We start from the raw sequence: 121,896 nt of genomic DNA, 5'->3' as shown, positions 1-121,896 counted from the left end.
TCTGTCAACACTGCACTGGCTCCCTATTAAACTTTTGTATACATTTTAAGATCGTGCTAATTACCTATAAGGTCCTGAATGGTTTGGCACCTCAGTATTTGAGTGAGCTCTTATCGCATTATAGTCTTTCACGTCCGCTGCGATCTCAAAACTCTGGCCATTGGATAATACCTAGAATATCAAAATCAAGAGATCGTTTTCCTATTTAGCGACTAAACTCTGGAACAATCTACACTGAAAAAAGTGATTTTGGAGAGTGGTAAATATAATCTGTGGAAACCATATAAAATTTACATGATTATTGCAGCCAGCCAACGGATTCTAAAGTGATGGGTAAATTCTACATATGCTACCCATTCGTCAACAGTAAGAACCATCACATAGAAAAATGCAGTAAAATATACCCCCAAACCGTGAGTTTTTTTGCTTTAAATTGCGCATGCGCCATGCGTCAGTCCGCGTTTTTGAGTGAGTGTGGGCGACGCTGGATCCTCTCTCTGGCTGCCATCGAACAGCAGAAGTGAAGGTAAGCTATTTACATAGGAGTGCTGTATGTGTATTTTTTAATTATGAGATATTACACTTCACTTGTATTCGGCGTTCGTTTGTTTAACATGCCATTACTTGAAATTAAAGTTTGAATCTCTCGCTGGCGTCACCACGGCCCGGGACACATCAAGCCGACGGTCGGCCGTTGGGCAACGTCGGACCGTCGGTCAGGCAACTTGGATTATTGTGTTCCACGCGTCGGTTTGATGTGTTCAAATAAACAAATTGACCCCAGGCCAACGCAAGGCAACGGCACGTCTGCTTTCGTCGCTGCTAGTTCTTTGCCATCGGTTTGTTGTGTCCCGGGCTTTCACCGTCACAACTGCCGGTAAGTTGAAATGCCATCGTGGTGTACTTTTTACGTCTGACCGCTGGTTTTAAGGTTAGAAACTAGTCAACGCTAGCTTTTTCTAATATATTGAATGGGCGCAGGATTAAAAATAAAAACATAGTAACGTTACCACTGTATCCCACGAGTGTGTGTGAAAACACCAACTGTTGCTGCACCTAAGTTTGGGATCACGTACAACATTTTAGAATTGATTTTATATTATATTTGTTATTGTTAGAACATCAGTGCTTAATAAATGTTTTCATAATTTTGTAATATGTTCTATGAAGCACATTACATCTATGAAGCTAATTATATGAACCATGAATATTAATATATGTAATTGCAATGCCTTTATTTAAGTCAGTACACAGTCTGTTATTTCTGCATGACCGGCCCTTGTCAGACAGACAGACTGCCCAGATCAGAGGAGCACTGATAAACTACCATATTTCCCCAATTAGTCACCGGTCTGCAAATAGCCGCCTGGTTCTTTTAAACGTCTGGGGTTATAATCTATTTTGCGTATTAAACACCCACCCGAATAACCAAAGGGGGTGATTATTTGCGTTATATTGAGGTAAACCCAAAATCATCTGTACAAAATCTAACCCAGGTAAGTTACATGTCTGATAATTTGTTTTGTGTAATTTGTTTTTATTTCTGTTGCAGGCAGAGTCTGTGTATGTGGACACTCACTATTTGCCCTCTCTTCAGTTCCTCTTGCCTGTCCTCCACAAGCAGAGACTCACTGATAGACTACTGTTACCAGTTCTAGTGTTGACACATCCACCCACGTCCCCACCACAAGTGTATCCTGTACAGGTATGCATGTTTTCCAAATAAAATAAATCACATTGTCCTTAAACCTTAACTAAAGTCCTCAGTTATGGGAAAATGAACTGGAAATGCAAGTTGTGCAAATTCACAACATCAAAAAGATTGGACCTGCTGAAACACAGCAGACTAATACATGAGCATTTAGGTCGAGTACACTCCACTTGAGCCAACCCAGCATTTATCAGGCGAAGGGGCAGGGTTCACTCTGGACAGGTCGCCAGTCTGTTGCAGGGCTGGAATTCGGTCTTAGTATATGTAAATCACTCCCCACTCCGCTAACAGTCTTATCACTAAATTGTATCTCCCTACAGACACAGAACATTGAGAAAAAAAGAGATGCTGTTGTCTGCTGCCTCATTAACTACCTCGGTGAAAGATAAGAAGATCTTTTCCATGACTGCCAGGTATGTCATATTGATAACAGATTTTTGATTAACTCAAGGGATACTCCTCTCCTCTCCTCTCGTATCCACCTTCTCCTTTTGCCTTCCACTCCCCCTCTGCTCTCCTTTTAGATAAACTGAAATATATTGAAACAGCATCTTAAATAAAATAAAAATGTGTATGCTTTTTGTTTGTTTCTTTTTAACATGTAGGAATGTGAGGACTACACAGACAATACGATGAAGGTGATTGTGAAGCACGATGTCATGGCTGAGGAGGATCCATCAGATTTGTCTATTGTGATCGAGGGAAACCAAGTGATGGAAGGATGTGGAAGCCGAACAAAGGCATGCATACTGCTGATGGGACTCATTTATACAATCAACATCGAATATCCAAAGGAGCTGAAGAACACGTTTGAAGCTTTTCAAAAACTTTTTTTGGAAATTGACGGGGCAAAACTACTGAAAAAGGTCCACAGCCTCAAAAATAAGCTCATGCAGTAGACACACATTTCCCCTCTTGTTCGAAGAGGATCTTTTGTCTGGACATACTTTTAATGGAGTTGTAATGGAGTGTAGTTTTATATTTTTCTTCTTTTCCCTTATTTGCTCCACACACAGACACAGATCCATCCACTCTCTCTCTCTCTCTCTCTCTTTCTCTCTCTCTCTCTCTCTCTCGAATTTTGATCTCTCCTTCTACCCTCTTTCCCTCCCCATTTGTTTGTTTCTTTTATTCTCATCCTATCTTTGAGAGTGAGAGCAAGCTCAAAAACAAGTCAATTTATTCATTGTTGTGTGAAGCTGTTGTACTTTATTTAGCACTTTATTCTGTGTTTTTTGATAATTTGGTGCATCATTGCTGCATATAAACAAGGCTGTTCGGTTATTTGTTATATGAATGTTCCAGGACCACAGATTTGGTCAGTCACTGTTGTGTAAATCTGAAGAGAGACAAAGAGTTTATTCTAAGAGTTTAGATACAAGAAAATCTTAATGTGATTGGACATCCAGCACTGCTCTGATCTCCTCACTTCTTCTTTCATTTTTTCTTCTCTGCTCCCTTCTCTCCTCACTTCTCTTTTCCGCTCTGATCTGCATGTCCTAAAACAGGGATATGTTTTATTATTGAAACAACATTTGATAGATCAGCAAGTAATAAAACAGGTTCATTACTTGAAATGTTGTGTAAAGCTAAAATTTTGAGTGTTTCATAGGATTTTTTGGATTAAAAACATTGATCTGATGAACCATCTGAATGTCTTTATTGTGGGGGGTACATTTTACCTTCTCTGAATAAGTAATTGATATTAATTAACTTTGATTTGAAGAGATAATTTTTACCTAATTTTAATGAGTAAGTAGCTGTTGAATATATATACATAAATGTGAGGTATTGTTACCCAATTTATGCAAGTATTTAATAGCTTTTTACTTCAGATAGTTTATACTCAATATATGGGATTAAATCTACCCCACCAAAGTCAATGCAAATTGTTACCTCACATTTATTGGGTAAATTCTATAGATTAGTTTTTACAGTGTACCTAACACTGCGGGAAGCAGACACACTCTGTCAATTTAAATCTAGATTAAAGACCCATCTCTTTAACCTGTCTTACACATAATATACTATCGCATTTCTATAATTCAAATCCGTTAAAGGATTGTTAGGCTGCATTAATTAGGTCAACCGGAACTGGGAACACTTCCCAAAACACCCAATGCGCTTGTTACATCGTTAGAAGAATGGCATCTACGCTAATATTAGTCTGTTTCTTTCTTTTTCTGAGGTCACCGTAGCCAGATCCAGACTTTATCCAGATCAAATGGTCACTGCAGCCACCCGGATCCAGTCGGTATCCAGATCAGATGGTGGATCAGCACCTAGAGATGACCTCTACAGCCAGGACACCTAGATGAGCCCCAGAGACTGATTCCCAGTGAAGACCCTGTCTCCAAGACGGCCATCGGGACAAGACCAAAGAAACCAGATGAGTCCTTTGCACAATCTGATTCTGCTTTAGCCTAGATTTAAACTACTGATTTTGTCTGGCCAGAGGAGAATGACACTATTTTGACAAACTATTTCCCCGTCTAAATACTGTAAAGCTGATATAAAGCTACCCAGCTTTATATCAAGCTGATTTAAAGCTGCTTTGACACAATTTGCATTGTTAAAAGCGCTATACAAAGAATATTGACTTGACTTGAAAGATATAATTCACACAGTCTTTAATGGAAATCAAAAGCCAAGGAACATGGAGAACGCAGGAGACATTATGGCCGTTTCTCAATATGCGTACTTGTCTGTACTTGTGTTCTTGTGGACTTGTGAAACGTCATCAGTCGCTGCCCAAGTACTGTTCCAATTCAAAGTTCACATCTAGCCAAGTCCAGTTCAAATCCCCGGATGTGTTCTTGATCCGCCCCTTTTACCGAGGATGCATCGAGAGGTGACTTGTGCGGACTTGATACGGGCCATAACCCAGAATTCAGTTCGTCCTCCCGTCCTCGAGAGTTCGTTCTTCTGAGTCGAACTTGGCAAGTCCAAACTCGAAAGGACGGAAGTCCAGACTCTGCGAACTTGGTATTGAGAAACGGCCTATATGACGTCTAACACCGGATGCTGGAGGCAAACGAGATAATTAATCAAACACAGCTGTAACAAATGGGACCAAATGAGAACTGGAACAGGAAAAACCAAATAAGGACAAGGAGGGAGAAACTGGGTCAAGGAACACATGGCACTAAGACAAACACAAAACAGGACATAATTTACCCCATTAAAAACAATATAGTTCTCCTCTCGCAGTTCATTTTGTGACATTGAAATCAAATCAATACATTTTTGTCATGCAGGCCTAGTCTTAGTCAAATAATATATAAATCTATAATAAAGTGATGCATAACAGTGTTTGTCATGTGTTACTGCCCGAACTGATTGCAATGCAAGCGCGATAGCAAATTGAGTCAAATAAACCGCTACAGCATTCATTTATGAACTTTATGAAATATTCATACAAGATAGGCCTAGTTAATAAAATCACTAGATGTCGATCTTCTGTTCAGAATTATTCCATAAGGCTTAATTACATTGTTAATATTACATCCTGTATATTGCATAAGTTGCATAACATTTAGCCTACATGATAAAGTATGAAACAATAATGTAGAATATCATATCTAATCATGTTTCTCTGATCTCGTTTCCCTCACAGTTGGATGCTTATCAGAATGGGCTCTTTCAAATCACAAACAGATAATTATGTTGTCAATCCATGCTATAGCCTACTATATAGATCAGGGGTGTCAAACTCAGTTCCTGGAGGGCCACAGCCCTGCAGAGTTTAGCTCCAACCCTAATTAAACACACCTGATCCAACTAATCAATTTGTTCAGGCTCAACTGAAAATTACATGGTTTGTGTGTTGGAGCAGGCTTGGAGCTAAACTCTGCTGGGCTGCGGCCCTCCAGGAACTGAGTTTGACACCCCTGATATAGATGATGAAGTACGGTCAAAAAAGCGTGTATTTACCTGCTTTTTGCAGTATTTCTGAATGCTGCTCTGGGACGGTTTGATCCGCGCAAATGTCACACATTGCCAAGGCAACAGTGATGCTGTTGGAAGAAAGGATGAAGAAAATAGAGAGATACAGTGAGAAGAATTTAAGGATGAAAGAATTTAAGTGACACTTTATCTCAAGCAAGAATATAGCCTAATTTTTAAGTTAATTTTTAATTTTTGATGTTGGCACACAAAATCACTGTGTAAACCATTTTTATTTATCTTTTACAGCCACTAGAGAGAGACAGCTGTTCAATGTACAGCATCACTTCATGTCATCTGGTACTCTTAAGACATAAATATATGTTTAAAAATAGGCTACATATAAATAAATAAAAACATAGTTTACTGTAGTCTGTGCAGATTAGTGAGGGTGATTAATTTTGTGCTCAGACAATGACGAAGAAAGAAGGAAATCTACTTTGTCAAATACTGCTATGTTCTTCAAGGCAGGACTTGCATTTGAACACACAGTAACCCTACTGTCATTTGACACAGAGTGATATACTGATATAGGCTACTCATTGTACCGATTTGTTGAGATATGTGCTGATACACAACTTAAAGAGACCATAAACATTAAAAAATGTAGAGTTTTACAAGAGTTTCCAAGAAGTCACTCTGTCTTAGAGATTCACTTTCAAGTTGTAACTCCCAACAAACTGATGTGCTAAAATAGAGTAAGTTCATAATTATTTCATAATTTGCCCTATTAATTATGAAATAACCATCTCGTTAAGAACTTGACTACCGTATAAGGAAATGAAAATAAATATTATATTGCGGTATATACAAATGGGAAGTTCAGACAATGAAGAACCATGCCCATAATTTTGATTTACATAAAAAACAACTATACAATGAAAGACAGCTTAAATAATAGGAATTAAGAACTTTTATTAAATAATAAGAATTTACAGAAGTTTAACAGAAGACTTAATACTTTTATATAATAAATGAAGCTTCACATTTTTGGTTTTGAAAGCCTCAAATTTTTTTCAGACTTTTTAAGGAAAATGAGGGTTGAGTTGAAATATTTGTTTGTGCTAATTGCTAATTAAGTAACCAAAGTTGATAGTAGTCATTCGCTTGCATATTATGAAAATAATAATAATAATAATAATTCAGTGGCTAGAAAGTAGTCAATGGCTACCATCAACTGTTTGGTTATTTTCCAACATTCTTCAAAATATCTTCTTTTGTGTTCAACAGAAAAAAGAAACTTAGGTTTGGAACAACATGAGTGTGATTAAATAATGACAGAAACTTCTTTTTCGGGTGGATTGTCTGTTTAATATTATTTTACTAACTGAATTAGTTTATAAAATAGTTGTGGATATACAAGTAAAAAAGCGATATAAGCAATGTAAACTCTTACTGTGGCCTCTAAAAATGTATGTGTGATAACTGATCGCACGTGTGTGTTTGTGTGTGTGAGCATGTATGAAACATGCTGAGCTTTTCTTTACTGTGTACAGTACAGTAGTTATGATGCAGCACACAAGGTTGAGCTGTTGCAGACTGTCTAAAAACCACAAAGCTTCCAGCCATGCTGTGAATCACTGCAGAGAGAAGTGAGTGTTTGTGTGTGTGTCTGTGTAAGAGAGAGAGAGAGATGCATTGACACAATGTTTCTTTACTATGGACACTGGTTGTAATTTTCTTTGGTTTGCTGGTGAATTATGCCCAAGGTTGCCTTGCAACGTTTCAAATCTTCCTTTGATGTCTGCCTGGCTATATATAGACACTTTTTTAGGTATGATGAAGACATGACAGTTACAATCGTGGCTTCAACAGTGTTTACAATGAGAGCTCATCTTGTCTGTGGAAATTACCGCACCATAAAATTGATTCACCAATGTGACAACATCATGATGTTTGGGTTTGTCAGCTTTGTGTGAATAGAGAAGTCTCAAAAAGCATTTGGACACTTATGCCACACTTAATTCTGTTGTATTAGAAAACAAAACACCAAATAAAGTAGAATCTATGCTCAAATGTTAATGATCTTTGAATATCAATCAAATGTTATTTTGGTGGATGTATGAAGTCAATGCTCCACAAGTTCACAAAGGTCCTAACAGCTTTACATGTCACATTAAAGAGACACCGAAATTCTCTCATTAATTTATTTATTCTCCCTCATGTCATTCCAATCCCATATGACTTTATTTCTCTTGCAAAACAGAGAAGATGATGTTCGGAAGAATGATGCAACTGTTTTTGTCTATACAATGCAAGTCGGTGGCGTCTAAAACAGCACTAGGCCCCAATGACTTTTACTTTATGGACAAAAAAACACAGATGCATCTCTCAAAATATCTTCTGTGTTCTGCAACAGAAAGAAAGTTTGAAACAACATGACAGAATATTCATTTTGTAGTAAAATGATTTAGGTAAAGTGACATGTTGTCCTCATTTTGTAATGTAATGCAAATTTTTGTAGAAAAATAAGTTTGCTTAATACTTAATGTGCACTAGCAGTGTATTTTAAATCTTACAAGTATATTTTTAAAAACCGTACTTGCAGATAATATAATATTAATGAAATTAAAGGCCACTAAAGTGTACTTGAAGACAATTCTCATTTTATGACTATATATCTTAACACACTTAAGTACAGTTTTAAAAAGTGCACTTTGTAATGATGTTAAATTAAAAGTTTTACTTTAAAATAATTTTTAAATCATTATGTTTTTATAATCTTTATTCTTACTTTACAGTAGTACACTTATTTTGAAGTGTTGGCTAACATACTGAAGCACATGTAAAGTACTTGATTACATGTAGTGTGTTTACATGACATTACATTTAAAGTTAATATATTTTAAATCTACTAAATAACAACATCATTACAAATATGTACTAATATATATATATAACAAATATATTGGAATCCATGACATGCAAGTTTGGATAGAAATGGCATTTAAGTATATTTGAGTTTACTATAAATGCTTGTCAGTACACAATAACCACTTAAATGTAACTTTTGTTTTTTTTGAAGAATTCACAGGGCAGAGGAGACAATGGGATGGCGACCTCACGTCATTTCACAAATGTGGTTGAATTGCACCTGTGTAGATGGCAACATTACCATAGGGACCAGTACACCAGATTTCTTTTGTTTTCATGGGGAAAATAAGTTCACACAGACACTCTTTTGTCTGGTGAGCATAATCTTGTTATCAAGTCAATAAAAAAGCACCTCATTGATCAAAGAGAGACAGCATGTCAGTTTACATAAGCACCAAGAAACATTAATCTCCAGACTTCCGCATACTGCAGGCCTGTGAGTGTGTGTGGGACCAGGGAAGCGTACATGAGACTGAAAAAAAAAGTTTGACATCAGGTAAATTTCTCACCACCAAAACCAACCAAAGCACTTTTGTCTTGTTCGAGAACATCCTGTTGTCCTACATTTTAGAGTCGAAGCAGTACTTATTGAGTGCTTACATAGACATCTTTATATCATAATATGCTCCAAATGTGTCTGTATTTCCAAATATGGCAAAAGGAACCCGCACAGAAATACAGTGCACAGCTGTCAGCATGATGCTGTTTCTGAATATTGGAAAGCAGGGCTTTTTATTAAAGGCTGTAAAGAGCAATAAGGGTTTATCTAAATCTGCTTAAATGGGGGATATATGTAACTCATCGCTTCTTGAACACGAGAGTGAAGGAGAACTTGTTTAATCATTAATTAAATGTTTGTTTAAGCTCTCACCATATAAGTTATTGCATCGAACGGCAACACAGAATGAATAAGTGAATTTGAACAAATTGTTTGAGTGAATGATTCAATGACTCACTCAAAAAAGACAGTCACTTGTTGCCTGCTACTGACATACTTACTGATGTAAACATTCCTCCCACTAATGCACATAGTATCAGTCTGACTGTAATGAACACCAGGGGCCCCTCAGTAGGAATCACATTCTGGGGCCCCCCTCCCGCGTCAGGCCCTTGAAATCATCCTAACCTTCCTAATAACAGTGGCCGAATACTGACAAGCCTTAAAGGACCCGCCCCTTAAAAACAACCTGTTTCTGAGAGAGGGTCAGAATAAGGGTTGAAAAAAATCATTATACTACATATTTATTTTATTTTTATTTATTTATTTTTTGTGCAAAAAACATTATTAACATTATAAGTAAACCTCAAAGAACTTATTAAAATAACAAAAACAACAAACGATGTCATAACCCCTTTAATACATATATATCATTCAGTAGTCACCAGGCACAACCTCAAATCTCATGTTGTCCTATGTCCATGTAGTGTTCAACATGGTTAATTAGCATGAGACTGCAATCCTATAAAAGTGCTGATGGAAGTGGAAGTGGAAAGTGATTTATTTAAATATTCTCCTCCCTTAAATTTTGAGTCTGAAAGGGAAACTCATTTTCACTAGGGTCAGCTGCAAAAATAACAGCTGATAACAGATAATAGTTCTCACCCCTACATTTCAATTGTGTGTGTTTAGTAAATCCTGACATTAGTTTTTTTAAGCCAATAGAGGGTTTGTGCTGGCACAAGCTGGTAGTAAATCTGGAACTTAAATTTAAGATTGGGCTGTTTGAGATGTTTTTAGTAGTGCTGCTCACTATCACAAGTACTGTTGCAAATTTTTTTATGGATAGTTCACCCAAACACGAAAATTCTGTCCCAAACCCATTCATAAAACACAATAGAAGAAACTTTGAAAAATGTTTATTTTTTTTAAGTGAGTGGGGTACCGAAACCATAACTCCCCTCTTGGCAACAGTGTAAATGTAGCCAAATTCCCTGTGAAAAACCACAGACTTGGCAACAAATGGGTACAATCAATAATTGGTTTTGAAAAAAAAAAATCCATTTATAGGCTAGCATCCACCTAGTAGAAACCAGGGGTGTGTCTAGAGCATTTTAAATGGGGGGGGGGGGCAGTCTGGGGCACTGGCTTAAAAGAGGGTGGCCGGGGGGAGGGGTTGGATACACGATGTTAATAGGCCTATAGTATATAGGCTATTAATTGCACAGCGTGAGATTCATTGGTCCTCACAGAACTTTGTCAGATTGTGATGAACAAAGAGTGACGTACAGCTTTATTGGTTATGAGCACTCTTTGCGAGCTTTCTAAGCAATCCATTTAAAATGTATAACTTTGTTTTTTGCCCACACACACGTTGCAAAGTTTTGGGAATGACATCTGCATATTTATGCGGGATTCGCTCTCGAAGTAGCAGCATATTGATAGCAATAGAAGGGACAAAATATGTGAAAATGTGCATTAAGAGAGCACCCCCACTTATTTCAGAAGCAGCCTTAGTGATTATTTCTGGAACCTGGTTGATATGCTTCTATAACTATATACAAAAACAACAAAATACAAATGTAAAAGCACACGTCCAGTTGTGTGCGAGTGAAGGAAATCCGCTTGCGAGTGGAGAGATGCGTGCTCGCGCATTACATGATCGCGTAACATTATGCGCTCTCGACGATCATTTTGATCACGATAAAATGCCTAAAATTAATAAAGAATAGAAGAAAGCGGCCCTAGGCAGCTGCCTACACATGCCAAGATACCCCAGATGCAGTTAGAAACTAAAAACAAGCCTATCGCCAGACATCTGGTACGGGGGGGCACCTGGGGTGGCCAGCCAAATTTCAGGGGGGGCCGGTGCCACCCCTGGCCACCACGTAGACACGCCCCTGGTATAAACACCACAAAAGCTAATGTCAAAGTGTGAAAATTCATATGAACACCTCGGCAACCTAAGAAAACTGATTTAGAAAACCTGTAGCAACCTTTCACTCATAACGCCTTAATTGTGGAGGGAAAGCAGCTCTATATTCTCTTTTAAAAAATTAAAAAATCTAGCTATTAATCATATTGTACAAAATCATATTGGGAAAGTGGCTTATATCTTGTTTTATCTGTATCAAGTGCACGTGCAAGAAGGTTCACAGCAAGTCCACATATGGTCATATTTTCTTTGTGCGCAATAAGATGGTTATTATGGGTAAATCAGAGGCTGTGCTGAGAGACGCAAGCATCTGAGGTCAGTTAACAGTCAGGTAGATGTTTGGAAGAGATGTCTCACCAGTCGCTCGTGGGCTGACCGGACATTCACGTCTGTTCACCGCTCGAGCGTCAAGGAATGCGCGAGAGGAGATGAAACTTTTCCTCAGAGGGACCGAGCGCCAGGAGATATTTCCATCAGAAGACCGAGATTATAGGCTTGTTATCTTGCTCTGCAAACAGAAGTTTTGTAAATGAAGATTTCTGCCGCTTTACACCTGGTTGCTCTCGCGGCTTTACTTCACGCCTGTTCTCACGTGAGTTTAGAGCAGAATGTTGAATTTGTTATACAGGTGACGTACTTTTATAATGCAAAGGTCATTTAATGTTCATTTATACAGTTAACACAGAGGGGCATGTTGTCACGTAGGGGGAAGTTGTAATTTGTTTATTGATTTATGAAAGAACAAAAATACTAATATAAATATCAAACTGTTGTTCTGATCAAGATATATTTGTTGAGAAATTGTTGACAATTACAACAAAACGAGTGACAACTGGCTTTAACTGTATACAATTCCTCTGTCATGACAACAGAGGCTTCAATTAATATCTTATTAAAATATAATATATGTTGTATTGCATTATACCATTATTCAAATATTTTGAGATGCACCTATATATATATATATATATATATATATATATATATATATATATATATACACATATATATATATATATATATATATATATATATATATATATACACACATATATATATATATATATATATATATATATATACATATATACATATATATATATATACATATATACATATATACATATATATATATATACATATATACATATATATATATATATATATATACATATATACATATATATATATATATATATATAGGTGCATCATGAGAAAATTATTTTTTTGTGTTGTAACTTATTTCAGAAAGCAAAACTTTCATATATTCTAGATTAGTTACATGTAAAGTAAAACATTTAAAAAAATCCAGTATCGCATAATATTAGAATATTTTCTAAGATCAATCACAAAAAGGATTTGCAAAACAGAAAAGTTCAAGTTCTTTAAAGTATGTTCATTTATGCACTTTACTTTATGCATTTTACTTGGTCGGGTCTTTAGCACAAACTCCAGCATCAGTGAGGAATGGCATGGAAGCGATCAGCCTGTGGCTCTGCTGAGGCACTATTGAGCCTTCAGCTCGTCTATATTGTTGGATCGACTGTTTCTCATTCTTTTGAAAATATCCCATAGATTCCATATGGGGTTCAGGTCAGGCATGTTGGCTGGCCAATCAAGCACAGTGATATCATGCTCAGCAAACCACTTGGAAGTGGTTTTGGCACTGTGGGCAGGTGCTAAAGTCCTGCTGAAAAAGGAAATCAGCATCTCCATAAAGCTTGTCAGCAGATGGAAGCATAGAGTGCTCCAAAATCTCCTGGTAGATGGCTGCATTGACTCTGGACTTGATAAAACACAATGGATCAACATCAGCAGATGTCACGGCAGCCCAAATCATCACTGACTGTGGAAACTTCACACTGGACTTCAAGCAGCTTGGGTTCTGTGCCTCTCCAGTCATCCTCCAGACCTTGATTTCCAAATGAAATGCAAAATTTACTTTAACTGAAAAGAGGATTTTGGACTAGAGGTCTTCACGGGCCCAAAAATTTGTACCCGAACCCGAAGAGACCTGTAAATGTGCTGCACGGAACCAACCCGGACCCGTATTTTATTTGAAAGTGGGACCCGAACCCATGCAGACTTGAGAAATGCCTTAAATGTACTACCCGGACCCGACGCAGACATGACTATTATTCGAAATTTGGACCCGAACCTGGCTGGAAAGACACAGACCCAATTGCACCCGATCGGCACATATTGCACAGCAAAACTACTATTAACAAATATAAATAAGTTGCGAAGAAAAAAAAAAATAGCTTAACTACTGTTAGTAGCCTTCTCCCTGACTGCGATGCATACAATCCTCCTTGCCAATAAATTCACATCCATGTTAGGCTGTTCCTCTCTCTTGCCAACAGAAAGAGCCTTCTTAATCCACTCATTATTCCATCTTTAAAAGTCTACTTGCTGTCACGATCGGTGACGGATGTTGTTTTTTCCATGTCCTAATTTTACAAGTTGCAAGTTATAAAACACAGGCAAAGTGCCGACTGACACTGATCACTGGCAGGTGCGGTGTTCTCCGATCGTCTCGGGTATTACACACAATGTTAAACAGACCCGAAACCCGACATAATAGATTGGGACCCGACCCGGACCCGGCTGACCATATAAAATATAGACCCGAACCCGTACGGGGGTCCCGGGTCCTCAGGTCTCGGGTCCTCCGTGAAGACCTCTACTTTGGACCACTGAGCAAGAGTCCAGTTCTTTTTCTCCTTAACCCAGGTAAGATGACTCCAGCTTCAGTCCACTCCTTGTGAAGCTCTCCTAAGTGTTTGAATCGGCTTTGCTTGACAGTTTCCTCAAGCTTGCAGTCATCCCTGCTGCTTGTGCACCTTTCCTACCCAATTTATTCCAGTCAATTTTGCATTTAATATGCTTTGATACAGCACTCTGTGAACAGCCACTCCTTTCAGTAATGACCTTCGGTGACTTACCCTCTTTGTGGAGGGTGTCAATGATTGTCTTCTGGACCATTGCCAAGTCAGCAGTCTTCCCCATTATTGTGGTTTCAAAGAACAAGCGATACTATTTATACTGTAGGGATGGTTGAATATAAATATTCCTATATTTTGATGTACTGGATTTTTGACTTTCATGAGTAGTAAAAAAAAAAAAGAAGAACTTTTTCATTATATTCAAATATTTTGAGATGCATCTGTATGTATATACAGTTGGGCAAAAAAGTATTTAGTCAGCCACCAATTGTGCAAGTTCTCCCACTTAAAAAGATGAGAGAGGCCTGTAATTTTCATCATAGGTACACTTCAACTATGAGAGACAGAATGGGGGGGAAATAATCCAGGAAATCACATTGTAGGATTTTTTATTAATTAATTGGTAAATTCCTCTGTAAAATAAGTATTTGGTCACCTACAAACAAGCAAGATTTCTCGCTCTCACAGACCTGTAACTTCTTCTTTAAGAGGCTCCTTTGTGCTCCACTCGTTACCTGTATTAATGGCACCTGTGTGAACTCGTTATCAGTATAAAAGACACCTGTCCACAACCTCAAACAGTCACACTCCAAACTCCACTATGGCCAAGACCAAAGAGCTGTCGAAGGACACCAGAAACAAAATTGTAGAACTGCACCATGCTGGGAAGACGGAATCTGCAATAGGCAAGCAGCTTGGTGTGAAGAAATCAACTGTGGGAGCAATTATTAGAAAATGGAAGACATACAAGACCACTGATAATCTCCCTCGATCTGGGGCTCCACGCAAGATCTCACCCCGTGGGGTCAAAATGATCACAAGAACGGTGAGCAAAAATCCCAGAACCACACGGGGGGGACCTAGTGAATGACCTGCAGAGAGCTGGGACCAAAGTAACAAAGGCTACCATTAGTAACACACTATGCCGCCAGGGACTCAAATCCTGCAGTGCCAGACGTGTCCCCTGCTTAAGCCAGTACATGTCCGGGCCCATCTGAAGTTTGCTAGAGAGAATTGGGATGATCCAGAAGAGGATTGGGAGAATGTCATATGGTCAGATGAAACCAAAATATAACTTTTAGGCAAAAACTTATTGTGTTTAGAGGAGAAAGAATGCTGAGTTGCATCCAAAGAACACCATGCCTACTGTGAAGCATGGGGGTGGAAACATCATGCTTTGGGGCTGTTTTTCTGCAAAGGGACCAGGACGACTGATCCGTGTAAAGGAAAGAATGAATGGGGCCATGTATCATGAGATTTTGAGTGAAAACCTCGTTCCATCAGCAAGGGCATTGAAGATGAAACGTGGCTGGGTCTTTCAGCTTGACAATGATCCCAAACACACCGCCCGGGCAACGAAGGAGTGGCTTCGTAAGAAGCATTTCAAGGTCCTGGAGTGGCCTAGCCAGTCTCCAGATCTCAACCCCATAGAAAATCTTTGGAGGGAGTTGAAAGTCCGTGTTGCCCAGCGACAGCCCCAAAACATCACTGCTCTAGAGGAGATCTGGATGGAGGAATGGGCCAAAATACCAGCAACAGTGTGTGAAAACCTCCTGAAGACTTACAGAAAACGTTTGACCTCTGTCATTGCCAACAAAGGGTATATAACAAAGTATTGAGATGAACTTTTGTTATTGACCAAATACTTTATTTTCCACCATAATTTGCAAATAAATTCTTTAAAAATCAGACAATGTGATTTCCTGGATTCTTTCCCCCCATTCTGTCTCTCATAGTTGAAGTGTACCTATGATGAAAATTACAAGCCTCTCATCTTTTTAAGTGGGATAACTTGCACAATTGGTGGCTGACTAAATACTTTTTTGCCCAACTGTACATATAGGCCTATATATGCTACTGGTGAAAAGTTTTAAATAATTAAGAACATCTTTAAATTTTTTTGGAAGTCTCTTCTGCTCACCAAGGCTACATTTATTTGATAAAACATGTAGTAAACCCATTAATATTGTGAAATATTATTCAAGTTTAAAAGAACTGTTTTCTATTTGAAAATGTAATTTATTACTGTGATGCAAAGCTGAATTTTCAGCATCATTACTATAGTCTAAACTGTCACATGATCCTTCAGAAATATTGCTAATTTACTGTATTTTTGACATGCAGCCTCTTAAAAAACATAATTATACCAGACGTTTGACTAGTAGTGCATATATTTAATTTCTTAATTTGAAGCCTTGCTTTCTGAGTTCTTAGTCTGCTGTACAGGTTTTGTGTTTGACACCAGTACATAAGTGTGTGTGTGTGTGTGTGTGCGCTGGTGAAGGTGTGTGCCATTCCTCCAGAATGTGATCTAGACTTCTTGCTCAGAGAGGAGGAAAACTGCTACAACATCATCTATCAAGAGAACCTGACAGAGACCGGGTCCACACGCACAGGCAAGCCATTACAGTCACTCTCTCTCTCATGCACATACACCTAATGAGAAGATTGAGTTCATATAGAGGGCAGCAATTTTTGATATGCCTAGAGTGTTTCCCACAAGCCTCCTTCATACACATTAAGACACCTAATGCCCTTTTATACTTGTCTTTTATGTGGACAAACAAAATGATAAGTGTTTATGTGTGTTCCTAAGAGGTGTAATGTGATATAAGAGGGAAGTTTAGAGAATGGCCTTCATAATCCATATTCCATAAATCACACCCTTATCAGATTATAGATATATAATGCCCTCCAGCGCAGTGAGTACACACACAATTGCTGGTCTAATGCTGGCACAGCTATTGCCTACTCAGAATACAATGTAATGCGAGTGTGAGCATCTGCTGTTTTCAGTTGAGAGGGTCTGTGTGCATTCAAGTGACAGTATCATAAACTCTAATGCCCTGTTTACATGTACAGTGCTTTGGAATGACAAAGTGACCGGATTCAATGACAGTTGGTGATTTACAGTGACATGAGCAACAGCGACCATTGGCGTAATGTGGGCATGTCCAGCAATGTGTCAAAGTTGGGAAGAATTTATCTTTATGCAAATAAGCAGCAGTGCTGTAGAGTAATGACGTATTTTTGTAGTCAAACCCAGTATAGTTCACATCACCTTAGTTCCCTTGACAAAATCCCATTATTGCAGAAAATAAGCTCTTGTGATTCTTGCACTTTTTCTTCATCATGATAAATCTTCACAAATGAACACAACTTTTATTAATTTTGAAGCCTAAATACAATCGCCAGAAGTAAAAGGCTAAACATAGGCTTTAAACAAACAATTTTAACGTGATGATGTTTAATGTTCCTGACAAACTCTGTAGTCCCATTTAGCCACTTGTTAGCAACATCCTTTTTCAAAACAAGTAAAAGCTTTAAAAAAATCACAAGGTGGTATTACTAATGTATTTTCTGTCATAGATTAAAATGCGAAAATAGCTTGAGCTTGTATTAAACAGACCTTTTCTGAGGTATTTAACCAAAATTCCATAAAAAAATAAAAAATATAAAAAATACTGACTTCAGGACGATGAAACCCAGAAGTGCTAAAATGTTAGCTCGTTTCCAGGTACACGTCCAGGTTAATTTACCATCACATAAACCCTCAAACTGCAAACCTTGCTTCTCGTGGTTATCTATTAGTTCCAAAGATGCAGTCTGGAGTTAGTTCAGTCAACCCAGAGTTTAAAACTTAAGACCTGTCCCAGTACCCACACTTTTGGCCACAGAGTGCAAGACTGTCCCAGGTCAACAAAAAAAAAAACTCTAAAAAATGCTGGGTTAAGTACAACCCACTGCTGGGTGAAATATGGACAAACCCAGCAACTGGGTTGTTTTGATCCAGCGGTTGGGTTACTACCCAGAAGGTAGGGTTAAACATTTAACTCAACTGCTGGGTCAAAACAACCCAGTTGCTGGGTTTGTCCATATTTCACCCAGCAGTGGGTTGTATTTAACCCAGCATTTCTTAGTGTTTTTTTTTTTACCTGGGACAGTCTTGCATTTAACCCAGCAATTTTTTTAGAGTGTACTAACTCACGTGCCAAAAGTCATGAGAATTTCAAAGGAATCTTTCTACTTGCAAGTCGAATTAACTATATTTTACACATAACTTGGTAAAGTGTTACACATTTTATTGGTGCAGAGATAAGTGTATTTTGGAAATTGCTTGCAGCTGCTTTTATAACTAGAGACACCACAAAAACTGTGTTGTTTGTTTCACAGGGACTACTGAACAGACATTTATGGCGCTTTTCCACTGCATGGTACGGCATCGTACGGTTCGGTACTGTTCACTTTTGGGGATTTTTCCACTGGGTACAGTACCTGGTACTTTTTTCAGAACCACATCGGTTGAGGTTCCAAGCGAACCGTACCGTTACCAAAACGTGACGTGCAAACTCTGCTGATCACTGATTGGCTGGAGAAAATTGCCACTGCCTGCGTCACTGAACTTGTGACACGACACACAACAGACCCGCTAGATTTAAATCAGCACAGGCAGCGAAGGATTGAATGAAAAGGGTTTTGCGAACTTGGCCCACACTCCTAACCAGCAGGTGGCGGTAATGCACCTTGAAGTTGTGTGCTAACTGCCATTAAAATCAAGAAGAAGAAGGATCGAACGCAACGTTTTTTTATGAGCGCACCTTTTTTAACAACCAAAAAATGGCTGTTTCATTGTCTGTTGAGGAAGTACAGATAATTGCGATTTGCATTCTTAGTGAATATCACCACCTAGGCAGTTGTGGTTGCATTCAGAGAATTAGTTGCTAAAGCTGCTTACATACGCTAACAGTTACCTCAGTTTTGAAACCGAAACATTAGGTTATTCATTACTAGAATAACCTAGCGTATTTTTACAGTTGCTTTCAATGGAAGCACCGCATTTTTTAAAACAGCAGGAGTGTGATGAAGCACTGAGCATTTTTTCACAGAACTCAGAGCGTTTTTTCTTGCTGCCGAGAGTTAAAGAATGTTCAACTTTGGGTAAAACGCAGCGCTCATCACTGTCACTTTTTAGTCAGCTAACCAATCACAGTGGAGGAGGGGCGGTACTAATACCACACGGACCAATCGTCACACCTGCTTGTACTACTACAACTGAACAACAATGGAGAAGTTAATATTGCTTGTCTCAGAGTATTTGTGTCATCACCAGATGGAATTCCCAGACTACCACAATACTGTTATGAAAAATAAACCTTGGAGAATCTTTTCACTCGTGATGCTTCTATCATATTACTTTAGCTGATATTCCGCATCATAACAACCAAGCACTTTTCTGTGAACTTTACTTTCACATAACCTGCTTTGTGGAATACCCTCCATCAGTAGGAAGGACCAACATTAGGCCACTCTCAGACTTCCGGCAATAAAACTGTCAGTGTGAACAGGCCTTGAGGTTTCTCACTCTGTTAGCAGGAATCCTTTTGTCCTCAAAATATTGTCCATCCTTTACATACACAGGAAACAGTCAATATAGGCCTGTCAACACAGGCACATCATAATAACAGTACAACGCTGTACAGATCTCTTTTGCTCCTCACAACCTCTCCTCTCCATATTTCATTAGAGAAAGTACAGAGAGAAACATTTACAAACCCTACACAACTTTCCTGCCATTCATCAGACTGAGAGAGAGGCAGCAAAAGGAGAGAGATAAATAAAACTATAATAATATATTAATGCTAATAACATAACATTGATCTAGTTTATGAATCTTAATTTGGGGGCATAAAATTCATCCAATAACAACCTGTATGGACACCTACATTAATGTTGACTGACAGTTAGTCAATTTTAATAGCTTCCACTCTTCTTTAAAGTAGTTTTTGTATTAGAGCATCACTGTGAAATATTTGGTGTATTTACACCAAATTATAAAGAAACGACTGAGGTGAGACCCTTGAGCAAGGCACCAAACCCCCAACTGCTCCCCGGGCGCCGCAGCATTGGCTGCCCACTGCTCCGGGTGTATGTTCACTACTGTGTGTACACTTGGATGGGTTAAATGCAGAGCACTAATTCAGAGTATGGGTCACCATACTTGGCCACACACCACTTCCCTTTCCCTTTTCCCTGCCAGTACAACCACTTGGTAGAGGCCTCTGTATGGTTTGATAAGCTGTCATTGTACATAATGTGGCTGTTACAATCTTTTATTTCAATCTTTAAAAACATGATTTTATAACTTAGGAATTTGTAAAATGGTACCCTCTGAAACATCATTGGTCTGCACAAGTGAATGTCAAGGAATATCCATTCCAAATAGTCATTGTTTCATCACACTGCTGTTGTAGAATGTAAATCTTCTTCCAATATGGAACTAGAATAGTCTCAAAATAAATGCATTTACAAAATAAAATTCATAAATCTGTAAGATAATTCACATTCACAAAAAAGTATATATATTCTCAAACAGAAATTCATACATTCATATTTACAAAATATGATTTGCAAATTCATAACAAAATTACATTCACAAAATACAAATGAAAACACGACTCACAGATATACAAATGTGTCTTTTAGTAGAGCAATAATCAGATACGCTTGTAGTTGTCACACTGTTCAGATTCACTCTGAATTCTGTTGTACTCCCACTCCAGGTTGCAGTGCTTTATGGGATGATCTGAACTGTTGGCCTCATGCTGAAGTGGGAGAGACTGTGTCACGGCCATGCCCCAGTTTCCTTCGGGTCAAAGGTCTGGTGCATCCTGGGTTTTCACAAACAAGCGTTCCTGAATTCAATATTATTAAACCTGTAAAAAAAAAGAAATCTGAAAAAAATCTTTCAAAGAATAAATTGTTTTGAAATGGAAGAGTTAATTGAACATTTAAGACAAAATTCAAAGCAAAACAAAAATTAGCATGTGTCTTTTATGTTTTGTGTAACGACTTTTATGATTCATATAGTGTAATATAGTGAGAATATTGAGGTCACACTCAAGGAAGGAAAACAAATCTGGTGGCAAAAAAAGATCAGAAGTATGTAATTTGGAGGCGTTGCTGATATTTACAGTATATGCCCAAAAAGTAAGATGAAATTCTGATAGCTTGTAATGTAAATCAATGAGATCTTTAACAGTATAACAAATTACTTAGATACAATGCATTTAAATATCAGCTGTCATTCTATATCTTCCAAAAGTATGTCTTAGTAAGATGATATTTCAATGCCTAGTTTTATAATCAAAATGCTGTAGTGTTTGTGGAGGTAAAGTAATGCAATGGAATACAATGATGAACAAAAAAACATTCCTCAAAAGCTGATGGATCATATGTGATACATTTTAATAAAAAAAAAAACATATGCATGAATAATCAAGTCAACCTTAGTTGCTTCAGTCCAGTAGTGTTCATCTTGAAAATTACAAACAATAAAAACGTTATCCTTAAGTTTACTTTATAAAAAAATCAGGAAAGATTTCCCAGCGAATGAACCATGACCTAAAGGGGGATGTTTTTACAATTATACTAAAAGGCCTTTTACTTGCTAAAAAAGTCTGAACTAGCAATCAGATGACAGAAGGCATGAATAGATTGTGAGCAACAGGCTTTTCAAGCAATGTTTAGATAAGATAAATTAGATATTAATGTATCTAATATGATAAAGCAGCTTTATATATAGAGTTAATGAACAACAGAATGACTGATTATTGGCGCCGTATATGATTATGGACATTTTATAAAGTATTTTACAATGAAGAGTACTCTGGGTGGTTCTCAGGGATAAACTGTTGGATGGGGCTGTAATTGTACTGTCTGTTGTTTGTCTCATGTCTGTTGTCCACAGGAGCGGTGATGAAAAACTGCACTGAGAATGGCTGGTCTGAAGTCTTTCCCCCGTATGAACTCGCCTGTGGCCATGGGCTCAACGACAGCTTGCAAATTCCCATTGACTTGGTACTATCAAAAATCATGTTATGTTTTATTTCTATATTCATATTCTTTCAGAAAAACTAAGACACATGAAATTTCACTTAGGGTCAGATTACAAGTTAAAGAAAGAAAAGCAGTAAATGCATGTACAAGGGACAACAGCACAACAATAGCTTCCTATCTTCATTTCACTGAACCAGTAACAGAGAAACACAATAAATATATGAAAAATGTGAATGCTACATAATGTAAATTGATCTGTCTCTTCTCTTAGGAGATCTCACATGAGTATTTCTTTTATGCCAAGATTATGTATTCTGCGGGATACGCCATCTCTCTTGTGTCGCTCAGCATTGCCCTCACAGTGCTGTGTGTGTTAAGGTAACAGACTGTGTGAGTGTGTGTATGTTTGATTATTCACATTATGAGCATATAAAGTCAAGTGTAATAATAACACTGAGCAGCAAACAAAGAACTTGCTATGCAGTTGCTAAGGTGTTCTTGGTGGTTGCTTACTGGGCCCAAGTAAAAAGAGTCTCCACCTCCAAGATTCAATAGCTATGTTACCATCTACCAATTTTTGTGCATTTTGGGATATTGCATAAAAAACACTGAATGGAAATGCCAAGATGTGCATAACTTCTAAAAATGCACAACTGAAAACACGCACATAAACTATGATGGAAACACATTTACCTAAATTCCTCATGCGCATAAAAAAAAATCATGTGACTTTGTGAGATGGGACGGCATAACTGGACCATCCAGCAGACCGATCTCGTTGCACAGCATGCTGTTTTAGTCATTCTGAAATGGCTGAGCCAAAGTCTATCGTTAAAGTTTTTTGGTGTAATTACCTCCCAGAGCCGCCTTTCATGACTGTGTTCCCGAAAAGCGGGCATCTGTCTTCAAAAGCAAGATAACATGACTGAGTTTATTGTATTTTGTCTGCACGCTCTGAGGCGCAATTAATTTATATGAAGAAAGACCCACTCTGGCTTGTCCTACTTCCCTTTTTCTTAGTGATATTTGGTGCCAGTTTAGCAGTTTTGCTCTTCTGTCTTGTCGGATGGAAATGGTGGTTTATTTACAAATGTTTTATGCAATATTCCAATTTTGTGCATAAGTTAAATTTGCAACTTTGAATGGAAACAGTTTATGATATTCTGATGTTTAAATATGGCTTAAGTTCCTCCTTCAACATACTTTCAACATAGGGATAGTTCACCCAAAAATTTAAATTCTGTCATTCATGTCGTTCCAAACCCGTAAGACCTTCATTCAGCAATTCAACTAGTAAGGACATTGTTAAAATAGTCCATGTGACTAAGTGGTTCAACCTTAATTTTATGAAGCTACGAAAATACTTTTTGTGAGTAAAGAAAACAAAAATAACGTGTTTATTCAACGACGCTTTAAGCCTACCTGAGAACTCTGGAATTCGTAGATTCTGAGAAAACATTTATAATTGTGATAAAGTCTGAAATCTGACTTTATATCTCACAATTCTATTTTCTCAGAAGTGCGAGAAATTGTTTGAATTGCGAGACAAAAAAAAAATCACCGTTTCCTTTTTTTATTCTGTGGTGGAAACAAACATATCTGTATATGATTAGTTTGCCTGTTTTTATGCTACTAAACAAAAATAACAATCAAGTACAATTGTAAACAAAAAAAGTACAATCTCTCACAAAATTAACACGCTGCATGATTTGAGATGTCATACGTGTTCATAGATCAAACAGTGTGAATCGAGTTGTGCATTTTGGGATAGTGGAGTACCTTTAAGTAAGCACAATACTAATGATTCTCTCCTACACTTACACAAACTTTCATATCAAAAAGATATAGGAAATTGCAGTTTATGTTAAACACACATAAACCATTCCATAATTTTTTTTAAAAGGAACACTCTGCAGCTCTCACAGAAATCCTCAAGCAAGAGAAACTGTCCTCCAGTGCTTGCTCTGTTAGTGATAACAACTGCAAATCATCCGAAAAGAAGTTCAAATTAAAATAGCTGTCATTCTGAGCGAGAACATGGAAGATGGAAAGTATCCCGACATCGTAACGAATTTGTCTGAGCCTAAACTCTGTGACATAGCCAAAGAATTCTGCCATTCTTGTTCCAAGTTCCAGACAGGCTTTGTGATGATAAAGATGTTTAATATTTTGATGTTTACATTTAGATAAGTTTAGAAAATGTCTAGTTTAGAAAAACCCCACATGCCACACTGAATTTACACACATTATGTTTTATTCGTTTAAAAAGCCTCATCCTCTCTCTAAATTTCTCTCCATCCCAACCCCCATCCCTCCTCCAGGAAGCTGCACTGTACTCGTAATTTTATCCACATGCAGCTATTTTTGTCCTTCATCCTGAGAGCCATCTTCATCTTCATCAGAGATGCTGCACTGCATTACTCACAGGATTACTACCACTGCAACTCTCATCCGGTACATATAAACAATCACACAACACACACACATAATTGCATTAAATTCTACATATACATCATAAAGAAATGTACAGATAAACTCTCTGAGCTGTTGTGTTTCCGGGATTCCCCTCAGCCTGGCTGTAAAGTGGCACTGTTCCTGTCTAATTACTGCATCCTGGCAAATTACAGCTGGCTGCTGGTGGAAGGACATTATCTGCACAGCCTCATAAACCTCTCACTGCGTTCACAGAAGAAACGCCTGCACTGGTACATCCTGCTTGGCTGGGGTAGGATCCTTTCTCCTGAAAATATTGTGACATTTTGTGGTTGTCAAATGTTAGTAGATCATTTTGATAGTTAATATCATTCTCTGCACCTGCACTCTTAAATATAAAGGTTCTTTATTGGCATCTATGTTTCCACGAAGAACCTTTAAATTCCAATTATACTGTGTTAATTGCTTGAATGCTTTAATCTGATTGGCTGATGAACCTTCTAAGGTGTGCAATTATTTTCAGGGAAACGCACGGCGAATGTAGTTCAAGGGAGCTCTTGACCGCATTACATGTCCATATCACTTTGCCAAATGATTTCTGTTATTTCAAAGGTCTTACAGCAGCAAAATAACCAAAACCCACAACGACACTGGCCAAACAAATGAATATAGTAAGCAATATGATAAAAATGACAGATCATTTCCATGTTTTTGCCACAAAATTACATTTTATTATGTACGGAAAGCACATACTCTTTTTCCCGCTATCTCTCCCTCACAGACGCACATGCAGTTTGCACACATGTAACAGACACGCTAATGTTGTAAGCGCTACTCTGACGACAGTGAGTTTAACTACTTACAAACTATGACTTCTCACAAGCGAGGTAACAATGGCGCTGTTCATGATGAGAATTAACTTAAAGTTTCACTAACGTTAGAGACATTAGCCGAACACTTTTGTGAGACGCACAGACTCACAGAGGTAACTCACATGCTCTCTCTCTCTCTCTCTCTATCTCTAATAACTTAGTTATTAACTGCATTAATCTGTTATCAACGGCTTTAGCCTCGATCGTTATTAGGTCTAAAATTACGTTTTGGAATTTTGGAAGCAACGGAGGCGATGGATGAGCAGAGTCGTCAATTATTCCTTAAACTTCCATTGCAAAAATGGTTCTTTGAAGAACTGTTCACTGACTTTGGGGAACTAAAAATGGTTATTCCATGGCATCTTCAAAGCAAAACCCCCTTTTGTAATATATATTTTTTTATATATTGTGTGTGGTGCCTATTATGCTTTTTTACAAAGTCTTGATTTTGTTTTGGGGGTGTACTAGAACATGCTCTCATGCTTGGTGCTCTCATTTTTAACATAATTTACATTATTACAATACCTTTCTCCCCAGCCTGATGCAAACTGCTCGATTAGTTCCGGGTTTGATGAAGAACCGCCTTCCGAAAAACGAAATGTGTTGTGATTGGTTAGCTGTCCCAGTGTGTTGTGATTGGCGAACAGCTTAGACGGTGTTTCAGTATTGTCCCGCCCCTTGCCAAAACAGCAAGTTCATCAATATTGCTAAATCAGTTCAGACCTCGAGAATATTGAACAAGAGGATCGCGCAGAACCTTTGCACGCACGGATATTGCAAGACATATTAAAGTGGTAATGTTATTGTTGTTGTTGTTTTTTTGGCTAAATCACGTTTTAGATGGGATGTCAACAATAGCTTAATAACTGCATTGACTATGTACAGATAAGTGCAACGGTAATATGTATTATATTTATAGTTCTTTAATTATTACATTATAACATGAATTGCACTGAAATTGTTATACAGTTGAATTTATTTATACCATAGTCCCACAGATTTACACTATTTGTGGCCACATATTCTCTGCCAGTAGGAGGCGCTGTTGGACCCACCAACCATTCAAATTTCCGTAGGCGGGATTTACAATTTGTGATGTCACAAATACAGGAAAACAACTTTGTAGTCCAAATGAGCCGTTCATTGTAGTTCTTGAAAATTATTTTTTTTTTAAACAAAATATCTCCCTTTGGAGTGGACTTTGAGATTTGTAACTTTGTAGATCGTTTTATGCCCAAATATATACACTGACTAAGATTCAAAAAGTGAAAAAGCATAATAAGACCCCTTTAGAGGGGTCATGAATTGAAAAACCAAATTTCCTTGATCTTTTGACATACAAGAGGTCATTATACTATTAAAACATCCTGTAAGTTTCAGGAAACTTTGTTTAGTCTAAAAACAGCTTATATTAAAGCCAGTCTGTTAAAACGATAGCTTGTGGAATGTTCTACTCTATGACGTAATAGTGTGGCTAAACACCGCTTCCGCAGAAGAAGATCAACGCCTGCTTTTAGCCCCACCCACCTATTGATGCATGTAGTGTTTACGAGAGAGGCAAATGCACAGATCTACGCAGAAACCAAACGATAAAGATGCTGCGAAGACAACAAGATGCTGTGCAGTGCTAAGTTGTGTAAAAACAGTCTTTGCATTGCCTTCCTTCTGATCCCAGTGCTAGGAAAGAGTGGATAAACTTTATTTTTAATGAGGATCCAGACTGCATCAGTAACAACTCGGTCCTTTGTTCACTTAATTTTACCGTAGATTCAAAAACAGGACAGAAAATAGCCTATTACTTATATATATTATGTTTTTTGATGTAAAAAATCATGATCACATTATAAGTGGACCTCAGAGGACAGTACAAAATAAAAAACAAAGGCTGTTCATGACGCCTTTAAGGAGAACTGATTTCATACATCCACTAAAAATGTCTATAAAAACCAGCAGATTAAAAGCCATTGAGTTAGTTTTGAGAAAAGCTCTAGTACCGTTTACCATAAATGACACTTGCCGCAATATTTTATGTAATTCAGCGACATTAGGACATTTTTATTGTGGCTTAAGTGATCAAGTACTTACTGAGGTGACTAAAAATCCTTATTTTTGTTTGCTAAACAAGGAGCTCCTATAACGATGAATGAAGTAGGTTCTTTGGTTGAGTATTCAAGTGTTTACTTTAGGATCTCATTGATTTCCACTGTATGGTCCCATACAGAAATGTAACATATATTGCCCTATATGAGTGATATTGCCATATATGTTGCTGATATAAGGTGATATATAATTTCCACATATGTATATTCTCTGGATAGATAAGCATAGTAAAATTTGTATATGTAAATTAGGGGTGTCATTCGATTCAAAAATGTAAATCTTATTTAAAAAAAATAAAATGTAATTATGTGATGTGGTGATTAATTAATATAATTAATTGCTAAATCAATCTGGCTGTAAAAATATCCATAACATATCATTTAAAGCCATTGTTGCGTTAAATGAGAAAAGTATCAAAACAAAAAGTAGCTTTAGAAAGAAATATTTTATTTGAATTAACATAAAATGTATTACACACAAACATTTAGACTACAACGGCCTAACATAAACTATGGTGTTACGTTTATGGCCCTTTTGGTTTTTGTTTTCCCAGTGTTCCTGCCTTCTATTTCAGTTCCTTATTTGTTGCCATGGTTTTTGATTAATCACTCCTCACCTGTTATCATTTGATTTCCTTATTAGTCCTCATTTAGTTTAGTACTCATAGTCCCTTGTTTCGTTCGTATTTTGTCCTGTCTTAGTGTATTACCATACGTTACTCGTATTAAAGACTTATCCTTGGATTCCGTGTTGTGTGTTCCGTTACATATGGAACATAAAAGAAGATGATTTGAGAACTTATTTTTGTTCATGTGAAAGTTATTGTTAATTAAAACAGCTTGGACACCAACAATCCTACAGTCTTTAAAATTCTCTCTTTTATGTTCCACAAAATAAAATAAAGGTGATGATATCTGGGGGAATGTTGCTTGGCACTTTTCCGTTGAGAATGGGCAATAGATTTCTATCTGGATACTTTAGATCAGTGGTGGGCTCTGTATCTCACCTTGTTGCCCTTTGATGGCAACATTACCCAGCAACATTGCTCAAAAAGTTGCCCGTGTTCATGATCCCTTCATGACACCTACACTTAAGGTGTATCAGCACCAAGTCATACAGGTTTGAAACAACATGAGGGTGAGTAAATGATGACAGAATTAAAATTTTTGGGTGAACTATTACTGTAATGATCTGAATCATTGGTTCACACAATTCGTTCAAAATGCGGATTCATTCAGAAATGAATTCCCGCTGTGAGTTGCTCAGAGACGCACAACAGTTCTGCTGTGACTTTATAGGTTATATTTTTGTTGGCTGATTTGAACATAAACAGACAATATTGTGTTTAAAATTAACTTCTTTTTTACTGATCTGTTGTTTAAAATCACATTTGTATTTCTGCTATTTGGGACAAAAACAACACTCGTGTGACATTGCTCTCACTACTCATGTGATATCGCTTATCATGTTACATAAATATGAGACATAAAAACTCATACGGGGCTTTTTTTTGCCCCAATATATTGAATTTTAGTGGCACATAAAATAAGATAACATAACATAAATAAAATGTAAGTTCTTTAACTATTAAAATATTTGAATCATGTTATTTTTCCATAACTAATTAAATTAATTTGTTAAATTATCAGCTCTAATGTAAATATGTATAAATATCCATATGATTATTTCCGTATGTGTAGCAACCATATTTGTCAACAATATATATTTTATTTATGTATACAATTTTATTAAAACAACATGTATACAAAAAAAATAAATCTTCATATAAATATGTTTTGTAAAAAAACATATAAATGCATGTATTTTATATTTGCTAAATATCAACATGATTTACGTATGCATGGCTGAGTATTTCATATATGGAATTTTTATATATGTACATAAATAATATTTGCATATGGAGACAAAATATAAAAAAAATGGACGTCAATGGGAACAGAAACTGTTTTGTTATCAACGTTCTTCAAAATATCTTATTTTGTGTTCTGCCAAAGAAAGAGACTCACACAGGTTTGGAAAGACATGAGAGTGATAGAAATTTTATTTTTGGGTGGGCTATGATTTTAAGTAGGTGTACTTATTTAAATCAGAGCATAAAGATGAGAAACAGGTTATGATGTTGTAGTCCAAGGGGTCTGTTTTGATTATTTAAAAACAAGTAAATTATAAACAACACATCATTTATGCAAAAACTATTTAAGTTTATATTCTTCTGAACTTCTACCGAATTACCAAAACGTTTGATTAGAGCCAAACTTGAACAGTAAAAGACAAAAATATTTGCATGAGCATAGATTGAAGGGAATGCATATTCCAAATTTACAATTAAAGCTTAATTGTGTTCCCACAGGGATCCCGATGCTCATTATTATTAGCTGGAGTTCGGCCAAATACCTGCATCAGGATGAAGGGTACGTTCACAAACATTGAAAAATCTCTTTCAGAGTGGGTTAAAGTTGAGAGTTGGACTCTTTTAAGCTCAGTCTGATCTCTCGAGGGAATTTCTTTGTTTATACCAACCTCCTTTGGACAACAACAAAAGATGATTTATTATATTTGTATTATGTAAGAGAGGCCATTTTAAACCAACATGACTATGCATGAGAACACACAGTATGTTGTGTATGTGTGCTGTCAGATGCTGGGAGACAAGAGATCATGGCTGGATATGGTGGATACTGCGAGTTCCAGTCCTCATTTTTATCACAGTAAGAAAAACTTTCCAGTTCAAGTTTGATTCGGCCAGCTTCTGGACTATGCTGTCAAATTTAAACAGTGTTTTTACTTTCAAATGACTCTGCTTACAATGTTTTTTAATCAATTATTGATAATATTGTCGTGCCATGTTTATAATATTTTTGAAATATCCAACAGTTTATGGAACAATGAATAGTCTTTTTAATTATCTCAAGACAACTGTTTTTCAGGTAAACATGCTGTTTTTTCTGAGCATTATTCGGACATTAGTGGCAAAACTTAAAGCTCCTGACATACATGGAAATGAAATCAATCATCACAGGTGAGAGGAAATCACACGTTTGAGGTCACTAGCAGTAACAAACAGAATTGCAAAAATAATGACTGTGACAAAACAATATGCATTTTTAATGGAAAATAATTGGGTACGGCTAGGGTCACAGAAATGACATACTCCAGTTGAACAAACACAGCTTTTTATGATTGCAAAATAAATGAGTCCATAAAACAGATGCAGAACTCTTACTCATCATCCTCTTTTTTTATGGTGTAGGAAGCTGGCGAAATCTACATTTCTCTTAGTGTCGCTGTTTGGGCTGCAGTATGTGCTCTTTGCCTTTTTCCCTGATAGAGTGAGCATTCTAACCTTCAAAATCTGGAATGTCATTGAGCTAGCATTAGCATCCACACAGGTGATGATATACAATTCAACATCTCTTCTTTATACAAACACATACACACAGGAGCGGACACGGCAAATTTATTTGTATAGCGCTTCTCACAACACACATTGTTTCAAAGTAGCTTTACAGAAGTTAATGATGTTAATGTTTATAAAATCTTCATTCCTTACGGCACATTTAGCAGATTAGAGCTGACCTATAGTATAATTTACATTTTGCGATGACACAAGCAATCGAGTAGCTGCGATAGGCTATAGTATATAGTATTTACATCGTCCTACGTGAGTATACTGTATATGTGGAGAAACATTTTATTCTTATAGGCTATACATTTATACATACTGTATATACATTTTGGGTAAAAAAAAAAATCTGGCAGTTGATATTTTCTGTATAGTATATATTGCTTTACATGAATATGTGACCCTGCACCACGAAACCAGTCATAAGGGTCAGTTTTTCAAAAATGAGATTTATACATTATCTGAAAGCTGAATAAATAAGCTTTCCATTGATGTATTTGTTAGGATAGGACAATATTTGGCCGAGATGCAACTATTTGAAAAACTGGAATCTGAGGGTGCAATAAAATCTAAATATTGAGAAAATCGCCTTTGTCCAAATTAAGTTCTTAGCAATGCATACTACTAATTAAAAATTAAGTTTTGATATATTTACAATAGGGAATCTACAAAATATCTTCATGGAACATGATCTTTACTTAATATCCTAATGATTTTTGGCATAAAAGAAAAATCTAAAATTTTGACCCATACAATGTATTTTTGGCTATTGCTACAAATATACCCCAGCGACTCAAGACTGGTTTTGTGGTACAGGGTCACATATAGTGTATGTATAATAGGGTGATATTATGGTTACATTTGGCAACGAAATAATAAAAAAACACAGTTGATTTATATGGATGAATTTAGATTTAATATATACCCTACTATATATATATAGATCTGTGTGATAATACAGTTTACATTTTTTAAACAATATAAACAATCATGCATCTGAGAAGTGCTGTATTGTATATATTGCTTTACATGAGTGTGCTGTATGTATGCGGATAAAGTTAGATTCATTATATATCCCAGTTCATATATAGAGCTTTGCGATAATACAGTTTACATTTTTGCAATGATAAACAATCAGGCAGTCGAGGTTTGCTATATAGTATATAGATATAAAGCTTTATTATGTACTGTATGTTCGCAGGTACAGCAGATTGAACAGGAAAAAATGAATCCCAAACATTATATATTACATTTATTGGACATTGTTTTTGTTATTTATATTCTCTCTGGCTTTATAAATTATCCACTTTGCCTTTTGCTTCTGTTTCATGTTGAGTTTGATATTACAGGGCTTTATTGTGGCACTGCTGTACTGTTTTTTGAATGGAGAGGTGAGTGAATAAAAATAAATTGAAATTCAAATCAAATTATCTTAGATTATGCTTTCCAGGGACAGTCTGAGTTTAATACATCACACATTTCCTGCACATTTTAGACTCGTTTGTCATTATCGGATCCTGCTCTAGGCATAAGAAGCAGGACGGTTCTGTTTTATGTTTCAAGGGTAAATCTTAACAACTATTGACCTTTAACTTCCCACAGGTACAACATGAATTCCAAAGACGATGGAGACGGTGGCGCCTGAAGCAGCGCTTCCATGGTGACCCCAGGGTGAATCACAGTTCCCTGAGTAACAGTGGCCTGCCGCTGACACAGGTCTCACTGCTGACACGTCCCAGCACACAGATCACCTGATCCAACGCCACCTCAGATCACTCAAACCACAATCCAACAGCTAAAATCATGCACAGTCAATTAAAACTACACAATCCCTCAGATTAACTAAAACAAACAAGCCATAACAAACAATTTATGAAAATGATTATATTTGTCTTGTGTCCACCTGTTCTTGATGACATTATAGTTATTATGAAACAAATGCCTGTATGCAGTGAAAGTAACGTATTATATACAGTTGAAACCAGATATTTACATACACTTCAGAAAAAAACACAAAAACTTTTTTTTCTTTACTGTCAAACATTAAATCAGAGTAAACGTTTTCTGTTTTAGATCAATAAATATTAACATATTTTCTGCATTTGTTAAATGTCAGAATCGAGCGAGGGATAATTTTTATGTATTTTTTTTATCACTTTCATCAAAGTCAGAAGTATACATACACTAAGTTTGTGTCTTTAAACAAAAAGAAAACTCCAGATGATTCCATTCTGAGCTTAAGAAGCTTCTGATAGGTTAATTGATTCAATTTGAGTTAATTGGTGGCACACCTGTGGATGCATATAAAGGCACACCTCAAACACAGAGCCTCTTTCTTTGACATCATGGGAAAATCAAGAGAAATCAACCAAGACATCAGGAAAAGAATTGTGGACCTCCACAAGTGTGGCTCATCCTTAGGTGCAATTTCCAGATGCCTGAAGGTCTCACGTTCATCCGTTCAGACAATAATATGCAAGTATAAAAAACATGGGAATGTACAACCATCATACCGCTCAGGAAGGAGACGGATTCTGAGTCTCAGAGAGGAACGTTTTTTGGTGCGAAATGTGCGAATCAGCCCCAGGACAACAGCAAAAGACCTTGTGAAGATGCTGGCTGAAACTGGTAAGACAGTGTCCTTATCCACAGTAAAACGAGTCCTGTACCACCATGAGCTGAAAGGTTACTCTGGGAGGAGAAAGCCATTACTTCAAAACCACCATAAAAAAGCTAGACTACAGTTTGCAACTGCACATGGGGACAAAAATCTTAATTTCTGGAGACATGTCCTGTGGTCTGACGAAACAAAAATTGAACTGTTCGGCCATAATGATAAACGGTATATTTGGAGGAAAAAGGGCGAAGCTTTGAAGCCTCAGAACACCATCCCAACTGTGAAGTATGGGGGTGGTAGTATAATATTGTGGGGCTGCTTTGCTGCAGAAGGGACTGGTGCACTTCACAAAATAGATGGCATCATGAGAAAAGAAAATTTTGTGGATATATTGAAGCAACATCTGAAGACATCAGCCAGGAAGTTAAAGCTTGGGTGCAAATGGGTCTTCCAAATGGACAATGACCCCAAGCATACCTCCAAATTAGTTACAAAGTGGCTTAAGGACAACAAAGTCAAGGTATTGGAGTGGCCATCACAAAGCCCTGATCTCAATCCCATAGAAAATTTGTGGGCGGCACTGAAAAGGCGAGTGCGAGCAAGAAGGCCTACAAACCTAACCCAGTTACACCAGTTCTGTCAAGAGGAGTGGGCCAAAATTCCAGCAAACTATTGTAGAAAGCTTGTGGAAGGATACCCAAAACGTTTGGCCCAAGTGAAACAGTTTCGGGGCAATTCTACCAAATACTAAGGAAGTGTATGTATACTTCTGACTTTGATGAAAGTGATAAAAAAATATATATAAAATTCTCCCTCGCTCGATTCTGACATTTAACAAATGCAAAAAATATGTTAATATTTATTGATATAAAACAGAAAAAGTTTACTCTGATTTAATGTTTGACAGTAAAGAAAAAAACGTTTTTGTGTTTTTTTCTGAAGTGTATGTAAATATCTGGTTTCAACTGTATATATATATATATATATATATATATATATATATATATATATATATATATATATATATATATATATATATATATATATATATATATATATATATATATATATATATAATATATATATATAATGAGAATACATCAATATTAGGTAATGACAGCACAATATGTGATACTATTTAAAGGGGTCATGACTTGAAGAATTACATTTTCTTTGATATTTTGACAGAAGAGCTCATTTTACAATATATAAAATACTTTTCAGACCACAAAAATTCCTCCTCCCTGCAAAAGAGTATTTTTTTCTACTCTATCCACACTGCAATGTCACACTTTAACAGACATTTGCATCCACATTGAAACAACATCAACACCGAATTTACCTTTCCATAGCCGCCCAGAAATGGTGAGCAGCGAGGTGACAAGAGGCACGTCTCATTTCCTAATTTGTGTGTCCTCGTTTCCTCACTATTTAAGAAATGAGAAGCACCCGAGGAATGAGATGTAATGACGTTGGCTAATCAAAGCAATGGCTGTTTATGAAAAGTCTTAGGGTGTGTTTACACTTGTAGTTTGGTTCTTTTGGTCCAGACATCAAACATCTAAAACAGCTGCTGTGTACTGGGTTAAATGTGCTCATTGTATATGTATACCTATGGTGGTATTTTTACCAGGTTATAACTCACAAAGAGCTTATGGAATGTGTAAAGGAGTCAAAACAGTGGCAGTGATTCCTCCACCGAACACATGGACATCTACTATAAGGAGCTGGCAGTTTTGATGCTTGGACTGAACTGTAAAGGGCAACATTTATCCTATGATGAAAAGAACCAGTTACTCTACTTTATTTTTTTGTCACATCTTTTGACATCACATCCTGTTTTTAGTTTGTTTAGATGTTTTTTGGTCGAACCACAACCAGGCCTGTCCAAGGGCTTTTCCAAATATCCACACTTGTGGTCTATTCACTTGACCACTTGTCTACTTACATGACGTATTTCCTGTTTTTGACTCAAGTGTTTAAATGGGTGTGAGGACCATAGTGTGTGTAGAACTTTTCGACTGCTTCCGAAATCACTTACTCTCTAGAGAAGGTACTTTTTTTGAGCAAGTAATAACTTTGCGACTACAAAAAGACTATGTTCTATATGTGACCCTGGACCACAAAACCAGTCATAAGGGTCATATGATCAAAATTGAGATTTATACATCATCTGAAAACTGAATAAGTTTTCCATTGATGTATGGTTTGTTAGGATAGGACAATATTTGGCCGAGATACAACTATTTAAATATCTGATATCTGAGAGTGCAAAAAAATCTAAATATTGAGAAAATTGCCTTTAAAGCTGTCCACACAAAGTCCTTAGCAATACATATTACTAATCAAAAATTAAGTTTTAATATATTTGCGGTAGGAAATTTACAAAATATCTTCATGGAACATGAATAAAAATTGCTAATTTTAACCCATACAATGTATTTTTGGTTATTGCTACAATACCCATGCTACTTAAGACTGGTTTTGTGGTCTAGGGTCACATATAGTCTGAATGTGTGTAGTATGACTGTAATGTGGATGTACTACATTCGTACATCTACGGTCATTGTCAAGTGACCTAAATGCGTCAGTTGCATCGTTTCACTGAAATTCCTAAATCCTCTCCTCATGGGATAGTTAAGTATCCATTGGATGCACGCTTCAGAATCACACCAGAAGTAGTAGGTCATCTGGGTACTTTTTGCTTACTCTTTTATGAGCACTGTTAATTCAGACATGTATGTGTTAATGTATTTGGTCTTGGCGGAATAGATCTGCTGTGCTGCTGTTGGTTATTGCTGATATTGTAGATTATTGCCGCTGCTGTAAAGCAAGTACAAGAACTTGCTACTGCTATTACATTCGCAGATATGGTGCTGTGAGTATTTAAGACATACTGCTGCTGCACAAATAGCATATATAGGTAATAATCCATAGCAGATCTATACAGGTGGAGCTGGGGAAGGCTTTCAGATGAAATCTGAAAGTGCACTGTGAAATGCTCTAGTGGATGTTAACCAGCCATTTAAATGTAAAGCACCAAGATAACTAGCTGCGTATCCAACATAAACCAGTCAGCTTGTGCCAAGTAGTTTAAGATACGCAGACAGAAAGCTACGCATAATATGGAGATTTACTTGTAAATATTAATATGCATTTCTATAGCCCTGACTGATTTTAATGTCATTTTGGCAGCCCCTGAAATTGGTCGTATGGACATTACCTGAGCGGTTGAAGCGGTACAGCGCTCATTCAAAAACATCCATTTTTGCACCTAAAATGCATGTGTAGATTCAGTCGAGTGATGACGTTTACCCTCTTCAACTTAATGCTGTTGAAATTAATTTACAAACTATTTGCTAAAATGACAATAACATCAACAGCAACGCTGAAATGCAAGCGCACGGTTCTGTCAATCAGATGCGCGAGAAAGTGTTACTATAACAAGCACTGCGTGTTTTCTTTCAGAATCATCATTGGCTAGTAGAAAGACAAAAATAGGTTACATAACAGTTTTTACCTAAAAATGAAGATAAGGTAAAGGTGTGAATAATTACATTTTATACACATTGTCAGTAATTTCGCCAATGAAAATAAAGCCCTAGGAGAACTTTTGTGCATCCCTGATTAACACAAAGCAGTATTTCATTAATAAATCCACGTTTTTAAACGAATCAAGTGAATCAATGATTCAGTGAGCCATTCATAAAGGCAGTCACTTGCTTAGTTTCTGAATGAATCAGCCGTTAGAACGAATCGATTGAATGAACAACTGACTGACTCACTTATTAAGACAGGGATTTGTCACCACCTACTGGCGCTTTTAGTTTTATATTTAGAGTGTCGTTTCTTTTTTTTAAATAATTTAATATTCCACTATTTATTTGTATTTTTGTATATTGAATTAAAATATTTATTTCTAAAGATACTTATATTTCTTTCTAAAGCTTTTTTGTAATGTCTATTCAGTTTTTTCTAAATTACCACAATGATAACTATTATTTTTAATAATAACTTTATCTTTAATTAATCGGCACGCGCATGTTAATTAATATCAATAATTTGAGATTAATTTGATTAATTATTCGGTTCATTATGTCATTAATTAGATTTTAAAAATGATCACCTGACAGCCCTATTTAAAACATGAAAATTTAGCGTGTAATTCACACCCTGCAAACAACTGTTTCTTGAAGTGACCTTCTGCGTCATCATCCTGTGCTCACATGGAGGCACCGTCATCATGGAAAGAATCAGCGCAAAAGATCATGGGGGCTCGAAGTGTCCATCAGTTGTACCCTTCTAAATCCTTCATTCCGAAGGGCTTTTTGAAGTGGCCAGTTTTGAGCACTTCGGTTGAACGACCCTTCAATATGACGGCCATGATTGTTCACTCTGAAGTGCCCTTCGGAGGGCGATATATCCCATTTGGAATGCACTGTGTGTCTGGGACAGTCTTGAGCACTAACTTCCTGTTGTGTGCACATGCTCTCAAGTGGCCAAGACCACAAGTGTGGGTATTTGGAAAAGTTTCCTTTGTTTAGAAGTGGACTGAGAACCCTGGAAAGGTGGGTCTTGGGCCACTTGTTTGATGCGCACCAAGGTTTTGATGGCAGCGTTCACACTTGTACAAATGAACTACACTAACAGAGCAATCACACCATAGTTCGTTTTAATCACACCAAACCTGCCAAGTGTAAACACACCCTTAAAGGAAACTGAGCATCAAAATCGAGCATTTTGGGACGTGAGAAATCATCACGTTTAGCAAAAAAAAAAAAACAGTTTTTTCATTAAAAAATAAAAATAAATAAATAAATAAAATTACCTTCATTAATGAACCTCAAGAAACATATTTAAAAAAGACACATCTTGACCCCTTTATATTTTTTTTTCATCCCCTTGTATATCTGTCTACATATTGATGATGATGCCTTGAACACATATTATCCATGTATTGTCCTGTGAAATATTGTGAGTTGTAAAACAGAAAAATGTAAAGAAAATCTTATTAAATTATCTGATCCCCGTGTATAGTTAAGAAAGTACTTAAATACTGTGAAAGTCTGTTTAATGATGTGAAATGAGAATTCTTTATTGAATAAACTATTTATTAAATTAACTGTAAAGATGCATTGTTCACAGATGAAACTCAAATCAGTTGTCAGCTGCTGGTCATCAATAATATTAATTACATTAAATAAAATTAAAAATGAATGACAAAATTAAAAATGATAGAATGAAACAATCTGCTGTGAAAGCATTATTAATGATTATAAAATAAATAAAATACAACCAAACAAGCTACTAAAAACCAGGCCTGCAGTAATTTTCTGCCTGGATATTTTCTAATAAGTTTACAGACATTTCCTTCAACCCTAAAACACAACACAATGCAATGTGTAATTTAAAATACAGGTAAAACACCTGTGATAAATGAAAACTGAAAATTCCTTCATATAAACATTGATACATTGGGCCTTTTGGGAACTTTTAGAAAGTTCACTATTTATCAATCATTATTTATAAATCTTCAGAATCACTTGATGCAAAAGAATGTAGATACAGGACTGCTCAAGATGAACCAACAGCAGCTTTGTATGCAGCTTCTCCAAGTTTTAGAGAGTTTATTGTTAGTGCCGGCCTTATTTCTACAGTTTGTCAGGATGTCCACTATAGGGCAGCAGTGGTTCAATATGCTGGATGTGCCGTGCTGCCATTCCATTGAGGAAGAAAAGGAAGGTGGCAGTGAACTGACACCAGAACGTGAGAGTAAACCCAAGGAGTGTTGCAAATGCTCCTAACAGGAGTACAAAAGTTGCGACCCCTCCGGCAGCCATTACTCCCGCCAGCACCACCAGCCGTGCCCCGAGGGCCCAGCGTTGACTGGAATTCCTCCCTTCGCTGGCCTGTGACATCACAAGCAACTCCAGTCCGAATATGGCACTGACCACAGCCAGAGTAATCACAAAACGACACGCTGCCAAGCCCACACCCAGACCATCCACCCCTACCTCCTCCAGATGTCTAGTGCAGTTAGAGGATGCTTTAAAACTCTGGGACCCCAACACAGAGCCCTGCTGCTCCTCCAGTGAGCAGAAATACCGCAGGCCAAACATGCGATGGCCAGTGAGCAGCCAGTGACCATCGCACACTGCAATTGATAAGAGGATGACAGACAGAAATGTACACAGGATAATAAGACTGCGGCAAAATAAGTCTAAAAAAAGGGGAGTGGACTTCCCACGTGGAACAGCCCCAACCTAGAGAGAAACAGAATTATCAGAAGAAATCTGATCCATATTTGTGTCAACATGAGATTCTGCTGCAGGCACTTACAGGTGCATCTCAATTAATTAGAATGTTGTGGAAAAGTTAATTTATTTCAGTAATTCAACTCAAATTGTGAAACTCGTGTATTAAATAAATTCAGTGCACACAGACTGAAGTAGTTTAAGTCTTTGGTTCTTTTAATTGCAATGATTTAGTCTCACATTTTACAAAAACCCACCAATTCACTATCTCAACAAATTAGAATACTTCATAAGACCAATAAAAAATTTTTTTTTAGTGAATTGTTGGCCTTCTGGAAAGTATGTTCATTTACTGTATATGTACTCAGTACTTGGTAGGGGCTCCTTTTGCTTTAATTACTGCCTCAACTCGGCGTGGCATGGAGGTGATCAGTTTGTGGCACTGCTGAGGTGGTATGGAATCCCAGGTGGCTTTGATATCCCAGGTGGCCTTCAGGTCATCTGCATTGTTGGGTCTGGTGTCTCTCATCTTCCTCTTGACAATAACCCATAGATTCTCTATGGGGTTCAGGTCAGGCGAGTTTGCTGGCCAATCAAGCACAGTAACACCATGGTCATTGAACCAGCTTTTGGTACTTTTGGAAGGTGCCAAGTCCTGCTGGAAAATGAAATCAGCATCTCTATAAAGCTTGTCAGCGGAAGGTAGCATGAAGTGCTCTAAAATGTCCTGGTAGATGGCTGCGTTGACTGTTGACTTCAGAAAACACAGTGGACCAACACCAGCAGAGGACATGGCAGCCCAAATCATCACTGATTGTGGAAACTTCAAACTGGACTTCAAGCAACATGGATTCTGTGCCTCTCCACTCTTCCTCCAGACTCCAGACCTTGATTTCCAAATGAAATGCAGAATTTACTTTCATCTGAAAAGAGGACTTTGGACCACTGAGCAACAGTCCAGTTCTTTTTCTCCACAGCCCAGGTAAGACACTTCTGATGTTGTCTTTGGTTCAGAAGTGGCTTGGTAGCCCTTTTCCTGAAGACGTCTGAGCGTGGCGACTCTTGATGCACTGACTCCAGCTTCAATCCACTCCTTGTGAAGCTCTCACAAGTGTTTGAATCAGCTTTGCTTGACAGTATTCTCAAGCTTGCGGTCATCCCTGTTGCTTGTGCACCTTTTCCTACCCAAATTCTTCCTTCCAGGCAACTTTCCATTTAATATGCTTTGATACAGCACTCTGTAAGCAGCCACACCTTTCAGTAATGACCCTCTGTGACTTACCCTCTTTGTGGAAGGCGTCAATGTTCGTCTTCTGGATCATTGCTAAGTCAGCAATCTTCTCCATTATTGTGGTTTCAAAGAACAAGAGATGCCCGGAATTTATACTGTATGGATGGTCTTTAATTGAAACTCAAATGTAAATATTCTAATATTTTGAGATACTGATTTTTGACTTTCATGAGCTGTAAGCTCTAATCATCAAAATTAAAAAAGTGAAATGTTTTACTTTACATGCAATGAATCTAAAATATATGAAAGTTTCACTTTTTGAAATAGCTTACAAGAAAAAAATTACTTTTTCACGGCATTCTAATTTATTGAGATGCACCTGTATGTTTTGCCTTTCTGAAGACTGAAAACTGCTAGACTGCTGGAAAATTCAAGTGTTTTAAATCTATTTAAATTTCAAATATGTAGTTTAATAGGAATAGGTTATAAGAAAAGCATTTCTGTAAATAACAAACTTTTCCCTTCTCACAACCATGTAAACAGTGCCTCATTTTGTTGTAGCCTCTTGGCACTGTCGAACTTGAGTTATTAAATATTAAGGTAATTAAACTAAATATTAGCTTATCTTGCCTTTTCATTCCCAGTAAATGAAAGATTCGACTCTAAAGAATAACATAAACGTCAAATAAAAATTTAAAATACATTTAAAAGGCATTACCCTGATTTTTATTGCCGTCATATTGATTTCAACGTGCATTAAAGCCCACAGACCAGGAGAAGCAAGACGAAGAAGCAAAGTCAACTCCAGTCGAAAGTACAGTATAATATTAGTATAACATTAACTGACGTAGATGAGCAAAAGTAGTTCAGTCCTCAAACCCGCCCGTCCCGTCTTGCTCCTAGACACGCAGATCACGGGCGCTTCGCATTAGTTTTCCGGTCACGGAGGTTTTCGGTAACCAGGAATCAGACATTATGTTGGAGGCAGCATCTGTAAGGAGTTTCTTCAAATTTGGGCATTTTTGACCTAGGGGATTTATTTATTTTTACAACTAATTTCCTTTATGTTTGCTATGAAGTACTGTCTTGGAAACTTTATGCAGCTTTGATCTAATATGCCCTAATATAGAATTCATAGGCATTCACCACGAAAACCCATGAATTAAACGTATTTATTACAAAATATATTCTAATTAAAGAGTAAATCAGCTATTTCGATTTTTTTTTGTTTTTTTTTTTTGTTCTTTTTGTTTTTTTACAACTAATAATTTGTTTTCTTTATGTTTGCAATATGAAGGTAACAAAACTCGTAAACTTCTTGGAAACTTTATGACATGCATTCTTTAATATGCATAATATAGAATGCAATATGCATTCACTACGAAAACTCATCTATAAAAAGTAGATGTTATTTAATACAAAACCATCATCTAATTAAAGATTAAATCAGCCATTTCAAAAGCCTGTATGGAGGGGTTAACAAATAAATACATAAATAATAACACTTTATAAAGCCTAAACTTTTATGCATGATGTGTGCCAAAAAAAAAACATCGTCAAATTATGCATTAAAAATGTGTACAATATGCATTTACATAAATTGTTGGCTATAAAAATGTGCCTAATTAGCGAATGCTTTAAATATAATTATATTTAAAAAAATTATTCTCAATAATAACAGTATACCCCATTGTCCCATTTTTAGTTTTGTGGGGCCATTATAAATTTGTTCAGTAGCCTAACTTGGTTCCTTGAACTATTTTAACAAATAAGTTAATGTATTGATTTCCGTTTTTCACTCGACACTATAGTAAATGACTACTTCTTACTAGTAAAAAAAAATGTCACTAAGTTGTAGTATAACTAGTGTATTTAGTAAGTAATTAGTAAAATAATCAGTTGTTGGTATCAAGCCTGTAGCTACTACTAATTATCTAAACTGCTGATTATCATGATTATTGATGGGCCAAAGTCCCTTTTGGGTGACTGTGACCCAAAACATAATTATGCGATTTATAGTCTCTAGCAAAAGGACTTTGTGCCCTTTCCAGACTGAGGTGAAGACATTTGGTGGGACAGAAATTTTGGAAATGGGAACATAGGTCAATTAAAACCTTACGTTGATGTTTACACACTCATCCACCACATAAACCCAATGAACTAAGAGTGAAATATTTCAAAGCGCTTGTGTGTTTGTAAATGTCTGCTCAGGTGACCTGAGCCTATACCTTATACCTGCAATCAAATGACTGATAGGACGTTAATAATATCAAGTACTGGATATGGTACAATAAAGGCGGATGTTATGTATTCGGAATGATCCACTTGATATTAGCTACGACCAGACACATTATTAAGTCCGTCTCAGGAAAACAACTCAATTATTGCATAGAATATTGATATTTTTCAGAATTGCAGTATTACATCTTGAAACACTTAATTCAATTCAACACTCACAGTAAATGCATTTGATTATTTAATCATTTTTTAATCACAAAATCTTTCACAGGGTCTCAAAAAAAAAAACATCAACCTTTTTAAAGGAAATCAAACATGTTGTTCTTAGTAAGTGCTTATAAAAGACACAAAGCAAACATGGTTTTGAAAAAAGTTATTTTATGGCAGTGCATAAATTTGAATTCATTAGGGCTTTTCACTACATGGTTACTAGTGGACAATTTCTCTTGGCCTGCGAGGAATGTGCCTATTTTCTCACACAGAACAGAGTCTGCATGCTACAGCATAACTGTAACACCCTTGTGAGGGGACACACTGGAGGCCTAAAGGCGCTTTATGGGAGAACAGTACAGGTAAAGGCAGGCTGGCCATGATGGGTTCCGTCTGTTAGATTCCGTATTTCCCCTTCAGCTCTTCTACCTTGGCGATGTATGCTTTCATAGCATCATCCTTACTCATACCTGAAAAGTGCAAGAGAAGAACAACACACAGAGAGACACACACAGAGTGAGCTGCTTTTGGAGCTCATTTACAGTGTTGTAAATTTAAGATGCTGAAAAAACACAAACTTAGTGATATTTTACTGCCCTCTGCTGGTAGGGAGGAGAAACTGACCTTTCTTGGCCTCCCAGGCATCCCATTTGGCCTTGCCAGCGAAATCTAACATGCCCGGTCGAGCTGGAAAAACACACACATTTGTTTAAAGAACTGCAATTTTGATTTAGAGATAAACGTAGGCCACGTTTATTTATTCACTTAAATTTTGATAAGGAAAAGCTCACCTGTGTTAACATCTCCTACGGTGACCTGTTTGTACAGACTATAAATTTCCAGCATCTCAGCATCCGTTGGTTTCACTTTCAGGTTTTTGACCTCCTCTGCTGCTTTCTGAAACTCAGCCTGTGGAAAACCAACAATATGAGTTTACAGAACACTCTACAAATACATGCAGTGATGGACAATCAGTCAGTAATATTGATTGAAGTTTCACAACCCTTAAGTAGACAAAAATTGTGAGACAAAACTGATAGATACACTAATTTGCAGTTCAGTGAGTGAGTTCATTCAGTGAATGATTCATCAGACCGATTCAATCCTGTAACTCATGAGTGTGTGAGTGTTTTAAATGATTCATTAAATAAAACTGGATCAACGGCTCGCCGTTCGTCTCATAGATATGTATACGTAGATGCCTCATTAGTGACTGTTTCTATGGGCCGCTATACGTAAGCCATCATCCACCATATTGTAATGGTCACTTGACATCATTCACCATAGTAATCACTGAACATTTGAAAGATGCCACAATCCTGCACAGAACGGCTCAACAGGTCTGTGCGAACCTACCTACAGTTTGGTGGATTTACGTGCTTGGAGCAGTCGAATGGGGCATCTGTACGTATGGTTCATCTCACCAAATTCACAACTCAAATTCATAACATGACTTAATTTGCTGTGCTGCTATAGATTCAACAGAGGCGGTATAGATTTGTTTCACCTCTGACAAGCGATTCATGGGACACTGGTGATACTTTTTGAAATTAATTTAACTGCAAGACTAGGCCCACTGACATCAAGGACTATAACTATAAAGATAACTATAATGATAAGTAGATTGCATTACATTTACAGAGAGCAAAGATGGCACAGAGGTGCTTCTGAAGTGGAATATAGGCATCTTTACAGACTGTTTAATGCTGCTCAAAGGTGGCATAAATGCATTTGCAACATTTACACTGAAAAGGTGGCACAGAAGTGCTTTTGAAGTGGCATTTAGGAGTCTTTGCACAGACTGTTTAATGCTGCTCAGAGGTGGCATACATGCATTTACTTAGATACTAGGGGCTGAGATGGGTCTGAGCAGGCATAATTTAATCTAGCTTTCATGCGGCATTGCATCTTTACACTAAATTGAAAAAAACCTTAACTCATGGTGTAACGAGGTTTAAGAGTCCACACCAACAAACAATCAGTTTATCATAAGCACTTACAGTACTGTTATAGTTGCTTGATTCTATTCTCATAGAATTACAATAATTATCAAAACTTCTTAACTAGTTCTCTTCTCGTTACAGTTGTTCTTGGTGTGAAAGCGCTTTAAATCAGAACAGAATATGAATCACTTTTAGTTGAATTTCCCCCAATTATACTCCGCTCTGCACTGTGTACTAAAACAGATTAAGAAAGGTAAAACCCTACAATCCATATGCATTCATGTCTCATTCTTATTTCTTACAAAAGGGACTGAAAAGATTTTAGTCATGGCTATTTTACAATCTTGGTCTTGCTCCATAATGTTGGCAGGTGACATGAACTGATTATGTAACCATGCACAATGGCCAGCACTCAATAAAAGGGGGTTTAGCTGATCTCTAATCACAGGGACCAAACTCCATCCCTCTCTCTCACACACTTCACTATGCCTGTGAATCTTTGACCTAATTACGTGACATGCGCACCAAGGCTCCTCATCATCGACCATCATCTGTTACAGAAACCACACGAGTAAACCTCAGTCTTATCATGGCAACATGTTATCAGATTTCAGTGCATATAAAGACTAAATACTGACCCACTTCTCACACCTTTAACTGACAAGTATTTTTTGGAGACGAACGTTAACGTCAACTAATATTTTTAGCATTATTATAATTTTTTGTGTTGCAGTCAAGTGCGCATGCTGTAATACTAAAATAAATCTACTTGCAACTTTACTAATCTATTCTAACGATCTAAGAACATCGAACTAATGATCATTTTAGCGGACTCAACTTTCCAAAACGTCCTTCTGTTGAGCAATAGTATATGGAGTAATAGTGGTAACGGAACTGAACAGAACGCAGCGGTTTTCATGTTTTTCATTTACATTTTTCACTTCGAAGTGTATTTTCTGTCATCATTTACTGACCCATGTCATTCCAAAGTATGTATAACATTCTTGAGTGCAAACAACAGGATGCGGTAAGCAAATATCACCTTTTTACTGCTTTGTATAAATTAAAAATGAACGGTAAGGCTATCAACATCTTGTTTTGTGTTTCGCGAAAGAATGTAATTCAGGTCATATTACACGATTTTTTCAGGGTAACCATGAGGTATCGTAAAAACGCTGTAGCGCGCGTAAAACCAAGGTTAGTGCAAACGGAACACAAAGTATCTCTATATTATAATGCACTCGTTCACGCCACACCCACGCAGACATGGCGCTCTCAGGAGGTCTGTGCATGTTATGCCCTCCAGTGTCATTTACTACATGTATTGCAAAGTTGACTTTTTTTTTTTTTTTTTTTTTTTAACTCTATAGATCGAGGTAAACCTGTATTAATTATCAAGACTTAGGAAATGCTAAGCAGTGTGTGTTCGTACAAACAGCACCATGTAGTTTTCTTTACCAAGAGTTCAAATTACAGCATATAAATCATACTCTCATATCAAACAAAAGCGTCTTGTCTGTTCATACTGACCTCAGACATGGTTGTAGTTGTTTCAGTCCGTTATATTAATGTGCTTGAAAACCCGTTGTGATGGCAGCTCGACACTCCTACGATTTCTGTAGTATAGGCTGCTACGCCCATGGCCACGCCCCTTGCACTCCATTGGCTGCCGGAGCATGTACTGAGCAATATGTCCAATCACATTCACGAAAATGTAGGTTCTGTTAACTGGGACACAAGGTCACGCCAGGGATGCCAGATTGAGTGTATATAGAGATGCCCTTTATTCAAACAAAAAGTAACTCATTGCAACAGAAGTTCTTTACACTGACGTGTAATATTATTTGTATCAATGATTTTGCATTTAGGTGTTTGGACAAAACAACTGATGCAATTCCTTAGCTAAGGTAATCTACTGTTAATGTATGTAAAAAAAAAAACACATTAAAATGCAGGTTTGTACCTGATGTTTTTGTATTAGATTTTTAGACATTTTTGGAACGCAAATATTTTTTATATATAAAGCTTTTTAGTAATTAACCACAGTACACTGATCTGCAGATGCAAATTATCATTCAGTGATTCTTGAGACATGGGACAAAACATGTCCAGCAATTGTAACTGTTATTAGGTTGAAAAATAAAAAATATATATATTCAATTGTAAATGTTATGGGGATTAATAATAGAATGTATTTAACACAATTATCCCCTTCCATTTAATTTTATCATTATTATGTGAAATCTTATGACACTTATTGTCTTCTCACTACATCTAAAACAGCATGTCCACAGAGAAGGGTTCAATCATTCATATGCTATAAAATGGATAAAAAAAAATTTGATAAATTTTTAAAGATGATTTATGAAAAGCAACACTTAATATATCAAAGCAAGGTTGTTTTTCAGTGACACATGCATGTTTCATAAGGTTTCAAAGTTGTATCCCCACTTTTTGTCAACACCGTCAGATATTTATTAAAATGTTAATAAAATCAGGGAATATCAGGGGCAGCTGTCACTCTAAACGAACCCCTTGCCACAGTCCTCCTCTGCAGAGTACATCACTGTCAGACAGGCTCTGGTCAGTTTTATAGTTTTAAGATATCCTAAATCCTAATGTTAATATTTCCTGTGTCACAACCATGATATGTCAAAGTTGCCTGAAAGGAAGAATTTGGTAGGAAAAGGTGCACAAGCAACAGGGATGACCACAAGCTTGAGAATACTGTCAAGCAAAGCTGATTCAAACACTTGAGAGAGCTTTACAAGGAGTGGACTGAAGCTGGAGACGTCTTCAGGAAAAGGGCTACCAAGCGACTTCTGAACCAGAGACAACATCAGAAGTGTCTTACCTGGGCTGTGGAGAAAAAGTACTGGACTGTTGCTCATTGGTCCAAAGTCCTCTTTTCAGATGAAAGTAAATTCTGCATTTCATTTGGAAATAAAGGTCTGCAGTCTGGAGGAAGATTGGAGAGGCACATAATCCATGTTGCTTGAAGTCCAGTGTGAAGTTTCCACAATCAGTGATGATTTGGGCTGCCATGTCATCTGCTGGTGTTGGTCCACTGTGTTTTCTGAAGTCCACAGTCAACGCAGCCATCTACCGGGAGATTTTAGAGCACTTCATGCTTCCTTCTGCTGACAAGCTATGGAGATGCTTATGCTTATGGAGATGCTGATTTCATTTTCCAGCAAGACTTGGCACCTGCCCACACTGCCAAAGGTACCAAAAGCTGGTTCAGTGACCATGGTGTTAATGGTGTAAATATTTCACTATGTAAAATGAATCTATATAATATATGCGTTTCACTTTCTGAAATGAGTGACAAAAAATATTGACCTTTTTCACGATATTCTAATTTTTTGAGATGTACCTGTATTAGATAGTTAAAATGCCTACAAATTCAGGTTTTCGTCACCACCGTCAGATATGTCATCTCCATCAGTTGAATATTTTGATAATATTCCATTATGATATTTTATATTTGTTGTGGAATTGTTGATCACATGTGAAAGTGTAATCTGTCTGCTAACATGAGAATGTGTTTTGAAATGTTAAAAACATCTTCAGTGCTGCTAAAGATAAAGTTGAAATTATATTACACAGTCCAAGGTAAAAAGCACATTTTGTTAAAAAAAGAGAGAAGTTGGGAGGTTGTATCAAAGCATAGCTCAGTAGCTTAGTACATATAAGATACATTAGTTTCATTTGTCTGAGTACAAGGTTTTTATTTTTTTTTATTTTGCACCCAGTTTTGTCCCACTTCTCAAGAATGACTGGTTTATAAACTTTACTAAGTCTCAGTCATAAACGACATGTCCATGGTTCACCAGCAGCCTGATAAAGTGACCATATTGCTAGCCCTGATCCCTTATACAGAGCACTTGATGTGGCCTTATGTGAGTTATGTTTACGCACAAACACACTTTTTTTTCATAGTTAACATAGTTATCTACATACTTACAGTCTATGTGTCATGCCACCAATGTGTCCATTGCAAGGGCGTTAAAATAAACAAGTTTATTTCCAATCTGATTTGCTAGCTACCATGGTTTGTAATGTGATCGGGCGGTTCTGACAGTGTGTCTGGTTCGGTCTTTTGAGCATCGCAACTTTAAACCGGTGGTTAACAAAGATGTTAATTTAGATTGGACGGTGGATGAGTTGATTGCATTTGTTAAGCAAGATAAGACATGATGACAACAGATTCATTGTAACCACAGTTCACATGATTCATGTTTATCATGTGTATGAGTAACAGTTTGACTAAATCAGTTTTGCTTAATATTAAACAATGATTAATAATAATGGTAACTAAACTAACATACTTCTCTCTTTTAAGATGTTTCAACAAGAGTTGGATTGCCTCCACCCTAAAGAAGTTTGACTATGGTAAGTCTACACTTATTGTTCAAACAAACAAATAAGATGAACAGTTATTACATTAATATCCTGTTAATATGTGGTTGCAGATACAATGAAAATCATGCACCAGGCACATGAAGCAAAGGTAACTTTAAATCAGATCAACAACTTGTGGCTTCAATTTTGTAATATTTACATATTTGTTTAAAAAAAGCTTTTCAGCTGTTCTCCTTTCATGTTCATTTTTCCCCTTTTATTTCACAAAAGTTTAGAAATGTCCACTTGATTGTTACAAACAATCAATTTTTTCACGATGAATGGTTTTTTTAACAAAATGACTAAATCTATTAGTATTAATAATGATATGTGTTTTTCATGATTTCAGACGAATGAGCTGCTAATGAGTTTAGAGGATGATGAAAAGCTGATTCTTCGTGATGACTGCAGGTTAAGAGCATGTGGTGTTGGTATGTAAAAGCACTATTAAGATCTTTGAGATTCAATGCAGATTGCATTTGTACATTTTCATAGAATGATAAATATTTTATGTTTATGTGTAATCAATTTTTTAAATAAAAGGTATGCAAAACTGAACCTGTACCTGCTGAAATCTCTATTTCAGCACCTTTCCTCTCCTCACAGCCAGTGAGACAGAACTTGCCTTCTTCAAAATGGCAGACTATGACAAGTTGAAGGCCAATCCACAGACAGAATGGTGATGATGATCAGGATGCAACATAAGAGGTCTTGGAGTATATATGTATCAGAGGCACTTATTTTCAGCTGTGACAAGCAAGTGATCTCTTCAAGTGGGATCGAAACATCTATTTTAATTTCAATTATAACTATACTTTAATATTTATTCGTACGATTCAAATAGCTTCAGCATAGTTTCTGATGTACACGTTTGACACTTTGAAGGGAGATGTTGTCATCTCACAGAATAATTATTTTCTTGGGTATGAATACAGTACATTTCAGTGCCAAAATGTGCATTTTGAATGGCAATTATTATTATTTTTTTTACAATAAATCAGAAACAAAATATATTGTGTTATTTAAATGACACCTTGGAAGTTGATTGCCATTTTGTGAAATAAAGTTGAATGTATAAATAATGCTTTCACAACACCAAAAATACTGATTGATTGAAAGTTCAATTCAAAACTTCTTTCCAGTACAACATCCACAATAACGACAGCCAATCAGTCAGACTGGGAAAGAGAAACTCAAAATTGATTAACATTTAGTACATTTTTTTTTCAGAGCAACATATGCAGTCATTGCATAATGTACAACTGGGCCATTTAGTTTTGTGTATCTGTGTAAATAACCAGACATCCAAACATTACTTTTAAACTTTTTACATAATTACAAACAATAATTTCACACATGCATTGTTTATAACAGTTTTCACACATAACATGCAATTTTGGTCATTATTAGTACCCAGTACTCAGATGGAGTTTGCAAATTGAGTTTACACAGTAACTGGCCTTGAAGACGATCATCTGAGGTATTGGCATACTGTAGTAATAATACAAGGCACATGTTAAATCATTTTAGTGCAAACTGTATAAGCTGAGCCAGGAGTTGAAGACTTTTATACCTCAGTACGAATGACTAAGCTAAAAGCTGTGTGATACAGAGTTTTGAGTCAATGCATAGGTGTAAGACTCAAAACAAAACAATATATGATGGCTTTTATATTCTAGTGAATAGAAATAGAGAGCTGACGGTGTTGAGGTACTTTGCACGTGTGAGCGGAGCTCTAGTCTGTGTGCCTCTGAGAGAAGATCACAGCTGGTACACGCTACACCTAATAACACTAACATCCAATCAGAATACTCAACTTGACCATATAAGTTACCTTATCTGTCTTTGTATTTGTCCTTTATGAAGATGAGACAAAATTTGCCAGTGTGACAATCTCATAATGTCATTATTGTTCCCATTTTAGATAAGGCTGACTTAAAGCAGTCAGATTTTGGCCAGTCTCAAAATACTTTATAAACCTCGTCCACGCTTTGTGCGAAGCGCATCTTAGCTGTAATGTTTTTTTCACTTGCGTTCTAATTGAGACCTGCAAGTATTGACCACTTAACTGACAAATTATCTAACCCTGTTCAACACTTCATTTTATATAAGTCCTTAATTGCACTAAGTTTTCTTGTAATCATTCCCAGACCTCTATGGTATTTCATTAGCCACCACATGGTGGTGCTGTAAGAATAAACAGTTGCGTTTACTCTCCCATCCCCGGCGGATTCTTGTCAGTCTGCTGAGGATGCATGGCAGAAGAAGGAAGCAACGGCACAGCAGAACAATGCAGGGTAGAGCTACAGCCAATAAGTAGCTTGGCGGCATATAGAATGGATATGCCTCAATGTGGAAGGCAAAATCCCAGCCAAAGAAGAGCGTGTGCATGATGGACAGAGTCAGAGCAATGTAGCCCAAACCAGACTAAAGGAAGAAGAGAGAGAAAACTTTATTCAAAAAGCTGTGATTGTGCTTTTGGTTTGAATGTGTTGATTTGCATCCTAATCAAAGCCTCTGCCAAAACTATGTACATTTGAAATCACACCACAATATCTGGTCAATATCCATTTCCATGTTTCCTCCTAGCCTAAAAATGAACTATCAATCAATTTTTGCACCAAAACTAGCAAGGTATGACTAACATCAACATGTAGTATGCCAGATCAAGTGTGGCACATTGGAATTTCAAACACCAAGGATAAACTAGGCCTTCAAGAGCCACATTGTTTGGAATTTTCTGGTACAGGCTTTATTCAACCCTGTTCCTAGAGACCCAGGATGTTTCCCAATATGCAAATATTACGAGTTTTAAACTTCTCTCGTTTTCACTCGAGACAAAATAAAAATATATTGTCATTAAAGATTAAGTAAATGTTTTAAAAGATTGTGTTTTTTTTATTTATTTAATGTGCTGGGACAGTCAGTTGAACAACAAGATCACAGCACATCTTAATTCTCACAAAGATGCATTTTGTGTCCTCCTGTTCTTTCAGAGTTTGTTCTTTCGAGGTAGCCTGGCAAGACTGGTCTTTGCGTTTTTAAAACGGCTGAGTTTAACATAACTGAACCAGCTAACATAACCGAATCAAGGTCTTTAGGAATACTTGAAAAGTACAGACAAGTGTGCTTGAGAGGGGTTGGATATAATCTCTGCAGGACAGTGTATCTCAAAGGCACCCCTATGTTAAATTCCCATAGAGGCAGGCAGATTTTTATTTTTAAAGGCCAGTTACTTCATGGGTCCAGGATACTATGCATCCTGATAAAGTTCCCTTGGCTTTTGGAATTAAAATAGCCCCACATCATCACATAGCCTTCACCATACCTAGAGATTGGCATGGTTTTATTTCAGTTAGCCTAATAGCTGGTTTGATTTGCATTGAGAGGTGATCTTATGGAAAGTACTCCATGCCAATCTCTAGGTATGGTGAAGGCTATGTGATGATGTGGGGCTATTTTAATTCCAAAAGCCAAGGGAACTTTATCAGGATGCATAGTATCCTGGATCCATGAAGTAACTGGCCTTTAAAAATAAAAATCTGCCTGCCTCTATGGGAATTTAACATAGGGGTGCCAAAACTTATGCACCCTGTATTTTAAGGAAGAACATTTATTTATTTACGATACATTATTCATTCACAAAGAAAATTGGTGTCCTTAAAGGTTGGATTTTTCCCAATTTTTTTAATTAAGGCATTAAGTTCAATTTCCAAAAGATGATTTTTTATTCCTCTTTTTAGTCAACTTTAGCATGGGTGCCTAAACTTATGCATAGCACTGTACATATGTGATATTTCCCTGTTATATAATTGGCATAGAACAAACACTTTCATGTTTTTTATTCTCAGTGATTAAAAGATTAAATGGAAAAAAAAGACAAATGATTATACAACTATCAATTAGGTGGCGATATGCACTAAGCATGTAAATGACCATTTAACAAAAGAAGAAGAAAGAACCAGCATGGTGCGCTTTTTCTTATTGTCCGTTTCCATACTGACTCGTCGATTTCTCGCTCTGTTGAGAAAGTCTTGTGTGTTAACCAGGAACATACTCTGGGTTGAAAGAACTTACTCCCGGATGTGTTTTTGGAACCAGCATACCTTGAGTAAGCAAGGTTTGGGTTAATCAACCGAGAGTTCATGGTTTAGCAGATGGTAAGTTAACCCTGCTTTCTGGAATCCCCCCCTGCTTATGGAAAGCTTCCTTCCTACAGAGCTTAGCTCCAACTCCAATCAAACACAATGAACAATCTAATAAAGGTGTTCAGGGTTATTTAAAAAATACAAGCAGGTGTGTTGGAATAGGGTTGAACTGAACTGCAGGAAGCAAGTAGCAGTTGCAGGGTTACCTATCCTTGGTTTATGCAGAGTAGCTACTGGTTCACCAAAGCTCCAGCCAAAGTAGTTATATGTGATTAATGTGTTACAGCAGTGCTTCCCAAGCCTTTTCCTGAGAGCAAACCAACAGTGCAAATCATAGAACTCTTCCTAATCAAACACACCTGATTCAACTCTATAGAGACACTAAGAATTGAAAAGGATGGGTCAGATAAGAGAGATATCCAAAAAAATGTGCTATTGGTGTGCCTCCAGGAACAGGATTGAGAAACACTGTTATGGTGTGCATGGCCTCACCTGTACAAACGTAAACTCTCTCCAATTGAGAGTGTTGCCCACTGAGGGTAGGGAAGTGATGGCCAGTAAAGAAAGGACACCCAGGCCCAGCACTCCACAAGAAAGGTACAGCTCAGATCGCCAAACACCCAGCTCATCCCAGGGCTCCTCTGTACCCGCGTTAACCTGATATGTTCAGACAAACACACAGCAGACACTATACTTAACAGTTGTGATGTACTTCAGGTCACATTCTAAACCTTTAAAGATCTATATTCTCAGGTTGGCGCACCTGTCTGTAGGCAGTATTGACAATCCGGTGCAGTGTAATTCTGCGCAGCGGCTGGCAAAGGCTGTAGACACCATGCAATGCTGCACAAAGGAAGCTCAACAGGCCCAGTTGTTTCCTCCGCTGCAACCAGTTGTCCAACCAGGATGGGAAACGCCTGTACTTGGTGCCCCTCCAGAGCTGCAACCACGCAGCAAACAATCCTGGGAAGTATACGAGTGCCAGGGTAACCAAGGCTACTGCTGGAAGGCTCTCGTTCACCAGGTCAAGGGTGAGACGGTAGAAAGCATTGTGTCCTTGTCCAAGAAAAGGCAGCAAAATTCCCCGCAGGAAACCATAGCCATAGAAAAAGAGAAAAAGGAGGAAGGTGACAACAACCGGGCCACTCCAAGATGGGAACAGGCGCAATGGGGCTACCTCAATTTCTCGAGCAGCAGACAAGCCACCCATATCCACAGGGTGGAACCCCATCTGCCGAGCCAACTGCATAACTTTCTTCTTCCCCTCTGTACTGTTACTGCAGATCAGGACCTACAGTAGTGAAAAGTAGAAAATCACAGATTTCAAATAACCCTGTATTTGTTTTCAGCAGATACAGATAAAACAACAGCCCTGACCTGTCTGCTTCCATCATGAGCTCCAGTCTGCAGCTCCCAGGTTGAAACCGTGTTAAAACCTTTGACCACTAGACTGTCTGGAAACAGCTCAGCTAGTCGTTCCGCATTGGACGGCCCATGGATGTTCACCTCTGCTGCGTTACTTACATCCACAAGCACCTTCCCTGCTAGTGCAGACTGTAACCCCAGCAAGGAGCGGTAATGCTCAGGGAACAATGCCATAAACACTAGACACACTGCTTGTGATACTGCCCCCTCCTGGTTCCTCAACTCCACTGCATCAGGGAACAGTCCTGATGGGATGCGATTCACACAGCGACTCCCAACCACCACTCGCACACCAGACGCTACCAGCCGCACTGCCAGTGAGCGAGAGAAATCTCCAGAACCTAGTATGGCCACTGTAGGGCTGGTTAGACATACAGGCAGGGCATCAGCAGGGCCTTCAGAGTCTGAGAGCAAAGGAGTTTTCATATCTTCTGCCATAATGAACCTGAGAAGAAGAGTGTGAGGTTAGGAAATTATGTGCATTTATTAGTGCTGGGCAACAATTAATCGCGATTAATCGCATCTAAAATAAAAGTTTTTGTGTACATAATAAATGTGTGTGTACTGTGTATATTTATTATGCATATATAAAGACACACACATACAGTAAGCCTATATATTTTGAAAATACATGTATTTACATGTATATTTACATTCATATAATTTATATTATATATAAATATATTTAATGTATAAACATAACATATTTTTCTTAAATATATACATGCATGTGTGTATTTATATGTAGGCTACATAATAAATATACACAGGACACACACATATATTATGTACACAAAAACTTTTATTTTGGATGCGATTATTCACGATTAATCGTTGCCCAGCACTAGCATTTATATATTTGGACATTTCCCAACTGCTGTCCTGTTACCATTAAAGTAATAAAGGCACAAATTAAAATGTGCATTAGAGATAGAAATATTAGATATGTTTGATGAGCTATTATTAACTTATATAAATTCATTAATAGGCTACATGTGTGTAATTAACTTGCAATAATAATAATATAAACATGTAGTTTTGTTTCTGATTATTTGTGCACCACATTAAAATTACACCATATCAAAATCATTTAACATTCCACATTCTGACACACAGGAACTAGCAATAATTCCCTTTCTACAGCATAACAGAAAAACATAGGCCGATAATCTCATTCCATTTTCTCAATTTTAAATTCACATTTTTTTTTTTTTGTATGTTTATTTATGTGTATGCTATATTGCATTGTTTTAAATAAACATTGGATGACATGTATTGTTGTTGTTGTAGTTATTATTAGAGCTATTATTATAGTTAGGCTATATTGTTGACCATGTTGAAATTTCTTTCTTTTTTTTCGCCTTTCAAACGTCAGGAGGTTTCGTTTCTGCTGAAGAGGTGGGGAACGTTCTCAATTACTCAGAGCAAATGCTAAACATAACTTTTACATTGAAATTACATTCTTTAACATCATTAGTTATCCATATCGGAAAATCCATTATATGCTGATTTATCATGTAGGCTACTCAACTCACCACTTTCATATAACTTCACTTTTTCTGGCGACTCTTGGACTGTGCTGTTCCAGGACTGTATGACCGGTGCGCTTCCGTTACTGTGCACTAGAGATATGAAACTGTGTAGAAAAAGACATTTCTTATCATACTCGAACTATCTGTGTAGAACATCGGGGAGCGTTGCTGAATTCTAGTGTCAAGTTAACAGCTGATTGGTCCGAGTGATCAATATAAGATGACGTCTCGAGACCCCTCCCATTCCTTTGCGCTCCTGTGTTAACGCCCCCTACACGCAACTGACAATAGAAAATAACCTGAAATTAAATGGGATTATAAATAATGCATAATCCATGACTGGAAGAGACGTGCACTGGACACGGGCCTGTATGAAGTGCGGCGCATCGGCTGTTATTTTGCAAATATTTAGTAGACACGCATAGCGGTCTCAGCTGATCCGGATCCTGCATTTGTAAACATCTGCACGGCCGCGATAAGGACGCGGTGAACATGAGCAGAGCAGGCTTGTTACGCGACGAGGCGGGTTCTCCCTCTGCTGACTTCTCCTGCAGCTCTAACCGGACAATGACTGTGTGTGTGTCCGTGTTGGCGGCACTGGTTCTCGGTATCGGGATACTGTGCGCGCTGGCGGCCGGTCCGCTTCATGCACAGTGCTTTATTGAGTGGTATACAGGATAGTCTGACACGTTTGATAAATGTCTGCATGTGTCACACTTACTACTGATTTCTAGAAACATTTATTATGTAACACATTATTTAAATTCTTATATTGCATCAATTGCATGATACGCATATTACATATATCATATGTTCCGATTTTAACTTAATTTTTGTCTTATTTGTTTATAAGGAAAATAGGTATTCCTTGCTTTGACGTCTCCTCCCTCTTGGTCAATCAAATTAAAGAGTGGTCAACAGAAACATGTCCTGGGAAGAGTCAAAGATGCCTTTATTCTGTGAGTGTGTGCATGAATAGACTAAAGAACAAGACTTGGGATTTATGTTGTTTCGGATGATATCATACAATAAGAATCCACTGAAATTACAGTACCTCTTATAAAAAAGTGGTGGTGGTATCATGGCATATGATGGTCGGTTAGTGAGGCCATACTTTGACACAGTTCTGAATTATTACCTTGCTGAACACCCAAAAGTGTGATTCCAATTGAAATTGTCAGCAAAATTTTGCAGAGGAACCGTAAGGGGCATCTCTGGGTATGCAAAGTGTGCATGTGCATATGGGCTAGGGTGGATTGGGTGTACGCAGAGAGCAAACATCTGCTAATTTTTTTAATTAAAATGAGGGAACAAATTAATTTAATTTGTGGCCATGATAAATATTTTTTGTCTGCATGTCATATGCAGGGCTCCTAGTTTCTTGCATACATTTGTTATTTTTGCTAGAGCAGCAACATCATTGTATTATTATTATTTTTAACGATGTGCAAACGATGTATTGTGGGGCCAAAAAAAAAAAAAAACACTGTGTGAGAGGTTGGTAGCTAGCTAGTTGAAAATATATTAAAGGATGGACAAATACAATGTGTGTGTGTGTGTGTGTGTGAAACTAGTGAATGAGAATGTGAATGAGACTGATGTCAAATGCGAGAGGGAAGACTTGTCGACTAATATTAGCTGTTGCATGTCTTTGCATGAGAACAACAATGCATCTCTGGGATAACAACATTTCAGGATCTGGACATTTTTTCGTACCTTTTTTTTTTTTTTATAGGCCCAGGGCTGACTTGTTAAGCCACTGTACTGCACCTTTACTATATTTAGCATCAGGGGTCTGAAATGCTTAAAACATCATAATCATTTTCCACAACAATCAAATACACTGGATGCTAATCTTTACTCACTTCTTGTGTATTATGTTTTCTTGCTGCTCTCCATGATTTTAGGCATACCTGTATGCTTATTATGCCATGCTAACTATGCTAGTTGCCACCTACATGTGATTCTGGTTCTCTTTAGCTGGTGTCTGTAAATGCAGAGGACATCACTGCTACACACAGCACTCCAGTGATGAGGTTTGTGGATGACGTCACCTTTAACCTGAGCAGTCCAGACCCAGATTCATGTGATGTTCAGGTGAGTGTGACATTAGCTTTCTTACAAAGCTGTTCACATTCTGGATGCTACAGTATCTCACAGAAGTGAGACACCCCTCACATTTTTGTAAATATTTTATTATATCTTTTCATGTGACAACACTGAAGAAATGACACTTTGCTACAATGTAAAGTAGTGAGTGTACAGCTTGTATAACAGTGTAAATTTCCTGTCCCCTCAAATTAACTCAACACACAGCCATTAATGTCTAAACTGCTGGCCACAAAAGTGAGTACACCCCTAAGTGAAAATGTCCAAATTGGGCCCAATTAGCCATTTTCTCTCCCCTGTGTCATGTGACTCGTTAGTGTTACAAGGTCTCAGGTGTGAATGGGGAGCAGGTGTGTTAAATTTGGTGTTATCGCTCTCACTCTCTCATACTGGTCACTGGAAGTTCAACATGGCACCTCATGGCAAAGAACTCTCTGAGGATCTGAAAAAAATAATTGTTGCTCTACATAGAGCAGCCAAAGATGGCGTAGGCTATAAGAAGATTGCCAAGACCCTGGAACTGAGCTGCAGCACGGTGGCCAAGATCATACAGCGGTTTAACAGGACAGGTTCCACTCAGAACAGGCCTCGCCATGGTCGACCGAAGAAGTTGAGTGCACGTGCTCAGCGTCATACCCTGAGGTCGTGTTTGGGAAATAGACGTATGAGTGCTGCCAGCATTGCTGCAGAGGTTGATGGGGTGAGGGGTCAGCCTGTCAGTGCTCAGACCATACGCCGCACACTGCATCAAATTGGTCTGCATGGCTGTCGTCCCAGAAGGAAGCCTCTTCTAAAGATGATGGTCATGGTCTGGGGCTGCATGAGTGCTGCCGGCACTGGGGAGCTACAGTTCATTGAGGAAACCGTGAATACCAACATGTACTGTGACATACTGAAGCAGAGACTGTACCGCAGGGCAGTATTCCAACATGATAACGACCACAAACACACCTCCAAGACGACCATTGCCTTGCTAAAGAAGCCTTTGGGTAAAGGTGATGGACTGGCCAAGCATGTCTCCAGACCTAAACCCTATGAGCATCTGTGGGCAGGGCCTGAAATTAACACCCGACCACGCGCCAAATGCAGGTGAATTTTGCAATTGGCGGGTAAAACTGTCAATCTACCTGCCACATTGGCGGGTAGCCAATGAGAATTGAGTGATTCATTAGTTGTTGTTTTTTTTTTTTTTTTAAGTCTGCCATTTCGTTGGATTTTAGCTCAAAATGTGGCAGCACATTACTGGGGTAAAGAGGCCAGCTGAAACGAACAACCAACAAAAAGATGAGGATGAGTCAAAGAAAAGTAAAAGACGATGTTTTAATACAAAGTGGACAATTGGCGACAACAGCAAGGTTCGTGAGTGGCTGATTTATGACCGCAGTACAGATGAAATGTAGCTACTGCAGTGACTGCCGTATGTATGGCTCAGAGAAAGCGAAGTCAAATCCTTTTGTAATCGGGACTAAAAAGTTAAAATTAGAAGCAATTAAGGACCACCAGTCATCAAAAAGCCACCTACACACAATAAGTTGCAAAATATCAAAGACTGCGCTTCCGGAGGAGACCGCTGCGGTCAAGGCACTGACGTCCATGAAAGCAGCGCAGTTTGAGAAGATGCGACTTCTATTTCGGAACGATCACGCGATCGGCAAGAAGATGAAGCCCTTCTCTGACTACGTTTGTGTGTCACAGATGTGTGTGCGTGTGTATGTTGGGAGTTGGGAACCAGTGAGAAAATGTCCGGTACCCAGTAACTTTACCAGTAATATTTATTTAGTTCTGCTTAACGGTTCCTGAAGGCTGTAATTAACAGTTGCCAGGAACTGTCTACTGACTAAATCAGCCATCAACACAGCCGTGTGTGATTTGTTTACATACGAGCTTATAACTCAACTTATATCTGTTGAGTTAGCACGGTGTGTGTGTGTGTATACCTGTTTTTCTATCCCGGTGTGACTATGACATATGACTATGTCTGTGACACAGCAAATCAATGAATAAAAAGATTAAAAAATATATAGTCTAAGAGTTATTATTACTTATAATGATTTCGTTAATAACTTGACAGCACTTAAATGTGTATTCTTACAAGTTAAAGAATAATGTTTGTGTGATTTCTATTTTTCACCTTTATGAGGCAAAAAAACAAAAACAAAAAAAAAACTGGCTGGTAAAAAGTTACTGTGGCAGGTGGTCAAAAGAGTTAACTTCAGGCCCTGTCTGTGGGGCATCCTCAAACGGAAGGTGGAGGAGCGCAAGGTCTCTAAAATCCACCAGCTCTGTGATGTCATCATGGAGGAGTGGAAGAGGACTCCAGTGACAACCTGTGAAGCTCTGGTGAATTCTGCAAAATAATGGTGGCCACACAAAATATTGACACTTTTGTGGCCAGCGGTTTAGACATTAATGGCTGTGTTAAGTTATTTTGAGGGGACAGCAAATTTACACTGTTATACAAGCTGTACACTCACTACTTTACATTGTAGCAAAGTGTCATTTCTACAGTGTTGTCACATGAAAAGATATAATAAAATATTTGCAAAAATGTGAGGGATGTACTCACTTCTGTGAGATACTGTAAGTGTCCTGACAATAATTAAATCTTACTGGGGTAGTCTTAGAAATATTTAATCATTCTCTGTTTTTGAAATTTCCTCAGGGCCAGTCTGTCTCTCGAAGCTGGTATGCCATTTTAGACTCAGGAACAAACTACATGAACATGTTCAACCTCATGAGAGGTGAGTGAGAGAGATGGAAGGTGAACATAACTAATCTTGTGAAGTCTTAATAAGATTACTGATCAAATCTGCCACTTCCCTGAAATATGACCCATTTACTAAATTTTCAACACTATTGACAACAGGACACTTTCATAGTAATGCATTTTACCCTTTTATCTGTGTCATAATTTGGTTGTCAGAGCATTACCTTATGATATGCAATCGTGATCATGGGTTTGATCCCAGGGAATGTATGTGCTCATTAAAGGGGTCATATGATGTGATTTCAAGTCTTCCTTTCTCTTTGGAGTGTTACAAGCTGTTGCAAAGACTACAGTCTCAAAACCAAAGAGATATTCTTTATAAAAGTTAAGACTCGACCACGCCCACCTAAAATGGCTCATTCAAACACGCTCCCACATGTCTACGTCATGGTGAAGATTTGCAAAACACTGCACAAATGTATATGCAATGAAAGAAGGCGGAACTATTATTCTCGCTGTAGTATTGTTGCTGCCACTGGCGCCATGTCCTGGAGACGCTGTGTTTCGTTGTGAAAGCAAAAGTACTTTGTTTGGGCTTCCAAAAGAGGACACAACTAGAAACCAGTGGTTAAGTTATATTTACAACACTGTTCCAGAACAGTACAACCCAAATATTAGAGTGTGTGCAGCATATTTTACAGAGGACTATTTCCTGAACCTGGAAGAGTAGCCACTGTAGAGTAGCCAATAATTTGCCACTGATGATTCAAATGCGAGTTTTGAGCAGTGTAGGGTAGTGCTTGTTGTTTGTCGTTTCTCCGATCACAAATGCAGACATGGTAATGTTTACGCGGCGCAATGCAACGCGAAGCGTTAAAAGACATTATAAGTCATTATAATCAGTAATTATGTCCCCACTGGATGCAACAAATGCCTCGTTTATAATGGGTTTTATTGTTTTTGTGTTGTCACGCCAGGACACGGCATCACAATACGGTAAGGGGCGTAACATTTCCATCTCATGCTTGAGGTATTCGGCCAATCACAACGGTCTGGATAGCTGGCCAATCAGAGCATGCCTCGCTTCTCAGAACGATGAGCTTTGTAAAAATCTACACGTTTCAGAAAAGTGGTGCATAGAGGAGCAACAATTATGTACAGTATGTGGAAAATAATCTGTTTGCAACGGTACCCTGACTCTCTTTTAATCATTCTTGGCGATTTTAACAAAGCAAATCTCTCCCATGAACTGCCAAAATACAGACAGCACGTTACATGTTCCACCAGAGACAGTAATATACTGGATCACTATTACACAGCGATAAAGGACGCATATCACTCTGTCCCACGAGCAACTTTAGGACTCTCTGATCACTGTTTGGTTCATCTTATTCTGTCCTACAAGCAGAAACTTAAATCTACAAAACCTGTATTAAGAACTGTTAAAAGATGGACTAATGAAACAGAGAGGGATTTACATGCCTGTTTCTCTCTCACTGATTGGACTGTTTTTGAAGCTGCTGCCACGATCTGGATGAGCTCACAGAGACTGTAACTTCATATATCAGTTTCTGTGAGGATATGTGCATCCCCACCAGGACATTCTTATCATTCAATAATGATAAACCGTGGTTTACTGGGAAACTCAAACAGCTTCATCAGGCCAAAGAGGATGCTTACAGAAGTGGGGATACAATCTAGTATAACCAGGCCAGGAACAGACTAACAAAGGAGATCAGAGTGGCTAAAAATAACTACTCTGAAAAGCTGAGAAGAGAGCTTTCAGCCAAGGATCCGGCGTCAGTATGGACTGGTCTGAGGAACATCACCAAGTACAAGACACCACCCCCACAGTCTGTGGAGTATCAACAACTGGCTGACGATCTGAATGTGTTTTACTGTCGATTTGAAAAGGCCAGACTGACACCCAGCACCCGCTCTGATCTGCACTCCACACATTCGGCTACCCTCCCTGCAACCCCCCCCCCCCCCTCCCTCCCTCCCCCACCATTTTACCTGCGCTTAAAGTCTGTGTAGAGGATGTGAACTGGATCTTCAGAAAACAGCAATCTAGGAAAGCTTTAGGACCAGACAGTATTTCACCTGTCTTCAACAGCTTTTCACCAATCTTTAACAGATCTCTGGAGCTGTGCGAAGTTCCCTGCTGCTTCAAAGGCTCCACCATCATTCCCGTCCCCAAAAAGCCCAAAAATCACTGGCCTTAACGACTACAGACCTGTGGCTCTAACATCTGTGGTCATGAAGTCATTTGAGCGACTGGTCCTGGCCTACCTGAAGGACATCACTGGACCCTTGCTGGATCCTCTTCAGTTTGCCTACAGAGCAAACAGGTCTGTGGATGACGCTGTGAATATGGGACTGCATTACATCCTGCAACACCTTGACAAACCTGGGACTTACGCTAGGATCTTATTTGTGGACTTCAGCTCGGCCTTCAATACCATCATGCCTGACCTTCTCTCAGACAAACTCACACAGCTCTCTGTCACCTCCATCTGTCAGTGGATCACCAGCTTCCTGACAGACAGGCAGCAGCTAATGAGGCTGGGCAAACTCACATCCAGCACTCTCACCATCAGCACTGGCGCCCCTCAGGGATGTGTTCTCTCTCCACTGCTCTTCTCCCTCTACACAAATGACTGCACATCTAAAGACCCCTCTGTCAAGCTCCTGAAGTTTGCGGACGACACTACAGTCATCGGCCTCATCAAGGACAGAGACGAGTCTGTTTGCAGACAGGAGGTTGAGCAGCTGGCTGTCTGGTGCAGTCACAACAACTTGGAGCTCAACACACTCAAAACAGTGGAGATGATAGTAGACTTCAGGAGGAACCCCCCTGCACTCCCCCACTCACCATCATGGACAGCACTGTGGCTGCAGTAGAGTCATTCAGGTTCCTGGGCACCACCATCTCCCAGGACCTGAAGTGGGACAAGCATATTGACTCTATTGTGAAAAAGGCCCAGCAGAGGCTGTATTTCCTTCGCCAGCTAAGGAAGTTCAACCTGCCACAGGAGCTGCTGAAACAGTTCTACTCTGCCATCATTGAGTCAGTCCTGTGTTCATCTATAACTGTTTGGTTTGGCTCAGCTACCAAAACAGACATCAGAAGACTACAACAGACAGTCAGGACTGCTGAGAAGATTGTCTGTGCCCCTCTACCCAACCTCCAAGATCTCTATATCTCCAGAGTGAGGAAAAGGGCTAAGAAAGTCACTCTGGACCCCTCACACCCAGCTCACTCTCTCTTTGAACTGTTTCCCTATGGCCGGCGCTACAGATCACTGAGCATCAGAACAGCCAGACACAAGAACAGTTTTTTCCCCCAGGCCATATCCCACCTGAAGAACACATAACCAACCCCAGTACTGTACATCTGTAAATAACTCATCAAACTCTCATCCGTACATAAGACATATGCACATTCACAGTTCTTTCTATGGACATTTTTTCTTTTCTGTACATTTGTATTTTTATTAATGTCGTTATTTATAATTTATTGTCTATTCTCTTCATTATTAGTGTTTTTATTACCTTAATTATATGTTGTCTGCACTATGTTTGTACTTCTGTACTGGAAGTTCCTAACACAAAGACAAATTCCTTGTGTGTGTGAATACACTTGGCAATAAAGCTCTTTATGATTCTGATTCTGATTCTGATTTTTGAACCTTAAATCACATAAACACATTGCATTACACCAAATACACAAAATAATGTTCTTTTAAGCAACGTCATATTGTCACGGTTCATGAATTCACTGGTTTCTTCATGTCTCGTGTATTGTTGTTCTCTGTGTGTGTGGGTGTGTGTGAGTGGGCGTGACCGCTCACTCCAGTCATCAGCGCGCCAGCTGATCTCAATTCCTGCACCAGCTGCTGCCAATCTACTCACCTATAAAGTCTCACCGCACTTTCCTCTCCTTGTCAGATCGTTGTTGATGTCCTCTGTGTCGTTCCCCGTGTGCCGTCTGCTTCAGTGTTCCTGGTCATCGTCTGTCTGGAGTCTTCGTGGGTTTCGTCTCGTCTGGATGTTCACCGGCACTGGATTCACCGTCATCACTCGTTGGACATTCACCGGCACTGGATTCACCGTCATCACTCGTTGGACATTCACCGGCACTGGATTCACCGTCGCCACTCTTCACCACCACGCTGTTCATCGTGTCCCTGCGCCACCATCCCATCCGAGAGACTGTGCTGTGTTCGTGTCATCTGACTATTAATAAATACTTACATTGTTTCACCTGCATCTCTGCTTCCTCCTTCCAGTGTCGTGACAGAACGATCTGACCTACTATGGAAGCAGCAGGTGGAACTACTTCTTCGCGGGAGGATTTTCTAAGATCCAGCGTCTCTCGGATGGATGCCCAGGAAAAGAGCATGAAGGAGTCGTGACAGGCGATTCGTGCTCTTGTGGCGCAGGTGTCTGAGCTCACCCAGCAAATGCAACATCTACAAAATCCCGCTGCGCCACCCACACCGCCAGCTCCCTTCATACCATCGGAGAGCGTCTCCCAGTCAGAGCCCCGCCTACCAACTCCGGAACTATACAGCGGTGAGCCGAACTTTTGTCGTGCCTTTCTGACTCGCTGTGCTATGCATTTCTCCCTGCAGCCCAAGACCTTTGCCAGCGAGCAGACCAAGGTGGCATTCGTGCTCACGCTGCTGACTGGGAGAGCAGCACTATGGGGAACAGCGGTGTGGGAGAACCAGGATCCATGCTGCGCCTCGTTTCAGACACTCTCCGCCGAGATGAAGAGAGTGTTTGACCGCGCGGTCGCTGGGAGAGAAGCCGCGCGGATTCTGGCGGATCTCAATCAGGGGGAGAGATCCGTCTCTGACTACTCCATCGAGTTCAGGACCTTGGCGGCAGAGTGTCAGTGGAACGAGGAGGCGCAGTGGGATATGTTCCTGCATGGGCTGGCTGATCGCGTCCAGAAGGAGATCTATGCCCTGGACCTACCCCCCACACTCAATGGGCTTGTCGATCTGGCGTTGCGTGTAGACTCCCGACTCTCTCGAGTCGAGCGGCGGAGGTTACCCGCTCGACTTCCTGGGGAGACGTCTACACCACGAGCCAGCGGCAGGGACGCGGTCAGTCCCGTCTACGATCACGAGCCCATGCAGGTCGGGCGAGCTCGGCTTTCCCGGGAGGAGAAGGAGAGGCGGAGATCCCAGGGCTTGTGCCTGTACTGTGGCACGGCAGGACATTTCGCCTACAACTGTCCAGTAAAAGGGGCAAGCCCGGCAGTAAGTCTGAGGCTACTGTCGGGTGGGATCTCCGCTGAGAAGACCTCATCGACATCTACACTCCTCCCGGTAAGACTACGATGGTCAGCCCACACTCAGGACTGTCACGCACTGCTGGATTCTGGGGCTGAGGGTAATTTCATGGACTCTGCTTTTGCACATAGGACTCAAGTTCCCCTTCGACCCCTCACACAGACCATCGCAGTTCACGCCCTCAATGGCCAAGCCCTTCCCATCATTTCCTTCACCACCGGACCCGTCACACTCATTGTATCTGGCAACCACTCTGAAACCATCTCCTTCTACATTCTGGACTCCCCCCTCGCACCCATTGTTTTAGGTCACCCCTGGCTCACCAAGCACAACCCCAGAATCGATTGGCAGCAGAGAACAGTATCGGAGTGGAGCAGTAAATGTTATGAGTCTTGTCTTATGTCTGCTTGTCCGTCTGTTTCTGTTTTTACGTTTCAGGAGGAGGCAGTGGATTGGTCAAACGTGCCCACGGAGTATCACGACCTGAAGGAGGTGTTCAGTAAGTCTCGTGCTGCTTCTCTCCCTCCGCATCGTCCCTATGACTGTGCTATAGAGTTACTGCCAGGTACGTCTCCGCCTAAGGGCAAGTTATATTCACTTTCTGTTCCAGAGAGAGAGGCTATGGAGAAATATATTTCTGATTCTCTAGCAGCGGGGTTCATCCGCCCCTCCTCTTCTCCAGCGGGGGCGGGGTTCTTTTTTGTGGGGAAGAAGGACGGATCCCTGCGACCTTGTATTGATTACCGGAGACTGAACAACATCACGGTAAAGAATACTTATCCTTTGCCGTTAATGTCTTCAGCCTTCGAGAGATTGCAGGGAGCGTCTATTTTCACAAAATTGGATTTACGTAATGCTTATCATTTGGTCCGCATTAGGAAGGGGGATGAGTGGAAGACTGCTTTTAACACCCCTAGGGGGCACTTTGAATACTTGGTCATGCCCTTCGGGCTGTCCAACTCCCCAGCGGTCTTCCAGGCACTCGTCAATGACGTGCTGCGAGATATGGTAGATCAGTTCATATATGTTTACCTGGATGACATACTGATTTTTTCTTCATCTCTCCAGGAACATGTGCAGCACGTCCGGCGAGTGCTTCAGAGGTTGCTAGAGAATGGGCTTTTTGTCAAGGCGGAGAAATGCGCTTTTCATGCACAGTCGGTTCCTTTTCTAGGGTACATTGTGTCGTCCGAGGGAGTGCGCATGGATCCTGACAAGGTTAAGGCTGTGGTGGAGTGGCCAAGTCCAGATTCCCGTAAGGCCCTACAGAGGTTTCTGGGCTTCGCCAACTTCTACCGGCGTTTTATTCGCAATTTCAGCCAACTAGCCGCGCCTCTGACCGCCTTGACCTCCCCCAGGACTACGTTCAGGTGGTCAGACGCAGCTAAGGCTGCGTTTGCCAAACTGAAGGGCCGCTTCGTTTCAGCCCCCATCTTAGTCACCCCTGATCCATCACGTCAGTTCGTGGTGGAGGTCGATGCGTCAGAGGTGGGGGTAGGTGCAGTGCTATCCCAGCGCTCTCCGGCGGACGACAGAATGCATCCATGCGCGTTTTTGTCCCATCGTTTGTCCCCTGCCGAGAGTAATTATGACATTGGTAACCGAGAGTTGTTGGCAGTCAAGTTAGCATTGGAGGAATGACGTCACTGGTTAGAAGGGTCGGGGGTACCTTTTATCGTATGGACCGATCATAAGAACTTGGAATACATTAGAACTGCCAAAAGATTGAACTCCAGGCAGGCTCGGTGGGCACTTTTTTTCGGACGTTTTGATTTCACTCTCTCGTACCGCCCGGGTTCCAAGAACATCAAACCCGATTCCTTATCACGTATTTTTGACCGTTCCGATCGCCCGTCTACTCCCGAGTGCATTTTTCCAGAGACACTAATTGTTTCCACACTCACATGGGAGGTCGAATCGAAGGTCAAGACAGCCTTACAAGGGGTAACGCCTCCGGTCGGCTGCCCACCGAACCGGTTATTTGTGCCGGAGGGATTACGGTCCGACGTTATTCAGTGGGGTCATTGTTCCAATGTGGCTTGTCATCCAGGAGTCAGTCGCACTACATCTTTAGTCAAGCAACAATTTTGGTGGCCACTTATGGCTCGTGATGTTCACAGTTTTGTTTTGGCTTGCTCAGTTTGTGCCACTGGTAAGACTTCCAATAGACCCCCAGATGGGCTCCTTCAACCGCTGCCGGTCCCTTCGAGACCCTGGTCCCATATCGCTCTAGATTTTGTCACCGCCCTCCCCCCCTCTCAGGGTAACACGGTAGTTTTGACCGTGGTGGACCGATTCTCGAAGGCGGCCCACTTTATTCCCTTGCCCAAATTACCCTCAGCCAAGGAGACAGCGGTAACAGTCGTTGACCACGTCTTTCGGTTACATGGCCTCCCGACGGACGTGGTTTCCGACAGAGGACCCCAATTTGTGTCCAAATTTTGGCAAGAGTTTTGTAAATTGCTGGGTGCTACTGTTAGTCTGTCCTCAGGGTTTCATCCCCAGAGCAATGGTCAAACTGAGAGAGCCAACCAGGATTTGGAGAGAACGTTGCGATGTCTGGTCTCCAAGAATCCTTCCTCATGGAGCCAACAACTGTCAATGGTGGAGTACGCCCACAATTCGTTACCAGTGTCATCTACGGGCCTGTCTCCGTTTGAATGCAGTATAGGTTACCAGCCACCAATTTTTCCTAGTCTGGAATCCGAAGTCGCGGTTCCCTCCGCCCACGCCTTTGTCCAGAGGTGTCATCGCACTTGGACTAGAGCCCGCGAGACTCTACTCCAGGTGGGAGCGCGCACCAAGGCCAAGGCCGATCGCCACCGGTCTAGACCTCCCGTATACATCGTCGGTTCCAAAGTGTGGCTTTCTACTAAGAACATTCCTCTCCGCTCCGTGTCTAATAAACTTGCTCCTAAATTCATTGGCCCGTTCGCTGTCACCAAGATCATTAGTCCGGTGACAGTCCGCCTCAATCTCCCTCCAGTGTACAGGAGGATTCATCCCGTTTTCCATGTGTCCAAAATTAAACCCGTGTTTTATGCACGCATAAATCCGCCAGCCCCGGTTCCCCCACCGCCGCGACTCGTAGAAGGGGAACCCGCTTATTCGGTCAATCGTATTCTGGACTCTAGGCGGAGGGGACGCGGATTTCAGTACTTGGTGGACTGGGAAGGTTACGGTCCGGAGGAGAGAAGTTGGGTGCCTGCTAGAGACATTCTGGATCACTCCCTTATTGATGATTACAATCGACAGGTAAGGGAGTCTGGGAACACCAGGAGGTGTTCCTAGGAGGGAGGGTACTGTCACGGTTCATGAATTCACTGGTTTCTTCATGTCTCGTGTATTGTTGTTCTCTGTGTGTGTGGGTGTGTGTGAGTGGGCGTGACCGCTCACTCCAGTCATCAGCGCGCCAGCTGATCTCAATTCCTGCACCAGCTGCTGCCAATCTACTCACCTATAAAGTCTCACCGCACTTTCCTCTCCTTGTCAGATCGTTGTTGATGTCCTCTGTGTCGTTCCCCGTGTGCCGTCTGCTTCAGTGTTCCTGGTCATCGTCTGTCTGGAGTCTTCGTGGGTTTCGTCTCGTCTGGATGTTCACCGGCACTGGATTCACCGTCGCCACTCTTCACCACCACGCTGTTCATCGTGTCCCTGCGCCACCATCCCATCCGAGAGACTGTGCTGTGTTCGTGTCATCTGACTATTAATAAATACTTACATTGTTTCACCTGCATCTCTGCTTCCTCCTTCCAGTGTCGTGACACATATGACACCTTTAATGTATTTGCACAATAAATCACTTTCCAACACTTCTGCCAAATGCATAAATGTAAATGTGTTTTGTAAAATTAAAATAGGACAACTGGTGGGTAAGGGACCATGTAAAAAGTCTACACATTGCGTTTAAATGAACACTCATTTTGATTGGTCATGACAGTCACAGTCACAGCCGCAACACAACACTGACTACGTTTATATGGACATCAGTAATCTAATTATTTACCTTATTCTGAATAAGACAATATCATGATTAAGGTGTTTACATGAGTTGCTTTTAGAATAATCCTTTCATGTTCCCATTTTACATGTTATAGTACATAGATCAATTAATGACATGCGTCATTACGTCACCACATGACACCATCAGACGTCCCCTCCAGAATTTCACGTATAAACATATAGTTCGTCTTTGTGATGATGCCATATACAGTTTTGGGTGTTTCATTTGAAATTTTATGAAAGCTTCAAGTGCAGTTAATTATTTGTACGTGCATACAGACGACGGCGGTGTTGAAGCTCTTTTATTTGCCGTCAATTTGTTGACCACTGCCGTGTGTCTATCCTGTTGCAAAATGCGGCGAAAAGTCCCACACAACGGTAATAGTTTGATTAACGTGTTTACATGTCTGTTCTGCACTTCAATAATGCGTCTAAAATAGGAATACTTCACGTCTTAATTTGATTTGTGTTTACTTCGATTATGACTTTAGCCGGATTAAGGTAATCAAAAATCTCTGTTTACATGGTAGACTCTTAATCAGAGTATTGTCTTAATCATATTAAAATCGGAGTATTGATGTCCATGTAAATGTAGTCACTGTCATTATTTTTATGCCAGCTAGAGGTGGGTGGTGATGGCGCAGTGGATAAGACACATGCCTTTGGTGTGAGAGACCTGGGTTCGAATCCACTGTGAGACACCAATGTGTCCCTGAGCAAGACACTTAACCCCCTAGTTGCTCCAGAGGCGTGCGACCTCTGACATATATAGCAATTGTAAGTCGCTTTGGATAAAAGCGTCAGCTAAATGAATAAATGTAAAATGTAAATGTAGAGAGCACTTAACTTTAAAACTTATATATTTAAATTTAAAATATATTGTCTCCTAAATGACAAAAGTAAAAAGTAAAGAGTGTAAAGACCATCAACTCTACCGTGCGACTCCACCGGGCAGGGACACCGGCATGGGATAGAAATATCGCTTTTTATTTTAGTTTTTTCATTTATATGTTTATTATTGAAATGTTGTTATATGCATGTGTCAATTTTATTTAATTTCTTTATTTTCTTAAATATGTGGGTATATAGTATTTATAGAGTTGTAACTTTTAGTTTTAGTTAGGGGTTCGTGCACGTAGTGCAGAAACCCTATTGTAATTGTTAGGATTTTTAGGGGTTCGTGCACGTAGTGCAGAAACCCTATTGTATTTGTTAGGATTTTTATTATTATTATTAGGGGTTCGTGCACGTAGTGCAGAAACCCTATTGTATTTGTTAGGATTTTTATTATTATTATTAGGGGTTCGTGCACGTAGTGCAGAAACCCTATTGTATTTGTTAGGATTTTTAGGGGTTCGTGCACGTAGTGCAGAATCCCTATTGTATTTGTTAGGATTTTTATTATTATTATTATTATTATTAGGGGTTCGTGCACGTAGTGCAGAATCCCTATTGTATTTGTTAGGATTTTTATTATTAGGGGTTCGTGCACGTAGTGCAGAAACCCTATTGTAATTAGGGGTTCGTGCACGTAGTGCAGAAACCCTATTGTAATTGTTAGGATTTTTATTATTATTATTATTATTCTGCTGAAACTTGGTCAGAAGGTAGTAGTCTTGCTCGCTACTCAGATACAAAGAATCGGCCAAAACGGCCAAACGAGGGCGCTACAGTGCAAAAAACTAACATTTCAGACATTTTTGGCCCACAGTCGGAAACCGTGTGTCGTAGACTCAAAAACTTTACATCGTTGCAATCCTTGGGTTAGCCCGAACAAAAGTGGAGCCCGAAATTTTTGAACTACGACGCTTCCTTCTTGCCCTAAAATTGACCTAAATCCCAGACCTACTTTTGCGAACTAGTCCTAGGTTTTTCGTCCGATCGGAACCAAACCAGTGCAGAAATATTCTGTGGACACTGAATATCAATAATTATCAAAAAAAAGTTGAAATTTAGATTTTCGGCCGATACTCCAATTAGCGTCTATGCTAACGTTAGCCAAATGTTGTTGGAAGTATTACTCTGGAACGGAATGAGCTATATTCACCAAACTCGGTACACGTATGTATGAGGTCAGTCTTTGGTCAAATAAAAAAAATTGCGCAGCTCTGCCACTTAGGGGCGCTATAAGACAGACAAAACATATAAATGGTTATAACTAGGCAGCCGTTGGTCCGATCGACTTCAAAATTGGTACGCAGCATCTTGGTCCAAAGGGGCACAAGTATATATGAGGACATTCACGTATCTCAAAAAACATGGCCGCCATCGCCCAAAACACTTTAAGCACCAATTTGACAAGGTTAACGGAGGTCGATTGGAACGAAACTCGGTGGGCATGTTCGACCCATGGCCCTAAAGGTCTGTAAGAATTTTGAAAGAAATCGGCCACAAGTTGGCGCTAACGAGATTTTTGGCTTCGTGATCACGTGGTGTTTTACATATCCACACATAATGCATATCATCTGATAGATCTCCTCATAATGAACAACTTTTCCTCTTGGACCAAAGCTGTCAATTAAATAGTTCATTAATTATTCAGAAATATGTCTAAAACCTACTTTTGCGAACTAGTCTCTGGTTTTTTGCTCAATTTCGATCAAACCACTGCAGTAATAATCTCTGGAGTCTCTAGATCAATAATTATCGAAAAAATGTTGAATTTTGTCCTTTGGTTAGCCATAATTGGCTAATTTCAAAAAAGAGGCGTGGCCACACATACCCAACAGCCTATAAAACCTAAAGAAAAACTTGAAACTTTACGAAAGTTGGTGAAAACATGTGTCACATGACTGTGAACAAGCAAGAAAAGTTTCATCAAGATCGGACCATAGGCGGCGCTATAACAGTCAGAAAAGCCATCAAAAACACAATATTTCAACTGTACATGAAATTAACTGCAAAAAAAACATCTTAGATATTCACAAATACATAAGTCATTCATATCACATGATAGATCTCATCCTTCTGAACAACTTTGTCTCTAGGATCATTTCTGTCAATCAAACTGTTATTTAACTATTCGCAATTAGGTTCAAAACCTACTTTGGTGAACTAGTCGTAGGTTTTTCACCCAATCGCAACCAAACTACTGCCGAAATGTTTTCTGTCCAGGGCTTATTAATAATTATCAAAAAAATCTTTGAAATGTCCACTCACTTTTGTAATGGGGCCCAAAAACTTTTAAAAGTCGAGGACCTATTTTACGAAAAATGCTATAACTCGTGAACGAAATGAGATATCTTCACCAAACTTGGTACATATATATAGCAGTTGGAACTTTGGTCAAAAAACAAAAAATATCACTGATCTGCCACTTGGTGGCGCTATAAGATCGAAAAAACTGTAACTGGGTAACCGTTGGTCCGATCGACTTGAAACTCGGTATGCAGTGTCTTTGTCCGAATTGGCTCAAAAATCTATGAGGACATTCGCGTATCTCAAAAAACATGGCCGCCATTGGCCAAAAAACTTGAACCACCTATTAGGCACCTAGTAGACGAGGTTAACGGAGGTCGATCGGAACGAAACTCGGTGGGCATGTTCAACTCATGGCCCTGAAGGTCTGTAAGAATTTTGAAAGAAATCGGCCACTAGGAGCCGAATTTTCATTTTTTAATCACATAAAGGAATTTATATCGCACAGTTTTTCACACATATACTAGATATGCACATCATCTGATAGATCTCCTCATTCTGAACAACTTTGCCTCTTGGACCAAAGCTGTCAATCAAATCATTCATTAATTATTCAGAAATATGTCTAAAACCTACTTTTGCGAACTAGTCTCTGGTTTTTTGGTCAATCTCAATCAAACCACTGCTGTAATAATCTCTGGACTCTCTAGATCAATAGTTATCGAAAAAATGTTGAATTTTGTTGTTTGGTTGGCTATAATTGGCTCATTTGAAAAAGGAGGCGTGGCCACACATACCCAACAGCCTATAAAACGTAAACAAAAACTTGAAACTTTACGAATGTTGGTGAAAACATGTGACACATGACCGTTAACAAGCATGAAAAGTTTCATGGAGATCGGACCATAGGTGGTTCTTTAACAGTGAAAAGGGGCTTCTGAAACACAGTATTTCTAAGGGAAATGACCTAAAATTGCAATAAAATGTTAATAACATTCACTTATACACTACATCTTCATATCAACTGATAGATCTCCTCATTCTGAACAAGTTTGTCTCTTGGACTAATGCGGTCAATCAAATCGTTCATTAATTATTTACAAATGTGTTAAAAACCTACTTTTGCTAAATAGTCTCTGTTTTTTTGCTCAATCTCGATCAAACCACAGCAGTGATATTCTCTGGAGTCTCTAGATCAATAATTATTAAAAAAAAGTTATAATTTAAGAGAAATTGGGCAAAAAATAACACTATAAAAGTTATAAAGCTTAAAAACACAGTGTTGTATGAGAAATTGGCTTTTATAACCACTAGATGGCAGCGTAAGACCACTAATGGCCTTATTAAGCTGTAAAACAGTACTGTTCAATGGTTGCTGAAGGATTCAAGATAAAACATTATAAAATCACTGTTATAACATTTTAAACCTCATTGAGTCAGTTTACCATTTTGTTCATACAGACATATCAGTTTTTATAATTTTGCCAGATTATGATTACATTGAAACCTGAAAATGACATCTAAACTCTTAAAAAGTGAATAAGTGCAATAGGCTTTGTTACCTATCACTTATTTCACATATCTGCATCTGCAACAAAATGTGTGTGCATGTATGTCCGTGTATGAGTGTTTCTGTGTGTGTGTGTGTGTGTATATACAAGTGTGTTTGTGTGTGTTTGTGTGTGTGTGTGTGTGTGTACAAGTGTGTTTGTGTGTGTGTGTGTGTATACAAGTGTGTTTGTGTGTGTGTGTGTGTGTGTGTATGTGTGTAAGCAGGCTTTATGATTGTTATTGTGATGGTTTGACCATTTCATTTCTATGTGTGTGTGCATGTGTGTTTTTGTGTGTATGTAAATATGCTTATAGAGTATTAATAGGCTAGTTTAATAATTTTGAGATTGATACTATTTTAAAAAACATGCTTTTTGTCAACTAGCTTTCAGTTTTTAACTCAAAATCAATCAAATCATTGCAGTGCTGTTCTTTAGACTCTCTAGGTCAATAATTATCAAAAAATGTTGATAATTTAACAGAGACTGGGCAAAAAATAACACTATTACAGTTAAAAAGCTCAAAAACACAGTGTTGTATGAGAAATAGGCATTTATAACCACTAGATGGCAGCGTAAGACCACTAATGGCCTTATTAAACTCTTAAACAGTACTGTTCATATGTTGCTTATGGAGATGCTATAAAATCACTGTTATAACATTTTAAACCTCATTGAGTCAAAGTTTACCATTTTGTTCATACAGACATATCATCTTTTATAATTTTGCCAGATTATGATTACAGTGGAACCTGAAAATGACATCTAATCTCTTAAAAAGCAAATATGTGCAATAATCTTTGTTACCTATCACTTATTTTAAATAGCAAACAACTGTGTTTGTGTTTGTGTGTTAGCAGGCTTAATGATTATTACTGTGATAGTCTGACCATTTCATTTATGTGTGTGTGCATCTGTGTTTCTGTGTGTGTGTGAATATGCTTATAGAGCATTAATAGGCCAGTTTAATCATTTAATTTCAGTGTGTGTGCATGAGTGTTGTGTGTCTGTGAGCCTGCTCTCCATTTTGGATGTTTTTAACTGTCAGCCGTACATCCAGGTTGACCAAGACCAGCTTAAAGGGCATCAATTGCACGAACCCCGGTTAATCGCTGCTTGCAGCTATATTTACTTTTTCTTATTTGTAAGTCGCTTTGGACAAAAGCGTCTGCTAAATGACAAAAGTAAGTAAGTAAGTAAAGTATATATTGGTCGTAATAATATTGCTCGCACAAATGACCTATTGGGTTGTTTTTTTGAGGGCAGTCTTGTAAGAATACCTATATTTGGTCTAGGTCTGGGCGATAAAACAATATAATATTGAGTCACGATAAAATGTTTGTCAATAACAATGATAAGCTCTGCACATTTTTACTCGATATGGATTAATCAAATTTCACAAATAAATGCAACAACAGCCAGTCAGTGCTTGTTGCTAATAGGCTAACTCTGTATGTTCTGCCTTTCCCTGTGTGAATGAATACGGTTTAATATATATGTCTGATATACAAACGCTCCAGTTACTAACGTAAACTCGGTTCCCTGAGAAAACGGGAAGGAATGTTGTGTTAAACGTTATGAGGAAACTTTTACTCTGAATACTGAAACCTGATTTGTTTATGTTCGTGTAGCTGCACAAACAAATGGCATTTCAGCCCACCAAAATGGGCAGAGCTGACTGCCTATACATGTTGGAGCTTAATAACATTTCATCAGAATATTTTGACTGATAGCAGTCATCAACATGCATGCAGCTTTATAGCACGGCAGTCTACGCAATGCTCGTTCCTGTCATCTCAGCAAACAGAGGTTACATTAGTAACTGAAGCGTTCCCTTTTGAAAACGTTGTCTCATGTTGTGTGAAAGCTATGGGAAACATATACAAAGATGCCCTGTGAGCCCAGCCCTGCAATGAGCTAAGGTCAGGGTCTACATATCGTATACCTTTTCCACTCATATAGGGGATCAGGGAAATAAGGCGGACAAGATTCATGCCTGAAGGGCAGGCATGGCCAGGTTATATAACCTAGTGAAGGTAGATGGCGAAGACTAGCCGGTGGCTGCACAGATATTACCAATCGAAACCCTGCTGGACCAAGCCCATGAGGATGCCATTCCTGGTGGTGTGGGCCCTCATTCCAGCTGGACACTTAAGTCCACTGAGGCAATATCCAGGTCTACAGCATCTACTATCCAGCAGGATAGTCTCTGCTTTGTAACTGGCACCCTGATAGAATGGCTGCTCTGATACAAAGAGCTGCTCTGATTGCCTAAAGTGGCCAAAGCACAAAACGTGAGTCACGTTTTCGAAAGGAAACTCAAACACATGCGACACTCACTGTAACTTATGCGTCTCAGTATATGAGGACATCACAAGCATTTCACTGTTTCATCTGAGAAATACTACTTTCAAATTCACAAAATTTGAAAGTAAATCTGAAATACTTTTGTGACCATCTGTCAAATAATAATAATAATACTTTTAAGTAATATCATACAACCATATATATTTAAAAAAATATATATAGTCATACAGTGCTGCACACAGAGCAGTAGAAAGTATTGGTTCTTGCTCTGCAGCAGCAGCAACAGCGTAACAGATCTATTCTGCCAAGACCAAACACATTAATATTGTCATGTACATTACCATTCCAGTCTGTCCGAGAGTGACAGATCTTCAGTTATTATTATGATTATAATGTTTAGTTTATTATCCCTGTAAATTATGTCATTAGCCACAGGGATGATATGTTCCAAGAATGAAAAATACCCAAATAAAAATGTATAATGCAAACATATGCCTGTAGCATTTGCATCATTTCAGGTTCAGGTTTACAATATTCCTAACTTATTCAGTCACTTTATATCATTATGTTATTTGCCTAAAACTACTGTTACTGTGATACCAAGATTCTAAAACTACATAAAGAAAGCACTTGTTCTTGAAAAAAAAAAAAAAAGACAGAAAAACGCCTGCTTTAGCAAATAATTGAACAAAATAAATTTCTATAGAAAAAAGAAGGGCTATTTTTCTTTTTCTTTCTTTCTTTCTTTCTTATTTATTTATAGTTTTACTATAGTAAATAGTATTGTATTTTACTATAGGTTTTTTATTGTACTGTTTTTGTATATTAGGGTATCATTTGTATCAATTGCTTCTGCCACCCAATTCCTTCTGTATTTATTATTCTCATTTATAAGTTGCTTTGGCTAAAGTCTGTAGTTCGTGATTTCTATCACATATTTACATGTTCCGGCCATCTCTTTGCCCATCAGTCTTGATTACTTGCCCCAAATTTGACAATCTCCTTCCTGTGTTGGACTTATTAGTGTTATATCCTCAGGTTTCGATGTTCTGATCGAATCTTAAATTTGTCTGATTCGGTCTCTGATATCCTACAATGTTGTAGTTATTTTCAAATATTTATTTAGCTGATTGAGCCCTTTTTTGAGAGTTCAGCATCTGTGCAGTTACCAGTGAATGTTTGCATTTTGCTTTATTATTCAGGTATATCAGAATGCTTTGCAAAATATGTGATTGTGATTTTTGTTGAAAGTTTGTTGATCTGATTTTGTCAATTACTCGGTTAAGGCTAGTAATGAATAACTATTCTGTTTAGTTGTCTGTTAAAAAAATATACGCCTAATATTTCACATTTTGATGACACCATGAACTGTTTCTATTGGGCAATGAAGGTTTTATTTCTTCAATTCTTAGTTACTTGGTAACCATTCTGAAGGGTTATAGCAGAGCAAATAAAAAAACAAACTGTATTTGTATATTGTTCAGATGAGAATTGTAACGTAAGTGGCGTGACAACAGAGGTGTGGATCCAAATGCAGCTTTATTTTATAAAACGTAGTCAGACAGGCCGGGTCAGTATCAGCAAACAGAGTAATCCAAAGTAATCCAAAAGAGTTATCCACAGAGCAGCAAGGTCAGGCCAGGCAGAAAACAATCATGAAACAAAGAACAGTCCAAGATCAAAACACAAAGGCACGGCAAGGAAACACGGAAGACCAGAAAACATTACAGACTAATAATCAACAGCGATTTGAAAGTGTGTGTGCCATTCTTATAGTGAGATTAATGAAGTAATGAGAGACAGCTAGCAATTGTTGATAAGTGCAGATGAGTCCGGGCACAGGATTATGGAAAATGGAGTCCTGGGTGAATGGTAAAAGTCAGGGATGGAGTGTCCACTGGTGGACCTAATGGGCACTCCAGTTGGTGATCGTGACAGAGCCCCCCCCTCCAGATGCTCCTTAACAGGATCAGACATGAGTCCAGGGGGGGAGGTGGAGCAGATGCGGAACAGGGGGAGAGATGAAGGGCCAGGTCCATGTGGAAGTGAAGCAACAGGGCAGAACTGGCGGAGCAGAGTGCGAGGGCGGAGCTGGCAGTGCCGAACGCCAAGGTGGAGCAGAGGGCCAAGCCAGAGCCAGCAGAGCAGAGAGCCAGGGTGGAGCCGGCGGAGCAGAGGGCCAAGGCGGAGCCGATGACCACCAGAGCAGAGCAGAGCAGAGCAGAGCAGAAGACCATCATGAAGGAGTTGAAGACCACCAGAAAGGAGCAGGTGGAGCTAAAGAGCACCAGGGTGGAGCAGAAGACCACCTTAGCAGAGTAGATGGGACTAAAGATCCCCAGAGTGGAGCCAACAGACCAGGCAGATCAGGCAGAACTGGAACAAAGAGCACAGTGAGGTTAACAATGGCCTCAGCTGCCGTAACAGTACCGGCAGACAGTTCAGAGACGGCATCTTTGGCCATAACAGAGTGAGCAGAGAGTTCAGGGGCAGCTCTTTTGACCTTGGCTGTACAGTCAGAGAGTTAAGAAACAACCTTCCCTGATCGTTGAAGGGCAAACAGAGAGTTTGTGATCGGCCTTCTTTGCCAGGATGGGACAGTCACAGACTTCAGAATGGACTTCCTTGGTCAGAACAGGACAGACTGAGGGTTCAGAAACGGCCTCCTTAGCTGTAACAGGACAGACTGAGAGTTCACAGATTGCCTCTGTAGCCGTGACAGGACAGGCAGAGAGTTCACAGACGGCCTCCATAGCCATGACAGGACAGGCAGAGAGTTCATAGACAGTCTCCTTAATCATGACAGGACAGGCGGGAAGTTCGGGATTGGCCTTATTGGCCATGGCAAGGCACTGAGTGAATTCAGAGGCAGTCTTAGCGACCGTAACAGGCAGAGCTGAGAATTCATGACTGGCTTCTAGGGCTGAGACTGGTTTGACAGGGGATTTACTGACGGTCTCTATGACCTCATCAGGACAGACAAAGGGTTCATTAGTGTGCACCCCTGTCTTAAGAGGAGCTGAAGCAAACACCCCCACCACCTCTGGAAATTTTGCAGCGGATGCTGCCATCTCTGGAGGTTCTGCAGAGGATTCCGCCACCTCTGGCGGTTCTGCAGCAGTAGCAAAGGAGCTACAACAAACACAGGGAGTTCAGAGACAACACTTGTGGCCATAACAGAGGCATCAGGAAACGGGGAGGGTTCAAAACTTGTGTCCGTGTTAGAAACAGAGGCATTGGGGGAGAGTGCTGCTACGGTCTCAGAAGGAGTTGGCTTGGATATTTCCACCATGGAAGATTCTGCAACAGAGGTTGCCACCTTAGGGGAAACTGGAACAGAGTCAGGGACAGGAAAGGTTCTCTGAACTGGAGCAGACACCGAAGGGCACTCTGGAGGAGCAGACACCGAATGGCATTCAGGAGCAGACTCTGGAACGGATTCTGGAGTGGACTCTGGACTAGGAGCAAACTCTGAAGCGAATTCATGGACTAGAGCTGGATCCTGGCTGAGCTCTGGGGTGAGAGCAGGTTCTAGACTAAGCTCAGGGGCTGGAGCCTGCACTGGACTCTAGACTCTGGTCTAGAACAGATACCCTCTCTGGGCTATACTCAGGATCAGTAGACTTCTTTGGGCTAGACTTGGGAACAGAATTATTCTGTGGGCTAAACTTTGGATCAGGAGCCTCCTCTGGGCTAGACTTGGGATCAGATTCGGAGAATAGAGTGGGCACCACCATCTCGGCAGGTTCTGCAGCGACGGCTGTCACCTCTGGGGAAACTATGGTGGTGTGTGCGGCCCAAACACAGAGAGTGCCCGTAGCCATAATTGGCAGGACAGAGAGTATATCGTCTATTTCCAAGAATCATGGTGCTGTGCATGGGAAACTGGGGTGAGTAGCGATCAGCAGGCTTGAGAGTGTTGAAATTGTGTTGCTAGTGAGCGTATAAACTGCAGGGCTTGTGAGTATAGAGACCCTTGGAATACCAGCAGCTCGCACCAACACCAACTGAAGGTCCTCCACGCTGGATGCCAGCCTCAAACCACTTGGGACTGACTTTGTGTCTTCAAATGCAACATTCACGATGCTCTGGAACACTAGAGTGGCATCCGTGATGGCTGAAGAATGTGGCCTGACATCCATAAAGGCCGGAGGCTCTCACGTGGCGGCCCTGACGTGAACAGGCTCTGGCTTGGCAGACTAGACGTGAGCAGGCTCTGGCTTGGCAGGCTTGACAATTAGCAGGCTCTGGCTTGGCAGGCGTGACATGAGCAGGCTCTGGCTTGGCAGACTTGACGTGAGCAGGCTCTGGATTGGCAGGCTTGACGTGAGCAGGCTTTGGCATGGCAGACTTGACGTGAGCAGGCTCTGGATTGGCAGGCTTGACGTGAGCAGGCTTTGGCATGGCAGACTTGACGTGAGCAGGCTTTGGCTTGGCAGACTTGACGTGAGTAGCCTTTGGCTTGGCAGGCTTGACGTGAACAGGCTCTGGAATGGCGGCCATGACAGGACACGACTCAGGAATGGAGGCCATGACGGGACTAGACTCTGGAATGGCGGCTATGACGGGATGAGACTCTGGACAATCTGCTGTGATGTGACGAGACTCTGGACAATCAGCTGTGACAATGATGAGGCTGTGGACGATCGGCTGTGGTCTGACGTGACTCAGGAAGATCAGCTGTGACATGACCTCCCTCAAGAAGATCAGTGGTGATTTCACTTGACTCTGGGCTGGCAGCCATTTTGTGAACAGTCTCAAAGCTGGCAGACATTTTATGAACAGTCTCTAAGCTGGCAGCCATTTTGTAAAAAACAAACTGAGAAGCACACACTTCTCAAACTTTGGATCAACACAACTGAATTAAGTTATTTTAAAATAAACATTGATGTACAGTAACAATATCACATGCTAGCAAGCCAGATAAAAGTTTTTACGCATTCTGAGTCGTTGGAACATGTTACGGCTAGAGCTTTTCCACAGAAGGTGAAAATTCTGATGAAATAACATTCAGTGCTGACTTATATAGGCAGTCTACCGCATAGCATTTCACACAATGCGAGAGACAATTTTTGAAAAGGAATTCAAACACATGCAATGCTCACTGTAGTTTCAGCATATGCTTCTCTGTATATGAGGACATTACAAGCTTTTCACTGTTTCATTCGAGAAAAACTACTGTCAAATACAGAAAGTTTGGAAGTAAAACTGAAACACCTTTGCGACAAACTGTCATGATGATAATAATAATAATAATAATAATAATGGTTTTAAGGAATTTCACACAACCAAGGTGTTTTTTTTTCAATAATTTATACAGTTATACAGTGCTTTTGTGCAGCATCTTATTAAAAAATAAAAATAAAGTAATAAATAAAAATGCAGTGTTTTGTTGTAAATTAATCCAGGAAATATAAAATTGAAAACATAATTTATGAATGCATCTTTCTGCTTGTATGTGTTTTGCAGGTAGTGGTCTCTCGTCTTCTCCTAGTTTTACTGAATCTACCAGTGACAGACTGTGTACCCAGTTTTCCTCCACACGACAGAAACTTCCCCCATAAGCAGCCTGCGCACATCTGGATCTCCACATATTACTAGAATGAATACATAAAAGTGATTTCAGTTTTAAATCAAATGCATTTTTAATTACCACATGTAAAATGTGAAACGTTTTAACAGTGAAAGAAAAAATACTTAACATTGATTTCAGGATCAATTAGCAAAAAGTTATTTGTTCAGAATAGAAAATTGAATAAAATAATTTATGCCACAGAGGCCGTCCCTGAACTCACTGTCTGCCCTGTCACGGCCACGGAGGCCGTTCCTGAACTCACTGTCTACCCTGTCACGACCACAGAGGCCGTCCCTGAACTCACTGTCTGCCCTGTTACGGCCACGGAGGCCATTCCCGAACTCCCTGTTTACCATGTCACGGCCAGGAGTGCCGATCCCGAGTCCCGAGAATCCAGTTCTCAAACTACGGCCAGGAGTGCAGATCCCGAATCCTGAGAATCCAGTTCTCAAACTATGGCCAGGAGTGCCGATCCCGAATCCCGAGAATCCAGTTCTCAAGTCACGGCCAGGAGTGCCGTTCCCGAGCTTCAAGTGTCCGCGCTGCAAGAGCGCCCTCAAGTGTCCGCGCTGCAAGAGCGCCCTCAAGTGTCCGCGCTGCAAGAGCGCCCTCGAGTGTCCGTGCTGCAAGAGCGCCCTCGAGTGTCCGCGCTGCAAGAGCGCCCTAGAGTGTCCGCGCTGCAAGAGCGCCCTCAAGTGTCCGCTCTTCCGGAGCGTCCTCAAGTGCCCGCTCCTCCGGAGCGCCCCAAAGAGGCCGCCTGTGAACTTACGCCCTGTCCTGTCACGGCCAAGGAGGCCGCCTGTGAACTCACGCCCTGTCCTGTCACGGCCAAGGAGGCCGCCTGTGAACTCACGCCCTGTCCTGTCACGGCCAAGGAGACCGCCTGTGAACTCACGCCCTGTCCTGTCACGGCCAAGGAGGCCGTCTGTGAACTCACGCCCTGTCCTGTCACGGCTATGGAGGCCGTCTGTGAATCCTCGTCCTGTCCTGCCACAGCCATAGAGACCGTCCATGAACCTTCGACCTGCCCGGTCACGGCTCCTGTGACCATGGGGACTCTCTCTGTGTTGTCTGTCTCTGTTCTCCCTGTGGTGTCTGTCTCTGTTCTCCTGCCATGGCTTCCTGACCAGTCCGCTCTACCGTGGAGATACAGAAACTACGCCACACTGGTGGGCTCCGGCTCCGTCTACTCTGCCGTAGTGGTCAGCTGTCTGGCTCTGGGGGTCTCCTGCTCCGCTCAGGTGGAATCTGGTCCCGTCCTGCCCTGCAACGAAGACTCTCCCAGTGTTGTCTGTCCTTGTTCTCCCCAGATCCCAGTCTCTGTCATGGGTTCCTGCCCTGTCTGCCTCCCCGCCGTGGTGGTCTTCTGCTCCGGTCTGGTGGTCCTCTGCTCCGCTGTGGTCTTCTGCTCGGGTCTGGTGGTCATCTGCTCCGCCGTGGTGGTCCTCTGCTCCGGTCTGGTGGTCATCTGCTCCGCCGTGGTGGTCTTATGCTCGGGTCTGGTGGGCTCTGGTCTCGCCTGCTCCGCCCTGGTGGGCTCCGGTCCCGTCTACTTCGCCCTGGTGGGCTCCCGTGCCGTCTGCTCCGCCCTGGTTTCCTGCTCTGCCGGTTCTGCCTCTGTCCCCGGTCTTCCCACTTCCTCAAGGACCTGGCCCTCCGTTCCCTCCCCCTGTTCCGCCTCCGCTCCACCGCCCTCCTGGATTGTTTAGGAGCGTCTGGAAGCCGCTCCTTGGGGGGGGCTATGTCACGAATCCTGGCCATGCACTTCCACTCATTCACCACCAGAGGTCACCCGTTCACCACATGGACTTTTCACACTACACAGCACATTGGACTCCATTTCCCATAATCCATTGCACTGACGACACGCACAGCTGTTCACAATTATCACGCCCACACCTGATATCCATCTCGCAATCACCATCACCCAATCACTCACTATTTAAGCCTGGGACTTGCTCTTGCTCTCGGCCGAGTATTGTTTAGAGTTTATCACTCGCATAGCGATAGCTACTCTACGGAGCCCTAGTCCTAGTCTTGCCTAGCCTGTTTACCTGTGTTTTGATACCTGTCGTGTTTCCTGGATTTTCCCTTCGCCTCTGCCATTTGGACTCTGTTCGTTCCCTGTTTGGATTATTGCTCTCGTCTCTGGATTATCTCTCTGCCTTGCCCCTTTGGATACTGTTCGCCGATCATCGACCCACGCTTGCTCCACGGATTGCTCTGTCTTGCCTCTGCCATACCTGTTTGCTGTCTTCCGACCCTGCCTGTATGACCATGTTTTATAATAAAGCTTTGCACATGGATCCGCACGTCTCACGTCTTGTCAGCCCCGTAACAGATATATAATAATTTATTTTCCTATTCAATTGTTATGTCTCCCAAAATGCATAATAAACATCCTTTTAGTCCTGGTGTCCTCCACAGTGGACATGTATGAAATGATGTCCTGTTTCATAACAGGAAGTCATATTTGAATTTGAAAACCCATAACATTTTCCTGAGATGTTGCTTTATGATAAACAATTAGAAAACTATTCAGATTTAAATGACAATTGCAAAATATAATCATATTTCCATAAGGATGTAAAATGTTTCACTAAATTAAATTTAGCCATCTTTAAAGACCTAGGAGAGGGTGTGGTCATGGTGAAAAGTCCAATCATTTAGTATCTCTGTAAAGCCCTGAATGTGCTCTGTACAGGACATCCAGACTTACAACTGTGACATGTTAGGTCTCAGAGAAATTCACTAAAATAGAATGTCCACTACAGAGGCAAAAACTCCATAGGTTTTTTTTATGCACTTTTGCTCTATTGCACTCCTGTACAACTTGGCAGGGTAGCACTATTTGTCTCCCTTAGATTTATTCCTCATGCTTTTATTATTCTAAATAAATGTAAATGCTGTAGAGCTGATTTAGCCCTTGGCTGAGAGTTTAGCATCAGTGCATTTAGTTTCCACTGAATTTTTGCATGAAATGTTTGCATTCTGCTCCATTATTTTCAAAGGCAAATGCTTTTATGCTCATTTAGATGCTAAAGATTTGTTTTACTAATTCTTCTTTGCATTTCTAAAAAAAAAAATAAAAAAAATAATTTGGACTGTAATACAGTGGACAAAAGAGAAAATCACATTATGACTGATGTGTTTTTTTTGTTTTGTTTGTTTTTAAACAATTGGACTGGTAGTTTGTTGAGTGAATCTTGCCATTTACTTGGTCAAAGCTAGTAATAAATAATTATTCTGTTTAAATATGTGTAACACTTTATGACATTTCACATTTTGACAGCACAATGGACTGTTTCATAAGTCAATGGATGTTTAATTTCATCCATGCTGGATTAATTGCTATTTGTATATTGTTCAGATGAGAAAAAAATCTAGAACCATTTTGAAACCAAGTGAGAATCACACACTCATAACAATAATTTTGGCTCAAGTTATTTTGAAGTAAACATTTATGTAACACTAGCAAGTAGGGGTGTGTAATATGACGATTTTTGATCGTGGACGATAAAAATGTCTCCACAATCTGCTTTTGAAGAAATATCGTAGTATCGTGATAGCACACATTATGTCAAATACAGTTCTGGCGCCTCCGTCTCTATATACTGTACAACACAGTAGAGTTACTCTGACAGGACACTGCACTTATTCGCGATCGCAAAAGTACATTATTTGCACACAAGCCTTGCTGGTTAAATGTTTAATAGCGCATACACCTGAAGCACGCGCATTTATAAGCCTGTCTAACAGCGCCTGATTACTCAACTAACTTATCTTTTGCGCTAATACTGTCAAAACACACAAGGTTTACATACAGACTGAGTTGGTTATCTCTAAAATGAAAGTAAATAGTTAAGAGAGAAACGGATGCCTGCCTGTATATTAGATGCGTGCAGGTCTTAAAGGGACAGGACACTAAACGTGCTGTCGACTGTCATTAAAGGGATAGTTCACCCTAAAATTTAATTTCTGTCATTATTTACTCACATGTCCCAAACCTCTATTAATTTCTTGTGCTGAACCCAAAATAAGATATTTTGAAGAATGAGGGTAACCAAACAGTTGCTGGTCCACATTGACTTTGATAGTAGGAAAGAAAAATCCTATGGAGGTTGACCAGCAACTGTTTGGTTTTCCACCTTCTTCAAAATAGCATTTATGTTCAGTAGAAGAAAGAAACCCATTCAGGTTTAAAACAACTTTTGAGTAAATGATGGTATAAAAATAAAACATTATGACAGAATTGACAGACAGATGACTATTTAGTTTTGGGGGAACTATTCATTTAACGTTAACAAAACGCAAAGAGAAAAATCACTCACTATTCTTGACTGAAAAACTTTAATACAGTTGCTTTAGGAATCAGTCTATCTAGTGTTTTATTTTTATATTTGTTCATTCAATTTCATTGAATGCTCTGCTAAATACACCTATTGTACCTGAAAATAAAGCACTGTTTGTTTTATGTGTATTTGTAATGTGTATCTTTGTTCTTATTTTTTAATAAGAAAGATAAAATAATGACAAAGATTTTTTTATCTTTGCCCACTTTGGCCTAAATATCTGCCATGTCTTTTTTTTTTTTTGTTACCTTGAAAGGCTTTGTCTTTCTAGTTTGTCTGTAATGCTCAGACAACTTGTAAAACCAAAATAGTAAAACCAACATGACAAAGAATCGTGATAAAATCGTGAATCGTGATATTTCTAAAAAAAATCGTGATATGATATTTTTCCCATATCGCCCACCCCTACTAGCAAGCCAAATAAAGCTTTTTACACAGAAAGAAGTACACTGTATGTTAGATGATGGCAGCCAGAAAAGGATACTTGTTACAACAAAGGCATTTAATTGTTTTGACTTTATTTTGATAATCCACATTAGACATTCAACTAAAGGTACGTAACTTTGCAACTACATGTCAACTAGCAGTCATTAGAGTATTAGTAGACTCTCTGCTTAATATCTTCTAACACTTTACTTTGATGGGCCCACAACAACATACTGACTATAAGAATCTTTGGAAGTATATGTCAACTTATTCGACTAACCCTAAACTCAGTGGTCGAATTGAGGGGGGGCTGGGGGGGCCCCGGACCTCCCATAAAGCATTAAGGCTGGCTTTTCAATAAAACTATAATACTTGAAACATGAAATTAGTGAAAATTAAAATTAAAAAAGATTAGATTGCTGTATTAAATTTAGACCTGCTCATGTTACATCGTATTTTTTTTTTACACGTATGTACAGCGTTGCTCATCATAACCAATCACACACGATTCTGTTGAGTTTAGGAGTGCAGTGGCCAATCGGAGGCGGTCAGATTAGTCATCACTTAATTTTGTTCAGACTGAAACTTGCGAATTCCCTCATCATAAGCAACAAAAGTGCAGATGTACCTACGATAAAAGTAAGAGATTCATTTATCATACAGATTATTAAGAGTTGTGAGTAAAGACTAGCTAGACTGACTGTGCTCATTCATAGTGCGTTCTTTCACTGCATGATTCAGAAAAAATGCCTTTAGAGTGCTTCCAGAAATCAAGACATGGGGGCAGAAAATGTGTATATTTATATAATTTCATATAGTTAATATCACATGAAGAGTGCCATTTTTTTTTTTTAAAAATCACAAATGTGATATTTTACAACTACTTTTTTTTACGACTTTTTTTTTTACTTTTTTTTACTTATATTTTACGACTACTTTATACAACAGTTCAATAAACAAGAAGTTGATATTAATAGTGTTGAGCTCGAGTGCGCAGTTCACCATCATTCGTTTACGGAAACAAAAGCAAAACGTTGCTCAGGGTTTATTCACCTCTTCAGCATGTTCTTTTATTCAGCATAAACTTTTCACAATACAATCGTATCAGCTCTCGTACAACGTAGAGACGTAAACACGTAACAACATAAGTCATCACTTTCGTACCTTAATACCTTCAAGGTAATTTGTCTGATACCGTAATGCAATGTATAAGAGTGCATTACTTAACAAATACACTTATGTTTTAGACACTGTATTGAATATTTTTGCTCTATTTCGCCGACAACAATGGTTCCAAACAAAGCCACTGTTTTGCGTCTCTGAGCAACATGATGGTGTTTCGTTCCTGAATGATTCAACCGTTTAAATGATTCGGTTCAATTGCAATGACTCACTTATTAACAGTGACTTGCTGCCACCTGCTGGCGGTTTTCATTTCACATTTAAAGTACCTTTTAATTTTTTAAATAATTTGAAATATCAGTATTCGACGTTTTAGGATTAAAATATCAAAACATTATTTATGCATTTGTAACTGCAGGTTAAATGTCCTGCATTAAACAGTGTGTAAATATATCTAAATCCCTCTTCAAATGCATCTTCTGTGTTTCCTCTGCATTGCAAAGATGAATTTTTTTGATAATGACTTTATTTGTTTGGTAACAGCCCCAAATCTTATTATTCTATTTGACTTTATTGATTTAAAGAATCTGAGCAAAGATAATGCACACTTCTAGAAAAAAGGCTTTATAAAGGTAAAAATGTCCATAAAAGGTAAAAATCAAGGTAAACTTGTTGGAAAAGATTAATTTCTGGCACTGAAATTGTGTCACCCCCCAAGAGCTTTGACACAATTTGAACACTGCCTAAACCTAACCTAACAGTCTACTCTGAGAGTTACTAGACATGCAGTTGCAAATTAATGAGAATTAGTTGACATGTAGTTGCTAAGTTACTTATAGTTAGTAGAATGTCTAAAGTGGACTATCAAAATAAAGTGTAACCTTTGTTTTTTATTTCGGCAAATTGCGTTCTTGTTAGCATGTGTGTTCACTGATGAAACTCTTTAAGTATTACTTTAATAGAGCATTAAACATGAACATGTCAGCCCATTTTCTCATCTTGCTAAAATATGCTTAAAATAACACTTTATTTCAGCATTTATTATGTCTATCCAGTACCATGCAAAACATGATGGAAAGCTGCAATCTTGTTCCCATGTTTGGTACTTTAAAATAACAACAATCACTAATGTCAGCTCTAATGGATTATGTAAATTTGTTAAGATGAAGGAAATTGTGACAACATCTTAAAATAATTAGTTTGAAGTAGCCTACATTGGAGAAAAAAAACAAACATTTTTTATTTATTTTTTGGAGTCCATGTTTCATGCCATATTTCTCTGCCCACAATTTCTTTCTTAGGAAAGAAAGTTATTTGACTGGCTAAATGCACCTGTTTTGTTTGTTCTGTCTGTATGGGTGCGCTGTGATTGGTCACACCATCACACTCATTTGTCATTGGCTGTATGTAAAAGTAAGAGAGAGTCAGTGTCATCATGCACAGTTCTGTCTTCAACTTCAACTGATCACTGAAAAATCACAAACTTTTCTGCCGATGAAGATAACACTCACTGCGCTCCTAATCATGGAGCTCTACTGTCTCTCCTATGGTCTATTTAAACAACATGTCTTTGTAAACGAGATGATGACATGGGATTCTGCAAGTATCTACTGCAAAACTTACTTTCATGACCTCTCCACCTTCACTAATGTGAATGAGGAAAAAAGATTTTTGGAAGATGCAGCTCATCAAACTTCTGATGCCTGGGTTGGACTCTACACAGAATCAGGAGTTTGGAAGTGGTCAGGAGGTGGAAGTACAACACAAATCAGCTTGGATATAAATCAGCCAGGTACTGATAATCGCTGTGCTTTTCTATGCCGTTTCCATAAGAAACCACATGATGCACCATGCACTGCTGAATATCCTTTCTTCTGCATGAATGTATCAGAGTTTCTTCTGGTGCATCAGAACGAGACCTGGGAAGGAGCTCTGGAATACTGCAGAACCCATTATAATGACTTGGCAAGTCTGAGCACAATTAACCGGATAAATTCTGCTTTACTGCAAATCATACAGGCTGAAACAGAATATGTGTGGACTGGTCTGCGCTTTCTAGCAGGGCACTGGTTCTGGGTCAATGGAGATGATCTTGACTACACAGCCTGGTATCAGAACGAACAGCCCCAGTGTCCTGCCAGAGACCTTCGCTGTGGAGCCCTGGACATGCAAACAAAGCTTTGGACACACAGAAACTGTGAGGAGAAGTTCAGCTTTGTTTGTCAGTAGAAAGTACAATGAAAAATATAAATTCATGAAAAAGCAAAGAGGTAATGTTTTTCTAAAATTAAGATACCCTTGTCATGCGCTGTTCGTTCGTTTGGGGTGGACACTCAGCTTGGGGACACTCAGTTTGGGGTCCCAGAGACCTCAGGGAAAAAATATAATTTTGTAACTATATATATATATATATATATATATATATATATATATATATATATATATATTTAAACAAATTTAATTTTACTCAGTTTATTCATGTTTTTATTCCACATTTGTGCAGTTTTTGCAGGATTTATGATATATTTTTAATATAAATTAAACAATCTTTTTTTTAAATACTTTTTTTTTTTTATGTAAAATTTACTTTAAAAAAGACCCACATTCCTAATTTTAATTCATGGGGATAACATGGCCAATGTGTCAATTTTGTTCCATCTATTTTAAAAGACTCACTTTAAAAGAAAATGGCCACCAGATGGTAGAGCTAGAGCAGTAACTCAATGGCTAATTTGCCATTTCCACATTGGTATAAATCTTTTTTTATATTTATAAATCTTTTTAAATCAGTTTATTTAGATTTATGTTAATATATTATAAAATCATTATTATAATGATAAAAAAGTCTCTTTGTCAAACTTTAGCATTTTTTCTGTACTGAAATATCATTTTTGTAATTATGACACATGATAACAGTCAAACCTGTATGTGGTGTTATGTGTGTATATTAGTTTGTGTGTGTGTTTGCATTTATTCTCCTTTGTGGATGTGCTGTGATGTCCCTCCATAATTTCTGTTTTTCATTGTAGCTGTTCATTTTTATTTGACAAACTATGTAAGAGAGAGCCACTCATGTCATGTCAGTTTTTCATTTCTTATGAATGTGTTTTATGGGTTTGGGGGGTGTTGGGGGTGGAGGTCATGTGTGTTTTTCCTCCATTGTAGATGTGGATGAACACAACTGTTCTGCATTGTGAACGTGTAGAGGGGTTGCCACTCCACTTCATTTCTGTGTATTTTGTATTCTGCATTGTGGTGGGTTTAGTGATTTTATTTGACAAATTAAAAAGAAAAATTATCGATTTTATCATTTCCCCATTCATTTCAATGTGGGGTCTCCAGGACCCCAAACATCCCGAGAGAGAGTGACTTTTTTTTTTTTCACTCAGGCCCTGTTTACACTTGGTATTAAGATGTGTTTTGGTTGATCGGATCACAAGTGGACAACACTAAACACAGGTGTAAACAGGGTGTGAAACGTTTTGAGCTTGTCCACTTTCGACCACTTCCAGAGGTATTCAAAAAACGCATTCAACCAGATTACTTTCATGATGTAGATGCTGATGTGGTCGAATACGTTCGAGCAGCCACAAAAGACCGCCTACTGGCCTAATACGTAATCATTGCGAGATGTGCGCTTATCAGACGGGATTTAAACTTTGACGAGACGAATCTGAAATATTATTTTCTGATAATATGAAAAAGAAATAATGGATTCTTGAGGCTGGACATCCAGTAAGACCAGGCGCCTCATCTATTTGTGGGCAGAAGATGAAGTAAAGAGAAAACTTGTCATCTCCTACCATAACCGCGTTGTGTTTGAAATGATTTCCAAAAAAAAAAAAAGTCAGAAAATAGATACAACTGATCATGGAAACAATGCCAGCGAAAAATAAAATATTTAAAGCTTGCTTACAGGAGTGCAAAAGACAAAAACAGCAGATCGGGAATGGAAAGGGTAACCTGTCCGTTCTTTGATGAACTGGACAAAGTTTTAACAGATAAACAGTCATTTTGCCCTGCTGATGGCTTTGTTTTGGATTCTGCCGATACCTGTACAGAATCAACAACAACAGACTACACTGACTCCGAGCTTGCAGGCAATGGTACCTCAGGAGAAAATGAAGGTATGTATATTTGTATATTGTTTAAACAAACAACCATTGAGAACCAGCAAATATGTTCCAAACCACTTTAAATAAAACGTGAATATGGAAGCAACAAATGACTGATGCTAATTGTCATCAACAAATATTATCTGTTTCTTTGTTTATAGAAACAGCAGCTGAAGCTGATGCTTCTTCACCCACAGTTTGTGACAAGAGGAAACGAACCTTGCACGACAGAGGCACAACAAAAAGAGGAAAAAAAATGATTTTAAATGACACTTGACATGTTTGCCAGTGCCATTAATGACAGCAAAAGGGACAGGTGTTGCTGAGAATGCAGGAGAGACAGCATATCCACGGAGAAAAACTTTTTGGCATGACGATGCAGTCCATATCATCCATGGTTTCAACCCAGCACAATGCTATGCATCCAACATATTTTTCCTGGTACCAGCAACCAACGTCAGCATCATTTCGCAATCCTGCTTTTTCAACTGATCTTGCTCACACCTCTGCTGCTGAATTTCCATGCTGCAGCACACCTGCCTTTGTATCGCCCCACTCAGAGAGCAAGTATTAATATGTAACTTCGATATACAAAAGGACATTTATAGATATTTAATATTTTGGCTTGTCTATTTGTGTCTTATGCACCAATTAAAGTACATTTTTATTTCTACACTGCAGAATTATCCCTTCAATTGTTTTATATAAATAAATACTTGTATCTTTATGGTCTGTGTCCTGATTGTGATTTTCTTATCTCTAAAAGTGTTGCCTTAGCAGTCTTCCAAGCCAATTATGAAACTTAAGAAATGTTTATTGACTTAATCTTAATAATAGGTTATTCCCTTCAGTTTATTTTGAGATAAACCCTAACAATGCCAATTATTAATAATAAAATGTTGAATTACAATGTAATTTATGCTGAAAATTAGCAGTTCTTCTTATTGCTCACCAGCAGAGTAGGATATGGCGCATTAATGTAATCTAATTACTTTTCCTGGTAACACAGTAAAGTAATGAGTTACATTTAAAATGTATGTAATTTGATTACAGTTACTTATGTCAATAAAATTACGTTACTTAAGTTACAAATGCATTCCCACATAGCAAATGTTTTCTGGCCCAGCTCCGGGCCACACAATCACTTTTCCCTTGGCCCAAATACCGCAAAGAATGACGGTCCTGAAGTGGCCCAGAACTGGATTAAAGACTAGGGTCACACATGGGCCATAACCGGCCCAAATCTCAGCCAGTAAGCTCCCTTAACTGGCCCTGAACTGGACCAAAACAGGTTTAAATATTGGTATCAATTCTCAGCCTTAAGTAAACCAGAATACCCAAATCTGAGCCACACCTGAGCCTTATATAGTCCAGACCCAATACAGAATATTAATATTTTATATTATTGTATTGTGTATTACTATAATCGTCATTATTCCTTTTGTGAAATGTTTTGATAATGCACACACAAACTATGCCAATTAAACTGAATAGAAAATCAGCCTTAAAATCCACAGGTCATGTAACTGTGCAATAAAAAACAAATTGCATTGAAAATGTTTTATTTTTATAAAGAACAAATCAACCATTAAAGAGTGAGTGTATAAAGTACATAGTCTATAAGAGATACATAACAGACAGACATGTGTAATCAAGAACTTATTGCAGAAATGTCAAAGAGCAGTACCACAGAAGTTCAAATTACAATACATTGCAGTTGCAGTCCTCTCTGGCAGGATATAATAGTTTAGTGTGAGGAGCAGGGCGTAATTAAAGTTGTTAAACGCTGAAAACACTATCGATCCACTCCATGAGGGTGCAAGTTTCACGCAAAGCCAATGTTGTTTACTTGTTGTAAAACTTCGTAATGGCAATTTTTTAAATTGTTACTATAGCTACAGAGGAAGGCGATACATATCCAGTGTTGCCAGGCAGTGGCGCCTCCAAGGCCCCCCAACCAACGCCAAAAAAATATTGTCTGCCATTGGATTATTGTGCCAGTGCCACCCTAACATTTTTACTGGCCCCTTTCGGCCACCCCATAAAAAAAAAGGCAGCGGCTATTTGCACTAAGTGTAAATAGCGTCTATCGCTATTTACACTAAGTGCAAATAGCAATAGATGCTATTTAGATGCTATTTACACCAAGTGCAAATAGCATATTTTTTTTGTGACAGATGCTATTTACACTAAGTGCAAATAGCAATAGATTCTATTTACACCAAGTGAAAATAGCAGTATTTTTTTAACGATATGCTATTTACACTAAGTGCAAATAGCTATAGTTCCCTATCGATACTCCACTCGTACTGCGTCTTGCTAAAGACGCTATGGGAAAAAGCCTTTTTTCTCCTTTACTGAAGCCTTATTCAATCACGCAGTGAAACTGCACGATCATTGGTTCGTGCAGTGTGTTAAAAACGAACCAATGTGTCGGCAGCGGAGCTGCATGAGCCTATGGCGACGGAGCCCGCCAGATCCCGCCAGAATGGGCGGGGTTATCTGGCTATATAATCGGCCGTCTGGCCATAGGATCCTCAGATTTCTTCTCCTTCAGCGACGACATCTCGCCTTCGCTGATCCCAAGAAGCCGCCTCGCCGTTGACACGCCTCGCAGCTGAGCCAGAGACCTCCTGCCAGCTGAGACGCCGCTTTCACCGCGCTCCAGCCCCGCAGAAGCCCCGGTCTGTTCGCTGCCGCCATCCGGTGAGTGCTATAAAAATGCATATTTATCGGCGTTGTTGCAAATGCCGCAACAGCGAGTGTGGCTCGTGCAGGGGATCCTGCACGATGCAAAGAGCAGTGAGCGCGTGCCGCCTGTCTGGGTCTCGCCCACGCACTGACTGCGCGCTTACTGAGACAGCTCGTTCGAGTATGAGTCTCGCTCTTCCCGCTCGCTGTCCGTCTCTGTGGAGGCAGCTCCGCTCTCCCGTTTCCTCTCTCTCAGCAAAGCTCGGAGAATGAAACATCAGAGCCACGGAGCTTCCTGCAGCGCTCGGATCCGCCGGTGTTCACACGTGAGAATCAGAGCTCCTCCTTCATTGGGCGGCTCTATTCTCTTTGGCGGACCGGAGTGGAAAGTTATGTGTGTGCGTCACTGAGACTGCGCTCACACAGGCAGCCTGCTTTCACCGAAAGCCGGGCTTTACTCTGATTTGCTCGCGGTCCTCTATGTAGCAGGCCCCGCCTCCCCCCTTCTCTTCTCCCAGTCAACTCGGAGACAGGAACAGCGAGTGAGGCTGAGCAATCAGGTTGAGTGATTTTTCGCGCCGGCTTAGCCCCGTGTGTTTCACTCTGCATACAGCGCTTTGATCTGCCAGCGCGTGTGGATTAGCGCGCCTCATTACATTGAGTGGCTCAATCCTTCTGCGCGCATTGTAAAATGCTGCGCTGGGCGGCCACCCACTCACGTTTATTTTCTCCCAGTCACCTCGGAGAAAAAGACGGTAAAATCGCATGGCTGGGCGTTCAGGCTTGAGTGATTTTTCGCGCCGGCATAGCCCCGTGTGTTTCACTCTGCATACAGCGCTTTGATCTGCCAGCGCGTGTGGATTAGCGCGCCTCATTACATTGAGTGGCTCAATCCTTCTGTGCACATTGTAACATGCTGCACTGGGCGGCCCCGACTCTCGCGTTTCTCTTCTCCCAGTCAGCTCGGAGAAGGAGACGGATAAAAAAAAAAAAAAAAAAAAAAAGGCTTGAGTGATTTTTCGCGCCGGCATAGCCCCGCGTTTTTCACTCTGCATACAGTCTTTGATCTGCCAGTGTGTTTACACTAAGTATTAGCGCCTCTTGCAGCTCTTTGATCTGCCAGCGCTACTTTCATTATGAAAGCTTCAGTCTGTCCCTGCCGCGCTCACGGTCCCTTTCTTCAATGAAGGTGGCCACGCCTCCCCTGCTCTAGTGTTTCTACTCTCCCAGTTATCTCGGGGAAGAAACTGCAAGCTCCAGGGTTCGCGCGATCAAGCTTGAGTGAATTTACGCCAGGGCAGCCCCGCGTTTCACTCTTTGATCTTGGCTCGCCTGCTTCAGTGAAGATGGCCCCTCCCCTCGTCCGCTACGAGCGGATCTGAGAGGATGCGCGCGGCACTTTTGATCTGCTGGTGTGTTTACACAATGGTAATTAATACCCCTCTTCTAAGAGTGGTTGATCCTTTTAGGCAGATCGAAAGCAAGTTGTCACTATGATTATAACTGACAGCTTCAGACTCCTGACGCTTCTGGGCTGTGCCCACGGCCCAAATGGCCTCTGTCATGCCTCCAAACACCCCGTTTAGCTCCGGGTGCCGATGGCAATGAGTTTGTGGTAAATACTGTTGTGAACACTGGGCCCTTTCAAAAAGCGCCCACACAACTGATCGCTGTTATAGCAAGGAAATAAAACACAAACATTTTCAAAAGGGAGTACATTCCTCTCCCTCTTATCACGAGCTTCAGGTCCCCGCTTGGCGGCCTGCCACTCGAGTTTATCCTGCCCCTTGCCACGCGGGCCAAGGCCTGGAGGGCCATCCCCGGAGTGTCAGAATGGGTTATACGGATAATAGAACGAGGTTACTCACTCCAATTCGCTCGCAGACCCCCGCGCTTCAGCGGCGTGGTCTCCTCTTCTGTAGACGGCTAGAACGCTCACGTTCTACGTTCAGAAATGATGATGCTGTTGAAAAAAGGAGCCATAGAAATGGTTCCTCCAGCTCAGAGCGAATCAGGCTTTACAGCCATTACTTCCTCGTTCCCAAGAAGGATGGCGGCCTCCGGCCCATCCTCGATCTCAGACGCCTGAATCGCGCCCTCGTGAGGAGGTCGTTCAGGATGATCACACTGAAGCAGATCCTCTCGCAAATTCGCTCAGAGGACTGGTTCTGTTCCCTGGACCTGAAAGACGCATACTTTCACGTCCAGATAGCCCCCCCATCACAGACGATTCTTGAGATTCGCCTTTGAGGGAGTGGCTTATCAGTACACGGTCCTTTCCTTTGGACTGTCCCTGGCCCCACGCACTTTTACGAAGTGCATGGGCGCGGCTCTTTCCCCTCTCAGGCAGATGGGAATCCGCATTCTCAATTACCTCGACGACTGGCTCATTCTGGCCCAGTCAGAGGTACAACTACTCTCACACAGAGCCCTCCTCCTCAGCCACCTAGAATGCCTGGGGCTCAGGGTCAATTTTGCCAAGAGCGCGCTGTTTCCCAGCCGACGGATGTCGTTTCTGGGAACAGTTTTGGACTCAGCTCAGATGAGAGCTGTGCTAGCGCTGGAACGCGCTCTGGCCATTTAAAAGCTCGCAGCCTCCTTCCAGAGCGGCACCGCTCGCCCCGTCAAAGCGTTTCAGAGGATGCTGGGCCTCATGGCCACAGCATCGCCGGTGCTACAGTTGGGCCTGCTTCGCATGCGGCCCCTTCAGCGCTGGTTGAAACCACGGGTTCCACCCCACGCATGGCGACATGATCGCCTACATATCAGGGTGAGCCAGGCCTGTGTAACAGCCCTGGTCCCCTGGAAGAACCCACGATGGTTCAGAAAGGGTGTGACCATAGGGATGGTCTGAAGCAGGAAAGTTGTCACAACAGACGCCTCCAACATGGGTTGGGGGCGCTGTGCGAAGGCAAACCGACCTTTGGTCGAAGGCGGAGCAGAACCTCCACATCAACTGCTTAGAAATGCTAGCAGTGTGTCGAGCCTGCCAGTTTTTCCTGCCAGAGCTAAAGGGACGACATTTGCTGATCCGCTCAGACAACATGTCAGTGGTGTCCTATGTAAATCACCAGGGAGGTCTCTCCTCGAAGCGCCTCTTCCTTATGGTAGAGCGACTTCTGGAGTGGGCTCAGCTCAACTTGCGCTCGCTGAGAGCAGCAAATTTGCCGGGCAGATTGAACCGAGGAGCGGATATGCTATCACGGAGCAACGTCCCCTCAGAAGAGTGGATGCTCCATCCGCAGACGGTTCGAATGATCTGGAGAATCTTTGGCAAGGCCGAAGTAGACCTTTTCGCCTCCAAAGACAACTCTCACTGCCCAGCCTATTATTCGAAGGCCAAGGACGCGTTGGCCCACGACTGGCCCAACCTCCTCCTTTATGCATACCCTCCGATCGCTCTGATTCCTCAGGTCATCAGGCGAATCAGGGAACAACGACACAAGGTCTTGTTGGTGGCCCCCCTGTGGGAGAACCAGCCTTGGATGTCAGAGCTGACCCAGCTGCTAACCGCAGCCCCCTGGTCCGTGCCCCTGAGACGAGATCTCCTCTCTCAGGTGAATGGTTTGTGGCACCCTCTTCCCAAACTGTGGGCGCTTCACCTCTGGCCGCTCAACGGGAGCCTACCAGCCTCCCAGAGCGAGTGCTAAATACCATTTCTGAGGCTAGAGCCCCGTCTACGAGACGCCTCTATGCCCTTAAATGGGCGGTTTTCTCCAAATGGTGTCTAAACCGCGGTGAGGACCCCCCTACATCTGAGTTGGCGGTGATTCTGTCCTTCCTGCAGGAACTGCCGGATAAAGGACGCTCTCCCTCCACACTCGGGGTGTTCGTATCGGCAATAGTGGCCTTCCACGCCCCTATTGCGGGCCAATCAGTGGGCAGGGACAATGCTATCGTCCGTTTTCTAAGGGGTGCCAAGAGGCTGAATCTGCCTCGGCCCCTTACTGTCCCTACATGGGACTTACCCACTGTGCTGAGGGCCCTGAGGGGCCCTCCTTTTTGAGCCGCTCCAGTCCACGAACCTTTGGTCACTGTCGCTGAAGACTGCTCTGCTACTAGCACTAGCGTCAGTCAAGCGAGTAGGAGACCTGCAGGCGCTCTCTGTGAGCCCCGCCTGCCTGGAATTTGGGCCAAACGACTCCAAGGTCGTCCTAAAACCAAGGCATGGATACGTACCTAAGGTACTTTCCACTCCGTTCAGAGCTCAGGTCATCAAACTCTCCGCGCTTCCTCCCTCCGAGGAGGACCGGGAGTTAATTTTGTGATGCCATGTTAGAGCCCTACGGATCTACTTGAGCGTTCCACCTCCTTCAGGCGCACGGAACAGCTCTTTGTTAGCTTCGGTAACCGCGCCAAAGGGCTTCCGGTCACGAAGCAGAGACTCTCTAAGTGGATAGTGGATGCCGTTACGCTGGCTTACTCTTCCTTGGGCCTTCAATGCCCCATTGGAGTACGAGCCCATTTGACTAGAGGCATTGCCTCGTCACGGGCCTGGTCTAGCAGTGTGTCTATTACAGACATTTGTGCGGCGGCCGGCTGGGCCTCGCCGTCCACATTTGCAAGGTTTTATAAGCTGGACGTACCGGCCTTGCAGGCCAGGGTCCTATCTGCTTAGATGAGTATGACTTACGTTGTGGGAATAACCCTAACGGAGAACTCTTGACTGCACGGGCACTCAAGCTCTCTGATGGGTTCCTTGCATATCTCAGCCCTGAAAGTGCTGAGTATGCGAGGAATGCATGGAATGACCCGGGCCGAGCGTGACCCCTACGAGCTCAGCTCGCTTTAGCCCGAGTATACTATTATACTTCCCTCTGAGCATGGAATGCTTATGGAGGTATTTTACACAGTCGTTCCTCTACCATAGCACGGCGTGATTGAATTGTGTTCCCATAGCGTCTTTAGCAAGACGCAGTACGAGTGGAGTATCGATAGGGAACGTACTCGGTTACTATCGTAACCTCGGTTCCCTGAGATACGGAACGAGTACTGCGTACTTTGCCGTGCCAGGTAGCTGCACGACTCAGTCGTCGCTTCAGTCGAAGTAAACCTGAGGATCCTATGGCCAGACGGCCGATTATATAGCCAGATAACCCCGCCCATTCTGGCGGGATCTGGCGGGCTCCGTCGCCATAGGCTCATGCAGCTCCGCTGCCGACACATTGGTTCGTTTTTAACACACTGCACGAACCAATGATCGTGCAGTTTCACTGCGTGATTGAATAAGGCTTCAGTAAAGGAGAAAAAAGGCTTTTTCCCATAGCGTCTTTAGCAAGACGCAGTACTCGTTCCGTATCTCAGGGAACCGAGGTTACGATAGTAACCGAGTACGATTCTATTTACACTATGTTAAAATAGCAAGATTTTCTGCTAGTTATACTACTTATTGCAAATAGTGGCAATTATCTGCACCTCAGTATTGTAGTACATTATAAAACAGTACGCAATAATAACGTACTGAGTGTAAATTATAATTTTAATTCAAATTTATTAAATGGATGCCACCTTATGGGACAATAAAGCCCTCCCTACACCTACCCTAACCCTACCTGGTACTTTATTTTCAACTTTTTGATTATTTCCTTCATTTTTATTGAAAATAAATGCCTTTCTGATGCGATATGAGATTTGAAAAGGGAGAAAAAAATGTTTGGCAAAAGGTGGGCTCGAACTCAGGTCGATCGCGTCAAAAAGCATGCGCCTTACTATCTACGCCACTGAAACTGATGATACACCACTAAATAGCCTTTGCCAACAAGATGGGCTATTTGTACTTAGTGTAAATAGACACGCCGTAAAAAAAATCCTGGAGGCGCCACTGTTACCAGGTTCGGTTTTGAATTTGATTGTGTGGGTAAATATGGGCTTGGGCGGGTGGTCAAAATTTGGGCTGGTTTTTGAAACATATAAATTTTATAGGCTAATTGGTTAACAAACAAGCCCAAGTGTGCATATATAGCCTACTGCATGCATCCAATCAGTCATCACGTTACTAAACACACGCACACACTGCAAAGACGACTGGTGCTGATGTTGACATTGCAGCCGCACTTTTAGCCAATCACTAGGGATCAGCAGACAGACGTGATGATTCATGAGCGACGGGTTTTTAGCGTGATAATGGATCTGATTCTGAATGTATGACTGCAAGTGACCATAATGCCTATATAAGTTCGATGGTAAAGAGTGGAGAGTGTTTCAACTGTCAAAACGTGAATTACACCTGTTGAGAAGGGAGATGACATTAACTGCAACTCCGAAATCAGAGCACAGTTAAATTATTCAATCAAAATCTATTTATAGCTATACGATCGTGTCTTTTATCTTTTAAACGGTCCAGATTGGTATATCCTTTAATGCTGCTGGACTTGTTAGTTTTGACTGTGCAAAATTCTGTATTATGTTCAATATGAACTTCACAAAATACTTCTGTGTGAAATTATAGAGCGACACGAAGGTAAGACCAAATTGTTGTTCAATTTTTTTTATTGTCGGATTATCATACAGAATGACAGTTTTGACTGTCATGGTGTGTGGATGAAGGAGTGAGAAATACCTACAATTACCTTGCTTATTATCACTTATATTGGGCACTTTTTTTGCATTTAATTTCTGATTGTTGACATTGAAAATGATGCATGTGTTTTTCGAGTTAATTTCTTGATTGCTGTTTTGACAGTGTCTGCTTGCATATTTTAATCATATTTGGTAGTTCTCTTTAATGTATTTACCCCGATTTGATCCACGGGAAATGTATCTAGTATTATATTTATATTATTTAGTCATCATTATTTCGTTATAGAGAGTTAAAAATGGCTCTTATCAACCTTGATTTACATTATATCACATTATTTTGACAGTTCCTCACACAAAGCATCACATGGATACTGAGGATTTAAATAAAAATAAAATACTTTGATGATCATTTTATTTAATGCTTGTTCATGACAGCATATTAATAAAATTATGTGCCCCATGGTAAAGCAAATAAATATTACATGATAATGGTCAAAGGATCTCTCTCTCTCTCTCTCTCTCTCTCTCTCTCTAAGATTATTTGTATTGAGAATAATAATATAATTAAGTGCAGTTTAACACAGTTGACTAATTTACTGATTTGCTTAATTTTGAAATGATAATGTTTCATTCTGTTTTGACTTGCCATTTCAAAGATTAAATTTAAACAATACTACACTTCGTTAAAATTTCTGTGATAATTTTATCATATTTTATTTATCTTGTTTTTCATGGGTCACGTAATGTGCTGTCAGGCCACTGCCTGATCTGGGCCACACTCCTCCCACCAACAATCGGCCCTCATATTGTTTGCCGTGATCCACACCATGCTATCATTGCCACACATGGCCCAGTTCTGGCTGAATGGATGCATGCCATTGCCGACAGGAGGCCAGCAGTGCCAGCTTGAGGCCACGTTTGGGCCAAGTTGCGTTTCAGTATGCCCTTTAAAGGGGACCTATTATGCAAAAATCACTTTTATAAGTTGTTTGAGCACAGTTGTGTGGCTGCAGTGTGTGAAAACAACCAGCCTATAATGATAAATATCCACCCACTCATTTTTTTATAATCTAAAAAAATCATAAACAGTCTCTTAGAACGAGCAGTTTCAGATTCTCCCTCTGCTCACGTCACTGAGGGGAAAAGTCCCGCCCATTTGTGACGCTACCCTATAAGCATAGACACAGCACTGAGTGAGAAGCTGCAGTCCGACTCCGCCATTACTGATTACTTGATGTAGCTGCTGGAGATATACAATGTCAGCACCAAAGAGGCATTTCAAGTGTTGTGTCTTGGGATAGGACTGAACTCTTGGATGTCTCCATAGACTCCCTCCATCTGAGCCGAGGACACTGTGATTAAGTTTAATTGTCTAAGGAAATGACCCGAAAAAAAAAAATATCGTTAAAGTCCCAATATGTGTAACATTAGGGATCAATACCACCGCTTCGTGCACGAACATCAGCTCCAGACAAAGTAAATATTGCACGTTTGTTTTCCAAATTACCCTTCTGAAAGAGCTTCTTGGCACTCTGTAAGGCTAATGATGCTAAAGCTACCATTGCCTCTGTCTGTTTTCAATGGTGCTGCCTTCATGAATGATCGTGAATAGGAATGTGGTAGTTAAAAGTTGCATATGAAAGCAATGTGAGTCTATCGCTTATTTGTTTAGAAGGAAAATAGGTATTCCTTGCTTTGACGTCTGCTCCCTCTTGGTCAATCAAATTAAAGAGTGGTCAACAGAAACATGTCCTGGGAAGAGTCAAAGATGCCTTTATTCTGTGAGTGTGTGCATGAATAGACTAAAGAAAAAGACTTGGGATTTATGTTGTTTCGGATGATGTATATATCATACAATAAGAATCCATTGAAATTACAGTAGCCTACCTCTTATAAAAAAGTAGTGGTGGTATCATGGCATATGATGGTCAGATAGTGAGGCCATACTTTGACACAGTTCTGAATTATTACCTTGCTGAACACCCAAACGTGTGATTCCAATTGAAATTGCCAGCAAAATTTTGCAGAGGAACCATAAATGTGACCTTACAAGGGCATCTCTGGGTATGCAAAGTGTGCATGTGCATATGGGCCCGGGTGGATTGGGGGTCCGCAGGGAGTAAACATCTGCTCATTTTTTTTTATTAAAATGAGGGAACAAATTCTTAATTTGTGGCCATGATAAATATTTTTTTGTCTGCATGTCCTATGCAGGGCTCCTAATTTCTTGCATACATTTGCTATTTTTGCACTAGAGCAGCAACATCATTGCATTATTATTATTATTATTATTATTTTTAACTATGTGCAAACGCTGCATTCTGGGGCCAAAAAAAAAAAAAACACTGTGTGAGAGGTTGGTAGCTAGCTAGTTGAAAATATATTAAAGGATGGACAAATACAAACATAAAATGGGGCCTTAAAGAGGAAAGAGATGGTAGAGAAGTTCACAAGAATAGTTTGTGTGTGTGTCACTGTCAAAGGTGAGAGGGAAGATTTGTCGGCAAATATTAGCTGTTGCATGTCTTTGCATGAGAACAACAATGCATCTCTGGGATAACAACATTTCATGATCTGGCCATTTTTTCGTACCTTTTTTTATTTTTTTTATAGGCCCAAGGTTGACTTGCTAAGCCACTGTACTGCACATTTACTATATTTAACATCAGAGGTCTGAAACGCTTAAAACATCTTAATCATCTTCCACAACAATAAAATACACTGGATGCTAATCTTTACTCACTTCTTGTGCATTATGTTTTCTTGCTGCTCTCCATGATTTTACGCATACCTGTATGCTTATTATGCCATGCTAACTATGATAGTTGTCACCTACATGTGATTCTGGTTCATATCTTTAGCTGGTGTCTGTAAATGCAGAGGACATCACTGCTACACACAGCACTCCAGTGATGAGGTTTGTGGATGACATCACCTTTAACCTGAGCAGTCCAGACCCAGATTCCTGTGATGTTCAGGTGAGTGTGACATTAGTTTTCTTACAAAGCCGTGCACACTCTGGAATTTGGAAGGGTACAAAACCATCTCGCCTACCAATATTCAAGAAAATGCCACCAGATACATTTGGAAGTGCTTCATATTGCATCAGGACAATGACCCAAAACACCCTGCCAATTCAGTCAAGGAATTTGTAAGGGCAAAGAAATGGAAAGTCTTAGATTGCCCAAGTCAATCTCCAGATTTAAATCTGATTGAACATGAATTTCACCAGCTGAAGAGGAGAGTAAAGGCAGAAACAAACAACAATTGGAATTGGCTGCATTAAAGACTGTAGGCAAGACACACTTGTCTTTGTACTCCTCAACTGGTTGCCGCCACACACGCTTGACACCATCTGAACCAAATAAGTTTATCTAGGTCTCATCAGACCACAGGACATGGTTCCAGTAATCCATGTCCTTAGTCTGCTTGTCTTCAGCAAACTGTTTGCAGGCTTTCTTGTGCATCATCTTTAGAAGAGTCTTCCTTCTGGGACGACAGCCATGCAGACCAATTTGATGCAGTGTGCGACGTATGGTCTGAGCACTGATAAGCTGACCCCCCACCCCTTCAACCTCGGCAGCAATGCTGGCAGCACTCATGTCTATTTCCCAAACACAATCTCGGGATATGACGCTGAGCACGTGCACTCAACTTCTTTGGTCGACCATGGCGAGGCTTGTTCTGAGTAGAACCTGTCCTGTTAAACCGCTGTATGGTCTTGGCCACCGTGCTGCAGCTCAGTTTCAGGGTCTTGGCAATCTTTTTATAGCCTACGCCATTTTTATGTAGAGCAACAATTATTTTTTTCAGATCCTCAGAGAGTTCTTTGCCATGAGGTGCCATGTTGAACTTCCAGTGACCAGTATGAGAGAGTGAGAGCGATAACACCAAATTTAACACACCTGCTCCCCATTCACACCTGACACCTTGTAACACTAACGAGTCACATGACACCAGGGAGAGAAAATGGCTAATTGGGCCCAATTTGGACATTTTCACTTAGGGGTGTACTCACTTTTGTGGCCAGCGGTTTAGACATTAATGGCTGTGTGTTGAGTTAATTTGAGGGGACAGGAAATTTACACTGTTATACAAGCTGTACACTCACTACTTTACATTGTAGCAAAGTGTCATTTCTTCAGTGTTGTCACATGAAAAGATATAATAAAATATTTACAAAAATGTAAATGGCCCTAGTGCAAGCTGTTTCGAGGCCGGGGGGGTTCTGTGTGCAGCACCGTCAGCCGATGGGAGGGGGAAGCAGGAAAAGACGAAGCGGAAGAAATTTTGAAGAACGGGGTTGTTGGATCAGCGAAACAGATGATCACGAGGTAAGAAAATGCACCAAATGCAGACTGTGCAAGAAGGTTGGTCATTGGGCTAAGGACTGTCCAGAGAACCAGTGAGATCAAGAAGCAGACTGAGACGAGGAAGACGGAGAGCAGGGAGGAGCGGTTCAGGGTGAGAATGAAAAATGAGATTCCTGCAATATTTTTTCTGAAACTATTTATAGTCCCCCCCACCCCCCTGTTTGAGGAAAAATAACCACCAAATGGATTGCAGAATTATACAAGCTATTTTAATCATTATACATATTCCTGCATAGTTTTTCAATTATAAAATAATATACAGATCTATTTGAGCACTAAAAAATACAAAAATAATTGAGTAATAAAAAAGAAAAAAAAAAAAATAGAAAAAAATGCTTTGTATATAGTATGTATACTGAAGTATTCTGATTGCCAGACATTAAGTGATATTGGAGAGGGGGTTCAGCGAAAAATCAGTAGCTGCCACTGGCAGCAGGAAGTAGCTGCCATTGACAGCCGGAAGCCCTGCCATATTAGGCGATATTAGGCGGGACCTGCTATTTCGTGGCAGCCAATCAGTATCGTCCAACGTAGTAGCAACCAATCACATTTAACTGGAAGCCAAGCGACAGCAGCCAATGGTGGCGCCGGCGAATCTTCAGTAATGGCGGCTGTATTTGGCTCGGTAAGGTCGTATATTAATGATCAGATTAATAAATAATTGTTGCTCTGTAAATTGGATTTTTAACTTTTATGTTAGAGACAGTGTATCTGTGACTACTTTAGTTGAATTGGTTAATTTAATCATTTGTAGAAACGCAGCTTGTGCACCGTGTGGTCCTGGTTTGTGAGGGGCTGTATCATTCACTTAAAATACTAACTTACGTTACCATTTGCAGCTACCATTAAATATTAGCGTATGTTAGCTTAATCTATTGATTAGAATACAACTCATGCTGATTTATTGGAATTATTGACAAGCTTAGCCTTGATGATACACGTGCAACACTAACCATATCGTTTTTTGTGTGTGTATTTAATTTTTCAGGGGATTGTCTGATATCCATCCATGTGTTGATTTTTGTTTTATTGCTATTGCATTTTTTGACAAAACAGTTCTTTTAAGAACTAACTTTTTTCTCTAACTCTGTGTTCTACACCTCTTGTGTAACTTCCTATCAATTATGGCAGGTAAGAAGCCTTAATCATCTTTTTAATCATTTTAATGCTCCTCAAATTTAAATATTCAGGTGTAACAAATTGGAGGGAGAAGTCTGTGACATGTCAAGAATACTACCAGATGTACACACTGCAGCCCTGCAGACACTGCAATGAAATTTACAACTGCTTACCAGGTGTATAAATTATGAATGAAAATGTGATCACTGCTAGCTGCTTAATGACAAAATGTAGTAAGAATAGTCATTCATGTGGCTGCATCCATGTGTTACCTGTTAATAAGGTAATTTGGATATTAATGTCACAATTTTCTTATGAATCCTCTAGGTTATGTTGGAAGAGGAAAACGAGGAGAAATGCAAGGCTTTTACTCGGAAAACACCCATCCAGGGTTTTGCAGTGATTGGTGCCAGATGCTGGAGAGTGAAGAGTCATTCAATCAACCAGTTCCAGTCTAAAAGCCTAGTTAATCATCTAACTAACCTTTAACTTAACTACATTTTTCTTTCTTTCTAATTCTTTCTTTCTTTCTCTCTCTTTCGACTAATTCTTTCTTTGACTAATTCTTTCTTTCTTTCTCTCTCTTTCGACTAATTCTTTCTTTCTCTCTCTTTCGACTAATTCTTTCTTTGACTAATTCTTTCTTTCTCTCTCTTTCGACTAATTCTTTCTTTGACTAATTCTTTCTTTCTCTCTCTTTCGACTAATTCTTTCTTTGACTAATTCTTTCTTTCTTTCTCTCTCTTTCGACTAATTCTTTCTTTGACTAATTCTTTCTTTCTTTCTTTCTTTCTCTCTTTCGACTAATTCTTTCTTTCTTTCTCTCTCTCTCTCTCTGCGCATGCGTGAGCGTTTGTTGAGCGAGTGTGAGGAGCGTGTGGTGAGTGTGAGCGGTGTTTGCCCGCTGTGTGGCAAGAATAATTGCTTTCTCTTTTTTCTTTCTTTCTTTTTGGGTTTTGATATCTGTGGTGTGTCAAGTGGGGAAATAAGGTTTCTTTAGGGGGGTTTTGGGCGCTGCCAACCAGTGTATCACTGGAAAGCATGGCAGCCCAAAACATAAGCACTAGTTTGGAGTCTCTCACACGGCGCCACGGAGTAAAAGTGGTGTCCGCGGTGAATGTGGAGGAGTGTATTCTGGCCGTTGGTGATATCGCTGGCCATGAATGTATTTTAGCGGCATCTAGAATGAATAACGCTATTGTTTTGTTTTTGAATTCAGTTGAGAAAGCAAACGAAGTTGTGGAGAAAGGAGTGGTAATTGGTGGTTTGTTTACCCCAGTGCTTCCCCTTTCTACTCCTGCGAAGAAAGTCACGTTGTCTAATGTTCCACCGTTCATTACAGACGAAATGTTAAACAAAGAATTGTCACGTTTTGGAAAGATAGTTAGTCCTATGAAAAAAATCGCTCTCAGAAGTCAGTCAGACTTGATTAAACATGTAGTATCTTTCAGGAGATTTATTTATATGATCCTGAAAGATAATAGAACTGAGCTTAACCTAAATCTGAAATTGAGAGTTGATGACTTTGATTATACTGTTTTTGTAAGTACTGATGTGATGAAGTGCTTTGGCTGTAACAAAACGGGGCATCTCGTGCGTGCTTGTCCAGATAAAAATGGTACAAACGCACAAGATGCCTCAAGTGAAAATGGTGTGCAAGTCAGGGAGGAAGGAACAACAGATAATGTTCCTGACCCAATTCAAGATGAACCCAAGCCATCCACCAGTAGCTTAACTGATGCAGTGCCTCTCTTACAGACAGAAGAGGTGAATCAGGTCACAGTAAATAATAATGGAGAGAATGATTTAGCTGTCCCTGTTGTCGTCGGGAATGAGTCTAAGGCTGATGAGAATTCGGATATTTCACATGTCAGTGTAGTGTTGAACAAAATGTCCCCTTCAGAGAGTGTTACTTTAGGTGATATTTTAATGACGGATATGGATCAAGCTGTCTTTAAAACACCTTTAAAGAGAAAAAAGAAAGACAAGGTTTCTGAATCGAAACAAGCTAGAAAATCAGAAAATGAAAAGGAGTCTGATGTTGATGTTGGCAGCGAGAGTGATTTCTCTGATTCTGGTGCTTCGAGTTGTTCCCAGAATGAATGGACATGTCAAGATTATGACACTGAGGAAATCAGGAAGTTTTTAAAACTGACAAAAAATCTGAGGGGGGTACAGGTTGCTGACTATTTTCCAGATATTAAACGCTTTGTGGAAAATACTAGGATGTTTATGAGTGAGGGATGCTTCACAAATAAAGAGGTATATAGACTGAAAAAAATTGTGACAAAGTTACAAAACCAGTTAAAAAGTTAATGGCAGTAAATTGGCTCAAAAGTTTGGCCCTTATTGGCTGCTTTTTTCTTTATGGTCTAGGTTTACTTTCTTATTTTCAAATGGGTGACATTCGCATTGCGTCTTTAAATGTGAATGGAGCTAGAGATCGTATAAAACGCACAGTGATATATGAAACTATGAGTCATAAAAAAATTGATGTCTTACTTGTACAAGAAACACATAGTGATGTAACCAATGCTGTTGAATGGGAAAAAGAATTTAAAGGTCTCTCCTTTTTAAGTCATAAATCTTCACTTAGTGGAGGGGTTGCTATTTTATTTGCTAATAGTTTTACTCCTGGTTCCACTGAGATGGAGGAGGTTGTGAAAGGTAGATTGCTAAAGATTCGAGCTCAGTTTGAGAATCACACTTTTGTTTTTATTTGTGCATATGCCCCAACTTTACCATCAGAAAGAATGGTGTTTTTACATATTCTTGCTTAAACTTTAGAAAAATGTAATGATGAAGAGTATTTATTTTTAGGTGGAGATTTTAACTGTGTGGAGAGTAACATAGACAGGAATCATGTAGAACCACACATGCCTTCTCGTAAACGACTTATTCAGATGATTGAAACAAACGATTTATGTGATGTATGGAGGAGTTTAAATGGGAATTTGAAACAGTATACATGGGCACATGCCCGTGATAACATGTTGTCATTAGCGAGATTAGACAGATTCTATTGTTTTAAGCACCATCTCAGTATTTTTAAGAACTGCTTCATAACCCCAGTTGGGTTTTCTGATCATAGTCTAGTTATATGTACAGTAACTCTAAACTCTGTCAAGCTGAAAAGTGCTTACTGGCATTTTAATACAAATTTATTAAGTGATGCACATTTTATAAACACGTTTACATTTTTTTGGGAAAATTTTAGGAATGAAAAAACAAGTTTTCAGTCGTTGCAAACATGGCGGGGGTTTGGTAAAACTCAAATCCAGCAATTATGTCAACAGTACACTCACAATGTCACAAAAGATATAATTAAATCTATTAGAGTTTTAGAAGATGAAATTCTGAAATTTCAAGAAGTGGCACAGTTAAGTGGAAATCAAACACATATTGAAGGCCTCTTTTTAAAGAAATCTGTGTTGTCTGACATACAAAGAGTAAAAGCACAGGGGGCATTAGTTCGATCACGTTTTAAAGATATAGATCAGATGGATGTGCCGTCAAAATTCTTCTTTAGTCTAGAAAAAAAGAACGGTCAAAAACGTGTTATACATTCTTTATTTTCTGAGACTGGCTCTCTGATATCAGACTCTACTGAAATTCGGAAAAGAGCAAATGCTTTTTATGAAAAGCTTTATAGTTGTGAGCACGGGGAGAATCGGGTTGTTGAGGAGTGTTTCTTTGAGGAACTGCCAAAGGTCTCTGAGGAGTCTAATGCAGCACTCAAGAGGGCTATAAGCCTAGGTGAACTGCATGAAGCTCTCCAAAGTATGGAGAATGGTAAGGCTCCTGGGATGGACGGAATCCCAGTTGAGTTCTATAAAGCCTTTTGGCCTGTGATAGGGGAGGATCTGCTGGCAGTTCTCAGTGACAGTCTAGTCGGAGGACTTCTGCCGCTGAGCTGTAGAAGGGCGGTCCTTACCCTTTTGCCAAAAAAAGGTGACGTGAGAGACATAAAAAACTGGCGACCTGTATCCTTGTTGTGCTGTGACTATAAATTGCTCTCAAAAGTGTTAGCTACTAGACTAGGAAGGGTTTTGGAGGAGGTAATCCATTCTGGTCAGTCTTACTGTGTACCTGGACGATCAATTTTTGATAATATCCATTTAATAAGAGATTTATTTGATGTTTCTAAAATTATGGGTATAGATATGGGTTTGATTTCCTTAGATCAGGAGAAAGCGTTTGATCGTGTAGAACATAATTATCTGTGGAAAACCTTACACGCATTTGGTTTTAGTTCTGATTTTATTAGATATATTAAAGTTTTATATAATGACATTGAGAGTGTATTGAGAGTTATCGGTGGCTTATGTGCTCCTTTTAAAGTGTGTCGTGGGGTAAGACCGGGTTGTTCTCTGTCTGGGATACTTTACACATTGGCAATTGAACCACTTTTAAATAAATTGAGAGGAGTGTTAGAAGGGGTATCCTTACAAGCCGGTAAAAGCACTTTATGTTTATCAGCATATGCTGATGATGTTGTCATAATAGTTAATAAGCAGAATGATGTGGATACATTATTAAAAACATTAAGGGATTTTGAAATCATCTCTTCAGCTAGAATTAACTGGGCTAAAAGTGAAGCAGTGTTAGTGGGAAAGTGGGAAAGAGGGGCACCGACACTCCCAAATGGGTTAATTTGGAAAAAGGATGGTTTAAAATATTTGGGAGTGTTTATAGGAAATGAAATGATTGTTCAAAAAAATTGGGAGGGAATAATTGAAAGAATTAAAGGTCGTTTAATGAAATGGAAATGGATTGTAAAGAGTTTATCATATAGAGGACGTACCCTTATTATTAATAATTTGGTGGCCTCTTCTTTATGGCATCGACTGGCTTGTATTGACCCACCTGCATATTTACTTGGGAAGATCCAATCCATTTTAATAGATTTCTTTTGGGAAAAAATGCATTGGATACCCCATAATGTATTGTATTTACCTAAGGAAGAAGGAGGTCAAGGACTTGTTCATCTACAAAGTAGGACTGCAGCTTTTCGCCTACAGTTTATACAGAGATTCCTTACTGGCCCAGAGAACTTAAGCTGGAGGCCAGTGGCCAGTATCATTTTAAAGACTGCTGAAGGACTATGCTTGGATAAGTCTTTGTTCTTGTTGGATCCCAAAAAAGTCAACATGTCCAGGATGCCGGAGTTTTATAGGAATCTTTTTAAAGTATGGGACCTCTTTCAGGTGAAAAGAACTAGTTCCATGTCATCTTTATTCTGGCTGTTGAAAGAACCCCAGATCTATGGATCACGTTTGGACATTTTGGGTGCATGTGGGACAATGACTGCTGCTTTCATTAATTCCAAGATTATAACAATTGGATGTTTAGTTAACGTGGCTGGGCCAAGTTTTGGAAATGCTGAGAATGTGGCTGTTCTTCTAGGAGTGAAATCCATTCGAATTGTTACACAAGTATTACAGAAATTACAATCTGCTTTTATAATAGAAGAATTAAAAATGCTTCAAGGTTATACTGAAGGGGTATTTATCCCTAATGAAAAGGACCAGTTTCCAAATCTGCTTCTTTCACCAGATTTAGGTGATTGTACAGGATTTTTTTTGGAATCTGAAAAGGTGATAGATATGGATTTGTATGAAAGTAATGGGAAAAGATTGTATAAAGCTTGTGTAAAAGTTTTTAACAAAAAGGGACTACATGAAAGAATTGACACACCATGGCGTACTGTTTTTAAGATGAGTAATAATGTTAGACCAGAGTGGAGATCACTGTACAAGCCACCGTTAATTAAGAGAGCTGGAGATCTACAATGGCGAATTCTGCACGGCATTATTGCTGTCAATGCTTTTATTTCTGTTTTGAATCCAGATGTTAGCAATGAATGTCCTTTTTGTTTTCAGAGAGAGACCGTTTTTCATACTTTTTTGTATTGTCTAAGACTTAAATCTTTATTTGATTGTTTGCAAAAAATTTTTAATTGTTTCAATGAGGAGTTTTCTGTGCAGACTTTTATTTTGGGTTTTAAATATGTTCAAAAAAGAAAGAATGTGTGTCAATTGCTTAATTTCATTTTGGGAAAAGCCAAAATGGCCATTTACATTAGTAGAAGAGATAAAATTGAGCAAAGAATTGATCATAATGTTGAAAGGGTGTTTGCAGCTATGATCAAATCAAGGCTTTTAATTGATTTTCATTTTTATAAAGCTATGGACTCCTTAAATATTTTTGAAAGAATATGGTGTCATAAAGGAGCTTTGTGTTCTGTTACTGAAAATGAATTTCGTTTTGCACTCTTTTTGTGGAAATTGATGTTATGTGATTTAATCTTTTTGTTAAATAAAGATGCTTAAATTCAAAAAATTCTCTTTCGACTAATTCTTTCTTTGACTAATTCTTTCTTTCTTTCTCTCTCTTTCGACTAATTCTTTCTTTGACTAATTCTTTCTTTCTCTCTCTTTCGACTAATTCTTTCTTTCTTTCTTTCTTTCTTTCTTTCTTTCTTTCTTTCTTTCTTTCTTTCTCTTTCGACTAATTCTTTCATTCTTTGACTAATTCTTACTAATCAATTTTTTTCTAACAAATCCGTCTTTCTTACTAATCTTAAGGTTACAGGGGTTAAACACATGATTTATATGATCTGATTCACAGAATTGTACTTGTGTATTTCTTTAAAGTGAACATTATCTGTACTACTTTCTGAGGAGGGAATGTTTTATCAGTGTTTTAGTAGTCTGTCCTGATAATGGTGAGCTCAGGCCCTCTACAATCTTGGAGGACCCCAAGACGCCTTTCTACGACCTCCGAGGTCATTTGTGTACAGTAGAGTCTCTGGTCTGCGAACCCTGTGAGACTTTGACGCCTGGCTCTACTGATGTACTGAACTATTCATCAGTACATTTTTACTTATTTGATTGTACCTTACGACTCCTGGTGTTCTTTCATCATATCTGGCCCTGGGTCTTTAAGCTGTTATCCCCTAACACTAGAAAATGTTAAACCATGCTAGAACATTGTAAAAATTTTTCAAACTTTCTGGCTTGGCTTTTTCAAGCCAATTTAGTTTTTCAATTAACTTTACCATCTAGTTCAGAATTGTTGATCATTCTGATTTCAGAACAACAAATAAAGCCTATTTTAAAAGTTACAGCTGTTTTATAAAACAAAGTATTGAAATACTAATGTAACTTATATGATAGCAAAATATAATTTAAAATAAAGGTCATTCATGAGACAATGTTCTTTTTTCTTTTACACAGGACTTTAATAAGTTTAATGAATGTTTATGTACATTTAATAAATATACTATATGATTATAGGCAATCATTTATGTATACATTTCATTATTTAACAAACATGTACATTCCTAAGTTATATTTATACATGTACAAATTCATAATTTCAAGTGTAGCTTGATATTTGTTTTTTGTATCATGTCTATGATCTTCGTTACTTGATTTATATTTGATAAATCTTTTTAAATCAAATACAAAATAATTACAAATTTAAGTGTTTTATTTAAATAAGTACTAAAATTATATATACATTTATATAATAATTGATTTACCTTGCTAAAAGCGGCATCCACCTCCGACTTCCGGTTATTAGCGGCAGCTGACGTCAGCTGCCAGTGGCAGCTACTTCCTGCTGCCAGCTGCCGATTTCTCGCTGAACCCCTACTGCCGTCCGCAGTACATTATACAAGTAAACAAACAAAAAAACAAACAAACAAACAAACAAATCGCAACCCACGGCTCTGTAATTTTTCGGTCAGATTAGTCATCGCTTAATTTTGTTCAGACTGAAACTTGCGAATTCCCTCATTATAAGCAACAAAAGTGCAGATGTACCTACGATAAAAGTAAGAGATTCATTTATCATACAGATTATTAAGAGTTGTGAGTGCTTAAACACTAGCTAGACTGACTGTGCTCATTTATAGTGCGTTCTTTCACTGCATGATTCATTCTGAACAAAAAATGCATTTAGAGTGCTCCCAGAAATCAAGACATGGAGGCAGAAAATGTGTATATTTATATAATTTCATCAATTTCTTTCTTAGGAATATTATGGTGTTATTTGACTAGTTAAATGAACCTGTTTTGTTTGTTCTGTCAGTAAAGGTGTGCTGTGATTGGTCACACCATCACACTCATTTGTCATTGGCTGTATGTCAAAGTAAGAGAGAGTCAGTGTCATCATGCACAGTTCTGTCTTCAACTTCAACTGATCACTGAAAAATCACAAACTTTTCTGCCGATGAATATGAAGATAACACTCACTGCGCTCCTAATCATGGAGCTCTACTGCCTCTCCTATGGTCTATTTAAACAACATGTCTTTGTAAACAAGAAGATGACATGGGATTCTGCAAGTATCTACTGCAAAACTTACTATCATGACCTCTCCACCTTCACTAATGTGAATGAGGAAAAAAGATTTTTGGAAGATGCAGCTCATCAAACTTCTGATGTCTGGGTTGGACTCTACAAAGAATCAGGAGTTTGGAAGTGGTCAGGAGGTGGAAGTACAACACATTTGAGCTGGGATACTAATCAGCCAGTTAATGATAATGGCTGTGCTTCTCTATGCAATGCCCATAAGAAACCATATGATGCACCATGCACTACTGAATATGCTTTCTTCTGCATGAAAGTATCAGAGTTTATTCTGGTGCATCAGAACGAGACCTGGGAAGGAGCTCTGGAATACTGCAGAACCCATTATAATGACTTGGCAAGTCTGAGCACAATTAACCGGATAAATTCTGCTTTACTGCAAATCATACAGGCTGAAACTGAATATGTGTGGATTGGTCTGCGCTTTCTAGCAGGGCACTGGTTCTGGGTCAATGGAGATGATCTTGACTACACAGCCTGGTATCAGAACGAACAGCCCCAGTGTCCTGCCAGAGACCTTCGCTGTGGAGCCCTGGACATGCAAACAAAGCTTTGGACACACAGAAACTGTGAGGAGAAGTTCAGCTTTGTTTGTCAGTAGAAAGTACAATGAAAAAAATAAATTCATGAAAAAGCAAAGAGGTAATGTTTTTCTAAAATTAAGATACCCTTGTCATGCGCTGTTCGTTTGGGGTGGACACTCAGCTTGGGGACACTCAGTTTGGGGTCCCAGAGACCTCAGGCAAAAAAATATAATTTTGGAACAAAATATATATATATTTATAAATATATATATATATATATATATATATATATATATATATATATATATATATATATATATATATATATTATTATTATTTTTTTTTTTTTTTTTTTTAAACAAATGTCATTTTACTCAGTCTATTAATGTTTTTACTCCACATTTGTGCAGTTTTTGGAGGATTTATGATATATTTTTAATATAAATAAAAAATATATTTTTTAAATACAAAAACAGCTTTTTACGTAAAATACACTTTATAAAAGACCCACATTCCTAATTTTAATTCATGGGGATAACATGGCCAATGTGTCATAGTTTAATGCCAATTTGTTTTCCATCTATTTTAAAATAATCACTTTAAAAGAAAATGTAATTTTAACTACAGCCACCAGATGGCTCTAGAACAGTAACTCAATGGCTCATTTGCCATTTCCACATAGGTATAAATCTTTTTTATACTTTTAAATCTTTTTAAATCATTTGTCTTTCATTTAGATTTATGTTAATCGATTATAAAATCTTTATTGTAATAATAAAAAAAAGTCTCTTTGTCAAACTTTAGCATTTTTTTGTACTGAAATACTGTTGTAATTATGACACATGATAACAGTCAAACCTGTATGTGGTGTTATGTGTGTATATTAGTTTGTGTGTGTGTTTGCATTTATTCTCCTTTGTGGATGTGCTGTGATGTCCCTCCATAATTTCTATTTTTCATTGTAGTTGTTCATTTTTATTTGACAAATTATGGAAGAGAGAGCCACTCATGTCAGTTTTTCATTTCTTATGAATGTGTTTTATGGGTTTGGGGGGTGTTGGGGGTGGAGGTCATGTGTGTTTTTCCTCCATTGTAGATGTGGATGAACATAACTGTTCTGCATTGTGAACGTGTAGAGGGTTTGCCACTCCACTTCATTTTTGTGTATTTTGTATTCTGCATTGTGGTGGGTTTAGTGATTTTATTTGACAAATTAAAAAGAAAAACTATCGATTTTATCATTTCCCCATTCATTTCAATGTGTGGTCTCCAGGACCTCAAACATCCCGAGAGAGAGTGACTTTTTTTTTTTTTCACTCAGGCCCTGTTTACACTTGATATTAATATGTGTTTTGGTTGATCGGATCACAAGTGGACAACGCTAAACACAGGTGTAAACAGGGTGTGAAACGTTTTGATCTTGTCCACTTTTGACCACTTCCAGAGGTATTCAAAAAACGCATTCAACCAGATTATTTTCGTTATGTAGATGCTGATGTGGTCAAATACGTTCGAGCAGCCACAAAAGACCGCCTACTGGCCTAATACGTAATCATTGCGAGATGTGCGCTTATCAGACGGGATTTAAACTTTGACGAGACGAATCTGAAGTATTATTTTCTGATAATATGAAAAAGAAATAATGGATACTTGAGGCTGGACATCCTGTAAGACCAGGTGCCTCATCTATGTGTGGGCAGAAGATGAAGTAAAGAGAACACTTGTCATCTCCTACCATAACCGCGTTGTGTTTGAAATGATTTCCAAAAAAAAAAAAAAAAAGTCAGAAAATAGATACAACTGATCATGGAAACAATGCCAGCGAAAAATAAAATATTTAACTTTAAACATTCAACACTACATTCCAGAGGTTAGTGACACAATATACACAAAACATGAACATATCGCTCCCCAAAATATAGAGTATTCATCCTTATACACGAATATATACTAGACACATGAATATTGAAACAGCTCCTATTCAAGGTTTGCTTTTTGTGTTAAATTGGAAGGATTTAAACGCAACATTTTCCAATCAATTTTACCTAGTTTGTATGTAGTCTCTTAGTTTGCCTGTTCATTAAGGATTTTTATTTTGAGAAAAATCACTGGAATGTTTGGCCTTAATATCATTGCTTTTGTTTTGGTTACTCCTGCTTAGCAGGCCGATAAGAGAGGCAGCACCGTCCCTGCCTCCACTCCAGCAGTCTCTCTCTCTTACTCTGCAAATTATCTTTTGACAGTTTCACCAAACTTTTAACTTAGACTATAATATTAAATTCATTACAATATAGATCCCTTCATCATTCACCAAAGTTTCAGATGTCAAAGTTTCTATTTCAGATCTCAATTTTGACTATTTAAAGTAAAATATGCTATGAGCAGTTCTTAAAATAATTTTTACCTCAAATGCTTAATTCCCTTGACCTTTGTTATCCAAACCATCTCTTCATTCAGCAAAAGCCATCTTAATTTTTAGCCACCACCATGTCTTGTAATTATCCTATGCCATGCCTTATGACTTGCATGATTAAAAACTATGGTAGATATATTAGTTCAATATCATCTCAGCCTCACTGATTCAGTAAGTCATCATAATGGTGAATATGAAACTTTTTATACAGTTCTTGCCAATAAAGCAACCAGCATTGTGCTACTGATATAAATTAAGAAACTGTCTCAAAATAATGGCTGTCATCACATGGTCTCAGATGGTTCTTGAAAGCCCTTTGCCATTGACTTTATAAATAAGATCTTTTTCCTCAGGGTGTGATCCCCTGGCATAGTTGCATCAAGTTGTGGACGCTTGTCATAATGAAAACAAGCCATCAAGGAATGCGGTTGCTGGCGATCAGGTCTGGAGGAGCTCACATTTTTGAGGCAGATTGCTGTAACTTCTTACAGTTCCCCTCTTAACGATGCTCTAGGCCTATCAAGTATCCGCTCAACTCCACTTCCATCTCACATATAACACCTCCCTTCGGGGCAGGTGCCCAGTGGCAGTGACCCCCTGTCTTAGGTTGTCCCCTATTGGCCAGAAGAGGTTCTTACCCGTCATTGAGAAATAACCTCATGCACACTGGTAACCGCTCTTTCCGATTGCAACATCCTCGACAGTTTTCTTCCGTAATTCGGCATTTTCTTCAGCTGAGGAAAGGTGCACTCAAGAACCATGAGAGCCATTGACACCACCTACTAGTGTTAAAACATTGAGACAGGTTAATCAGCAGTATTTTAATTACTAAATTTAATTGGATATCTTCAAACTATCATGCTGAGATTACTCAGTGAATTTAGATATCACACCCATCCATTCAGTGTAATGTTCTGCTACTTCTGCAGCCGGAGCCATCGGGCCCTGTATGATGGTGGAGACTAAAAAAAATAAGACGGATACGTTACTGGTCATAGAACAAACATCAATACATCTTTTTGACTATTCAAAATCATTACTTCTATAGCTCAGGGTCTGTATTATGTTTTTAAAGACCTCATGTTTATTCAACAATAGCAACTAATGTTATTCGTTATTTTTACAATCTCTTATTTCTTAAATGCATTGGGCATTTGAAACATTTAACTACTAATTGCCCTCTTAATTCATAAGATCTGAACTCCTTGTATAATGTCTTTTAAGTTCAAGTTCAAGTTTATTTGTATAGCGCTTTTTACGATACAAATCGTTGCAAAGCAGCTCTACAGGAAATTAAGTTTCCACAATATATTTAGCTTGATTTATTGCAGCTTAATATTTTTAACTTATGGCAAAATTTGGTAATTCTGTATGTTGTCTGAGCATTGGCATCCTCTGAGGTCTTCTGAGCAGTTGGCATTACCTTTTCTCAGGTGTTCGGTCATCTCAGATCATTTAAGGGTTGGATCGAGACTGAAGCTTCTGTAATTCCTAGTTACCATGGGATGTTATTCCCGTGACAGAAACAGAGAAACAAATAGAGACATAATTAGCGTAGCTGTTGTTCCATCTAAGCAAAAATGATTTGTTCAACTCAAGCTAAAGAATAATAATAATGTACATTTGATCAGATATAACTACAGTACAAGATTATAAGATGTATTATGTGAATGCTTGGCTAAAGAGATGTCTTTAATCTAGATTTAAACAGATAGAGTGTGTCTGAACCCCGAACGTTATCAGGAAGGCTATTCCAGAGTTTGGGAGCCAAATGTGAAAAAGCTCTACCTCCTTTAGTGGACTTTGCTGTACTGGGTACTACCAAAAGTCCAGAGTTTTGCGACCTTAGGGAGCGGGTTGGATTGTAGCGTGGTAGAAGACGAGTTAGGTACGCAGGAGCTAAACCATTTAGGGCCTTATAGGCAAGTAATAATATTTAGTAAATGATACGAAACTTAATAGGTAGCCAGTGCAGAGACTGTAAAATTGGGGTAATATGATCATATTTTCTTGACCTGGTAAGAACTCTAGCCGCTGCATTTTGGACTATCTATAGATTGTTTATTGAAGATGCAGGACAACCACCTAGCGGTGCATTACAATAGTCCAGTCTAGAGGTCATGAATGCATGAACTAGCTTTTCTGCATCAGAAAC

The 121,896-nt window shown here is 39.5% G+C and overlaps 5 protein-coding genes, 1 long non-coding RNA gene and 1 pseudogene across 8 annotated transcripts; 4 read left to right on the top strand and 3 right to left on the bottom strand.

The window, feature by feature from the left end:
* Positions 1 to 229: 229 nt before the first annotated feature.
* On the top strand, positions 230 to 3,354 carry LOC306877173. Its single transcript, XR_013784875.1, has 4 exons — positions 230 to 526; positions 1,553 to 1,705; positions 2,032 to 2,124; positions 2,317 to 3,354. It is a non-coding gene; the product is annotated as an uncharacterized lncRNA (long non-coding RNA).
* Positions 3,355 to 15,646: 12,292 nt separating this feature from the next.
* LOC306877102 (secretin receptor-like) lies at positions 15,647 to 32,768 on the top strand (the record flags this gene model as incomplete). Its single annotated transcript, XM_079428639.1, has 13 exons — positions 15,647 to 15,661; positions 16,633 to 16,744; positions 20,909 to 21,004; positions 22,096 to 22,205; positions 22,456 to 22,562; positions 24,506 to 24,638; positions 24,756 to 24,909; positions 29,961 to 30,021; positions 30,249 to 30,318; positions 30,538 to 30,629; positions 30,861 to 30,999; positions 32,363 to 32,404; positions 32,616 to 32,768. The coding sequence occupies 13 exons, from the start codon at positions 15,647 to 15,649 to the stop codon at positions 32,766 to 32,768; spliced, it is 1,284 nt and encodes a 427-aa protein (XP_079284765.1).
* A 6,513-nt stretch (positions 32,769 to 39,281) lies between these two features.
* LOC306876690 (voltage-dependent calcium channel gamma-like subunit) lies at positions 39,282 to 41,854 on the bottom strand (the record flags this gene model as incomplete). Its single annotated transcript, XM_079428035.1, has 2 exons — positions 39,282 to 39,893; positions 41,834 to 41,854. The coding sequence occupies 2 exons, from the start codon at positions 41,852 to 41,854 to the stop codon at positions 39,282 to 39,284; spliced, it is 633 nt and encodes a 210-aa protein (XP_079284161.1).
* Positions 41,855 to 43,480: 1,626 nt separating this feature from the next.
* LOC306876684 (acyl-CoA-binding protein-like) lies at positions 43,481 to 47,166 on the bottom strand. Its single transcript, XM_079428029.1, has 4 exons — positions 47,037 to 47,166; positions 44,355 to 44,472; positions 44,188 to 44,250; positions 43,481 to 44,033 (listed from the first exon to the last, which is right to left on the bottom strand). Exons 1-4 carry the CDS (start codon positions 47,043 to 47,045, stop codon positions 43,960 to 43,962), a joined length of 264 nt encoding a protein of 87 aa, XP_079284155.1. The 5' UTR covers positions 47,046 to 47,166; the 3' UTR covers positions 43,481 to 43,959.
* A 2,158-nt stretch (positions 47,167 to 49,324) lies between these two features.
* Positions 49,325 to 50,593, top strand: LOC306877082 (UPF0538 protein C2orf76 homolog; annotated as a pseudogene). The gene is made up of 6 exons: positions 49,325 to 49,408; positions 49,569 to 49,695; positions 49,852 to 49,901; positions 49,982 to 50,019; positions 50,260 to 50,341; positions 50,517 to 50,593. The product of its transcript is annotated as a UPF0538 protein C2orf76 homolog (transcript).
* Positions 50,594 to 50,710: 117 nt separating this feature from the next.
* On the bottom strand, positions 50,711 to 57,641 carry LOC306877231 (metalloreductase STEAP3-like). Its single transcript, XM_079428866.1, has 5 exons — positions 57,019 to 57,641; positions 55,436 to 55,928; positions 54,822 to 55,349; positions 54,551 to 54,715; positions 50,711 to 52,337 (listed from the first exon to the last, which is right to left on the bottom strand). Exons 2-5 carry the CDS (start codon positions 55,919 to 55,921, stop codon positions 52,065 to 52,067), a joined length of 1,452 nt encoding a protein of 483 aa, XP_079284992.1. The 5' UTR covers positions 55,922 to 55,928; positions 57,019 to 57,641; the 3' UTR covers positions 50,711 to 52,064.
* Positions 57,268 to 86,014, top strand: LOC306877232 (uncharacterized protein). Of its 2 annotated transcripts, XM_079428868.1 has the most exons (5): positions 57,268 to 57,683; positions 57,869 to 57,974; positions 58,996 to 59,112; positions 61,787 to 61,865; positions 83,604 to 86,014. In XM_079428868.1, the coding sequence occupies exon 5, from the start codon at positions 84,165 to 84,167 to the stop codon at positions 85,416 to 85,418; it is 1,254 nt and encodes a 417-aa protein (XP_079284994.1). In that variant the 5' UTR covers positions 57,268 to 57,683; positions 57,869 to 57,974; positions 58,996 to 59,112; positions 61,787 to 61,865; positions 83,604 to 84,164; the 3' UTR covers positions 85,419 to 86,014. The 2 variants fall into 2 exon arrangements, with proteins under 2 accessions (XP_079284994.1, XP_079284993.1); XM_079428867.1 differs by having other exon boundaries at positions 57,274 to 57,974.
* Positions 86,015 to 121,896: the final 35,882 nt, after the last annotated feature.

The sequence above is a fragment of the Barbus barbus genome, assembly GCF_936440315.1.
Source record: "Barbus barbus genome assembly, chromosome: 11".
NCBI classification, from domain to species: domain Eukaryota; kingdom Metazoa; phylum Chordata; class Actinopteri; order Cypriniformes; family Cyprinidae; genus Barbus; species Barbus barbus.
The sequence above is the reverse complement of the archived record's forward strand: the minus strand, read 5'-3'. Positions and strand labels throughout refer to the sequence as shown.

Excerpts from the sequence above, each read along its gene's own strand:
- LOC306877231 (XM_079428866.1), bottom strand. The coding sequence starts at position 55,921 with ATGGCAGAAGATATGAAAACTCCTTTGCTCTCAGACTCTGAAGGCCCT. Across the intron at positions 55,350-55,435 it reads CTCATGATGGAAGCAGACAG|GTCCTGATCTGCAGTAACAG; the intron begins GTCAGGGCTGTT and ends TCACTACTGTAG. Across the intron at positions 52,338-54,550 it reads GAGAGTTTACGTTTGTACAG|TCTGGTTTGGGCTACATTGC; the intron begins GTGAGGCCATGC and ends TTCTTCCTTTAG.
- LOC306877232 (XM_079428868.1), top strand. The coding sequence starts at position 84,165 with ATGGCCAGGAGTGCCGATCCCGAATCCCGAGAATCCAGTTCTCAAGTC.
- LOC306876684 (XM_079428029.1), bottom strand. Across the intron at positions 44,251-44,354 it reads CGTAGGAGATGTTAACACAG|CTCGACCGGGCATGTTAGAT; the intron begins GTGAGCTTTTCC and ends GTGTTTTTCCAG. Across the intron at positions 44,034-44,187 it reads TGCCTGGGAGGCCAAGAAAG|GTATGAGTAAGGATGATGCT; the intron begins GTCAGTTTCTCC and ends TGCACTTTTCAG.